The following is a 144,179-nucleotide window of genomic DNA, read 5'->3' as shown; positions in this document are numbered from 1 at the left end:
CACTCCCAGAAGTATCAAAAGTATTGACTATGAATATGTCTTTGCATGATGCACTAGCTATATCTTAAAAATACAGATAAATAATACTGTTATGATCACTATTTCTAAATATTTTTGTAATTTCAGGTTGAATTCTTCTTTGATCCAAGAGTGGGATAAATGAGGCTTTCAATGTCCAGAAGTCATAAGGTTTTGTTGTTGTTGTAGTTTCCTCAAGCGAAATAGAGATTAAGTCAAATTGAGGGGAGATGAAATAACAATTCATAACATTTATGTTGCATTTACAGTTGACAAAGCAATTTTATTCTTTGGTTTTCAGAATGCTATGAGATGAGCTAGGCAAGGAAGACAGCCTTCCCATTCTACAAAGCTCAGAAATGTGAAGTCTTAACCCAGAAAGACATAGCTAACAAGTGGCTGGAACAGCTTTACACTACACCCTGTTGCCTCTCCATGAAGGATCTGCCGGGAGGAATTTGATGCTAGGCTCTTGAAATATCTGAGAGGTAGTATCATGTGGTAGTAAGCAGCAGGATTCTGAAATCATCCACTCTGGGTTCAAATCCTCACTCTCCCACTTACAAGTGGTAAATGCCTTCGACTTCCCTAACTGTAAAATAAGGATTTTCCTCATAGGATTATTGTGAGGATTAAATGAAAGGATGGCTGCCATTATACTTAAAATAAAATTCAAATACCTTATCATATACAAGGCCTCATAAGAGGTCATGGGCAAGGCCCTACATGACCTGGTCTCTACCTATGTCTCTGACCACCCTCTCCCAGATCACCAGCCTCATCATCTACTTGATCTTGGAATACATAAAGCTCATACCATTCTCATAGCCTTTGACCTTACCAATCCCTCTACCTAGAACACTGTCCACGCAAATCTTCCCAGGGCTAACTCCCTCAGTGCATTCAGACCTTTGCTCAAATGCCTTTTCAGAGAGGCTTTCCTTGTCCTTTTTTCTTTTTTAAAAAAACATTTGCCATGTCAACATTCTTCACATGTACAATTCAGTGACATTGTGTTCATCATGTTAGGCAACCATCACCATTATCCATCTCCAAATTTTTCCATCACCTTTAACAGAAGCTCAGTAACCCCTAAGCAATGAACCCCCTTCTGCCTGTCCCTTGTAACCACTGATAAACTTTGGTCTCTACACACTTGCCTATTCTCAATATTTCATCTAAGTGGAATCATACAATATTTGTCCTTTTGTGACTGACTTAGTTTGCTCAGCATGATGTTTTCAAGGTTCATCCACATCCGAGTTTGCTTTATAACTGAATGATATTCCATTTTATGTATGTACTGCATTTTGTTTATCCATTCATCCATTGTTGCTGAACATTTAGATTGTTTTAGGAACACATTTGCCCTCTGGCTTCTCTGTGCACTTCCCCCTGGTTATATTTGCCTTCAAAACACCACAACCTGCAATTATCTCATTTATTTATTGGTTAACTTACTTATTGTCTGCCTCCTCTGCAGGAATAAAAACTCCATAAGGGCTGGAATTTGGTTTACCTTACTCATTACTTTGTTGCCAGTACCTCAAGCTGTTAATCAATAAATCGCCACTATTATCACAAGGGTGGAGGGGAACAAAGGCTGAACAAGCAGGGCGCTGAGCCCCTCACCCCCTCACTTCAACTAAGGCAGCTTAACCTTTATATGACACGTACCCACCAACTGCTCTGAGGGAGAAAGATGTGGCATTCTGCTTCATAAAGATACAGCCTTGGAAACCGTGTAGGGCAGTTCTACTGTCCCTATAGAACCGCTATGAGTCAGAATCAACTGGACAGCAACGGGCTTGGTTTTTTGAAGATTAAACGGGGGAACAGATTCACAGTATTTTTTTTTTTTTTTGGAAAGCAACAAAATGGATCAGACTACCAACATCACACCTAGCTTGGTGCACTTACTAAAAAAGCAGGTTCCCTGGCCCCTCCTCGGATTAATTGAATCTTAAAAAAATAAAAAAAAATTTTATTTTTTTATTTTTTTAAGGAGAACTAGGAATCTGCATCTCAGTAACCACTCTAGGCAATTCACAAACAATTTGAAGTTTGAGTTATACTTATTTAGAGGACGCTTGGGCCTTACCGAATCCTGAAATCAGGACTCGAGGTGTGCCAACTCTCTTTTGCCTCGCAAGTGAATCCCCCACCATTTTACCCAATTTGGGATAGTGAGTGCTTCATGAGTTTCGACATGGAGAGATGAGGCCATTCAGGCTTTCACGTGCGAATTATTCCTTAAAAAATATCACTCTGTGGGAAATTATCAAATAAAACTTGGCTGAAACGCATTATTATCACCATCCCTACACACACACCTCAAAGTCTTGCACAATAATTGACCCCTCTGAGCATCTTCAGTTCTGTTTATTCCTTCTGGGAAGAGCCACTTCACACAAAATGAGAAATAGCGAACTTAAAGTTCTATCGTCTGTTAACAACTGCCTGGGTTCTTACCCGCTATGTGGGAACCAAGGGCGTACCACCAGAGGAAAGAATTCTGTCCTTGGATTTCTGAACAACCAATCTGTGATTCACACCTTTGGGGTGTCCAGCACGTCTGCGTGGACCCTGGGGCGCCATCTTTGAACCATGCCACCAGCACTCACCGTTCATTGGATCAGAGGTGGACATGTGATCCTGCCTGGGCCAATCAGATTCTTTCTCCTAGGTAGTGGATGTTAGTTCAGGCACAAGGACGTGAAAACCCGTGGTCTCCTTGGACTAGTTAAACAGCTAACCCGTTTGGCTGCTTACCGGTAGGCCGGAGGCTCGTTCACCCAGAGACGCCTCAGAAGAAAAGCCTGACAGTCTACTTGAGGAAGAATTGAAAACCCTGTGGAACACATTTCTACTGTGACACACAGGGGTCACCATGAGTCGGAGTCCACTGATGGCAACTGGTACTGGTCCTTTGACTGGGAAACGGAGGTACTCCCTTGGGTTCCCGAGGCGTCCAGTACTTTCACACTCAGTTCTCCTTTTGTACCCAAGCTTTAATCCATTTCCAATGAGACCCCAAAATGCGAAGGCTCGGATATTTTCATGTGACAAGACCCAGCAGGTACCTGCTTAGCCTTGGTTTTCCCCATTTTCACCAGCTATGATCTCTCCCTGAATCCACTCCTACCAACCCCGGGTTGATAGAGTCTGAGAGGCGCCTTAAGATGCGGTGCGTTAGCCCGTTAATTTTGTAGATGATAAACTGAAGCACAGAGATGAGACGAGACTGGCTCAAGGCCACACCGTGGTTGAATAACCAGGCTAGAACTTGAACCTGAGTCCCCTACCTCTTAATGCAGAGCTTTCTCTAGACATTAGAGAGACACAAAGGATTATTCCTCCTCCCTTCTTTCCCCTTCTTGATCTCCTTCCTTCTTTCCCTCCTCCTTTTTTTAGTTGCTGGGAGAGTCACTTGGGGAAGGGGTTAAAAGTGGCTAAAAGGTTAAACTGGGATAAGAAAAAACTGAGTGCAAATCCTATTTCCCAGGTAATCTTGAGAAATGAACTTAACCTCTTTCTGCCACAGCTTCCTCTTCTGCAAAATGTGGGAAATAATAGCACAGACCTCAGAGGGGCTATTGTGAGAATGAAATGAGATCATGCACAGTGCCTGGCAGATAGAGTGCATTTAACAGTAACTGCTATTATTGTTGTTGTCATTGTTATTAGCCAGGCAGACAAAAGAAGGGAATGAAAATTAGGTCATGCCTAACGTGAGGCTGCCGGTAAGTGCGGGTTATAATAAATGGTGAAAGGCAGTCACTTCCCAGCTACTTACAGCTCTCTGACACACACACACCCATCCATTGCAGCTGAGTTGATTCTGACTCTTAGGGACCCTATAGGACACAGTAGAACTGCCCCATAAGGCTTCCAACGCGGTAATCTTGATGGAAGCAGACTGCTACATCTTTCTCCTCTAGAGCAGCTGGTGGGTTTGGAGTGCTGACCTTTCAGTTAGCAGTAACCGAGTGCTTAACCACTATACCACCAGAGCTCCTCCTCTGACACACAGTCAACTCAGTTATGCAGAGTAAAGTAAGTTTTGCTTCTGGGTAGAATTCTCAAAGCCACTCAGGTGGTTTCTGGACGATTTTTCTATGTTTTCCCAAGGAATACAAATACAGCCATTGGAGAGTCATAAACACAAGGAAAATCAAAACGTGGAGAAGGATTCATGAACAAAGATGTGTATCACAGCCATAAAAGAGAACAACTGGCATCAACCAAAATGCCCACTGAACAGGTAAGAAATGGTTACCTAAATCGAGATATGGCTGCCAGAGAAATATTACATACGCATCCTTTAGAAATGTTGTTCATAAAGACCTGCAGGGCATAGAGAAATGCTTAGAAAAAATTAGTAAACCAAAATTAAAAAAAAAAAGTGGAGAGAAAAACAAAACTTATGTACAATATAAGCAACCAAGATTTTTTTTTAACTATATATCAAAAAAGAAAAGACTGAAAGGAAATGTACCAAAAGGTTCACAGTGGCTCTTTGGGTGATAGGACTATGGGTAATTTTCATCTGTTCTTTTTTTCCAGATTCTTTAGTGAGTTTGTCCTCATCGTTACAGGAGAAAATGCATATTAAAAAATTAAGCATTTGTTGGTGTGTGTCAAAGAATTTTAGACTTGCAAAAAAAACTTTAGAGCTCATCTTTTTTTTTTTTTTAGTCCAACCCTGTCACTCAACAGATGAAGAAAAGGAAGACCAGAGAGGTTGAATAACTTGTCCAAGGTCACACAGCTGGTAAGCAGCAAAACTAGTATTGAACCCCAGTATCTTGAATGTCAAGGAGACCTGGTGGCGCAGTGGTTAAAGTGCTCGGCTGCTAACCAGAAGGTCGGTCAGCAGTTCATACGCACCAGCTGCTCTGTGGGAGAAAGATGTGGCAGTCTGCTGTCAAAATTATAGCCTTGGAAGCCGTATGGGGCAGTTCTATTCTCTCCTCTAGGGTCACTATGAGTTGGAATCGACTTAACAGCAATGGGTTTATTTTGAATGTCAGTTCATGTTTGGCTCAACCACTGCGGGCAAATGACCCAGGCATGATATAGAGGGGAAGGAAAACTAAACAAAAAGAAAAAGGGAGAAAGGAAAACCTTGACACTCTTACTAAGCTACCTATGATTTTTTTTTCCCCCAGACATTTTGAATTATCTGTAGACCTGCTCATTTCCATAAAGGCTGATAATCTTAATTTTGTCAAGACTCTACAAAACGTTTCCTCTCACTAATACTCCCCAAGGTAAGCAAAATTGCAGGAAGTAACCAAAGAACAATTTTGCCTCCTAATTTAATTACTGCTGTAATTTTTTTTTTTGTTCTTGTCTATTAAAGTGCTCACCAAAAACTTGGATTTAAATGTTCACCCTCAAAGCCAGTGCATAATGCAGCAAACGTAGTATCAAGAAAAGTTAATTTTGAATGTCAGTGTAATTCCTACGGGGGAACGCGCTTCTATAATTTACCTTCCCAATCCATTAGTGCTTTGACAGTATAGTAACTTAGTATTTTAGTCACATCTCACATCTTGTAAACCAATCTGCACAAATTTGCTAATAAAAAGGCTATCTTGACTAAACTACATCAAAGTGCAAACCAGCTACCACCCCTCATCTATCCTTAAATATGAAATTATGTTAGCTAACCCATTGATAACCCATTGCCTTTCAGTCAGTTTTTACTCTTGGAGACCCTATGTGTTACAGAGTATAACTCCTCCATAGGGTTTTCTTGGCTGTAATCTTCACAGAGGCAGGTTGCCAGGCCTGCATGGTGCTAGGTGAACTTGAACTGCCAAACTTTAGGTTAACAACTGAGAGCAAGTAGATGTTAGCTAAGTCCTTGGTTAAAAGCAACCTCATCTGAAGGGGACTATGTCATAGTCATCAAATGTAAAAGAAGGGCTTGGAAGATGGGAAAGATGGGAACTGCAGAAGACAGGAAGAAACAAAGAGATAAAGAGAAAGAAAGAATTTAATGTTAGGTCCAGAGAGAAATGGAGAAATGGAGAGGAACCAGAGACAAAAAAGACAGAGATAGACAAAGAGACATATAGAGGCAAAGAGAGATAAAAACAGGTTAAAAGGCAGACAGAAAGATAGAGACAGACAGAGAAAGAGGTTGTACTTCCTTCAACTCTAATGCCTATGTCGTAACAAACCAAACCATAAATGGCCTGTCACCTAGATTCAGGGTGTTCACCAACTGGAAACTAAAGCAAGGTCAAAATAAAGTGGGTTGAGGATCCTGAGCAAGACAGAAAGAGAATGAGCAACACCTGTCTGGTGGAAATCTAGAATCTCAGGATTCTGTGCCTTGGACATGGAGGCAGAGCCTTCTGGTACATTCTAAGCAGGGTAGTCCTGAATAAAGCATCCATTTTCTACCTTGTGCCCAGACTGTCCTAATAGAGAGTGAGATTGAAATTTCACACAGCTCTGAAGCACTTTAGGTTCTCAAGGCTAATGGCTGCAGATCCAGGAAATGCCAAGTTCAGGGTAACTTTTAAAGCCCATACTTTCTCCACGATCATCTGAAGACATCAGAAGTGGTCATCAGTGCAAATCAAAGCTTTGTTTGCCTTCCTGACTATGCTGGCCTTCACAACCTCAGGATTTGGCCTAGGTTTGCTTTCTGTCAGCTCATATTTAAAAAAAAAAAAAAGATAGCGATAATATCGACAAGTGTTTTTTGAGCACTTAATGTTTGCCAGGCCCTGGGCAGAAACTTTACAAGAATTAGGTTGTTTCATGGTCTCTGTGGCAACTTTTAGATAAGAAAATTGAGACTCAGAGAGATTAGTGTCTTGTCCAAGATAACACTGCTAACAGGTCAAGGAGGCAGAATTTGAACCCACAGCCCAGCTCTTAAGGACAATACCTCTCTTCAAGTCCCTACCATGAAGGTTCGTTTAGTGAGATTGTAGTTCCAAGCAGTCAGGGAAATAGTATCTGAAATTCACCATGCTCCTTCCCTCCACAGGGCTTTGCATATGCTGTTCCTTCTGCCAAGAATGCTCTTCCCTTCCTCCTTCCACCCATCTACTCTATCCCCCACTTTAGCCTTTTAAGTCCTGCTCATTTTTTAGACCTCAGATCATCACTTCTCAGGGACACCTGCCCTGATTTCCTTAACCAGGTCAAATCCTCTCATTATAGTCTCTCCTTCTTGGGTTCATTTATCACAATTGCAGTTTAAACATATTTTTGTGTGATTCTTTGATTAATGTCTGGCTCCCCTTCCTAGTCAGGAATTCTAGGAAGGAGGAACTGCTTCTGTGTTTTGCTCACCTGTGTATCCACACTATCTGGGAGAGCCATATGTGTTTCATTTATTCATTCATTCATTAGTGAGAGAATAAATGAAATAACTAGAAATAAATGTCAAAATCAAGATTAAAAATATGGAGATGGGTAAATTCCATAAGAAACAGCTAGGGGAGTTGAAAGTAGTTGCCTCTGTGGAATGGAATTGAAGGAGAGGAAGCTAATACTTTGTTATAAATATGTTATAAATTCAATTTTAAACTATGTACTTGTATTACTTGTATACAAGAAACCTAATTTGTTTTAAAGATTATAAAAATTAAAAGTAACTACCAGATTTTTTTAAAAAAAAATAAAAATAGAAAAGGAAAGAAGAAGGGAGGGAGAGAAGTTGTTTTCAAAACGGAGAGAGAATCAGGAAAAAAATGTCAGTGAGGAGGCATTCTGGAAAGTTCAAAGGATCCTTTATGCTCACAGTTTACTTCTGAGAAAACAAACCCCTGAGATACTTTGTTAAAAATCACAGTAATTTCCAGAGACTACATCAGCCTGAGACCAGAAGAACTAGACGGTACCCAGCTACAACTGATGACTGCCCTGACAGCGAACACAACAGAGACCCCCTGAGGGAGCAGGAGAACAGTGGGATGCAGACCCCAAATTCTCATAAAATGACCAGACTTAATGGTCTGAGACTAGAAGGACCCTGGTGGTCATGGCCCCCAGACCTTTTGTTAGCTCAAGACAGGAACCATTCCCAAAGCCAACTCTTCAGACAGAGATTGAACTGGACAATGGAATAGAAAAAAGATGCTGGTGAAGAATGAGCTTCTTGGATCAAGTTCGCACTTGAGACTATGTTGGCATCTCCTGTCTGGAGGGGAGATGAGAGGGCAGAGGGGGTCAGAAGGTGGCGGAATGGACACGAAAAGAGAGAATGGAGGGAAGAAGCAGGCTGTCTCATTGGGGGGGAGCAATTAGGAATATATAGCAAGGTATATATAAATTTTTGTATGAGAGACTGACTTGATTTGTAAACTTTCACGTAAAGCACAATAAAAATTAAAAAATCATAGTGGTTTGAGTCTGTGTGTTGGGTAAAGCCTGCCCTGCTGCCCTGGGTGCAGCTGATTGTACCCAGAACTAGTGCGGAACTAAAGGTAACCAATCACAACAGAAAGCGAGAGCGTGAATGAAACCCTGCCCAATAGTAGTGCTGCATGTTGGATGTGGCAAATCCAGCGAATCACAGACTCTCGGGAAATTTAAATACCAGGGCAGGGGTCAGTTCAGACCTTGAGACACACAATGGAACTGGAGCCATCCTCTCTGAACTTTTTGAAATTGTATACAAAATAATGTGCAACAAGTTCTACAGCCTCCACTGGGCTGAATCCAGCACAACTAGATGGTGCCCGGCTACCACCACAGGCTGCCCTGACAGGGATCACAATAGACGTCCCCAACAGAGCTGGAGAAAAATGTAGAACAAAATTCTTATCCACAAAAAAAAAAAACCCAGACTTACTGGAGAGAGACGAGAAACCCTGAGAGCATTGCCTCTGGATTTTAACTTTTGACCCAGTAATGAAGTCGCTCCTGAGGTTCACCCTTCAGCCAAAGATTAGCAGACCCGCAAAACAGAACGGGACTAAAGGGGCACACAGGGCAAAGACAAGAAGGTAGGAGGGAACAGGAAAGCTGGTAATAGGGAACCCAAGGTCGAGAAGGGGAGACTGTTGACATGTCTTGGGGTTGGTAACTAATGTTGCGAAACAGTATGTGTACTAATTGTTTAATGAGAAGATAGTTCTATAAACTTTCATCTAAAGTACAATAATAATGTACGAATTTCCCTGGCTGTATATCTTTCACGGAGCCCTGGTGGCTCAGTGGTTAAGAGCTCAGGTGCTAATGAAAGGTCAGTAGTTTGAATCCACCAGCCACTCGTTAGAAACCCTATATGGGCAGTTCTGCTCTGTCCCATGGGGTCACTGTGAGTCAGAATCAGCTTCATGGCAATGGGTTTGATTTTTCATAGCTTTCATTAGATTGGCAACCCGTAATGAAGAAAAGTTAAGAGCTAGTAGATGAACAAGGTGAAATTTTTGATAATTTTTTTTTAATTGGAAGGTTTCATATAAAGATCTAGATTTCCAACTTCTATCCCACCCCCGCCACCCTGAAATCCTGGTGGCGTAGTAGTTAAGTGCTACTGCTGCTAACCAAAGGGTGGACAGTTCGAATCCACCAGGCGCTCCTTGGAAACTCTATAGGGGCAGTTCTACTCTGTCCTATAGGGTTGCTATGAGTCGGATTCGACTCGACGGCAGTGGGTTTTTATGGGATCCCACCCCCCTACACCAAATGTAGTAGCACAGAGCCTGTAATTTCTTGTGCTAATTGCCTAGAGCTAAATTGCAGTTACTCCCTGTAGATGGACTATGTACTCTCCAATTCATCGTATCCCCACTATGCCTGTACTTTCTTGGCCTAGCCTGCTTTACTTGTTTACAAGTAAGAAGTTGAGTAAGAAGCTGGGTTTGCAACTCCCAGCTGTTGGAAAGTGGCTAGTTCAGACTAAAATGTGAGTGGATGATATATTTGCATTTTTAAATAGGAGTTTATTGAACCCATCAATTCTAATGATGAGATCCATAGGAGAAATGTTTCAGAGGCCCTCTCAGATCTTGCCTACACTCCCCCCTCTCTTCCGCATTTAGGTTGGACCAAAAATCCATTGCCAACTCATAGCCACCCTATAGGACGGAGTAGAACTGCCCCATAGGGTTTACAAGGCTGAAATCTTTATGGAAGCAAACTGCCACATCTTTCTCCCATGAAGTGGCTGGTAGGTTCAAACCGCCAACCTTTCGGTTAGCAGCCAAGCACTTAACCACTGTGCCACGAAGGCTTCTCAGGTTGAACCAAGAACAGAAATCCAGTTCCATGTATTCTACCTCTGAAAGACCTCTAACCCTCTGTAGTCCTTCCCAGATTTCTGTGCATTGAGGTTTTTGGGTTTTGTTTATTTTCCTTTTTTAAGAATCCTGATTAGCTACTGGAAATCCTGGTGGTGTAGTGGTTAAGAGCTACGGCAGCTCATCTAGGATACTCCATAAGTCTCACCCCTTCAGGAGCAAGGAAGAATGAAGAAAACTAAAGATACAAATTAGTCCAAAGGACAAATGGACCACATCTACCACAGCCTCCACCAGACTGAGTCCAGTAAAACTAGATGGTGCCTAGCTACCACCACTGACTGCTCTGACAGGGATCACAATAGAGGGTCCTGAACAGAGCTGGAAAAAAATGTAGAACAAAATTCTAACTCATAAAGAAAGACCAGACTTGTTGGCCTGACAGTGACTGGAGAAACCCTGAGAGTATGGCCCCCAGACACCCTTTCAGGTCAGTAATGAGGTCACTCCTGAGGTTCACCCTTCAGCCAAAGATTGAACAGGCCCATGGAACAAAACAAAACTAAAGGGGCGCACCAGCCCTGGGGCAGGGACTGGAAGGCAGGAGGGAACAGGAAAGCTGGTAATAGGGAACCCAGGGTTGAGAAGGGAGAGTGTTGACATGTTGTGGGGTTGTTAACCAATGTCATAGAAAAATGTGTGTACAAACTGATGAGAAACTGGTTTGTTCTGTAAACCTTCATCCAGAGTACAATTAAAAAAAAAAAAAAAAGAGCAACAGCTGCTAACCAAAAGGTCAGCAGTTGGAATCCACCAGGTGCTCCTTGGAAACCATATGGGGCTGTTCTACTCTGTCCTGTAGGGTCACTATGAGTTGGAATTGACTCAACTGCAACGGGTTTGGGTTTTTTTTTTTTTTTATTAGCTACTGATTATTATAGCTTTGCCTTTAAAAGAGTCTTGGCCCCAAACAAAATGGAAATCAGCAGCTCCCTTTAACGGACTCCTACTTTTGAAAGCTTCTGTTTTCCTCCCCAGCTTAGAGGTAACAATCACAGACAGCCACTATTGCTGGGGTCATGCTGAGAAAAACCCTGATACTTTGCATAATAAAATCCTGCACTGTTTGAAGTTGTCTCCTGCTGGGTCCATTTTCCTAGCTGCTCAGCACCTGCAAAGGGACAAAATGACTTTGAATTGAGGGGTGGCAGTGAGGAAAACAAAGGCATCCAACAGCAGAGTCTGTGATGTTCTTTATGCTACAAGCGTGAGAACAGTGACTTCCACTATAACTCAGAGACGGAGAGAGATTTCTTGCCTGAGGCCAGTGTCTAGAAGACTGAATCTCTCCTTTACTCAATTCCATGTGAGTCAGTACTTCTGGGGCATCACTGTGTGAAACGCAGTATTTCCTGTGTGTGGGGATGCAAAGATGGGAAGATAGAGACACTACGTGCAAGGAACTTGAAGTCTAATAGGAGAGGATCAGACAAAAACACAAAGAATGATAACAAATAGAGCTATTCGACTCTTGTAAGGGACTTCTGATACTTCCAGCCAAGCATTTATTCCTACTTTTTTTTTCTGTAAATACCACCATCCTCCCACTCTCAGTCTGTGTTTAGTCCAGGTAAAGTGACCTCCACTGCCCCGCCTGCCTCCCAAGAGGTAGACCAAGTTCCAGTAACATTGTTTGAGTCCCTGGATCTAGCCATGCCTGAAGCCCTCCCCCTTAGTCTTTCCCAATTTTTGAAGCTATAAGCCTGTTGCCGTGGAGTTGATTCCAACTCTTAGCAACCCTATAGGACAGATTAGATCTGCCCCATAGGGTTTCCTTTTAGACTGAAATCTTTACAGAAGCAGACTGCCACATCTTTCTCCCACAAAGCTGCTGATGGGTTTGAACAATTGACCTTTTGCTTAGCAACAAAGCACCAAGGTTTCAGGGCTCATTTGAATCTAAAGACGCCCTTTTTTGCCTAAACTGGTTTAAGTTATCTCTTTTAACTGAAGAGTCCTAACTAGTATATATACCTCATTTCATCTTCAAAAGAATCCTGTAAGATTTACAAGAGGGAACAGCTCAGGGCCCTGAAGAGGTAAAGCCAGTATGGACACTATTGGTTTTATTGTGTAGTCAAGCCTTCCTAAAGAAAACCCTTTCCTCCACCAGATTACCTGGGGCCAGATCGGAACTTGACGAGTGTTAACATACGACTCAATAGATGAATGCCTGCAGGCAGGAAGACCTACCAGGAAGGAGGCTGATGAAACTCGTCCAGGCAAAGAGGGCTAGAGTAGCACCACTCAAACTTTAACATGCCAATGGGTCAGCTGAGGCCCTGGTGGCACAGTGGTTAAGCATCTGGCTGCTAACCAAAAGGCCAGCAGTTCAGATCCACCAGCTGCTCCTTGAAAACCCTATGGGCAGTTCTAATTGATTTGATGGCAACAGTTTTGGTTTTATGGATCAGCTGGGAAGCTTGTTAAGCTGCAGAGGCTAATTCAGTCTGCCCTATAGGGCGTCTATGAGTTGGAATCTTTTGCGGGGGCGGGGGGGGCCTAAGAATCAGCATATCTCACCTGCTCCCAAGATCCCTGGTTGCTCAGTGCTTCAGTGCTCAACAACTAACCAAAAGTCAGAGGTTTGAACCCATCAGCAGCTCCAAAGGAGAACGATGTGGCAGTCTGCTCATGTAAAGATTGCAGCCTTGGAAACCTTATGGGTAGCTCTGCCACGTCCTGTAGGGTCGCTGTGAGTCCACAGCATGGGGTTGTAGATGCTGCTGGACCAGGCCCACACTTTGAGGAGCCAGGGCTTAGGCTAGGGCCGCGAACAGCCAGAGGTGTCTAGGACAGAGGTGGCAACTGAACACATTTTATTTGGCTCATGTAGTGTTTTAAAAAATTTAAAAACTTTATCATAATTAGTTTCTCTGTTTTAGTGTATGTTTAAAACTTTTTGTTATAAAAACTTTAATTGCCAAAATCTAAAGATGATTTCACTTAATGTTCTGTTTTCTGACTTCTAAAGAAATCGGACATCTGGCCACCCTGAGCCCACAATCCTGCCTGTCAGCCCAGGGTTGAAGTTAAGCAGGGTCTGGCCCCTGATGGCTCTCTGCTGAGCCCCACGGTCCATCCACTCGGCAGGCACCCTGGAGCCACCTTGCCTGGGTCCCCATCCTGTGATGTTGGGTAAGTAACTTTACCCTTCTGTGCCTCAATTTTTCTTATCTGTAAAATGGGAATACATGTATCCCCTGCTTTTCAAAAGTTCACTTTGCACTACTTCTCCTTTATGAAAGACCGACATTAGTACCTGTTTTAGCTAATGAGAGAAATCTGAAGATACTCGCTTTTACGAAAAAGATGAAAAGCGAAAATAGCGGTGTTTGTTTTGCAGCTGATGGTTAAAGAGGCAGCACGCACCCCGACAGCAGAGAGTGGCAGCGTCTCCCCTCATCTCGGGGCCTTCAGGGCTTTCTGCAGCTCCCTGAGGGTGGGAAAGGGCAGCATCATGGGTCTCCAGCCAGCCTCCCTGCTTCATGATCCCCTCCTTTCTCTAGCACACTCCTTCCCCACTGTGCCTCTTTTGTCTACCCTTCTCTCCAGCTGCCCTGCGGGGCATAATCTAGTGTCCAGCCTCCCAGAGAGCCTGGGCAGGCGGCCAGGGACTGTCTCTGCCCCCTCCCTCTAGAAGCCTCCCTAGGTGCCTGTGGCCCAGGCGCCGCAGAGCCAAGACCAGTCACCCCTCTCCTCCAGTGGATGCCATCTGCCTCCTGTCATCTGCTCTCTTTGGGCCTCCATCCCAGGTGCCCGTGAGGGTAGGGTTCAGCCCCTCCTTCCTGGCTTTTTCCCAGGCTCCTCTCCACCTAGCCCAGCCATCCCTGGGCTGCAGGGGGCAGCTCCCAGTCCCTCCTGGAAGGCTGAGATGCTGGACACTCTCATGAGCTGGGAAGGGAGGTAACAGGGAGGGGGGAGGGTGGCACCCTTAACCCGGGAAGGGGATGGCACTCAGGGCCTGTGTCCCAGTTAGGGACTGTCTGTCGTGGCCAAGCTGCTTCTCCAGGAACTACACCACATCTCAGCATCAAGCCATCATAGCTTTGAACTGCGAGTACCTGGGCTTTATCCCCATTTATTTGTCTTATTCCTGCTTTCACTATATGTTAGTGTTATTTTAGGTTTTATGGTATGATTTAATAGGCTATTTTTTGAGTCTGAGAACACTCAAAATTTTTTCCCATATAAATTAATGGTAATTGCTTCTTCATTTTCCGCCATTTCGGCTTACAAAAGGTTTCACAGGAATGCTTTACTTTCAGATAGTGGAGGAAACCTGTAGTAACAAGGAACAAACTCAGGGAGTGGTGGTAAGGATAAAATAATATGTATAAGGCTCTTTAGACAGTGTCTGGCATATAGGTGGGACCAGGTGAGGGCTGGGAATCATTTTTTGTCTGTCTGGTCTTTGGAAGCATCTGAGTTTGCAACCCCTGGTTTAGGACGTGAAATAAAACAGATACTCAGGGTCACTGGGCCCTGAGCACTCCAGTCCTAGATATGTACCCAAAAGAATTGAAGGCAGGGAGTCAGTCAGACACTCGTACACCAGCGTTCAGTGCAGCATTATTCACAACAGCCAAAAGGTGGAAACAACCCAGCTGTCGACCAGCAGAAGACTGGAGAAACAAAATACGGCCAGTCCATACAATGGAATATTATTCAACCACGAAAAGAAATAAGATTCTGACACATGTTACAACATGGGTGAACCTCAAAAACATTACACTGAGTAAAATAAATCAGACACAAAAGGACAAATATTGCATGATTTATATGAAATATCTGGAATATGCAAATGCTCAGAGACAGAAAGTCAATTAGAACCTGAAACCATTGCCATCAAGTCGGTTCTGACTCATAGTGACCCTATAGGGCAAGTAGACCTGCCCCGCAGGGTTTCCAAGGAGCGGCTGTTGCGTTCGAACTTCTGACCTTTTGGTTAGCAACCATAGCACTTAACCACTATGTCACCAGGGCCCCTTATGAAATATCTAGAATAGACAAATGCATGGAGACAGAAAGTCACTTAGAAGTCGGGAGGATGGGGTAAATGCAGAGTTGCTGTTTGCTATGATCCAAAAGTTTTAGAAAGAGATGGTGGTGGCGGCTGCACAACATTGTAAATGTAAGTAATGCCACTGAACTACACACTTAAAAACCATTAAAATAGCAAATGTTAATGTTAATATTTTACTACGATTTTTTTAAATGTAAAAAAGCTATTGTGAGGCCACTTGAAGAAGCTCTCCTACCAGCTGTGGAAACCTTAATCCCTGAAAGATTACATGCCCCGTTAGGAGGGGGTGGGAGGTAAAGTCTGGCCCACACCGACAGGCGCCCACCCTCTCTCAAGTGTCCAGGTGTAGGAACTGCTGAGTATCTCCCACTCTTATTACCAGCTTAAAAAAGGTGCAGCCTGACCAGGCCTGATGAGCGGCCCCTGGTGCCCCTACACATCCCGGGGAGCCCCTGGGGAAGGCGCACATCCAGCACCCTTAGCTACCCCAGGGGAGTGTTAGCCCGGAAGAGGGAAGCGGCTGCAGGCACACGGCCGCCGTGCCCGGAGGGACAGCCCTCACCCCGCGACCACCTGTTTTCTGCTCGCCGGACTCGCACACCCCTGTACTGACCCGCCCCCCACCCCACGTCGATCCCGCGGGTCCCGTGCGTTCTCCCCGCCGCCCAATTCCCTCGTCGCCCCACCCCCAGTTCCAGCTCATCCTCTCGCACCAGCAGCCCCATTTCTGGGGACAGTGTTCTGCGTCCCCCTCCGCGCCCAGACACACCCCCCGACACCCGGCAGGCGCAGGCTGCAGCCCCGGAAGGCAGGACCTGCGGTGCCCGCCCCCTTCCCTGCAGCCGCTGCCTGCGCACCTTACCTGCCCGCAGCCTCGGTGAGTAGGCGGCCCCTCCTCGGCCTCCAGCCGTGTCGCCTCTGCGGCCACTGCCACCGCCGCGGGCAAGGCCACCCGCGCGTGATCCGCGATCACCGGCTTCCCCCCGCGCGCGCGCGCACACACACACACACACGCACTGCCCTTAGATGTGGGAGCAGCGAATGATCCTCACTTACACCCCCAACAGGGAGAAACTCTTAAAGAGTTAATGAGCCCAGTGCAAGGGTTAGGACCGCCACCTCACCCCCTTTCCTTCCTCCACCACCACCACCAAAAGAGAAAGTTGTCTGCAGTTGGGTTTTTCCTGCTGGCAGAACCCATTCACACACCCCTACCTCCCTGTTCATTCATTGGTTTTGCTGTTTCTCAGATATACCATGGTCTTTGCACCCCCAGAGTTTTTGCACTTGCTGGCTGTTACCTATGCCAGGAACACTCATGCCCTCTTCTAAGGGTCCCCAGAGGACAATCAAAGGGACTGGGTTGGGCCAGGGGAGTCAGCCTGAACCGTTGCTTCAAAAGAACTGGGTTTTAGCCACCCAAGATACAATAATTGGGCTCTGCTGGCCTGGAACAGAAGAGAAGGAAATGGACTGCAGGTTTAATAGCCTCCAGGAACTACTGCCTCCTTATCACAAGACCAGAAGAGAGGGATGGTGCCCAGCTACCATTACTGAACATTTTGATCAATGTTCATTTTGATCAGCCCATAGATGGATCCTGATCAAAAGGCAAAGTGTGGAACAGAACTTCAAATTCGTATGGAAACCAGACCTACTAGACCTCTTGAGATCAGGAGAACCCCCAGATCTACTGCCCAGAAATAGGCTTTAAATCTTGAGCCAAAACAATTCCATGAAGCTACTATTAAATTAAACAACAGTTTAGCGCAGTTAATAAAGATTGTTTGCCCTGAGCATTGAGCTGTTATAAGGAATTATCTAGATGAGTTCAAAGTGACAACAGTTAATCTAAAGCACAGATGAGAACTTCAAGGGGCCAAGGATCTAAATGGTGATAAAACCATATGAGTAGAGGTAGTAAGAACAGTGACACAATGTGAAGTACGTGACCAACGTCGTTGAACTGTACATGTAGCAATTGTGAATGGATGTATGTTTAGTTGTGTATACTGCCACCAAATTTTTTTTTTTAATCTGATCCTTTTACCGCAAAAAAAAAAACGGTTTTCATCAGTGGCTCGGATGGTGCCAAAATGACTTTCATTTTACCTTTATGTGACCCAAGTAAAATGGGGTTGTTGTGGGAAGTATTACATGAATTAGTTTATGTAAAGCGCTTAGAACAATGTCTCGCCCATAGTAGGCACTTAATAATGGTAGCTGTTATCATTGCCGACTAGCATTCAGCATGACACGTGTTATGGATTGAATTGTGTCCCCCAAAAACATGTGTTGTAAATGCTAAATTTTATGCCTGTGGTTATAATCCCATTTGGGAATGGGCTGTCTTTGTTATGGTAATGAGACAGGATTAGTGTAGGGTATATCTTGAGTCAACCTCTTTTGAGATATAAAAGAGATTGCTGCAAACAAGCAAGCAAGCAGAGACGGGAGTAAAGAGATACCAAGCCACATAAGATCGCCCAGGAGCAGAAGCTCAAAGAGATAAGGACCTTCCCTCAGAGCCCACAGAGAGAGAAAGCCTTCCCCTAGAGCCGGCACCCTGAATTCAGACTTCTTAAAGCCTCCTAAACTGTGAGAAAATAAATTTCTGTTTGTGAAAGCCACCCACTTGTGGTATTTCTATTATAGCAGCACTAGATAACTAAGATAACACCCAACCAGCCCCAAAGCTGAAATGGAACAGAGCACCTTTGTACTGTCAAAATTATCTCATCCTCAAAAAAAAAATTTTTTTTTTTTAAGATAAAATCCTCTCATTCTCTTTGTCTTTAAGGCAAGTGATATAAACCAGTGGATTGTGGCCACATGTGGCCTATTTGGTTTGGTTTGTTTTGATCAGTGATTTTAGAAAAATGTGAATTAATTGTCAACACTTAAAAACTGAGAAAGCACCTAAATATGGGGATTTCCAATTACTCTTTGAGAAAATCAAAAGTTTGAGTTACACTGAGCCCAGTGTAATGGAGCTAGAGCTATAGAGCAGTGGGGCTCTTTAAAGACATGATTCCTCTCCATTGATCACAGATTCAACTCATTTACAGTGTCTTCCTGGTCCTTGTAGGCCTTACTGAGTTTGTTCTAAGGCCTAATGATGAGTTATTTCCAGTTTCGCCGAGAAGTAGCTATCATCATCCCCGTTTTACAGGTAAGGAAACCGAGGATCAGAGAGGTCTAGTAAATTGTCCAAGGTCACACAGCTAAAAAACCAGAACCGAGATTCAAACCCAGTCTTTGTACCCAAATGCCTTAACATGGTAAGGGGAAGTATAACGGGAAAAAATAGTTCATACCAAACCATCCTTTTCAAAGAAGAATTATTAATAGCACACTTTGAAAGCCAATTTATTGGGATTGCTTAACAAGAGCTTACATTTTTAACTTCATCTAAATTGGAAGTGCCCTCTCCCACACTCATTCCACCTCCTTATTTTTCTCATTTAAGCACTTTGAAAAATTCTAAAGTTTTGATTAAAAAAGCAAATGTTTCTTATTTTGTCCATCCCTAGTTACTGGCAACTGTACTAAGTGTTCTTTCCTTTTCTTCTTTTTAGCTTATTTATATTGTACTCTTTGTAGTTTGTAAATTCCCTCTTACCAGCTGCTTACAAAATCAAAATGTCCTTACGGTTCCGTTTTGAATTAGGGTTCTGCAGTCTTTTGACTTGATAAACACACATATAAGAAGATATGGGTGGGTGTACGTGTCTCTCCAGGTCTCATTGGTGTATTGTTGTCTCTCCAGGTCTCGTCTCAAAATGTATTCATAGATCTTAAACTCAAATACCAGAGTCACTGACAGTTTTTTAATAAGCATGAGTACAGCTTGCACCTAAAAGTTTTAGAAGAGTTTGATCACAACAATTAGCCATACAAATGATTCTAAACCAGCCAGTTGCCGCTGAGTCAGCTCCAGCTCATGTCGACCCCGTGTGTGTCAGAGGAGGACTGTGCTCCATAGGGTTTTCAATGGCTGATTTTTTGGAAGAAGATTGACAGGCCTTTCTTCTGAGGTGCCTTTGTGTGGACTCAAACTTCCAACGTTTTGGTTAGCAGCCAAGTGCGTTAACCATGCACACCACCCAGGGGCTCCATTAATACGGAAAGATCTCCACAATATCTTAATAGATCTAGACATAGACATTGGTGATGGTTGTACAACATTGTAAATGTACTTTACGTGACTGAATGGTACATTTAAAAATGGTTAAAATGGTCAATTTTATGATATGTGTATCTTACCACAACAATAATTTTTTTAATTTTAAAGGGAAAAATTATCCTATATTATTGTCATTATTGCTGGTTATATTTTTTAAAGAATCCTTGTCTTTTAAAGATATGAAATATTTACAGATGAAATTACATGATGTCTGGAATTTTGACAATAATGTGGCTGGACTTTAATGCCCACTCCTGAACCAGTTAGTGAGGCTAGTGGAATGGGAAGCACTGATTGGCTTAGACCTGGGACACATGAAGAAGAAGGGGGGAATTGATGCTATGCAAAGTGACAACAAATGTCTCTGACATGTGTCTGTTTCTCTGCTGAAGACACTTGGGTTGGTAGCAAGAGAAAACTAATACAGCCCGTATCTGACTTCAGGGGACCACAGAGAGAAATTCAGCACCAGTCCAGCCTCTTCCAGAGAAAGCCAATGAAGGGGAGAATTAGTTCAAAAACTCTCCAGTGGCATAATTGTTTGAACATAAGGGTTCTTCGGAAAGTCCCACTACAAGGTTAACTGTGGGTATCTGAAATATTATAGGATAAATTTGATAGTGTATGTGAGTGATAATTCATTGGTGGTTAAGATCAAAGTCTGGAATCAGACAAACCTGGGTTCAAATCCTGGCTCTAGCACTTGACCCTGAGCAAGTGGCCTCTTCTCTTGGAGCCTTACTTTTCCTATGTATGAAATGGGGTTAATAATAACACCCACCTCCTAGAGTTGTGAGGTTTCAGTAAAATAATATATGTGAAGTACCTGGTGCATAATAATCCCTCAATAAATGGCATGTATGGTTGCTGTCATTATTACTAATAATACCATCATTATTACTATTATTACGGCAATAATGATCATAAACATGAAAAACTAAAATGACTCTGATTTTGAATGCAGCAACAACAGCAACAAACATAGGCTTAGGGCTAACCTGTTGACATTTTCGGTGGGGCCATTTTCATCCACCAAAATCTGATGATGGAAAGAAACAAGCACCTGTATGTACCAGGCAGGGGCTGATTAACAAGTAAGCAAGGTATGCACAGGTTTGCTTGTGCATATTTACTAATCTCAGGTAAGTAAGCACAAGTAAGCCCGAGAGTACCTGCTTATTGGGTAATCCATCCCTGCAGGCACCAAGCTCAGCAATGAAAAGGAAGGGACTACTGATACATGCAGCAACGTAGATAATCTCAAAAACTCTATGCTGAGCAAAAGAAGCCAGACACAAAAGAGTCCATACTGTATGATCCCATTTATATGAAATTCTACGAATCTATTTTTTTTTTTTATAATGATAGAAGGCAATGGTTCAGTGGTAGAATTCTCTTCTTCCGTGCCGAAGACTGGGTTCAGTTCGTGGCCGGTGCACCTTAAGTGGACACTTGCGGGTTGCTAGGATGCTGAACAGGTTTCAGCGGAGCTTCCAGACTAAGACAGGCTAATAAGTAAGGCCTGGCAATCTACTTCCAAAAAATCAGCCAACAGAAGCCCTGTGGATCACAATGGTCCCATCTCTTTGAGCATGGGGTTGCTATGAGTCAGAAGCCAGCTCAACAGCAGCTATCAACAAAACAATAACAACATAGTGACAGAAAGCAGATCAGTGGTTATTTGGGGCTGGGAGTTGCTGATTAATGACAAAGGAGAATGAGGAACTTTCTGCGGTGGTAGAAATATTCCATGTCTTTACCGGGGTGGTGGTTATACAGGTGTATACATGTGCCAAAACCCATCCGACTGTCCACTTAAAATGGGTGCGCTGTTGCACGTAAATCACATTCCATAAAGCTGATGGTTTGTAAATACCTGCCCTGGTCCAGCTGTGCCGTGGAGAAGATCGCCAAGACAGGAAGGGACAGAGGCCTCCCCGGGCATTCAGTCAGTCTTGTCAGCGCTGAGCCTGTGTTCCCACTGCAGCTTGGAGGCAGTTCAGCAGTGCAGACGTTTTTCCCACATCAGATAACTTCAAATGGCCAGTAATTGGGAAGCGAGCATCCCGGCTCAATGCAATTACCAAGCACTCCTCACTCTGCCCCTTGAACCAGCCAAACAAACACTGAGATGGAGATTATGTAAGGAGCGGGCAGGAGTGCCCTCAGGCCATCTGGGGATTCTTAGCAGCCAAGTGTGCACTCCCCTGCTCCAGCCTCCAATACAGTTTCCCTAATTGGACTCAGAATCATCAGGGCCATGTTCAGTGTTCCTGAGCCTTTCAGAAAGGGAAGAAAACCACAGGTTCAAAAAAGCCAAAAAGCCAAACCCATTGTACTGCTCTATAGGGTTCCCAAGGAGCAGCTGGTGGATTTGAATTGCCTACCTTTGGTTAGCAGCTGAGCTCTTAACTACTGTGCCACCAGGCCTCCAGTGACCCCATATAGGCCCTGACATTTTAGCAAGTCAGGTGGATTTCTCAGCGCCTCACTGCACGACTCTAGGGGGCGCCATGCATGTAGAATGCTGTGCAGCGGGCAGCCAGGCAGGCAGCCTGGAACTGTGCACAGCTGCAAGTCTCTGGCTTTAACTAGAAGCATCCCTTGAGGACTCATTTTTCGGTTTACCGGCACCTTTTTCTTTTACTGAGGTAAAATTCACATAACGTAAAAGTGACCATTTTAAAGTGCACGATAGAGTGGCATGCAGTAATTCAAACTGGTGTTCAGCCATCACCTCTGTCTAGCTCCAAAATGTCCTCACCATCCCAAAAGGAAACCTCATACCTGTTAAGCAGTCACTCCCCATTTCCCCACTCCCCAGCCCCTGGCCAACACTAACCTGCTTTCTCTATGGATTTGCCTATTCTGGGCATTTTACGTAAGTGGAGTCATACAGCATGTGACCCTTTGTGTCTGGCTTCTTTCACTTAGCATCATGTTTGCAAGGTTGGACTAGGATGGTGGGAGTAGGAGTGGAGAGAAGTGGGAGGTTTGAGAAACATTTAGAAGTATGATCCACAGGACTTCATGATGAATCGATGTGGGGACGAAGGAGAGGAGGCTGTCAAAGATAGCTCCTTAATTTCTGGCTTTAGTGACTAGATGGATGAAGATGGAGGGAAAGATGGGAGAAGAAGACGCTAGTGTTATTGTGGAACTCAATTAAATTAAATGACCTATTCTCTGAGACCACGCTTAGCCCAGGGCCTCCTGTGCTAGGCACTCAATATGGTCCTCTGTTTTCCTTTCCCTTCCCACGTTCTTGGAAGACAAGACCAAGGCCTGCCAGGGCCCCGTGACAGATAAGTTTTAAGCATTTAATGCCTAGGAAATAACACACAATAGAAGGAAGCCTCACAGCCCATCTTGGCATGTTTCTGGCAACTGCACATGGCATTCCAGCCCAATTCTGGAATCAAATTCCAGAAATTACCTTCGACCCTGCTGTATGAAGGGTGAACCTTTTTCCTGGCTTGCAGTGATTGTGGCATAAGCAGAGCATTACAGCAATGGGGTCATTGTCAGCTAGCGGTGTGCTTTTAATTCGGTGTTTTAAAACCGCTCAGATTTGTCCTCTAGAAGCAAGGCCCAAAAACAAAAATGAGAAAGCAAACATTCGGGATTTGTTACAGAAAAATTGATCCAGTCACTCATGTATTCACCAGATATTAGCATCCAATGTTATCAAGGCAACTGGTGGAAAGAGAGGAGCTTTCTCAAGGAGCTAAATCATATGGGCAGAGATTAAATAGCTCACAAACAAGAGAAAAACTGCACTCAGGGGTGATGATGTCCAGAAGCGCCTTTACAGGAATGGACGGCCTTGGAAGGATGTGGCAGACTTAGAGACAGAGAAAGGGACATTCGGAATGACCTGGACAGGGAGTGTAATTGGTACAGTCTGGAAAACTGTTGGGCAGTATCTGCTACAAGTAAGAGACAAGCCCTGGTGGTGCAGTGGTTAAGCGTTCAACTGCTAACTGAAAGGTCAGTGGTTTCAAATCACCAGCTGCTCTGCTGGAGGAGGAGGCAGCAATCTGCTTCTGTAAAGATTACAGCCCTGGAAACCCTATGGGGCAGTACTACTCTGTTCTATAGGGTCGCTATGAATCAGAATCAACCCGATGGCAACGAGTTACTACAAGCGAACATATTTATACACTATAATCTAATTTCATTCCTGTGCATCTTCCAAGTTAAAATGCATGCATTTGTTCACTAAAAGACATGATCAAAGAATGATCAAAGCAGTACGGTTCATAACAGCAAAAAACAAAACAAAAAAAATTGGAAGCAACCCAAATGCCCACCAGCAGTAGAATGGGTAAATAAATTGTAGTATATCTACACAATGGAATACCATATAGCAGTGAGAATGAATGATTAGCGACAATGTGGATAATGCCACAAATGTAGTGTTGAGTGAAAGAAGAGTACACATGGTATGATTTCATTTACAGAAAGTACAGACATAGGCTAAACTAATATATGTCATTAGAAGTCAGGATAGTAGTTTGCTTGTTGAGGGGTAGTGATTGGAAGAGGACATGGGTATGTTACACAGGTGTGTTCAGTTTATGATAATTAACCACTTATATGCACAAACAATACGGAGTATATAATTAACAAGGTTGCGCTTTTTTGTTGGAAACCCTGATGGCGTAGTGGTTAAGTGCTATAGCTGCTAACCAAAAGATCGGCAGTTTGAATCTTCCAGGTGCTCCTTGGAAACTCTGTGGGGCAGTTCTACTCTGTCCTGTAGGGTCGCTATGAGTCAGGATCAACCCAATGGCACTGGGTTTGGTTTTTGGTACCCTTTTTGGAAATGAAACTGAAATATGAATGAAGGTTTTACTTCAATAAAGTTAAAATTGGGGGAGGGGGAATTACCTGAGCACCTACTGTGTGCAAAGCCCTACATCCACCTTGTTTTACCCGTTTACTCCCCTGTTGTCGTTGTTAGGTGCCGTCGAGTCGGTTCCGACTCATAGCGACCCTGTGCACAACAGAACGAAACACTGCCCGGTCCTGAGCCATCCTTACAATCGTTATGCTTGAGCTCATTGTTGCAGCCACTGTGTCAATCCACCTCGTTGGCGGTCTTCCTTTTTCCCGCTGACCCTGTACTCTGCCAAGCATGATGTCTTTCTCCAGGGACTGATCCCACCTGACAACATGTCCAAAGTATGTAAAATGCAGCCTTGCCATCCTTGCCTCCAAGGAGCATCCTGGCTGTACTTCTAAGACATTTGTTCGTTCTTTTGGCAGTCCATGTTATATTCAATATTCTTTGCCAACACCAAAATTCAAAGGCATCAGTTCTTCTTCAGTCTTCCTTATTCATTGTCCAGCTTTCACGTGCATATGATGCAACTGAAAACACCATGGCTTGGGTCAGGTGCACCTTAGTCTTCAGAGTGACAGCTTTGCTCTTCAACACTTTAAAGAGGTCCTTTGCAGCAGATTTACCCAGTGCAACGCATCTTTTGATTTCTTGACTGCTGCTTCCATGGCTGTTGATTGTGGATCCAAGTAAAATGAAATCCTTGACAATTTCAATCTTGTCTGCATTTATCATGATGTTGCTCATTGGTCCAGTTCTGAGGATTTTTGTTTTCCTTATGTTGAGGTGCAATCCATACTGAAGGCTGTGGTCTTTTATCTTCATCAGTAAGTGCCCCAAGTCCTCTTCACTTTCAGCAAGCAAGGTTGTGTCATCTGCATAATGCAGGTTGTTAATGAGTCTTCCTCCAATTCTGATGCCGCGTTCTTCTGCATATAGTCCAGCTTCTCGTATTATCTGCTCAGCATACAGATTGAATAGGTATGGTGAGAGAATACAACCCTGACGCACACCTTTCCTGACTTTAAACCAATCGGTATCCCCTTGTTCTATCTGAACAACTGCCTCTAGATCTATGTAAAGGTTCCTCATGAGCACAATTAAGTGTTCTGGAATTCCTGTTCTTCGCAATGTTATCCATGATTTGTTATGATCCACACAGTCGGATGCCTTTGCACAGACAATAAAATACAGGTAAACATCCTTCTGGTATTCTCTGTTTTCAGCCAGGATCCATCTGACATCAGCAATGATATCCCTGGTTCCACGTCCTCTTCTGAAACCGGCCTGAATTTCTGGCAGTTCCCTGTCGATATACTGCTGCAGCCATTTTCGAATGATCTTCAGCAAAACTTTGCTTGTGTGTGATATTAATGATATTGTTCTATAGTTTCCACATTTGTTCAGATCACCTTTCTTGGGAATAGGCATAAATATGGATCTATTCCACTCAGTTGGCCAGGAAGCTGCCTTCCATATTTCTTGGCATAGACGAGTGAGAACCTCCAGCACTGCATCTGTTTGTTGAAACATCTCAGTTGATATTCCATCAATTCCTGGAGCCTTGTTTTTCGCCACTGCCTTCAGAGCAGCTTGGCCTTCTTCCTTCAGTACCATCGGTTCCTGATCATATGCTATCTCTTGAAATGGTTGAACATTGACTAATTCTTTTTGGTATAATGACTCTGTGTATTCCTTCCCATCTTCTTTTGATGCTCCCTGCGTCGTTTTAATATTTTCCCCCCAGAATCCTTTACTATTGCAACTCAAGGCTTGAATTTTTTCTTCCGTTCTTTCAGCTTGAGAAACGCTAAGCGTGTTCTTCCCTTTTGGTTTTCCATCTCCAGCTCTTTGCACATGTCATTATAATACTTTACTTTGTCTTCTCGAGGTGCCCTTTGAAATCTTCTGTTCAGTTCTTTTACTTCATCAATTCTTCCTTTTCCTTTAGCTGCTCAACGTTCTAGAGCAAGTTTCAGAGTCTCCCCTGACATCCATCTTTCCTGTCTTTTCAGTGACTTCTTGCTTTCTTCACGGATGATGTCTTTGATGTCATTCCACAACTCATCTGGTCTTTGGTCACTAGTTTTCAATGCATCAAATCTATTCTTCAGATGGTCTCTAAATTCAGGTGGGATGTACTCAAGGTCATATTTTGGCTCTCGTGGACTTGCTCTGATTTTCTTCAGTTCCAGCTTGAACTTGCATATGAGCAACTGATGGTCTGTTCCACACTTGGCCCCTGGCCTTGTTCTGACTGATGATATTGAGCTTTTCCACCATCTCTTTCCACAGATGTAGTCAGTTTGATTTCTGTGTGTTCCATCTGGCAAGATCCATGTGTATAGTCGCCATTTATGTTGGTAAAAGAAGGTATTTGCAATGAAGAAGTCGTTGGTCTTGCAAAATTCTATCATTCGATCTCCAGCATTGTTTCTGTCACCAAGCCCATGTTTTCCAACTCCCAATCCTTCTTCTTTGCTTCCAACTTTCGCGTTCCAATCACCAGTAATTATCACTGCATCTTGATTGCATGTTCGATCAATTTCAGACTGCAGTAGCTGATAAAAATCTTCTATTTCTTCATCTTTGGCCCTAGTGGTTGGTGTGTAAATTTAAATAATAGTCATATTAACTGGTCTTCCTTGTAGGCATATGGATGTTATCCTGTCACTGACAGCATTGTACTTCAGGATAGATCTTGACACATTCTTTTTGACAATGAATGCAACACCATTCCTCTTCAAGTTGTCATTCCCAGCATAGTAGACAATATGATTGTCCGATTCAAAATGGCCAACACCAGTCCATTTCAGTTCACTAATGCCTAGGATATTGATGTTTATGCATTCCATCCATTTCATTTTTGACAATTTCCAATTTTCCTAGATTCATACTTCGTACATTCTGGGTTCCGATTATTAATGGATGTTTGCAGCTGTTTCTTCTCATTTTGAGTTGTGCCACATCAGCAAGTGAAGGTCCCAAAAGCTTTACTCCATTCACGTCATTAAGGTTGACTCTACTTTGGGGAGGCAGCTCTTCCCCAGTCATCTTTTGAGTGCCTTCCAACCTGGGGGGCTCATCTTCCAGTACTATATCAGACAATGTTCCGCTGCTATTCATAAGGTTTTCACTGGCTAATGCTTTTCAGAAGTAGACTGTCGGGTCCTTCTTCTAGTCTGTCTTAGTCTGGAAGGTCAGCTGAAACCTGTCCTTCATGGGTGCCTGCTGGTATCTGAATACCAGTGGCATAGCTTCTAGCATCACAGCAACACACAAGCCCCCACAGTACGACAAACTGACAGACACGTCGGGGGTTTACTCCCCTAATGTGGACAAATAGATTGCTTTAACTCCTGCCACCCTCAGCAATGATCATTCTTGTATGTACCTCCTAGAAACCTGCGTGATGTGATATACTCAGTGCAATGGCCTGAACCATAATTAAGTCCTCAAGAAATGTCAACTATTATTGTTGTTATTATAATTACTATGGAGCCCTGGTGGCACAGTGGTTAAAGTGTTTGGCTGCTCATCAAAAGGTTGGCAGTTCAAACCCATCAGCCACTCTGTGGGAGAAAGATGTGGCAGTTTGCTTCTGTAAAGATTACAGCCTTAGAAACCCTATGGAGCCGTCCTCTGTCCTGTGGGATCGCTATGAGTGGAAATTGACTTGATTGCAATGAGAAGTGTAATTATTAATTAGTAACATGCTTCAATCAGTTGACGGACCTGCCTATGACACATATCAGTGACTCTTGACGTACAAAGTCATAGTTCTAATAATAATACCTTATATCTGGACATGCTACTAATTCCTTCATCCAGGAAATATTTATTGAATAGTTGCCATGTGCCAGGCAGTAAATACGACTGATTAAAATCCTTGCCCTCGTGGAGCTTACAGTCTCATGGGAGACAAAGCAAACGAGTCATGCACCCAACAATCTCTGATCCTGTTTTAGTTTGAGTTTGGGTTTTTTAATGGAATTCAATTACTTACAGATCAAAATTAAACTAAATGAATATTATGCTCTAAACTTGGAGTTGATGGACCTCTTGAGGGGAAGGGTGGCCTTTGAACGGGCATCAGGGGAGCCATGAATCTCTAGAATTATATGCAAAATATTGTGTGTCAGGGGATTTTTTTCTAGAGAGAAGACCCATGGCATTCTCAGATTCTTAAAAAGGCCGTTGACCCAAAAAGAGTTCAGAATCACCAGGTTCTCTCTTATCTTGCTTAAGGTGCCTGCAGACATTTTCAGAGGACAGGGCTGTGATCGTTGAAACAAACTATATTTTGCTTGATTGACTTAACAGTATTTCTCTGACCTAGTAAGCTTCTGTCCATGTCCTGCTTGTCATTTGTAAATGCCACAGCAGATTGCACTGGTGCTCACTCTAATCACTACACAAAGCCTCACCCCACCCTGGATATCAGACACACGGTGTTTCTTCCCATTTCCAACAAGGCTGCTAGGAGCACCTTGGTACAGATTGTTTTTGCCTCCTAAAGGGTTATTTTATTGGAGTGTTTTCGAGAAGTGCAAGAAGTGGGTCAAATGGTACCAGCGGTTTAATACTCTTGAATTGCAACTGATCACATTTTCAATGCAGCAAGAGTGCTATTAAAAATCACCTACAGGATGTGACAAAAGGATTGTTTTGGCTTTAATTCATCATTGATCCTCCTCCTTCCCCCCTGTAATAACAGTCATCTATTCTTGATAAAATAGGAGAGTGAACCATACTTATTACAATAATGAAAAAATATCTATTTTCTAGAAAGATATTTCATGCTTCTATGCCCTTGGAAGTTCCTCTCAAATTTTTTCCTATCATTCACTATAACCAGTGCGTCAGTTCAGGGTAAACAGGCAAGATAGGGATGGGGGGCCGGGGATAGGGGGTAAAGGGTGGGATGTTGCCATGGTAACAAAGGATTTCAGTGATGAGTATCCATGGTGATTGTTGCTAAATTCTGAGAGGTTTTAAATGCTTTATTTAAAATACATAACAACTGTGCAGCTGCTGAGGATGTTATGAAGGGAAGAGAGGAATGGGCCGTTTGCTCTTTTATGCATTTGTGCTTGGCGTGGTTGGGAAGGAACCAGATAAGGCAGTTTAAGGACAGACATGCGCCCTGTATGATGCTATTTAGTAGTTCTCAAAGACTGCGATCCTTCTAACACAGAATGCTCTCACACCTGTGGGTGGCAAAAAAAAAAAAAACCTGAGATAAACTCAGGCAGAAACCAGCCCCTACCCTGCCCCTTCCCTGGGCACCCTGCCCCCACCCTCAGCTGCTTCAGAATAGAAAAATGCGTGGGACTCTGAACAGAACTGGGAGTTTCCAAGAGGCCAGCCTCACTGGAAGCTGAAAATAGGTAGTGAGGATTGCAAAGCATGGGCTATTTCTGTTTCTTGTTTCATCCCCAAACTCACATGGGATGTAAGTTGAAGACATGGGACTAGGACCCTTCTGATTCCTAACCCAGAGTTCACTTGTTCTCCTTTTATATTAGAATGAAGTTTGGCTATGAACAGCAAAGACCAAACCTAACAGGGACTTCAACAAGATGGAAGTTTACCCCCTCCCCCCCAAAAAATAAATAAACCCGGAGACTCATGGAGCTAGACTCCCTGTATCTTGCTGCTCCACCTTATGTAGACTCCATTCTCATGGTCACCTCTTGATCCATAAGGGCTGCCTGATGCCACCCATCACATCCAAATTCCAGCCAACAGGAAAGAAAAAGAGTTGCAGAAATAAAAGCAAAAGGCCCAAACAGCTATTTTTTACAGAAGACTCCAGAAAGCGGCTATCTGACACTTCCCCTTACATATCATCTGCTACAGGACCTCACCTAGCTGCAAAGGAGGCTAGGGAAAATATTCTTTTTTCTGGGTGGCCAATTGCCTGCTAAAAAAGTACAGGTTTTATTATTATTATTGTTATTATTATTATTATTATGGGCTAAGGGAAAAACCAATATTGGGAGACAACCAGCAGTCCCAGCCACTCCCTCTTGAGTGAAAAATAGAACCAACTTACCCACCTTTGCTTTTTCCTCTTCCCCTTCCTTCCACCTCTTGCTCTTGCCTCCTCCACAAACCTCAACCCCTTGGTGAGCCTTTGAGAGTATATAAAACAGCAAATGCTTAGCTTAGTGATGGAGATTAATCTGTATTCAGAGCGTTGCAAATAAATAAAGATCTTTAAGCCAGTGGAGATCCATCTCCCAAATATGCAAAATTAGACAATTATTTTTAAAACAATGCATCTCTTAATTTGCAAATGAGCAGAATGGAATGCTAAGTAGGGTCTTATTTTGGATGCTAACTACAGTACCTTTTTCCAATTGAAGATTTTCATACTGTGCCTTCACACTTCTCCCCGACTGTTTATTAATAACTCTGCCTTTTCCTTGGTTTTAAATTATCCCTAAGTATTAAACCTGGTGTGCGGAGCAGATGCTAACTTTTGTTTTACATGAGTTGCTGAATTATCATAACCCAAAACAAAGATCCATTTCCCATTTTCTCAAGGAATGTTAGGAGATAGTACAACTTGGAGCTTGGGACCTCCAGCCAGATGGTGACACAGTCCCACCGAGCCTCAGACATGTCAACACCTGAGTGTCCAGACACATCAAGAAATACACATTATTTATACACAGAAAAACAAAAAAACAATCTTTGATGGTTATGAGGAAGGGAAGGAGAGGGATGGGGAGGAGAAATCACTAACTAGATGGTATACAAGTATTAACTTTAGTGAAGGGAAAGACAACACACATATTGGGGAAGTCAGCACAACTTGACCAAGGCAAAGTCATAGAAGCTTCCTAGACACATCCAGACACCTTGAGGGACTGAGTTACGGGGCCAAGGGCTGGGGACTATAGTCTTGGGGGACATCTAGATCAATTTGCATAACATAGTTCATAAAGAAAATGTTCTACATCCTACTTTAGTGAGTGGTGTCTGGAGTCTTAAAAGCTCGTCAGTGACCATCCAAGGTACATCTATTGGTCCCAACCCGTTCAAAGCAAAGGAGAATGAAAAATGCAAAAGATACAAGGAAAATTCTAGTCCAGAGGACTAGTGGACCACGTGAACCACAGCCTCTACCAGCCTGAGCTGAGAAGAACTAGATGGTGCCTGGCTAGCACCACCAACTGCACTGATGGGGATCTCAATAGAGGGTCCTGGGCAGAGCGGGAGAAAAATGTAGAGCAAAAACCAAATTTACAAGAAAAGGACCAGACTTACTGGTCTGATGGTGAGTGGAGGAACCCCGGGACTATGGCCCCCAGACACCCTGCTAACTCAGAACTGAAGCCACTCCCAAAGTCCACCTTTCAGCCAAAGATTAGACAGGCATGTAAAACAATGAATAACACACGTTAGGAGTGTGCTTCTTAGTTCAAGTATATGAGACCAACTGGCAACACCTGGCCAAAACCAAAGACCAGAAGGCAGGAAGGAACAGGCAAGCTGGATGAATGGACACAGGGAACCTGGGGTAGAAAGGGAAAGGGGGAGAGTGCTGACACATTGCCAGGATTGCAACCAGTGTCACAGAACAACTTGTATGTAAATTTTTGAATGAGAAACTAATTCACACTGTAAACTTTCACCTACAGCACAATACAAAAAAAAAAAACCCACCGTTAGATACCATTTTATACCCACCGTATTGGAGAAAACTGAAATGTATGACTATGGCAAGTGTTGGCAAGGAGGTGGAATTTTTATAAACATGAAGCCAGGCCAGGAAGCAGTATGTGCAGTGGACTGAATGAACACTTGGAGTCATTCCTTCAACAAATATTACTGAACACCTACTTTGTGCCAGGCACTGTTCCAGGCACAGAAAGCAAGACACAGAAAAGCCCTGTCTTCGTTAAGTAAACATTCTAATGGGGAAGAACAAACAAAATAAGTAATAGAGCATATTAGATAGTTATGAGTGCTAGGGAGAAAAGGAAAGGGGGAGGAAGCGGGTATGGGGAAAGAATTGCAATTTTAAAAAAGTGGCCAGGGAAGGGTGACTTTTGAGTAAAGGCTTGGAAGGAGACAGTCTATGTGGTTGCCTGAGGAAGAGCATCCTAGGCAGAAGAAACAGCCAGTGCAAAGGCCCTGAGGCAGCAGTGTGCCTGATAATGCAGGAAGAGCAAGGAGGCCCATGTGACACGGAAAGTGAGCAAGATGAATGGCAGGAAATTGGAACAGAGAGGGAACATGTCGGGGTTTGTAAGCTAGGGTAAGGATTTTGGCTTTGGCTTTTACTGTGGGTAAAATGGGAGCCATGGAAGAGTTTTGAGCACAGGAGGCACTTGGCATCCCCGGGGCTGCTGGGGTGAAAATAGACTGCAGGGGTGGCAAGGACATAAGCAGGGAGATCAGGAAAAGTCTACTGCAATAGTCCAGGTGCTGGTGGCTGGACCAGGTGGTAGCAGTAGGGGTGGGGAAAGGTAGGCAAGCTCCGGATAGATTTTGAAAGTAGAACCAACAGAACATGCTGAATCCAAACAGAGTTCACATCCCACCTCAGCCACTTTTTTGGGCACATCACTTAATCTCTGAGCCTCAGTTTTATCATCTTTAAAATGGGGATGGCCATTCCCATTAGAGCTGGGGTGAGGGGTCAGTGAGCTGGTGCACAGGAGATCACAGCTATTATTATCATCTGCTCCAACCCATGTCCATCCCCTCCTGGGTCTGCTGACCAGCCCGTACAGCCTGAGGAGGCCACTGGGGATCGAGGAGCAACGTTCAGGTGTGGAAAAGGGAATTGGATTAGATTAGAGTTGTGTCTGAAGGTGCTGATGTCACCAGCAACACAGAATATGGCTGGTCACAGGCATGGGAGGGGACTGACCTACAGGTGACCTGTCCTCGGCAGAGGCCAGGAGCCCTCACTGTCCCAGACCTGCCTTCCCTCTCTCCAGCCTCAGCCTCTCCCTCTGCCTCTGCCTGTCTCCCCTCCTCCCTCCATTAACTGCAGCCTCTCATCCTTGATGGAGGAGGTTCGTGCTGCCTCGGATGACCTTTCTGCGCACTGATGATGTGGGGAAGACAAAATAATGACGCCCTTCCTGTCCTGGCATCTTTCAGCTGGGGACCCAAAGAACTTTTCCAACATTAATGAGGCCGCTGACTCTCCCAGCAGCCGAGCATTAGGGAGAAGATCACAGACAGAGCCTGAGACAGGGCTGTCAGAGTCTTTGCTGCTGCCCTGAGAGCCCTCTGGGAGGAAGATGAGCTAATACAGAGCAATGTCCACCCCGTTCTGCAAGGACAGAAGAATCTGCCCTTTGGGCCACTTCTTTAAAAGATGGTAAAAATCCAGCGCAGAGCAAGGAACCCAGAAACCCTTAGAATGTTTGTAGAAGGCATCTGATATGATTCACACTGATTACCAATGATCAGCTGATCCATTTCTGCCACCATCGGCAGGAAATCAGCATAACATCATTCAGTCAATCAAACATTTGCTGTCATTTCATGTGTCACTCAGCCATGCTTTTTTCTGACTTCTATATTTAAAATAGCATCTGATTGCTCCCACCACAACCTCCTCCATCATTCTTTGTTTTCTCACCCTACTTTATTTGTCTTGCATGTGTTACTATATGGGGCAGTTCTACTCTGGCCTGTAGGGTCGCTACGAGTTGGAATCGACTCGACAGCATTGAGTTTTTTGGGTATTACTATATGAAGTTATGATTATAGAGCTATTATTTATTATTTCTTCCCTCATCTGAAAATAAAAAGCCCTCTGGTTTTCAGCTGAGCATGGCCAATGGGAGTTGCCAAGAGGAGATGGAAGGGCAGGAAGAGTGTGCTGTTGGGTTATTTATTTTGCTGGCTCCCTCCCTGTGGGGTCACTGAGGGCTGCCTGTAACTCTCCACTAAGGGCCATAAACTCCTGGACGGTTGGCCCTCTCCACACCACTCTCTTCTTCTAGATTCTAGAACTCCTCCCTCCTCTAGTCCTTCTGGGCTTAGGAGCAGCAACAGCTCTGCTATTCCTCGCGCTGGGGTGCTGTACTAGCCCTTGTGGGTTCCTACAGCCTACCTTTACTAAACCCTCCTCAGTCATCCTAAGGTGGGTGAGCACCTGTCTTCTGATGGGAGCTGACAGATCTCTCAGGGGTGAGGGTGTGAAAGGTAAACCATGAAGGCATATCATTTTTTCTGTAACCATTGCTGTCACTGACATCACCTGCCTGGCCCCTGAAGATTCTGGTTTGAGACCCCAAATATAGTATCTCTCTTGGGCCCTTGAACTGGGAAAGGACATAAAATGTTTCTGTTGTTAGGTGCATGGGAAATCCAAGAGAGAGAAGAAAGCAGAAGTGCAGAGAGGAGCAGGGAAGAGACTAGGTGCCCCAGAAAGAGACAGAGAGAAGAGAGACGGAAGAAGAAAGAAGAGCAAGGCTGCCTGGGTCTTCAGCAGCTTCCAAGTTCCTGGTTTCTTCCTGTCCCTGGAGAGGACTGGCCATACTTCCACCCTCAGGGCCTGTGAGCCACCCTACGGCTCCCCACCACCACTGCCACCACAGAGCCCCCCCCCCCATGCTTGAACTAGTGCGGGAGTAGGTTTCTCTTGCTACGAAATGATCCCTAACTGCAGAAGAGCCTGGATAAGACCCCAGGTCAGGTGGGCCTTTGTCATCTTCTCACTACCCAGCATCCGTTTCCTTTTTGACTTGGGGAATTACCTGACTCCTTTTACATCAGTGGAGGGGCTATCCATTTAGGTGCTCATACCACCCTGGCCTGGGGACTGTTCTTGAAAAGACCCTGCTCCTCTGGCCATGCCTCTTCCCATGGGTGAGGAGTTTATGGGGCCAAAGGGATGTGCCCATCTGGAGTCCATGCCCCTCCTTCTAGACCTCATTCTAGGTACCCAGGACTCCTGCTTCCAGGGTCTGCTTGGGCCTTTTCTCTGGGTTGTCCCCTAAGGGTGAACCATGCCACCACTGTGGGCCCCTCTAGGCCCAAGGGGTGGCCAAGGGGTAGTTGTTTGTTGGAGGCTGTCGAATCAAGCTTGGACACATGAGCTGGAGGTCTACCCGAGGGCTCTTGTGGAAAGAAACAGGACTAAGGGCTGGAAGATAAGGAGGGGTGGGCCATGGGCCAAGAGCCAGCTCTTCCCCAGTCACCACATTCTCACATTCTGTCTATATCTCTGAGGGGTTTGAGATTTTCTAAACTCAAACTTGGCCTTCCAGGTCCTTATTCAGGTACATGTACCAAGGTAAGAGGATAGATCATATCTTATTTAACAGCTTATTAGCTTGATTTATAACTTGTATTTAGACAAATGATACATGGGCCTCCCTTGGAAACTCTGGTGGCACAGTGGTTAAGAGCTACGACTGTTAACCAAAATGTCGGCAGTTGGAATCCACCAGGCGTTCCTTGAAAACCCTCTTGGGCAGTTCTACTCTGTCCTATAGGGTCGCTGTGAGTCAGAATCCACTTGACAGCAGTGAGTTTGGTTTTTTGGTTTTTATATTCTTGCCCTGGGTCCTGCAAATGTTAGGGATGGGCCTGCAAGGTGACCTCACTAAACCCCAGGGCAAGGAGCAGGCATGTAACCCAAGCCGGACCAGCTGGATGTCACATTCCTATAGTCTGTATCCTGAGCCTCCTGATTAAAGCCTTTGACTTAACTGACCCAGAGTTGGTTTCTGTTCCTTGCAACCAAGGAACCCTGACAGATACACCAGGTCTGGCCAACCCTAAGTTCATCGTTCTTTCCATTAGAAAGGAGACAAATACACACCAGGTCTGTAACAAGGAAGATACAGAGAGGGTGGGAGAGGAATGGAGGAGGTTATTCTCAGGCACATCTCAGAAGGAAGGATCCAGGAACTGAATTGGGTCCACTGCTTCCTGGCACTCTCCTCCCTAACCGGAGACCTAAGTCTTAGCCTCCCATCTTGCCCTCCGCATCTGCACCACTGCCCTGGGGCAAATTGTGCATCAAGATCCACTAAGCTGTGTGAAAAGTGTATATGCACTCAGTTTCAGCCTCCATCCTTAAATGTACTGAACAAAACAAATTTTTTTTTTAACTTTTAGCTAGAAATCATCAAAGCCTCCACACTTGATTCTCTGTCTTTTGTAAATATATCCCATGCCCTACAAGTGATCTCACCGAATAGATGAATAATAATCTAGAGAGAGGACTGAGGACATTTACATCATTTAAATGAGAGCCTCTTTTATGCAAAATTATTATTCAAATTCTGCAAACACTGTCCTCTTCGCCCCAGTGAACTTGCTCCAGCTGGGGGCAGCCCACTCACTGGGGGCAGGGGCAAGAGGGAGGAAGTGAGATTACCAGGACAGTAGTAAGAAGACTGGGAGAGAGTACAGAGAGCTGGGAATGGTCCACGGGAGAAATCAAGCCTTTTAAGCCAAGTTCAAGTGTGCATGGCTCTCTCATTCAAAATATGCAAAAATCTGAGTCATCCCCCTGGCAGATCACACGGAAATGAGCCCTCAGTGAGTGTTGTGGCTCTAAATCAAGAAGACTTGTGACAGCAGCTCCAGATATTCCGAGAGATCTGGAAGGATAGAATTCCCACCCAGCAGGGTATCTTGTACATAAAAAAAAAAAAAAAAAAAATTTACAACCTGGAAAAAATGTTCGTTTTCAGGGAAAATGGGAAAAGGATGGAATGTTTTGCAAAACAGAGACTGGTATCCGTTATTATTGTGGGTGTTGACAACACTAATGATAAACCCATTCATTTGCCAGTTTGTTTTTTTTTTTAAGGAAATTGGATTGTGACACCCTTCTGCTTAAAGCCTTTTTGCAGCTTCCCATTCTACTAGAAACATATCCAAAGCCCTCACGTGGAGGCCTCCCTCGCCCTGCCTGAGCTGGCTCCTTCCTACTCTTCCAGCATCTTCGCAGGCTTCTTGCCTCCTCACTCGCCTTCTGTAGCCACCAGAACGCGTTGCCATTTGAGTCGATTCTGACTGATGGCAACCCTACGTGTGTCAGAGTAGAACTGTGCGCCTTTGCCATCTTCGTTCCCTACTGGCTTCTGGTCTCTTGTGCTCTATTAAACACCGGAAGATTCTCAACTCCTGTGGTGTCCTGCCTGAAACCTCTATCCCACCCGCAGGGCCTCTGTCTGGACTGTCACCTCCACAAGAGCAGGCACTTTTGCCTAAAACAGTGCCTAGCACATAGTTGGGGCTCCATAAATATCTGCAGAATTAAGGACTGCTGTTCCCTGTCCTGGAAGACTAGAACCAAATCTTTGGCTGGCTGGCTGGTTCTACTTCACGTTTCAGGTCCATGTCACCTCCTCAGAGAGGCCTTCCCTGACCACCCTACCCAACACTCCCTACTCCAGTCATTCTCTAGCCCAGGGGTCAGCAAATCATGACCCACACTCCAAGTCTGGCCCACTGCCTATTTTTGTAAATGAAGTTTTATTGGAACACAGATATGCCCGTCCATTGACGCACTGTCTGTGGCTGCTTTCATGCTACGAAGGCAGGGTTGAATAGCTGCAACAGAAACTTTTACAATTTTACAGGGAAAGTGTGCTGACCCCCACACTAGCCCATTATCCTGCCTTGTTTCTTCCTTCAAGGCATTTCCCACTATTTGAAATTGTCTTATCATTTGTTAACTTCCCAATTTGGCCATCAGGTCTCAGCCCAATGCAAACTTCATAAGGGCAGAGATTTTAGCATGTCTTGTTCACTTGCTGTATCTCTAGTGCCTAAAGCAGTGCCTGGCACATGGTAGGTGTTCTGGTTACACTTGGTCCCAGCTATCTGCCTGCTCTCCCCCTCATCTTCTGCCCTACTCTAGGCCCTGGGTTGGGGGCTGACCCACTGCCTTCTGCCGTCTGGCTTTGAGGCAGGTCCAACCAGTAGTGATGGAGACAGGAAGGTAGGAGGAGGAAGAGGTCAAGATCCTTCCTCCTGCTCCCTCTCTCCAAGACGCTGTTCTCTGGCAATGGCTGTGCACCTCCATGATGACAGCTCCTGTCAGGTGGCCCCTCCTCCAAGGTGCCACCAGTGGCTGGGTTCCCCAAACTCATTCCCTCCCTTTGCCCACTGTGCCTCAATATACCCTTTAGTACCCATGGCTCCACTCATAAAGTTTTTTTTTTAATTGAATCTTTTTTTTTTTTTTAATATTTTATTGTGTTTAAGGTGAATGTTTACACAGCAAATTAGGTTCCCGTTTAACAATTTCTACACAAATGATTCATTGATATTGGTTATGTTTTCACAGTGTATCATCATTCTCATTCATTCCGTTCTGGTTGTACCATTTCCAGTACTTTAGTCTCCCTGCCCCCTTACTTTCTCATCTTTGCGTAGAGTAATTTTTGACCATTTAGTCTCCTACAGTTGATTTTTTTTTTTTAAGAAGCTCATTACTCACGGGTGATATTATTTTATGAGCTAATCTGTTATTTAGCTAACAGGTGTCCTCAAGAGATAATTTCAGTTTAATGTTTGAAATGTTTCTCAGGGCAATAGTCTCAGGGAGTCCTCTGGTCTCAACCAGTCCAGTAAGTCTGGACTTTTTAAGAATTTGAGTTCTGTTGCACAATAAATAGTCCTTTTATTGAACTCTCCAAATTACCCAGTTGTGTACCTTTCTTTGCTCCTGAAACCCTGATACAGTAGCTGTTCAATAAGTACGTGTAAAAAAATAAATGAATGAATAAGTCGAAGAATGGGTGGAGAAAGAGGAGAAACAGGATTATGGTAAGCATTAGGGTCAAGGTTAAGGTCAGGGTAAGGATGTTAGGTTAGAGTAAGAATTGTGGTTAAGGTAAAGGTTAAGATTGGGGTGAGGGTAAAGATTAGGGTTAGGGGAAGAGTTAGGGTCAGGGTTAGAGTAAGGGCTAAGATTAGAGTATGTATGAGGATGGTGTTAGGCTAAGGGTTTGTTTGCAAAGCAGAGAGCTAGGATGACAGAGAAGGCTAGGCAAGCTGCGCACAGCTATCGGATATCGTGTTGGAAGACTCTTCTACCCTGTCTGCGCTGCCCAAGGGAACTCGAGGTGACCCGACTATGCAAAAGCCTGTTCATTCCAGTGGCCGAAGGTCAGCTGGCACACCCTCACTCCAGTCCACAGACAGTCCATTATACCACCAGATGTAAAAACGATGGCCCTTCACAAGTGGCCAGGCGTTGTGACTAAAGGACACTAGAGCCGAGCCTTGAGGAAGGTCAAATCAGAGGAGTCCGGGATGCCTGGAGACCTTCAGGGAATCATAGCCCAGACTCCAAGGCTGTGAAAGGAAGACATTTTTCACTCGAGACAGGCAGTGTCTGAAGCTTGTAAGTGCTGCTGCTTAGAATATTTGCAGGAGCTCCCATCTGGTTCTTCTTGCCTCCAATGCAGGCATTTGGTAACTTAGAGAATTCTCCATTCTTAGAGTGTCCAGTGTTGCCCAAGTTTCAGTTTTTCAAAACCAGTCACTATGTTGCCATATCCTCGTTCTACCTGCTTTATTATTTATTTAGCATTTTCTTTAGACTCTCATGCAGCACATTTCCCCCCTCCTTTTTTTTTTCTTTAAATAAATTTTTAAAGGAAACATTATGTCACCCACCAGCATAGTAGAATGGTTAAGAACACAGGCTCTAGAGCCAGGCTTCTTGGGTTCAAATCCTGGCTCTGGTACCTGCAGGCTGTGTGACCATGGGCAAGAGCTTTAACCTCTCTGTGATTTGGTTTTCTCATCTATAAAGTGGAATAATAATAGTATCTTATCTTTTAAGGTCTTAAAAGGTATTACAGACTGAATTATGTTCCCCCAAAATATGTGTTGTAAATCCTAACCTTTATGCCTGTGGTTATAATCCCGTTTGGGAAGGGTTGTCTTTGTTATGTTATTGAGGCAGGATTAGTATACAGTATGTCTTGAATCAATCTCTGAAGATATAAAAGAAATTAAACAAGCAAGCTAGGAAGCAGAGATGGGGAAAGAGATGCCAAGCCACATGAAGACTGCCCAGGAACAAAAGCTCAGAAGAGACAAGGACCTTCCTCCAGAGCTGACAGAGAGAGAGCCTTCCTCTAGAGTTGGCACCCTGAATTTGGTCTTCTAGCCTCCTGAACTCTGAGAAAATACATTTCTGTTTGTTAAAGCCACCCACTTGTGGTATTTCTGTTATAGCGGCACTAGATAACTAAGGTAAGAGGATTACAAAAAAAAAAAAAACCTGTTGCCATAGACTCAATTCCAACACAGAGACCCTATAGGACAGAATAAAACTGCCCCGTAGGGATCCTAAGGCCATAATCTTCACAAGGAGCCTGGGTGGCGCAGTGGTTAAGAGCTATGGCTGCTAACCAAACAGTCAGCACTTTGAATCCCCCAGCTGTTCCTTGGAGATCCTATGGGGCAGTTCTACTTTCCTATGGGGTTGCTGTAAGTTGGAATCAACTCGATGACAATAGGCTTGGTCTTGTAATCTTTTCGGAAGCAGACCACCACATCTTTCTCCCTGGAGTAGTTAGCAACCCAAGTGCTTGACCACTGTCCCATCAGGGCTCCTTTAAATAAAAGGATGAGAATTAAACGACATTAAAAAAAAAAAAAAAGTGAATCCTACTGTAAACAGTGGACTTCAGTTAATAATAACGTATTGGTATTGGCTCATCAGTTGTAAAAATGTACCACAGGAATGCAACATGTTAGCAACTGTATATGGGCATTCTCTGTACTTTCCGTGCAATTTTTCTGTAAACCTAACACGTCTCTGAAAAGTAAAGTGTATTAAAAAAATTTTTTTTAAACAGGAGAGGATTAAAAAAAAAAAAAACAGTAAGCACTATATAATTGTGGTGGTGGTTGATGTTATAAATGGAGAACCAGGGGAAGAAATAAATACGAAATAAAAAACAATGTTATTACATTTTCTTTGTAAGAGAGATTAGCAGATACCAGGTGTTAAAGCTATATTTCACTACCCTTCTGTTCTCTACGGTGCCTTACGTGTTGCTGTGATGCTGGAAGCTGTGCCAAGGATACTTCAAATACCAGTAGGGTCACCGTGGGGGACAGGTTTCCGCAGATTTACCAGACTAGGACAGACTAGGAGGAAGTGATCTGGTCAAAAATTAGCCAGTGAAACCTATGGATCACAACAGAATGCTGTCCAACTCCCTTGGTTTGGATACATCATCAAGAGGGATCAATTGCTGGAGGAAGACATGGTGTTTGGTGAAGCAGAGGGCCGGCGACGGCAAGGGGGACCCTCGGTGCAACGAATGGGCACAATAGCCGCAACAATGTGCTCAAACATGCCAGCCATCCTGACGATGATGCAGGAGGGGGAAACGTTTCGTTCTGCTGTTCATAAGGTTGCTAGAGTGGGAGTCGACTGGACAGCAGCTAACAACAACAAAGCTGTTAGCACAAAGCTGAATTTTTCTTCATAAGGTAATCAGAAAGACTAAGGGAATTGAAAAAGAACCTTTTAACCACATGATTCCGTGGTATCTAGAACTTCTCCTTGTATTGTCTAAAGTCATCCTTCCTACCATACCCTGTATCACACTCAGGTTTCCCCCTCCAATCACAGTGAGAGACAGGGGTCCAGAAGACAGAAGACACCTGCTTGTGGACACAGAGCAAATTAATACAGACATCCCCCTCAGCCCACCTGGAGGTTCTCTTGGCATAAAGACTCTTATCCCAGAAATGAATAACTGAGAGCCTCAGCCTAGCACTCTGTTAAACGGGTTTATATCTCAGGCATCCAAGAAGAGGTGCCCTGAAATGTAAAGAAAAGCTTTTATAAAATTATATAAAAACTTGAGAAGCAGTAGTGGTCGTTACACAAGATGATTTGCGGAAGCCTTGAATATTTTCATCTTCTCCAAGCTACCTTTATGGAAAAGACCCACGGTAAACGTGAGGGTTTTAGCTGTTCTCCCTGGGGTCGCAAACAGTGGTGTATTGAATCAGTGTAGTAGTTAGCCTCAGGAAACTTTTTTTTTGTGCCACTAAAAACGCCTGCAATATTCTCCTTTAGTGTTTGAGATTAATTCCAATATGCATTCCTAAAGACAGAGAAAAAATATGTAAAAATTAAAATGCCAAGCTGGAGGGAGTAAGATTAGATGATAGGATTTGCCACTGTGGGAGGGTGGGCCGATTACTTCCCCTCTCTCAGGGTCTGAGTTCCTCTCGTGGTAAAACAGGTAAGGGAAACAAATGGTCTCTTAGCACCTACCACTTCGGTGCAGGCACACACACACTCACAGAGACACAACTACCCGCTCCTTCTTCTAACCCTGCTGCCTCAGATACCTAGGGCTGCAAAAAATATCACAAGTGAACAGGGGGAGGAAGAATTCAGAAAAGCAGGGTAAAACTGCCTGTACAACCTGAAGAATGTAATCAATGTCACTGAATTGTACACGTAGAAATTGTTGACTTGTTTGTTCTGCTGTGTATATTCTCAACAACAAAAATAAATGATCTAAAAAATATGGTGCCTAGCTACCATACCACTATCGACTGTTCTAACCAGGGCTACAATAATAAATGGACCCTGAGAAAATGCGAGAAAAATGTGGAACAGAACCTCAAACTCAAAAACAAAACAAAATGAAAAACCAGACCTGCTGGACTGGTTGAGACTGGAGGACTCCCCGAGACTACTGCCCTGAGATACTCTTCAAACGAACTGAAACTAACCCCTGAGATCACCTTGTAGCTAAATGATAGAATGTCTCACAAAGTAATGATTATCACCCATGAGAACTGTGCTTCTTTAAAAAATCACCTATGTGAGACCAAAGGGTCAGCAGTTAACTTTAAAACAAAGATGAGAAGGTTAAGGGGGCAGAGAAACTGGATTAATTGGAACAGAACAAGCAGAATGGAAACAATGAGAATGTTCACACATTGTGAAGAATGTAACCAGTGTCACTGAACAACTTGTGTAGAAGTTGTTGAATGGGAACCTAAACTGCTGTGCAAACCTTCACAGAAAACACAATATTATTTTTTAAATTATCTTAAAAAAAAAATATATATATATATATATATATATATATATATATATATATATATATATAATGAGTGGCTTTAAAGAACAGAAACTTATTTTCTCACAGTTCTGCAGACTAAACATCCAATCAGGGTCTCAACCAAGTGGATTCCTTCTGTGGGCCTCTCTCCTAGTTTCCGGTGTCTTCTGGCAATCCTTGCCGTTCCTTTGCTTGCAGACAGGTCCTTGTGTGGCATCTGTCTTACCCCATGTCTCCTCTGTTCTTTTTATAAGCTACCTCTCAGAAGTGATTAGGTTTAGGACTCACACTACCCTGGCATGACCAGGTGACCAAAGAAAACCTGTATTTCCAAACAGGATCATATTTACAGGTACAGGGGTTAGGACTTCCGCATTTCTTTTGGAAGAAAACAATTCAATCTGTAACACCTGCTCTTCCCCACGTAATTCCTTAGTAGAATGCAGCCCATCCTGCCAGTCACCCAGACTTGAGACCTTTGAGCTCCATCTCTCCTTCATCACACACAACCAAGTCATCACACCAAATCTTGCTGATTCTATCATTTTTTTGCTTTTATTTATATAATGCTTATTATCTTTTTAAAAAATGCGCTAGGAATGCTTTAAGCATTATCTCCTTAACTCTTTACAACAATTAGAATGGAATCTTTTATTTTGCTGCCCAGCACCCACTCCCCCTCTTTCTGGTAACAGCACCCCTGTTTTCCTCAGGGGTACCACCCCTTCCCCAATCTCTGTCCATGTAGCTTAGGTAAGGCCAACCTATACCCTCTTTCAAACGGTAGTCAGCGACCCAGGCCTGACCAGTGAGTGTATGTATTCCATTCCCCTGGCCATAGGAATTGGCTCAGAAATGGGCACGGGACCTGTGGTGATCCAATCCCATATTTTTTATAAGAACTATTAGGAAAGAGGTGCGCTCTTTCATAGGAGTTACTGAGAAAGTGGAAGGTAAGCTCAGAGATACTGGCTGCCGTCTTGCCACCATGAAGAGGGAGATGGCCAAAATAAAGTCAACAATGAGCAAGAGATAAATTACAACTAACATTATCAGAGCCCCTGGATCCAGCCATTCCTGAAATTGAACCAATCTCTAATGAGCGTGGAACACACACAGCTATCTTAGTGACAGAACGAGAAGAGAGTGTCTCAGGCTAGACAGTGAAGCACATGGAAAGGCCCTGAAACAAGCATTTTGGTGAAACAGAAAGAAAGCCATCGTGGCTGGGGCTCAGAGAGCACTGATAAGCGAGAGTGGAAGAAAATGAGTTCTCAGAGAAAGGCGGGTGCCAGACCATGCAGGGTAAACCACAGTAAGGATCCAGACCTTTATTCTAAGGGGAATGGGAAGGGTTTCAGGAAGGGAGGATTAATCATCTGATGTGAATTCTGCAAATCTCACTGGGGCTGCTTTGAAGAGCTAGGGTAAGGAGGCAAGCAGGAGGGATGTTGGGTAGATCATTGGGGGACTATTGTAATCAGCGGGCGAGAGGAACAGCAGCCTGAGACAGAGTGCCACACATGCAAACTGCTGCCCTCGGAAAGACCGTACGAAGCGAGGGAAGCTGGCCACATCTTCTGCCTTTGTAGCGACACAGTGTGAGAACCAATGCGACTGCCGAGGCAAGCTTTGCCGCATGCCAGCAGGCCGCCCCAGCCAGCGAATCATGGACGGTGAACACAGTCAATAAATCTGCCGTCACTGAGCGGGAGCGCTGCTTTGCATACAGATGGCCACTAAGCAAGGAGCCCTGAGCTATTTCACTGGTTGAATTCACAGTCACCCTTAAGCTTAGAAGAACCTGGAAGCTGGGCAAACTCTGTCTACCAGACAGGGCCCTTTGTACCTGTTCGTTTGTATCTTCCTGTTATACATGTTTCAGTAATTTATTCTGAATATTTTCCTTGAGTTAAAAAAATGGCAGATGTTAATTATGAAGGGAAAAGTTTCCTTTACAGAGGAGAAACTGGGCATCACCTTCACCAAATGATCAAGGCTAACGTCATCAGTAATGAGACAAATGACATCACAGGCCTCCTGATGGAGAAGGACATAACGTCACCCGGGCAGTTGTTGTTGTTAGGTGCCGGCGAGTCAGTTCCGACTCATAGTGACTGACCCTGTATACAACAGAACAAAACACTGCCTGGCCCTGCGCCATCCTCATGATCGTTGCTATGCTTGAGCCCATTGTTGCAGCCAAGTAGAGGGTCCCTACTGGTCCTTCCTGATAACATGTCCTAAGTGTATGAGACAAACTCTCGCCATCCTTGCTTCCAAGGAGTATCCTGGCTGTATTTCTTCCAGTACGGACTTGTTCTTTCTTCTGGCAGTCCGTGGTAGATTCAATATTCTCCGCCAACACCATAATTTAAAGGGATCAATTCTTCTTTGGTCTCTCTTATTCATTGTCCAGCTTTCACAAGCATATGAGGCAATTGAAAATACCATGGCTTGCGTCAGGCGCACCTTATTCCTCAAAGTGACATCTTTGGTTTTTAATACTTTAAAGAGGTCTTTTGCAGCAGATTTGCCCAATGCAATGCATCTTTTGATTTCTTGACTGCTGCTTCCATGGCTGTTGATTGTGGATCCAAGTAAAATGAAATCCTTGACAACTTCAATCTTTTCTCTGTTTATCATGATGTTGCTTATTGGTCCAGTTGTGAGGATTTTTGTTTTCTTAATGTTGAGGTGTAATCCATACTGAAAGCTGTGGTCTTTTATCTTCATCAGTAAGTGCCCCAAGTCCTCTTCACTTTCAGCAAGCAAGGTTGTGTCATCTGCATAATGCAGGTTGTTAATAAGTCTTCTACCAATCCTGATGCCGCGTTCTTCTTCATGTAGTCCAGCTTCTCAGATTATTTGCTCAGCATATACAGATTGAGTAAGTATGGTGAAACAATACAACCCTGACACACACCTGTCCTGATTTTAAACCACACAGTATCCCCTTGTTCTTTTTGAAAGACTGCCTCTTGATCTATGTAAAGGTTCCTCATGAGCACAATTAAGTGTTCTGGAATTCCTATTCTTTGCAATGTTACCTATAATTTGTTATGATCACACAGTCAAATGCCTTTGCATAGTCAATAAAACACAGGTAAACATCCTTCTGGTATTCTCTGCTTTCAGCCAAGATCCATATGAAATCAGCAATGATATCCCCCATTCTACATCCTCTTCTGAATCTGGCTTGATTTTTTGGCAGTTCCCTGCTGACGCACTGCTGCAACCTTTTTTTATTTACCTTAAGCAAAATTTTACTCGGCAGTAGTTTTGCCAAAAGTATTTAACTTGAATCCAATCGCAAGGAAACAATCAAACCAATCCAAATTGAGAGACATGGTACAAAACTTGTCTGTGCTCTTCAGTTACTGAAGCCAGGGAAGACTAAAACAGGCAGGGGAACTGTTCCAGACCACAGGAAACCAAAGAAAAATGACTACTAAATGCAGTGCATGATCCTTGATTGGGTCCTGGTTTAAAACAAAAAACAGCTATAAAGGACCTTATTGGGACAACGCGGGAAGTTAAATATTGACTGTACGTCAGAGAATAGTATCGTATCAGTGTTAAATTTCCAGAGTGTGAAAATGATATTGTTTGTGAAGGGCGTCCATGTTTTTAAGAGATGCACACTGCAGTACTGAAGGTGAAGTGTCGTGCTCTCTGCACCTAGTCCTCAGAAAAAATAATAATATAGATGGATGGGTGGAGAGATGATAGACAGACAGACACATAGATAGATCTCTTGAGCACAAATACAAAAAACGTCAACAATGGCTGCATCTGGGTGAAGGATGTGTGGGCGTTCACTGCACTAGCCTACTATTCCTGCAACTCTTCTGCAGCCCTGAAACGTTCCAAATTAAAAAATTGTGAAAAAATCAGGAACTGGTTCAACACTCACAAGTGAATGTGTGCACTCATGCACGTGCACACACACATCTACACACACAGACCAGTGTCCTGCCACCATAAGAATCGTCTCCCTAGTGGAGACGATCAGGAGGACCATGCTATTGTTGTTGGGTGCTGTGTTGAGCTGATTCCGACTCACGGGGACCCCACATGACAGAGAAGAACTGCCCCATAGGGTTTCCTAGGCTGTAACCTTTATGGAAGCAGATCACCAGGTCTTTCTCTCGCATAGCCGCTGGAGGCATTCAAACCGCCAACCTTTTGGTTCGCAGCTGAGCGCTTAACCATTGCACCACCAGAGCTCCTGGTTTTCCTGGGAGAGCCTCAATTTACAGCTGTAATCCCAACATAATGCCCCCTAAAAAAATGCTCACTCTATTTAGATGCAGGGTGGTTGCCTAAAGGGGAGAGAAAATGTCCCCTTCATCTGACTTGTAAGACATCAGCTTATATTCACTCATTCATGCAACGAATGTGCACCAGGCATGCGCCAGAAGCTGGGTTTGCAATGATGAACAAAGCCAGCAAGATCCCTGCCCTCACCGAGCTGACAGTCTGCAGCAGGGTGGGCAAACAGTGGGCCCGCTGCCTGTTCTTGTATGGCCCTCGGGCTGAGGATGATTTTATATTTTTAAATGACTGGAAAAAATCAGAAGTAAAATGCTATTTCATTGAAGGGGAAAGTTCCATGAGATTCAAATTTTTGTGTCATGTTCCCCAAAAAAGTGTTACAGCCACTGCCACGCAGCCACACTCACTCATGTGTATTATCTATGGCTGCTTCTGTGCTACAATGGCAGAATTCCACAGTCACGACAGAAATTTTGTGGCCCACACAGCATAAAATATTGACGGCCGGGCCCTTTGTAGAAAAAGTCTGCCGACCTCTGGTCTAAAGTTGTTTCTCAGTTTAGTGAAAGATAAAATAAGAGCGTATTTATAGCAATGTAGTGTCTAGCACTTAATAAGCATGCTTAATCCATGTGTGTTGGCTGGCTGCCTCAATTTACTCATTTGAGAAATGAAGATAATAGCACCTACCCTGTGGGTTTAATAGGAGAAGCATGTCCTCAGTAAACAGTAACTACTGGCAGTTATCTGGAGATCTCCTTCTGCAAACCAGACAAAGAAAACCCTATGGATCACAACAGTCCAGGCAGCTTTTCGTTCTGTTTTGCGTAAGGACGCGTAACACACTCAAGTCAAACCGGAGTAGGGTGGGTCCTAGTCCGAATCCCTTCTGAGCGGCGTCTGATAAAAGGGGAGAACAGATACGGAAACAGTCATACACAGGAAAGACAGATGCCCTGTGAGGACAGAGGCAGATGCAACTATATGCAGCAAAGCGATGCCAAGGACTGCCGGCAGCCACCAGAGAGGAGGCGAGGCCTGGCACAGTTCCTCTCTCCAAGCCCTCCGGAGGAACTGACACAGTTGACACCCTGATTTGGACTTCCAGCCTCCAGAACTGTGTTAACGCTGCCCACTTAGGAATATTTTATGGCAGCCTTAGGAGATTAAGACAGAAAAGGTCTGGGTAAACTCTGATACAATCCATGATCCTTCCTGCTGTGTGCTATTAGCTGGTAAATTGAAACGACACAGGAACAGTCTATGTCAATGGCCTGCAAGACATTCCCAATCTCTATAGGAAGGACACATCTTTATTGAGCACCTACTATGTGCCAGGTCATCCATTACCATTAAACTTCTCAACAACCCTTCACAAGAAGGTAGGTACCGTTATCTTCATCTTCCAAAGGACACGGAGGATGGAAGGCCTTAACTGACTAGTTCATGGTCACATAGCTAGTAAGTAGCAAAATCAGGACCCAAACTCAAGCCCATGGGGTTCCAAAGCCCTGATTTTCCCACTAACAGGACCACAAAATCGACAAGCTGAGAATGGAATGCTTTGTCATCCCCGGTAGCTAAACTAAAACTCAAATATATTTAGTATCTTAAACCAAAACACGTAATTTAACTCACCCTGATGGTTTATTCTTAAATCTAAAGATAGGAATCATATGGTCCCAAACAAGGATTTTAGTCCATTTTCAAATGTGGAAAAGGTATTAAACACAATAATCGATTCGTAGAAGGACACACCGCTAGGTGATAATCTGTATGGCTGGAGCTCAGGGCTTTTCTCTGTCCATAACCCAAGCCTTTTGTTAAACATTTTCTTAAGTCTTCATACAAAGCAGCACTTGGCAGAATCAACCCTTTAGAAAGAAGGAAATTGATTTTAGTAGGAGCGAAAAAAAAAATATAATGGTAATATGGAAAGGAAGTCAAACATGTATGAATGAAGACAAAAAAAAAAAAAAAACTACTTTTTATAAGTCTAGGAATCTGTCAAGATTCAGACATCTGTCACTTCCCAAGCAGACTTTAAGTTTAGAGTTTGCTTCCTTTAATTTTTTTTTTTTCCTTCTTTTCCCATAGTTAGTTGGATTTAACATATGCTTGGGATTTCACAAACTTTGGTAGGTGTGATACCTAAGAATATCTGAAATTGTTTTCAACATTTTATGATAGTGCTTGTCTTGTTGAGATTCTGTCTTAGGGTCTTTTTTTTTTTTAACTCTATAAGCTAGACATCATGGCTACACTAGTGATGTTAAATGACTCTAAAACCTGTGTCTTCTGACCCAATACAGATATATTCTCCAGTGACTTTTATATCCCCATGGGAATTCCTCAATATGCACTGCTTCTCAAACTACAAACATGCTTACGAACCCTCCAGTGGTCTTGTAAAAAACTTCAGATTCAGGTTCAGTGGGGCATAGTGGAGCCTGAGAGTCTGAATTTCCAATAAGTCCCAGGTGAGGCTGATGCTGTTGGTCTACAGACCACACCTTGATTGGCAAAGCTCCAGGGGGCTTGTTAGTCTCCATTCACCCCTTCAGATCCCTTCCCTGTCCAGCTGTGGGCCCAGGAGTCTGAGCCCTGTGGACCGCACTACCCAGGCAACTTGGCCTTCTAGCTTACAGATGGGCTGGACTAATGGGAGGCAGCGACAGGAAATAGGAGGGTGGGAGGAGAGACTGCTCAAGGTATTTCTTCCTCTGCTCCCTCCCTGCTGAGCTCCTCCATGCCTGCTGCTCCTGGCTCCTGCCAAGGAATCTTCCCCCAAGGCTGCAGATGGCACTAGGTTCCAGGATCACTGCTCCTCTACCGCGTGTTCTTCAGACCTAAGAGTGCTGTGGTCAGCAGAATAAAGGGGCCCCAAAGATGTTCACATCCTAATCCCTGCAGCCTGTGACTGTTACCTTACATAGCAAAAGGGAGTTACAGATGTGATTAAGTTAACCATCTTCTCAACCCTGCTCAAGTGTGATGTCCTCACTCAGGTCCTCTCTTTCTCCCTTGATTCCTCAGAGGAGCAGTTTGGTGAAAGGGAGAGGGCATGGAATTTGGAGTCAGACAGACCTACCTGGGCACAAATCCTAGCTCCCCATTTATGAGGTGAGTGGGACATTAGATAAGTTAATGAGTGTCCGTGAACCTCAGTTCATGCATCTACGGGATGGAGATCGGCCATTCATCCCACAGCCACTGAGCACCTGCTGTGTCAGGCGCCGCGCGAGGCAGTGGGCACGTGGTGGTGAGCAAAACAGACAGTGGAGGTCGCCTCCCTCGCCGGTGTACAAATAATCTGCAGCAGGCCTCTGCTAGTGTGTAGCACATAACTGGCGTCTAGTAAATGCGGGGTGTTAGCATTTCCTCCCACCCCCTTGGTCTTTTTTTTTTTTTTTTAAGATTTTTAAAAATCAACTTTATTGAGGCATAATTTACATTGAGTAAAATGTATATTAAGTGAAGAGCTTGATGATTTTTGAAAAACATATACCTGTCCACCCATGTCACCACTACCACAACCAAGGTGTGGAACAGTTCAGTTCCACAACTGCTAAGTTCCCTTGAGCTTCTTCGCAGCCCAGTAGCCCCACTTTAGCCAACCAGTGATTCGATTTCTGTCTCTATAGGATAGTCTTTTCTAGAATTTCACATAAATGGAAACATACCATATATATGCTTTTGAGTTCTGGCTTTTTTTTTTACTCAGCATAAGGTTTCTGAGATTTATTCATGTTGTAGTTCATTCCATTTTATTTGCTGAGTAGTATTCAAATGGATATGGCATAAATTGTTTACCCATTCGCTTATTGATGGACATTCGGGTTCTTTCCAGCTTTGGACTATTATCAATAAAGCTTCTATGAACATTTGTGTACAAATCTTTTGTGTGACGTATGTCTTCATTTCTCTTGGGTGGATACCTAAGAGTGAAATTTCTGGGTTGTATGCCAAGTGTATGTTGAACATTTTGAGAAAGTTCCAAACTGTTAAACAAAGACTATTTTACCTTCCAAACAGCAATGTATGAGAGTTCCAGTTTCTCTCCATCCTTGCCAATACTTCATAGCATCAGTCTTTTTTTTTTTTATTGTGCTTTAGATGAAGGTTTACAGAGCAAATTAATTTCTCATTAAACAATTAATACACATATTTTATGACATTGGTTGCCAACCCCACGACATGTCAACGCTCTCCCCTTCTCAACCTTGTGTTCCTATTACCAGCTTTCCTGTCCCCTCCTGCCTTCTCGTCCTTGCCCCCGGGCTGATGTGCCCCTTTAGTCTTGTTTTATAGGCCTTTTTTTTTTTTAATTGCGCTTTAAGTGAAAGTTTACAGTTCAAGTCAGTTGCTCATACAAAAATTTATATGCATGCTGTTATATGACCCTAGCTGCTCTCCCTACAGACAGCACACTCCTTCTCTCCACCCTGTTATTCCCATGTCTATTCAACCGACTTCTGTCCCCTTCTGCCTTCTCATCTCACCTCTGGACGGGAGCTGCCCACATAGTCTCGTGTGTCTACTTGAGCTAAAAAGCACACTCCTCACCAGTATCACTTTCTGTCTCATAACCCAGTCTAATCTTTAAGTCCTATCTAATCTTTGGCTGAAGGGTGAACCTCAGGAGAGACTCAGTACTAAGTTAAAAGGGTGTCCAGGGGCCATACTCTCAGGGTTTCTTCAGTCTCTGTCAGACAGTAAGTTTGGTCTTTTTTGTGTGTTAGAACTTTGTTCTACATTTTTCTCCAGCTCTGTCCAGGACCCTCTGTTGTGATCCCTGTCAGAGCAGTGGGTGGTGGTAGCCAGGCACCACCTAGCTGTGCTGGACTCAGTATGGGTGGAGGCTGTGGTAGTTGTGGTCCATTTGTCCTTTCCCTTGCGTCGTTGGTTTTCTTCAATCTCCCTTGCTTCAGATGGGGTGGGACCCGTGCAGTATCCTAGATGGCCACTCACAAGCTTTTAAGACCCCAGACGCTACCCATCAAAGTAGGATGTAGAATATCTTCTTTACAAACTTTGTTATGCCAGTTGAGCCAGATGTCCACCAAGACCATGGTCCCCAGCCCTCAGCACAGTAATTTCATCCCTCAGGGAGTTTGGATGTGTCTAGGCAGTGTCAGTCTTTTTAATTCTAGCCATTCTAATGGGTGTGTAGTGGTAGCTCTCCGTGGTTTTAATTTGTGTTTCCCTAATGACTAATAAAAGGAGCCCTGGTGGTGCAGGGGTCAAGTGCTCAGCTGCTAACCAAAAAGGTCAGCAGTTTGAACCCATCAGAGCGGCTCCGTGGGAGAAAAGTGCAGCCGTCTGCCTCCGCAGATTGTCGTTGTTAGGTGCCGTAGAGTCGGTTCTGACTCTAGTGACCCTGTGTACAACAGAACCAAACACTGCCTGGTCCTGCGCCACCCTCACAGTCATTGCTATGCTTGAGCCCATTGTTGCAGCCACTTTGTCAGTCCATCTCATTAAGGATCTTCCCTTTTCCACTGACCCTGGCAACCCTACAGGGCAGTTTTACCCAGTTGGAATCTACTCGAATGGGTTTTACAGGGTCACTATGAGTTGCAATCTACTCGATGGCAATGGGTTTGGTTTTTGGTTATTTAACGGCTAATGATGTTGACCGTCTTTTCATGCGTTTATTGATAATATATCTTCTGAAGTGTCCATCCATATCTTTTGCCCATTTTTTAGTTAGGTGGTTTGTCTGCTTATTGAGTTGTAAAATCTCTTCATATATTCTGGATACAAGTTCAGATACGTTTATTGCACATATTTTCTCTCCATCTGTGGCTTGCCTTTTCATTTCCTTAACAGTCTCTTTAAAACAACAGAAGTTTCGAAGTTTGATGAAGCCCAGCTCATCATTTTTTAATGGTTCGTGCTTTTTGGGTCTCACCTGAGAGAGATCTTTGTCTATCCCAAAGTCACAAAGATTTTTTTTGTTTCATTTTTATCGTGCATTCGGTGAAAGTTTACAGAGCAAATTAGTTTCCCGTTCAATAGTTTGTACATAAAGTGTTCCATGACATTAGTGCCATTCCCCACAATGTGTCAGCACTTGCCCCATTTCCATCCTAGTTTCCCCATTTCCTTTCGTCCTGATTTTCTACCCCTCCCTGCCTTCCCATCTTTGGTTTTGGGCAAATGCTGCCCTTTTGATCTCCTATAATTGATTGCTCTAAGGAGCATGTTCCTCTCGGGTATTGTTTATTTTATGGGCCTGTCTATGGCTTGGCTGAAAGGTGGTCTCCAGGAATGACTGTAGTTCCAGTTCAGAAAGATGTCTTAGGGACATAGTTTGGGCGGGGGGGGGGGGGGGGCGGTTCCTCCAGTGTCTGTTTGGCTAGTAAGTCTGGTCTTTTTTGTGACTTTGATTTTTTGTTCTACGATTTTTCTCCCACTCTGTCTAGACCCTCTGTTGTGAACCCAGTCAGAGTGGTCAGTAGTGGTAGCTGAGCACCATCTAGTTCTTCTGGTCTCAGTATCCTGTAGGCTGTGGTTCGTGTGGTCCGTTAGTCCTTTGGACTAATTGCTCCCTTGAGTCTTTGGTTTTCTTCACTCTCCTTTGCTCCAGACAGGAAGAAACCAATAGTTGTATCTTAAATGGCTGATTAAAAGCTTTTAAGACCCCTGATGCTACTCACCAAAGTAGGACTTTGTCTTTATGAACTATGTTGTGCCAGTTGACATAGATGTCCCCCAAGTCTATGTCCTTCACCTCTGAGCCTAGGAACTTCGTCCCACGAGGTGCTGGGTTATGTCGAAGAAGTTGCCCTGACTGTGGCTTTTCTGTGCTCTTGTCTCTGTTAATGTATAAGCAGCACCCTACCCCCTTAGTCTTGATCCAGACCTCATGTATAGCAGTTACTTTCCATCTTGTATTCACCCTGTGTGTGTTTTCTTTCCCTAAATGGGCCATGAAGCCCTTTAAGACAGGAATTAAAACAGATGTTTATTTTGTATTCCCCACAGCAGCTAGTCCAATGGTGGGCTCACTATGCACATTAAAAAGGGGTTGAATGAATGCATGTGTGCATCGTGTTTGGTGCTTTCGACTCTGAAAGAAAAGCTGTAATCATTCTCAACTCACTAGCCAGGATAATTAACACTGGTCTCACGTGGTGACTGGCAGAGCTTCGGCATCCTAGGAGTGCTGAGGCTGTATTTCCCAGGCTGTTCTCCTCGTCCCCACTGAGAATTCCAATCATAGCAAGGCCAAAGCTACAACACACACACAGGAGTATCTCCTGTGTTTCTAAATAAGAGGATTTTATAGAAATTGATCCTGGTGACTTAACATTTCCAGTCATGTCAGGTAGAATTAATTGTCTTTATTCCTAAACTCAAAACAAGAAAGACAGGTATATACCCAAAAGACTGAATGCTGGGACTGAAACAGATACTTGTACACCAATGTTTTTGCAGTATTACTGACAACAGCCAAAAGGTGGAAACAACCCAAGTGTCCACCAACAGATGAGCGGATGAACAAAATGTGGCCTATCCATGCGATGAAATTGTTATTCAATCATAGAGAGAAATAAAGCTCTGATCCATGCTACAACATGAACGAAGCTCGGAAACATTGTCCTAAGTGAAATAAGGCCGACACAAAAGGACAAAGATTGGGTGATCCCGCTTATATGAAATCTCTGGGAGAGGCAAATGCATAGAAACAGAAAGTGGATCAGAGGCTACGGGAGGCTGGAGGGAGGGGAAATGGAGAGCTAGTACTGACAGGGTACAGAGCTCCTGTTTGGGGTGATGACAGTCTAGAAATAGCAGTGATGGGTGCAAGAAAAAATTTTTTTTCTCTTTTAGTTGGGAAACTAAAATTTATTCAATTAAAGAAAAAAAAAAAGACCCAGAACTCAATAGGAAAGTCAAACAACATAAAGAGCTCACAGAAAAACATATTGAAAGCATATGAAAAATGCTCAGCCTCACTTTCAACAAAATGCAAATTTAATTGCACTGAACTATGATGTTTCACCTATCAGACTGACAGGGATACAAAAGTTTGGCAGCGTGCTAAGGCGGTAAAGGCGGCGCCAAACAGGCCTGTTTGTACATTGCTGGCAGGGATATAGCTCAGTTCAGCCTCACTGGGGGACAGTGTGGCATTATCTATCCAGATGACAAGTGCAAATACCCTCGGAACCAGCACTTTTATGATGGAACGTTATGTCCAAAGTTACTCGTGGTACTTAGGGATGATGGGAAATATTGCAGGTGAGAGACAAAGGCCAGAGGAGACTTGCCGCTGTATGCTCTCTTGTAGTTTTTACGTTTTGTTCTAAGTGAATGTACTGCCTACTTGGGAAATATGCAAAATTTTAAAAATCAGAAAAATTTTAAGTCTAAGTTGATGAAAAACTTTAAAAACAAACACAAATGACTGAACCAGGAGGCCACATTCAAGCATTATCACTTGCTGACGTGGCTAAAACTTGGGGGACTAGATCCCCTGAATTTTTTAGGATAGTCCTGATTAGATATAATCTTATCTTTTTAAAATAAAGGTAATATTTTAAATGCAAAACTAAATTGCAATTTAACTTTTATGCCGTTGTGTATTTATATGAATGCATGATCGGGGAGGGGATCCTTCATCTAAATACATGAGCCTGATTTTTCCTTAAAAAATGTGATCTCAATAATGATTATATTCTGAATGAAATGGCTCATTCCCAGTATTGTAATTTAGTATAATCTTTTTTATACTAAATTATACTAGGGAATCCTGGAAAAACTGGCCTGGATTACCCAAGATAGTGAATTTGTTCAATAAATTTCATCAAGAGGTTAATGCAATGAATAGATGCACGTATCAAGAATGGAAACACTCAAATACGTACCACATTATTGCAAAATGTGTCCAAAATAGTGTTGGAAAGGCCATTGGTATAGGTCATAGAAAGAAGAATCATTGATAAGTGGGGAAGAGTTGAACAGAGAAACCACTGTTTCCTTGCAAGTTCATTTCTAGAACAAGATCCAGAAAGAAACTGACCCTGACCAAACTCACAACACATTAAGAGGAACTATACTCCAGCCTGCATCTCTCTCTCAATCTCTCTTTTTCTCTCACTGTCTCTGCACACATGTTCACATGCACACATCCCCCACCGGTCAAGGATAAGCTCGAGCGATCCCTCCTCTGAAATCTAACTCTGCTGTAATTCGCTCCTCTAAGCAACCATCAGTTTAGGTTGATGCCCTCATTACTGCCTACTTCTAACTGAACATGTGAATATACATCTGTCGCCCTGACTATACTGAGTTCCTGGGAGGCAGGCATTGTTTCATTCATCTCTTCTTCAGGGTCTGGCCCCTTCTTGTTGTTGGGTGCCATGCAGCTCATAGTGACCCTATAGGACAGAGTAGATCTGCCCCATAGGGTTTCCTAGCCTGTAATCTTTACGGGAGCAGATCATCAGGTCTTTTCTCCTACAGAGTGCCTGGTGGGTTCAAACAGCTGACCCTTCTGTTAGCAGTTGTGCACTTAACCACTGCACCACCAAAGCTCCATGTCTGGTCCTTAGTAGGGACTTAATAAATCTTTGCTGAATGGAAGAGAATCTAAACTCAAAACAAATTTTTTCCAGTTCAGTATAACTATGGGAGGACCAGGTAGAAATGACTTCAAATCTGAGCATCACTTAAAATTCCTTTGTGTGTAAACGGCCCACAGGTCTTGCAGTAGGGTACTGCTGTCTTATAGCCCTTATTGTAGTGACTAGATTTTGCATCATGATGATACTTGGGGAATTTTAAGTTGTTCAGCCTCAAATCACATAATAGCAGTTCGTTGGTAACTTGTTCCCCTGTTGGTAAAATAGTAAATCTCTATTTCTGGCTCATTTTCATTTTGCAAATTCCGTGTCTGGAAACTTAGCTAGTTCTGGGACAGTAGGTTGCAGGCGGGGGAGAAGGAAGGAGGAACAGCACCTGCAATAAAACCATTCAGCTGAGGTCACGGTCCCCTTTTTACCACCTTATGGAATCCAAGAGAATGGGTGGGTGCAGTCTACATGTCATGTGATCCAATAATAAGTAGGTGCTTTCATTTAGTTTTTTTTTTTTCATTTACAAGATGACTAAGCAGAATAAACCCTTCATTCTCTGTCAATAAAATTGATTTGTTTGTTATGAGGATTTGAAGGAGCCCTCGTGGCACAGTGGTTAAGCACTCAACTGCTAACCGAAAGGTGGGTGATTTGAACCCACCAGCCACTCCATGGGACAAAGATATATCAATCTGCTTTCATAAAGATTACAGCCTTGGAAACCCTATAGGGCAGTTCTACTGTGTCCTACAGGGTCCCTGTGAGTTGGAATTGACTCAACAGCAACAGGTTATGAGGATTCCTGCTCTGCTTTTAACCTACACACTTTCTAGGGATTTCTCTTGTGAATAGGATCTATAGAATTAGATGGGCCTTTCGTGACAGGTCAAAGGACAAGATATTGCCACTGCCCTCAGCTGTGCAATCCAGGATCGCAGGAAGGATTATGGGGAACAAGCCCTCTCCAGACAAACACTGTATGCAGTACCCCTTCTAAAATCCCAGAGGCTAAAGCCACGACCGGAAAACTTGGCCGAGATCCTCCATGTATGGAAAGTTATACCTCCCTGGGACCCTCACCCTTAGCTCCTCTCCATAACAAGCATCACATTTAGAATTAGTTGTCTAGTTTACTGTCTTCCTTGCTTTGTCTTAGCACCTTGCATCTTCTGTAGTGCCTATCACAAGTATAATGAACGGCCCTCTTACCTGTGTAAGCCTGTCTTCCCTGTTAGAATGGCAGCTCTTGAGGATAGCCACCACATCTGTTGTGTTCACTGCGGTTTCCCCAGTGCCTCACACAGGGATGGTGCCTGGCATTTCTAAGGGGCTGCAGCATTTTTGCCTGGATAGATGACTGTGCTAACCAGCCAGACCAGCGCCCTTGATTATGCGCATTACACAACTAAGAAAGCATTGAGCCTGAGTGCGAGCAATAAATAGCATTTTACATGGTAAAATAAGTAACCCAAATCACTCCTTATATTACAGTAGAGAACAAATAACTATCTGTATTGATATTTATAAAATAATATCCCTTCTTTCTGCCAATGTTAATCCACATTGCTGTCAGAAGAAGCAAAGTGGCCTTGCTTGTATAAGGCCTAAACCAACTCTAAGGCAGAGCTGAAGTTCTATAGCACGTAATTCGCCTCTCCTACAAGCCTCCTTATTGTACCCTTACTTCCTAGCCCCCAAACCACTTGCATTCTGTTCTGCGTTCTCTAACCAATTCCTGTATATTTTACACAGCATATTTTTTATTCTTACTCATAAGTGCTTCCAAATAATTTCTTTTCTGTCTCCCAAAGCTATTCATATAGTAGAAACTCAGTGCTTTAGGAACCAATTCATTTATCCTACATCCCAGTCTACCTTCTGGGTAAGAGGTGCTGAACATCACCATTCTGCCAGCTAAGAGGTTCAGTGACCTATAATCCCGTTTTTACCTGGACATTTCTAATAAAGTAAATGACAGATACCATAATATAAGAAAATGGTTTTATTCCTAATTTTTAGTTCCCATACAGTTTACAAATACACGTTTACTCTGATAATACAGCTTTGCAACTAGCAAAGCAGTTGAGCTAACACCCATAAATACAGGCGGGGAGACAATTAACATCCGCTAATGTTTCTCTACATAAACTATTAATGTCATTTTTTTAAACAGTTGCAAATAGGCTACATAATATAGGTGGGCAAAAAGGCAAATCAGTGAATCTCTAGAAACACTAAATGTATAATAAACAGTGCATATTATCAACATTTACATGATTCACATCAAAATGATGACATCCTAAAACGTATTCCTTTTAAAGGATAGATTTATCAATAAAATATTACATATCTTTTAATACTCTGGTACAATACTTCTTCATATACTGCAGGAAAATCAAATGTAGGTCTAGTCATCAGCTTAATAAAGGATCCTTTTTCATTAGCTTTTATTAATAAAAGTATCACAATTAGGTCATAAATAACAGGCAAAATTATTAATTACATGTTTTGAGGTTTAGGATGAAAACTTGTAAAAATTAGTTTTGATATACAGCAAGTTATACAACACACAAAAACCAACTGTTTAATATTTTTGCCTTGTGTGAACTGCCCATAGTGAGAAACGAACAAACTTTTTAGTGATGGAAGATATGACAAACTTATTATTTTGGAACTTATTTTTCAAGAGGAAGAGGGAAAAGGATTTCAACAAAACTAAGGGCTAACACAGATCCTAATAAAGATTTTTTCTGGAAATCAGGGAGGCCATGTGCCTGCTAGATAAAACTTCATTCTCCTGACAACATACAGAAAACAAAAATGGCAGCGGGCTTGGACTTAGGTCTACAGTCTAACATTTGCCTTAGGGACTCATAATCAACAAAACACTTCACAATCGCATCCCTTTCCACGTTCCCCTGAACCAGAAATACCCGCAGGATGTTAAATAAGTTCTAAAATCCCCAGTAAAAGACCCCTAAAGATAACCGTGACCATTTTCTTGGCTCTACCAAAGCAATGAGACTGCAAAGAATACCGAGACGCAGGATATTCACACATCCGTTTTCTCACTCCCAATTAGCCACATCTGACAAGTTCCTGGCTTGAATGGGAGAGATGACCGTGACTTTCAAGAGGGCCATGCACTGATTATGAGGTGTCTTTTTTTTTTTTTAAAAAACACTATTAAGACACTGAAATTTGGCTTATTTCTTTATTCATTTTACCTCAATACCCTGCATCAGATCATAATCTTCACTGAATACTCAGCCAGCTGTGGGCTACTACACACACTTAAAGTCCACCAACAACCCAGAGTGACTCCCTGGCTGCCAATTCCAGATACGTATCTGTCACAACTCTTCTCCAGGTAGCCTGATTCACCCATCACTGACTGCTCTGGCCCTGGGCCCTTCCACATCCTCATCAACCACCTCCTTGGAACATTCATTGCCACTATCTTTATCTTTAAACCATTACCTTGAGCTCCTCCCATCTTCACAGCTGCTCCGCCTGATCCCATCCATGTAATCTCCTCAGAAAACCTGCAAGTCACCTTTTCCCAAACCCACTAGGCACACCTGAGCACACTAGGGACCATCAGAAATCTTGTCTTGGCAGAAGTTTATATAACAACATGATTGTTTGCTTACTTAACCCATTAAAACCCACTGGTCGAGTAGTAGTGACTCTACAGGACAGGACAGAATTGCCCCATAGGGTTTCCAAGGAGTGGCTGGTGGATTCAAACTGCCAACCTTTTGGTTAGTAGCTTGAGCTCTTAACCACTATGCCACCAGGGCTCCTTGCTTACTTTGTGGAGGGGAATCTAAATTAAATCAATGTCCTGTAACAAATACAGCTGGCCCAGATCAGGCATTTCAGTTCCAAGTGCAAAAACAACTGACCTTAAGCTACAGTCACAGATGTTAATGCAATAGATGTATTTGAAGCAAAACCTTGTATGCTGGTGAAAGACTCTGCCCCCGAAGTCCAGAGCCAAAGCACTACCACAACACTGAGGCAAAAGTGGGGAGCTATTCGATGTGACGATGCAGTAAAACAAGGCTTTCGTCAGATGCTCGTGACAAATACTGAACTGGGATCTCTTTCTTTACAGGCTTGACAAGAAGACAGCAGTCATTTACATTCCCCTAATTACCTTCTCTGAAGCAATTCTAAGTTCACTGGAGAGTGGTGGGGGAGGGCCAGAGAGGAAGGAGGAGATCAGTGTGCATTTTGTCAGTGAAAAAGGCAGCCATGGCTCTCCGCAAGGAAGCTAAAGACCTCAGAGAAGAACTACCAGGGCTGGGCCTAGTCCTCCTTTCAGGAACCAAAGCGAGACAGATCTGAGTAGGAGACCAGAATAACTGAATAGCAAAGTTGCTGTAGCAATTTATTATCTTTACAAAGACAACCAATGATACCTTAATTGAAATACACTCACTGAATCATGATTCAAGACACAGGTCAAAAAGGGATGTCTTTGGAAAAGGCACTTAAGGTCAAACATTAGGAAATACTACTGCTTGGTTAAAACAAAAATGAGCTACTGCTGATTAAATTGGGTTAGAGGCCAGCCTGACTGGACACCAGGGGCACTAGAGAGTGACATATTCACGCCACTCTGCGGGGACCGTGGTGATGGGTGGTTCTGCTTTCGTATGCTCTGTCCCCCTAAACACATCTATCCTTATAAGACCAGTTTTCCCAGGTGATAGTTCAAAAAATAGGGTCAGAGCTAGCACAACTGTTTCAGGAAGCCTCTTCAAGGCCCTCTATTCCTCAGACTGACTTGCAGCTTACACGTTATCGTAAGCAGCTTTAGTTTCCCGGTGTCACTAGCAGCTTCTACTTTTGCTACCTCTAGTTTTTCCATGGCACTGATAATAGCAGTCTGTTATACTGGGGCACCCAGTAGACCACATGTCCCTTGTGGAGTGCCCTCCTCTTGAACCTGGTCTGGGCCTGACCATAGAAGTGATACAGTGGCAGTTCCAGGCCTATGTCTTAAGAAGGCCTGGCCACTTCTGCTTCTGCACTCTTGGGAGCTCTGAGCTGCCATGTAAGAGGCCCAATTGCTGGAGAGGCCACGTGGAGGAGAAACCCTGAGAACTACACACAGAGAGTGAAAGAAGCCTTCCTGTCCCAGCGTCTCAGCCAACCTGCCAGCCACATGAGTGCCTACCAGCCAGACTAGCAGAAGAACAGCTCAGCTGAGCCCAGCCCAGATTGAAGAATAATAAGCAAAAAAAAAAAAAAGTAGTTGTTTGAAGCCACAAGTTTTGGAGTGGTCTGTCAGCAACAACTGATAACCAAAACACTGGTCATTCAAAGATGCCATTTTTCTAAACATAAGACAGTTACTCAATGCAAAGGAAATGTGGCCAATGTTTTCCTACCACAACCTTCACAGTTAACAGGCTGAATGGTAGTTGGTCATCTGCTAAGAAGAAAAACACCTCTTACCCTAATGTATACGTTTCCATGATTTTTTAATAGCAATGCAGAAGTAGACAGTCAACTTCTGACAGTCTGGGGCACTGGCTTAAATATCATTTAGCCTAAAGAAAGAGGCCATCAAAATGAATTATCCTCCACAGGATAACTGATGGTAAATGAAACTGTTCCCACTTCTCTAGGATATTGTTACTCAATTCTCCCACACCATTTCTCCTCTTACAAGTGCCCTATCATCCCCAATAAAGGAAAAAAAAAAAATCGTTAAGGTTATAAAAAGAAAAAATGCTGATAACTAGAATTTGAATCATCATCATCTGCAAAATATAGAGAACGATTCAACTGCTTCCTCAATTTAAAACAAAATTCTATAAAATAGAACACTGTCTACATTGTAGAGATGATTTCTTCTTATTTGAGAAAACGAGTAATTGGAAATCTGGTACTGTTGAGTTAGAGTACAGTGGTCTTTAAATGGTTTCAAATTTTGCTTATCAAAAGGTAGTCAACCACGTAATAATGCAAACCTTCCAAATTCAAATTCACTCTTCACATAAGCTTTCTTGCATCTTTTCTTGATCTTTTTTGAGAGAGGGTGAAAGTCCGTCTCTGGGGAAGAAATAAGTGACAATTTTTAAGGAATGTAAATCTAAACACTCAGCCAAGTATTAAGCTACTTTAAAGTAGATGTAAAGCTTTTAAGTGTACTACCCATTGAAATGGGAATTTCAACATGAGATACTGATTATCGTTACAACATCCATCGCACCCCTGGGACACTAATAAAGGGGATTGACAGGGAGGAAAAGTACCAGGGAGATGAACTCCCAACAACGGAGCTGGAGGATGTACAGCTGATGCAGTTGGAGGCCAGGGAGTCCAGCACCCCGAGTCACACAGTAGGTCGGAGGCCAACTGGGCCAAGAATGTGGGCGTCCTGCCTCCTAACCATCAGGGCCATGTCTCGATGCTTCCCAGAGCCAGAGCCCTGCAGATTATCTCTCAGCCCAGCTCAGTTCACCCACTCTGATAAAAATTGCTGGATGGATGACACCTGCCCTTCATCACCAACATCAACCATTTCTCAGTGGTAAGTGTTCATCTTGCCCCTTGCAGAATTAATTCCGCGTGTGATCTAACGCTTAATGAATTCTAAAGTAAATCCAGCCTGGAAAAAGAAGTGCAGGGACAGGAAATAAGCTGGTTTGTAAAACTTAATTATGGTACACTTTGCTGAAACAATTTATTTGCCTTGCTTAAAAAAAAAGCCACAGTTCATAGAAACAATTAAGCAACAGAGCATTTAGCACTTAAATACCTATTCCTGTGCTGAAGTTTTAGCAGGTCTTCTCATCTGAAACTTTTCTGCTGCTGCATCAGACCCACGTTTTCATAGACTCTGGCATTATCTTCTCTCATTCTGAAAAGAAAAGAAGGCATATTTACAGAAATGCAGACCATGCTGTTTAAACTCACATATTTATAAAGCACATCCTATAAATTCTTTGGGGACCAGACATGGTTCAGACATAGTTCCCGCCCCAAGAAGCTGACATTCTAAAAGGGAGATAAGGCATAAGTTTACAGCATAATAAAATTATGAACTTAAAAGTGTAATCAGTCTTGAGTCACTCAGCTCTCTGGGATTTGGAGAAAAGCAAGCTCTTTTCCAAGTGGGCCAAGCAAGGGAAGCCTATAGAATGATGCATTTGAGATAGACATTAAAGGATGTAGGATGTGTATAAATAGAAAGAACTAGTATTAATGTCAAGTCCATTGTCAATGAGTTGAATCCCAACTCACAGCAACCCTATAGGACAGAGCAGAACTGCCCCAAAGGGTTTCCAAGGTTGTAAACCTTTAGGGAAGCAGACGGCCACATCTTTCTCCTGCAGAATGGCTGGTGGGTTTGGACCAATGACCTTTCGGTTAGCAGCTGAGCCCTTAACCACTGAGCCACCAGGGCTCCTTAATATCAAGTCAGGGGATCTGAATAGGCAGAAGCTGCAAAAAGCCAAGCACAGGGGCAGTCAGCAGTGACTATAGATGCCTTTAGCTTCAGCTCAGGCAACAGGAAGGAGAATGGGGAACATGAAGCTGTGGTTTGGGATCTTAGGATGGAGGGCCAGTGCATTAAATGAGCCCAGATTCTTTTTGGCTGAGCAGGACGAGGATATCAACAGCTGTGGGAGACTGTCAGGAGGCACCCAGGTTATTCTGGGCCTGTACCCTCCAAAGGGGACGGCAGGAATGATGAGGCAGAAAGCCTGCTGGTCACAGGCATGCCATTGGTAGGAAGGGAGTCCTCAGGGCTGACCCTATTGCGCTAACATGTGGGGAAAGCTCTCTGGCAAGGAGTCAGAGCCATGAGTTTCTGGTTCCTTGGCAAATGCCTACAGCTGGCAATTTAAAATACCAACTCTCCCAGTCAGCCCACTGGGAAAGAACAAAGCAGGCAGAGGAAGGGGCACACTGGTGGAGAGAATACTTCGGGTTTATAATTTCATTTCAATGTTAAATAGGAAGTGAGTGTAAATACAAGCCTCATATATGCGATCTAAACTGTTTATACAGAATATTAAAGTCAGCGGAGGTTTAAAAATCCACATCAGAAGCAAATAGATGTAAGACTCTTAGGGGAAAATAAAAAGTAAATGTTATGCTAGAGAGTGACTTTACAATATATAGAAAAGTTGTGCCTTACAATTGCTATTCCCATAATCGATTTAACAAACGTTTTCCTAGCATGTTTTAGTTTAAACAAGGAGTCTGCAAAGTTTTTCTGCGAAGACCAGATAATAAACATTCTCAGCTCTTCAGGGCACATGTGGTATCTGTCATATATTCTTCTTTGTTGCTGTTTTTTTTTTTTTTTTTTTTTTACAACCTTTGAAAAATCATTCTTAGTTCATGGGCCAAACAAAAACAGGCCCCGGCTCAGATTTGGCCTGCAGACTGTAGTTCGCTGACCCCTGGTTTAAATGCCCAAAGTAGACTTCTGTTGACTACTAGAAAATTAGCAGATCAGGGTTATGTTGACCCGTTAATGGTCAATTTACTTATATTTCACAAATAGTCTTAACACATCACAGGGGGTGTTATCTCTGCAACAACTCTCTTAATTTTCCATGAAAAGAAAAATTAAATTCTTCTTGGAGACCCACTGATTGTTGGTTGTTGTTGTTGTTAGGTGCCACTGGGTCGTTTTTGACTCACAGCACCCCATGTGACACAGCAGAGCTGTAACCTTCACTGAAGCAGATCTCCAGGTCTTTCTCCCGGATAATCCTAGGTAGTGTGGCAATGAGCCTTCAGTTTAGGTAAATTAAAATTTAGCTTAGATAGCAGCATCAGCACAATCCAGAGAAAGTGCTAGTCTTGACACACTAATCGGATGACAACAATGAGCACCAATGAAATGCACACGCTACGAGCACTGGTTTTGTGTTTAAGCCTGTCTGTAGAACCATGTTCAGGTAAAAAAGCATCGCTTTCACTACTACTTACTCTGTACAGGATGGTGTTGGGGTACAAGGTGGAAGGGGACTCTGATCTCCACTGGTCTGGTCCGCTAGGGAATACTTAATATTTGTATATTCATGCCCTTTCCTCTTGCTTTTCTGAAAGTTGAAGATCACATATAAGGACATGTGAGGTTTTTTTTACAAGAATAAAGAAGCAAAAAAAAAAAGAGAGACAGATAGATAGATGGGTATTGACATGATGTGCAATGGTGGGAAAATTCACCTTCTCAGTGTAAATACACCGTATGGGTGAGAAGTACTTTTGAACCATCTAACGCCAAAGCTCAGAGTCACGCATTAACGGTTTACTATTCCCGAGCTAACAGAGCATTCACGTTGTCTTTGCCACGTTAGCATTACCATCTCATCATTTCTGCAACACATCAGCGGTTTTCAGGTAAACAGGTGGGAAAGGAGATCCAGAGATAAATTCACTTCAAGTAGAAATGGCACACAGGTCTATAGGATGCTGGTGCTCTTAGCAGGATTTTTCAAACTTTATTCTTGGCTCTAATGGTACTCTGAAAATTTTTTGCAAAAAAAAAACCCCATGGGAATGTAAACTCATCTCAGATACAGAGTGAACTGCATTTGGTAGGGCTCCCAGTTAGCTGATTTTTATCACCCTTCTCTGCTCCTAAATTTACCTAGAAACAACCAGTTCTGAAAATCTAATCCATCAAGTTATCATTATATAATGTTCCCTTCATTATAGGATTGCTCAGAAAATGGCAAATACTGCGAAGAATATCCTTATCGGTGGAGAACTTTCGCTCCTGCTGGTGCAAGGGCAATGGTACCATCACTTTGGTGAGCAATTACTACTACTAGTTAGTATCTAGTAAAAATGAAAAGACACATATCCTACAACCCTGAACGCATCTACTTCTTGAGAAACTCTTGCACATAAACCTCAAAGGCCTGTAAGAGGGTGTCCAGTGGAAAACGAATGAATGTGATATGTTAATATCATGAAAAGATACACAACAGAGAAGAGGTACAACAAAAAAATGCACATATATCTCAAAACAGATTTCACAGACAATGTCGACTGGAAAAAAGGCAAATTGCAGAATAATGAAACAGTATGATACCATTTGGATAAACATAAAATAATGTTATGTATCAGTTACAGATATCTGTATTTGGACTTTGAAATACAAAAAGAGACCAGAAGGCTAGTTATTATCTTGGGGCGAAGGGGGTGGAGATGGGGGATGGAGCAGGCGATGGGCATCAAAGGGAACCTCAGCTGGATGTTACACTTTATTTCTTTTATAAAAGAAAAGAGTGGAAGGAAATGCGGCAAAACAAAATGGTCAATATTGGGTTGTTGTTGCTAAAACGAGCCCTGGTGGTGCAGTGATTAAGCAGTCAGCTGCTAACCAAAAGGTCAGCGGTTTCAGCCCACCAGCCACTCCACGGGAGAAAGATGTGGAAGTCTGCTCGCATAAAGATTTACAGCCTCGGAAACCCTATCAGGAGTTCCTCCCTGTCCTGTAAGGTTCTATGACTTACAACTGACTCGACGGCAACAGGTGTTTGGTTGGTGTTGCTAGGTGCTGTCCAGTCAGATTTTCAACTCATAGCAACCCCGTGTGACAAGAGTAGATCTGCCCTGTAAGGTTTCCTAGGCCGTGACTTTTACAGGAGCAAATCACCTGGTCTTTCTCCTGTGGAGCCACTAGGTGGATTTGAGCCACCAACCTTTTGGTTAGCAGCCAAGCACTTAACCGTTGCACCACCAGGTCTCCTTAATTATGGGTTGTGGTACTGTATTTTTTTTTTTTTTTAAGTTTTCCAAAAGAAGTTCTAAAACATAAAATAAATTTAGGAATAGATAAGAGTGATGGTCAAACAGCATGATGAATGTAATCAACGTCACTCAACTGTACATGTGAAAACTGCTGGAATGGCATTTGTTACACACATATTTAACACAGTTTTTAAAAAACTGTATCAAACCATGTGATAACTCAGTATTAAAGCTATCTGTATTAAGCTCCCCAAAGAAACAAAAACATAAAAGAAATTTAAATCCATCAGTAAGGTGTCTTCTTCTTCCCCTCACTCAAAACCCACCAAAAACAACAGCTAATCAACAGTGGAAAATCTCATTACCCATAAAACAAGGGGACACTCTACTCCAGTTTACAAACTGTAAAGCATCTCTGCCATAATACTGGAGAGATGGGTGGGACAGAGGGAGGAAGCTGAGAACTGACGCGTGACCACTCAGATTTCAAACAGGAAACAGAACCTGGAAAGTAAAAGGCTATTGGCCCCTGTTAAAGTGATGACACCTAGGGGTGTGGGTGGGCAACTGTACCATCTCGCAACCATCCGTGATAAAGAATCATATGGGTCTCCCAGCAGAAAAAGCAAGTCACATATAGGGGTTATAATCAAACTAACTTTAGACTTTAACACAACCACCTCATTCTAAAAAAAATCCCACGGGACAGAAAAATGGCCCGAGAATCTTACACCCTGCTAAATTATTCTTTAGATATAAAACCAATGATCAGATATTTCCAAGCATGCAAAAACAATAAAATCCAACTAATAGAGGTAAATCAACATCAAAATAAAGAATTCAGAGAAATAGAAATCATGATAAAAGTAATAGTAGTAAGCATTGATTTAAATATAATGCTAACACTACAATCAAAATAGAAATAACAAGAATGCTGATATACTGTGAAAAATGTAATCGAGGTCACGGAACAGTATGTGTAGAAATTGTTAAATGAGAACCTAATTTCCTGGGTAAACTTTCACCAAAAAAAAAAAACAATAAAATGTTAAAAAATAATAATAATAAATATAATGCTAACACTGAACTGTGGGGATGATAGCTAAAAATTTCATAAATCATATGAAAAATCAGATGTTAAAAGACAAATGTGTGAATTCTCTTTCACAGAATTAAATGGATATCAGTTTTAATGATATTTTCTGAGTACTTACTTTGTGCCAGGCACTGTTTTGAATATATTATCTCATTTTAATCCTCATAACAACCTTTTGAAATAGATACTGTATTAATCCTATTTTATGGAGGAAGTATACAATTTCTGGGTCATGCCCTTAAAAAAGGGGTTGGCCAACTAATGGCCTATGGGACAAATGGAGCCCGAAGCCTGTTTTGCATAGCCTGTGAAAGAGGAAGACAAGCAACAGAGAATGACGTGGCCTGCAAAGCCTAAAATAGTATCTAGACCTTCACAGATGATGCCTTGTTGACCCCAGCATTAATGAGACAGCTGCTTGCCCCCCACTACCTTGTGCTGTCTGCAGCCAAAACATCCTGAAGGACAGCAGCGCTACAAGACACAATGTACCTGCGTCCCTGGACGTCCCTGTGGAGGAAGGGCCATAAAACTCCCTCACCCTCAAATCATCTGCCAGTTCAGACTTTCACATGGGAGAGAAATAAACTTTTATCTTGTTTAAGCCACTATTCTTTAGCCTCTGTTAAAAAGCAGCCAAACCAATTAACGAATAAAGCAGTGAACTTACAGTCTAGCGAAGGAGTTGCAAAAAAGACATCCAAAGAGAAAATGTTTTGTTTAGTCCACAGAGTATTTTACTTTTTTAAAACAACTGTTTTTAAAAAATTTGGAGATTTCAGTAATAAATTGGCTCAAAAAATAATGAATATCACTTGTAAGTACTGTGCTCCTTTAAAAAAAATCCCAATATGAGGCCGAACAGTCAACAATGACTTCAAAACAAAGATGAGAAGGTAAGGGGGCAGGGAAACTAGGTTAATGGAAACGGAAGAGTCAGAAAGGAAATAATGAGAATGTTCACGTAGTGTGAAGAATGCAGCCAGCCTCACTGAACAACTTGTGTAGACATTGTTGGATGGGAACCTAAATTGTTCAACTTTTTTTTTTTAAATCTGGAGAACTCATATTCAAGATAAAAATTAGTTTTTAAAGTAACTTGCTTATATGTGAGGATATGAATTTTCGAGGAAAACCCTTGGGAATATCCACTTCTGAATGGTGCCCATACATTTTTAGCACTGAAATCTTGGCTTCTATATAAGAAGCATTCTTTAAAAAAAAGGATAATTATATATTAATATTAAATAGGAGAATTGGCAGAGAACATTACTTATTTTAAAGTTTATTCTAAAGTTTAAAACTTTTAACTCATTATTTGACATAAAAATAAAAATACATAGTGACTAAAAATTGCAAAGTAAACCTGCTCTTTTACTCTATACTTCCTTGAAAATCAAAATCAGTATTTCTCTCTGAAGTGATTTAAAAAGGGGAATTTTCTAATGAGGAATAACTGAGACCAAAGAGACAGGTATTATTTCAAGGAACCAAAGTAGTCCAAAGAAAAGCGTAAAACTGCTGGAGAAGCTTTTTAGCTGACTTAGGACAAACAAGAAATAAAATTGACTCACAAACCAGACAAGCTTGTCTTACAGTCCTGTGGCAGCCCAGGCTGTCCTACAGAGTTTTTTTTATAGGTTGTTTTGTTTTGCGTTGGGTGGTTGGCGGGCAATGTGTTTCTGAGACCTAGAAAATAATCTGAAATTGATTTACCCACCACCTGCGTTCAGTGACATAGCATTGCTACCAAGCCTTTAGCAATGTTTGTAATAAATCTTAGGGCCTTGCCAATTGATGCACAGCCCGGTCGAGAGGAGGGACCACCATGATGAGACTCTAAAATCCTCTGGTATTAAATATCTTTCCATGTGAAAATAACTGATCGCATCCTTAAAGCTGAAGTTACAAAAAGCCCACCGCAGGAAGACGGAGTAAAAGAGAAAGCTCTTGCCTAGGTTACGGAGCAAGGAGACTGCTGAGACTACTTGTCCAGTGTGCTGTGGGATCAAATGACAGCATCAGATACTATGACTCCTTCCACACCTGATCACAAACCTGTCTGACTCTACTTCTCTCCACCTCTGTGCCCTCCACCCACTCTGCCCAAGCCATAGTCTGTTCTCACCCACACCACGGTGACTGCCTCCTCTCTGTCCCCTGCAGCTGCTCAACCAGGTGCCAACCCATTCTTCCCTCTCAAGCCAGGGCCATGTTTGTAAATGGGGACCATTTATGTCACTCCCCTACTTAATACTCTACTAAACGAAAGTACTTACTTTACCATGCGGTCAGGTAGCAGGTTCCTATGTGGGATCCAACAGTGCAATGAAGAAAACTATGTATTACAGAATCTCACTTTTTAAAAGAAATCATCTCTGTTAGCCTACACATTTTTAAAGAATCAGAAGGCCCATATAGCAGACAGTTAATGGTGCTTAGGATGGTGCTGGTACATACTGGCACCAAAAATATACTGGCTGAATGAATGAATGCAAGTGCTCTTAGGACTGGGATTACAGGGGCGTTCACTTACTCTATTCTATGTTCTGTGACACGTAAATTAGGAACATGTTTTGCTTTTGCCAAAAAAAAAAAAGGAGAGGACAGCAATAAAGACTTTTTCTTTTTAAAGTAGTTTCTAAATCAGAGTTAGGGTCAGAGAGACCATATATGGCCATGAGAAGGTCTAAGGTGCTATTAAGGGTTGGGAGGAGAAGACCCTAAATTGTCCAAAACAAGAATCAAAACCAAAGCTGGAAAGTGAAATGAAGATGGCTTTCTCTCCAGCTTTTCAAAGCCAGACTACATGGCGTGCTTCAGCTTGGACATTTCTCAGCCTGCAGCAACTGGCCTGCATTCTCCCTGCATGTATTAGGGGTCCTTCTCTTTAGGCAGCTTCATGCTTAGACTACTCCTGGTCCCAATTAAGTACAGCTGAAAGACAAACGTTAAATAACCTACAGTAAGAAACTAAATGTTTCCTAGCCCTCTCATAACACTGACAATCATAAATACGCAGATCTAGAGCACTGAAGTTCAAATCTGGTAGCTTGTTAATTATGTAACCTTACACCTCTATATATACACGGCTTCTGCAGATGTTTTTGTATAATGAAACCATGTAATTATTTTTGTGTGGACTGAGGACCTACTGAACCAATTAACAGGTACCTTACTTTGGCTCACCAAGCCTTGATAATGTGGCTGCCATTCTGCTAGGATGAGAATCTTTCAGTTAGGTGGCAGGTCCCATTTTGAGAAGCTGAGTTATTTGGAAGGCAATAAACAGGATAAAGCAGGCAAACGTCACTGATGTTTATACACTACCCCATCTGCAGCATAGCAAAATGTGGCGGGAGGACGGGGGTAAGCGGAGCTCCCCAAAAGAGCAGCTCTCCTCATTTCCCTTGTCTCAGAGTATTCCTAATTAACTCAGCTTTGTGTCTGGTATGAATAGCTTCGAATGGAAGGGCTCCAATTCTACATTCTTCATCACGCATGGCTTATTAAAATTGAAATTTCACTGTTTCCAACTAGACCACATTGGCGGTTCAAACTGCTATTAGAGTGAGGCATTCATTTTAAGAGATGGAATCAGGATAAATGTGGCCTGGATCAAAGCTGGAACAGGCTGGGAACTTGGAGGCTTTGCGTTCTAAGCCGGCCATGCAAGCCTGGGAAAATCATACCCTTTCTGCATGGCAGTTCTCCAACCTGCCCATCAAGGATGATAACATGGAGCCCCTCCCTGAGTTCTTGCGGCCTGAAACTCAGAACTGTGAAGTAGTAGATAATTACAGTTTCTAGAGAGGGCCCTCCTGGCTGGGACCTTCTTTCCCATTCCCAAGTAAAGATAGCCGTCTACCAGACCATGCCCTCCTGCTCAAAACGAGGGCAGTGAAGGGTGACCTGGGCTACATGTGCTCTCTTATGGCACAGACGAGCAGCCCCCCAGGCTTGCACCTGTTCTTCTTCGATCCTGCGCTGTAGTGTTTCAATATAGTGCTGGACAGCCATATAGATGAACCGGTATTGTGCTTCTGTCTGGACCATCCCTGACCTCTGAGACCGCACCATCTGGATGGTTTTGGGAACATCGATGTCACAGTCGACGCCTACAACGCAAACCACAGGAAGCATCAGGGGAAACTGCAGAGCCAGGATGAGGCTGTTTAAGGCACAACTTTTAGCAGACTCAGAAATAAGGTGGATTTAGTCTTTAACGTTCTAACAGAACATGTTCCAAGAGCTACAGCACTGGGCTTCAGACCAGCGATCCCAGAAGGTGCCAGGAGAAAGGTCAGAGGTCAGGATTCCTGCACTCTCTAACTGCCCTCCTCCACTTCCAGCAAGGATTAGGAAGCTGAGTAGAGACCACCACTGCACGTTCAACAAAAGGCCAGAGCTCCCAGGCTTCGTTCATCTGATGCCAAGAGTTCAAACAGCATCACGTCTGTTCTCTGCCAAACATACTGAAAGTTGAAGTCTTCAGCCCAGATTTGGGTGAAAATTTCTTAACATTGAAATTCTCTTCCCCAGGCTATTTTCACCAGCACTTTCCTTCCATAATCTAAAAACAGGAGCTGTAGCTTCTTGCCCTCCAAAGGACCTACCTTTCTCTCTGATGATGTCAATGAGGATATCAATCACAATGAATGTCCCTGTTCGGCCAATTCCAGCACTGTGGGCACAAGGACAAAAAGCAGTGATGACAGACCTATTTACAGAGGTTTTACACTCAAAACCAAGCTATGAGTATTAACAGAAACAATGTTTGAAAATTTATATTTTATAAATATATTTGAAAATACACCAGCAAAGAATTTAGGATTTTGGGATCAGCCAAACCTGCAACTAGAGCTAAGCTTCTCTGGCACAAGTTCCTTAACCTCTCTGACTCTCAGTTTCCTTATCTGTAAAATGGGGATGACAGCACACACCTGACAGGACTGTTGTGAGGAACAAATATGAACAATGAATGAAAAACACTGAGCTCAGAGACTGGCACACAGCAAGTGCTCGACAGCCCCTGTTGCCGTCAAGTTGATTCTGACTCATAGAGACCCTACAGGACAGAGCAAAACCGCCCACAGGGTTTCCAAGGCTGTAACCTTTATGGAGGCAGACTGCCACATCTTTCTCCTGCAGAACCACTGATGGGTTTGAGTTGCCGACCTTTTGGTTAGCAGCCAAGCACCTACCCACTGTGCCACCAGGGCTCTTCAAGTGCTCAATAGAGAAAGTCTAAAAACACTGTTGCCGTGGAGTTGACCCTGGCTCATGGTGACCCCACGTGTGGCAGAGGAGAACTGTGCTCCACAGGGTTTTCAATGGCTGGTTTTGGGGGAAGTAGATCACCAGGCCTTTCTTGGGCGGCACCTCTGGGTGGACCCCAATCTCCAAACTCTCAATTAGCAGAGGTCAAAACAAATTGCCTGGAACACTCTGTATCACTGAGGGACTCCTCAATAGATAACTTAAAAAAAAAAACTGAACCAAGCAAGATTCACACACATCTCCTTGCCCAACATACGAATGAGATTTAAGAAACCAAACTCTCGCCAGTATAGCCAGGATGCGCAAATGGGCACCAGCAGGCCAATAACCCTGATGTGAGCCACGATTGCAGTGTCCATTGAAGTCCTGGGTGAGAAGCAGTCCAAGCAAACAAGTGTAGTGACAGGGGGAAAATGTAAATGATTTCCATGGTAGAAGAGGATAGACTCACAATCAAAGGGATAAATCCTAAATTACTATATTAAAAAAGAAAACCAAGCAAAAAATGCTAGATTAGGGATGCTTGAGGACTGTATCTTGAGACTATAGACTGTCTCTCCCCCTGGCCTGGGAGCCCTGTAGGATCTATGAGAAATATACTTTGGGGTCACGATGTCCCTTAATGCAGTTTATCCTCAAATACAATGAATTTTCTCCTACAGTTGAAGAGCTGAGGGTAGGGGTGATAAAAACAAGCCCCAGGTGGTAGGGGACGGGGTTGGCTACAGCCCAGAGAGGCATAGGGGCTGGTTACCTGCAGTGAACCACCACAGGCCCCGCATCCATGATGCTCTCCTGCTTGTGGTGCACCTCCTCCAAGAAGTCCAGCACACCCCCGGGGTCACTGGGCACGCCATGGTCCGGCCAGGTCCGAAAGTGGTATTGCCAGACGGTTCTCTCCGTATTGCCCTGGAGTAGAACCAAGAAAGGCCAGAAACGAATTAAATAAACCAAGGGATGAGGAATCGCCCAGTTATGATCTTTCCTGGAGCCTACATGAACCCACGGAGCTAGCAGGCACAGAATCTCCTCAGGCTCCTGTGAAAAGCCCTCCTCAGGAGCTTCTCAGAGCTCTCCCTGGTGGCTCTGGCTGAGCTCTGCTGGGGGCACCTCTCTGCCTCTGTCAGAAAACCCAAGACGCTTCTTAATGGCAACTTGTTCTTCAGGAAACTCATCTATCTGAGTCATCCCTAGTGGGTAATGCCCCCATTCCTCCTCATCTAGGTGCCTACAGCCCACTCTGGGAGGCGCCCACCAGACGAGAACACAGGTATTCTCTCAAGACACTTGATCCTCTTTGTCTTTTTACACCCAACGTGCTCCCCACCCCATACACACTTATCATATTATCCTTATACTTTAAACTTCTGTTTAGTATAAAGTAGGTAAGAAGACTCTGTAATTAGATGGTTAGATTTTGGCTCAAATCCCAGCACTCACACTCACTATGGACCTTGGGCATCTCTAAGCCTCAACTTCTTCATCTGCAAAATGGGAATAATACTACTGCTCTCATGGCACCATTGTGAGGATTAAATGAGGTCACTCAAGAGCACAGCCAGTGCTCAGCAAACAGCAAGCCACTCAGCACACTGTAGCTATTGTGAGGACAGTGATAATAAAGGTCACAATGGCACCAAGACAGCAAAAATCAAAGAGTATTATGTTCCTGGGTCTGCCCAGATAGGTAATTGTGGCAGCACCACTCACTGCTACATCTTCTTCCTCTGTAGCTGGAGACAATGCACGCTAAGTAACATCATTTGAAAAAGGAGTTTTAAAAAAAAAAGGTCACTATACCAGCATCCACACCAGTGACCTTTAGGTTACAAGGTGCACCTCCAAGGAACCTGAACCACAATTAAGATCTTTCCCTGAATTGTGTGGATTTAGATTCGCTGATGTCACGAAACAAATTTCCTGGATGTTATCGAGTAACCTAAAGACCAGGCAGCTACACGGGTAACAGAAAGGACAGTCGGGAAGGAGAAATCTGGCCCTGTCTCACTGTGCCTCTCTGTTCCTCGGCCTTGGTACGTGGTCACTGAGGTCTCTGCCTGACTCCTTCCCAGGAGGCCATGAGGAATGAGATCACGGGACGCACTCCAGAACAAACGTAGAACAGTATGCAAAAAGCGGGTAATATGCCATCAGCAGTTCTGGAGAAACTGTCGTTCCCATGTTAACACCCGCATCCAGGGTGCAAATCACAAACTCAATACCCACGTCTCCCCAACATGAGACTTAGAAATCTGAGTGAGAACGTGGGTAGTTTATCACTACAGTGAAGAAAAATCTACCTGCTGCTCAAACATCTGATAATGACAGGATGGGCAGTTCATCACTAAAACTGAAGAAAAATCTATCTGGACCCTTTGTCCAATGGCCTCTAAATTCTGCACTCATTTCTGCTTAGCAGCTGCATTTTTCCAGTTCTTCTCAGTCTCTCGGACAGACTAAGCCTCTGCCCCCTCCCCGTCATCACTAGAGCCGCACCCTTCTGAAAGCGGAAATCCAAACATTCCACTCTGGACAGCAACCGCACAGACTCCCAGCTCGCTGTCATCCCCCTGCCCCTTGGGGCTCACCACGGCTGCCCACTCCTCCCTCCACTTCCCGCCAGCACCCTCTCACCCTCACTTCCCTCCTCAGCCAGCTCAGAGCCCATGCACTGTCGTGACACTCACTCTCCATAGCTACCTCTACTCCCTCGGCCCCCTCTCCATCCACGGCACCCACCTGCCAAAGCCCGAACCCTGGACGAACCCAGCCACCACTCTCTCTGTTCTGTACCAAGGAACAGAGTGTCCTTGGAGGGAAATCACACAGCCAGGTAGACTGATGTCACTCAACAGTCACGTTCACCACCACGACTGGGCACCCAGCACAGCCTGGAAACCTCCTGGATTTCTTGTCCGCTTCTGCACAATCACTCTCTCATACTTCTCCCAGTTTCCTCAAATATTTCATCTCTTCTTCCCATCAAACGTCAACTAATGGCCTTGCCCCACACCTCACAGAAAACCCTCTGCCCACCACATATCCGCTCACCTACTGCACCTGTGACCACCGTCTCCTCCTTCCTTCCTGTTACCCCAGAGGAAATGCCCCTCAACCCATCCATCCACAATGCTCTGGATCCCGACTCTCCTCCTTGTCCAACCGCCATGCCTGCCTCCCTGACACCTTCACTTCAGTGTCTCAAAAGCATCTCATGTGTCCCAAAGAGTATCTTATGTGTCCCAAAGAGGATTCTGTTCCTCTCCTTCCTCAAATCCACAGCCATTCACTCCGCTTCTTAAGCTAGACAACCGGCAGTCATCCTTAACGCCGCCCTCCTCCTCACCAGTCACTCTGCTTCTCAAGCTATACAACCAGCAGTCATCCTTAACACTTCCTCCTCCTCACCCCTAGTACACCTCATCATCAAATCCTTTAAAGCCGACTGGCCCAGTCATCTCAGTCGGTCCACTTCTTTCCACTGTCCCTGCCACCATGCTAGTTCAGCAAGCCCCACTGTCTTCTACCTGCTGGACAACTGCAGTAGCCTCCCTCCTAATCAGCATCCCTGAATCCACCAACTCCAACAGTCTCCACATTTCAGAAGCTCAACTCCAACTGTGGCCGCCCAGCACATGTAGGATAAAAGCCCCCAACCTGACTCAGGTCCTGCAAGCACACTGTTCACTACGCCCTGAGGACCTTCGCTCCTGCTCTAAATCAGGCCCTCCTGAGCCCTGCGTTTTTTCCTTTCGAGGCCTCATTACAGTCTGTAATGACATATTGACGTATATCATCAATGAGCTAATGTACTTCTTGCCAGCAGAGTGCAAACTCCAAGAGGGTGGGGACTAGATCTGTTTGGTCAGGACAAACACTATTTCATTTATCTCTGTGTCCCCCAAAGATCTTGAATAGTAAGCACAAATAGTAAACACAAAATTAAAGTGAATCCAAATCTAACCCTGCTTTGCAAAGTTAGTCACCCCAGGACCAATCGTGAGCTACGTGCCGTGATGAATCTGATGAAATGGAATTCGATCATTAAATAAGCCACGGGGCCTTCGCGCTTGCTGCTCCCACTGTTTGGACCAATCCTCTCCTGACTGTTTGGATGCCTGGCTGCTCCACCTTTAGGACTCAGCCCAAGTTTCACCTCCTCAGAGAGGCTCTCCCTACAACCTCAAGTACCCCTCTCTCTCTAACACATCACCCTGTGGCCTGCACAGCACTGAGCACAATTAAAAACCTTACTTGGTTATTAACTTCTTAAATCTTCTACCTCCCTAGGACCTTTAAGGCAGCAACTGTGCGTTGTCCTGTCCACAATGTACCTAGTGCCTGGGACTGTACCTGACACACAGAAGACAGAAGGCACCCCAATAAATGGTGATGCAATAAATGAGTGAATGAATGCAAGAATGCGTGAGAATATGACTACTGCATGACTCTGGATGACTGCTAACCACAAACAGTTACCAAGCTCTCCAAAATAAGACAATATACTTACTTGCCCAACCTTCGAAAGTTTAAGTTCTCTTAAGGTATAGTCATGAGCGGCACTTTCTTTGACGTTCCTAACACGCATGACCCCATATTCTTTGAGGGCATACTCATCAGGCCAGTATTTGACACATTTACTCTGGAAGGGATCAGAGAAAAGACAGTTACTCTCTGTGAGCTGTGAAATAAAAGCCTAACCCATGGAATATTATTCACCCATAAAAAGGAATAAAATACTGATACATACTATAATGTGGATGGACCTTAAAAACATGCTCAGTGAAAGAAACCAGACACAAAAGGCCACATGTCATATAATTCCCTTTATACGAAATTTCTAGAATAGACAAATCCCTAGAGAGAGAAAGCAGACTGGTGGTTGCCAGGGCCTGGGGGAGGGGAGAGACTGCTTAATGGGCACGGGGTTTCCTTGTGGGGTGATGGAAATGTTTTGAAACTAGACAGAGGTGGTGGCTGCACAACACTGTGAAGGTACTAAATGCCACTGAATTGTTCACTTTAAAAGGATTCATTATGTGAATTTCATCTTAATAAATGTGAAAAAACAAAAAAAGCAGCAGCAGCAGCAGCCTACACCAGCAGAAAGCAAATGTTCCAGTCTTGCTGCGTGAACACCAAAAACCCCTCACCATCGGCTGATTCCGACCCATAGTAATGACTGCTAGCGTGGAGAACAGTCGGTCTAGCATCGCACTGTTGAATTTCCAAAGACAAAGAGAGAAGAGTTCAAATAAGAAAAGATGATGCTCGGAGACTCTGGGATAAGTAGGAAGAGAAAGGCAGCTCTTGCAGAGTGGTCCGACCCAAGCCACGGCTCAAAGGAGACTCAGTGCTGCTTTATTTCCGTCTAAAGCACCCAAGGTTCATAGAGAGCGGTACCAACCAGTGAGGGTGCTGTCTGGCAACCACCGAGTTCTGAATTCTAGAGATCTGCCCGTCACTCTGTAGAGAAGGCAAGCGAGGACTCTGGAGGTGGACGAGGCGCCCAGCGAGCCAGACTGTCTGGTTCCTTTCCGCGCCAGTGTAGGAGGACGCTGTGCCTTATCTGCCCAAGTGTGAACGACTCTCACAGCGAGGCAGCCTTTGGGGTTCTGAACCAGCTGCTTTTTCTATATCCAGATCCATCTGATACCTACTGCACACGTCACCTTCCCTTAACTGGGTGCCTGGGAACGCCAAGCCTGCAATAATAGCTGCTGGCTTCGAGACCAGGGGATGGAAAAATACGGCACCAGGAAAATCATTCTTGCTGCAACAAGGATGGGATTTTGCTAAATGAGAGATGAGCTTGCATACATTTTGCGATGTGACCTGGGCAGACAATGCTTTCCCTCTTCCCGCCCCTGGGAGCAGTCACCTATAACCACTCCCTTTCCACAACCACCAAGATAGAAAGAGCACCAAGAGAAGCTTACCTTATATGTTAGGAAGACAGAGAAATTGACAGTTATGAAATGAGACATGAGAGAGCAGCCACAGATGCCGTCACCGTTTAATAATTAATTGAAGGAAAAAAAGCAGGGCAGAAGGCAGCTCAGAGGACGGGTTAATGGGTAGTGCCACTTTTTTACTTGGAATTATTTATGTGGTCTTTTATTTATTATAATTCGGAATTAAGCTTTTTCTCTAATGCTTTTAGATCCAAATACTTTTTTTTTAATAATTTTTATTGTGCTTTAAGTGAAAATTTACAAATCAAGTCAGTCTGTCACATACAAGCTTATATACACCTTACTCCATACTCCCACTTACTCTCCCCCTAATGAGTCAGCCCGCTCCCTGCTTCCAGTCTCTCCTTTTGTGACGATTTTGCCAGTTTCTAACCCTCTCTACCCTCCTATCTCCCCTCCAGACAGGAGATGCCAACACAGTTTCAAGTGTCCACCTGATACAAGTAGCTCACTCTTCATCAGCATCTCTCTCCCACCCACTGTCCAGTCCCTTCCATGTCTGATGAGTTGTCTTCGGGAATGGTTCCTGTCCTGGGCCAACAGAAGGTTGGGGACCATGACTCCCGGGATTCTTCTAGTCTCAGTCACACCAATAAGTCTGGTCTTTTTATGAGAATTTGGGGTCTGCATCCCACTATTCTCCTGCTCGCTCAGGGGTTCTCTGTTGTGCTCCCTGTCAGGGCAGTCATCGGTGGTGGCCGGGCACCATCTAGTTCTTCTGGTCTCAGGATGATGTAAGTCTCTGGTTCATGTGGCCTTTTCTGTCTCTTGGGCTCATAGTTATCGTGTGACCTTGGTGTTCTTCATTCTCCTTTGATCCAGGTGGGTTGAGACCAATTGATGCATCTTAGATGGCTGCTTGTTAGCATTTAAGACCCCAGACACCACATTTCAAAGTGGGATGCAGAATGTTTTCATAATAGAATTATTTTGCCAATTGACTTAGGAGTCCCCTTAAGCCATAGTCCCCAAACCCCCACCCTTGCTCTGCTGACCTTTGAAGCATTGTTTGAGATCCAAATACTTTTTTGACAGATTTGACAGAATTGTTATGTTCCCCAAATGAACACTTCTAATAGTCATTGAATGCAATGCTGTTATTGGCCAATCAATTCTAAGCACTGCTCCCAGTCACTCCAGAAAACTTAAAAGAGGACAAAAAGTTAAATCATGACTTCAAAAAGAATGTTCGAGCTGGCTTCAAACATGTGCAAGTTGCTGAAGCCCTCCTCCCAGCTTTCCAAGCAAATCCTAAAATGTGCACACTGATACTGAAGCTTTCACATGACAGCCCAGGGAGCAAAGGGAGCCTATGGGCTGGATTTTCTTCTGTGCACTGGGGATACCAAGAGTAAATTTTCAGAAAAGCCTGTAGAGGGAATAAAAGCCCATCGTATCATCCTCCCCGAAGAGTGAAGAAGAATGGCAAAGCGGGCAGACATGAAGTGGCGAGGGGTATGGCGGGTGGTCTGGCCCAATGTCTGTCTGTTCTAAGCGCTTCCCACAGCTCCTCTGAAAGGGACCGATATTGATTTCTCTGAGATGACATGAGAACTCTTTCTTCACCATTTCAGAGGCGAAATGACATAAGAACCCTTTCTTCACAGCCATCAAGTTCTCTGAGAACTGGCAGCCGCCTGCAAATTGTCAGGCACTGACCAGGACAGAGGGCTCCAGTTTTCTTTTCCATGCTTAGAGAAGGTAACACCCACCTGAAGCACAAACTATGAGAACATTTTAACTTGCCCAGTAATTCAAGAACACTCAATGCTACTGCAGACAGCTGCTGGGTGAAGGCTTTGTTTCACAACAACTAGGTCTGGTCTCAAAAGTATTCCAAGAAAATCTGGAGACATACAGTGGTGATGGTTGCATAACGTGCTGAATATAATTAATGTCACTGGTTTGTACACATAACAAAGATTGAAATGGCAAGTGTTTTGTTATGTTCTACCACAAAAAAAGAAAAAAAAATTTTTTTCAAAGAATACTAACTGGGAGCACAACAAAAAAAATCTTACAAAAATCACACTGCCCTTCACAAATCCAAAAGCTGACCTGTCTTAGGTTTAATTTACAGGGGTGACTGCTACATTCCATGTGATTCTTACATACACCGATTAAAGCATATCTTAAAATGAACTTGAACTAGAACACGAACAAAAACATGTAATGCTTCCATATTAAAAAAAAATCCACCTGGATGGGCTGGTTTTGGGAAAACAGATTTTGGGATAACTGTACACTCCATGAGACTTGTTTACTTTTCTCTAGGTGTGGTGTGTTTCAATTTTTAAAAAAACTGCAATGTTGTAAAGAGGGAGGAGAGATGGGTACTACTGGAGGGCAGTCTGTCAGACTTATTAACATGTAAGGCATGTGTCCCCCCACAGTCCAGCAATGCTTATTCTTGACATCTAACCTAGAGAAACACTCATCACCAGGACACAAGGGCAAGACCAAGATCAGACTGCTCATTTCAGCACTGTTTGTAAGAATAAAAACTGGGAACATAAACATTCATCCAGGGCAGAAACGGTTCCGGAAATGATGGTACATCCACCCCGTGGAACGCTACCCAGTTACTGAGAAGAGTGAGATAGGCCGGTATGTGCTAACAGAGGAAGTCAGAACATATATTGCTGCATGGGGGAAGGGACAAGATGCAGGATAAAATCCAAACAGAAAACAGTACTATATATTTCTATAGTACATATTGTGTACGTGCAATTTATACATGGATATCCAGTACATTGCTGATTGCAACCCCATATGACAGTAGAACAGAGCGTAGACAGGGTTTTCTAGGCTGCAATTTTTACAGGAAGGAGCCCTGGTGGTACAGTGGTTAAGCACTAGGCTGTTAACCAACAGGCCAGGAGTTTGAACCCACCAGTCACTCCGTGGGAGAAAGATGTGGCAATCTGCTTCTGTAAAGATTACAGCTTTGGAAACCGTATGGGGCAGCTCTACTCTGTCCTGTAGCGTCGCTATGAGTCAGAATCAACTCGGCAGCAATGGTTTTGAGTTTTTGGTTTTTAATCTTTATGGAAGCAGATTGCCAGGTCTCCTCTCCTGCAAAATAGCTGGTGGGTTTTAACCACCAACCTTTCAGTTAGCAGCCAAGTACTTAGCCGCTGTGCCACCAGGGCTCCTTATCCAGATAAACACGTATGTAAATGCTGAGAAAACAGTGTAGAAGAACACACATCAAGCTGGTAACAGAGCTTTCACTTTGGAGGAGGAGACTAAAATGGGAGGCCAGGGATGTCATTACAGGCAACTTTTACCTCAACTGTAATGTGCTTGAATATTTACGTGAATGTAATCATTTGGATATTTCAAATTAATTGTTTCAAATGCTTAAAAGTCATGATATAATTATAATTTGCATGACCAGTGAGATCAATGCTTTTTAAACAGTACTCTCATCACCTGAAGGAACTAGGTAGGCCTTCGTATACTCCCTTTCCGACTTTTGCTTCTGGGCACAATGGAGTCAACAGGGGCCAGATTTACCCTCCCACCTTAGACAACTGGAAAATACACAGGACAATGGTTTTCAGACAGTGGACAACATGCAGCTCAGGACAGTGATCCCTCAGAGAAGGGAAGCAAATGAGGTGAGCCCTATGACAGCCTGACTTGTTGTCTAAAGAAAAGTCCCCAGGCTGTAACACAGAGAGGGGGAACCAAAACAGCCCAGTGATCTCCAAGTTGAGGAGACAAGAGTTGAGAATTCAGTGAAGTCAAGGCAGTTAGAATTCACAGAGCAGAACCCCAGAGAGAGGAGAGCTGAACAGAGAGTGCTCTGAAGATCTGTAGACGGTTCCCGCAAGTCTTCAGCCGAGTACTGATCAAATGCGTACGTGTAAGGAAACTACCTGAAACTGGGGAAAAAACAGGCAAAAGGAACAGGAGGAAGAGTTCTCAAAAATAGTTCATGTTCCCCACAGACAGAGTCAAGAAAGCTTGTAATACACAGGCACCGGGTTAAGTACCCAAAAGTGGGGCCAATTAGCCCTAGACTGAAGGCCGTGACAATCCCACCTAACAAAGCTTAAATTCAAGCCTTGAAAGGATCAAACTACTTCCAAATAACTACATCCCAGAACAATGTCAAAATCATTTAAGAGAAAAATAAAAAGCAAAACATTTAACACCTAACAGAAAATTTTCAAAGTATGGTATCAAATAAAAAATTATCCAGCATGCAAACAAGCAGGAAAATGTGACCCATAATGAAGGCCCAGAAACGACATATATAACAGAATTAGTAGACAAGCACATTCATTAAAAGTTATTATAAATGTACTTCATATGTTCAAAAGGGAGCCCTGGTGGCGCAGTTGTTAACAGCTCAGCTGCTAGCCAAAAGGTGGGCAGTTCTACTCTACAGGGTCTCTATGAGTCAGAATAGACTTAACGGCAACAGGTTTGGTTTGGTTTTTTTGGGTTTTTTTCCTATGTTCAAGAGGGATAGGAAACCATGCACATGTTAAGGAGAGACATATTAAGATATAAAAAAGACCCAAATAAAACTTGTAGGGATGAAAAATATCTACAACAAAAAATATACTGGATAGGATTAACAACAGATTACACATTGCAGAACAAAGATTCATTGAAAGACAAAGCAAAAGAAACTATCCAAAATAAAGCATAGGAGAAAATAAGAATGAAAAAAAATGAATGAAGCCTCCATGAGCTGGAGTCCCAGGATGGAGTGGGAGAGAGACAGAGACAGAGAGTGAGTGTGAGAGAGTGTGTGTGTGTGTGTGTGTGAGAGAGTGTGTGTGTGTGTGTGTGAGAGAGAGTGTGTGTGTGTGTGAGAGAGAGTGTGTGTGTGTGTGAGAGAGAGTGTGTGTGTAAGACAGAGCGAGAGAGAACATATTTGAAGAAATATCAGCTGAAAAATATCCAAATTTGAAGAAATCTATAAATCCACAGATCCAAGAAGCTCAACAAACCCCAAGTTGAAGAAACAAAGTATACCAAGATATATCACAATCAGGTTTCTCTTACTCCCTTTTCACCAGAGAGTAAGTTCGAATAAGCTCTTTGTTCATTCAATTCCTAACACAGCCAACCTGACACATCCAATGTTTTAAGATATTCTGTCAGAAGAGAAGAGCATTAAGTACCGTACCTTTCCTCTCTCCACTTCTTTCGTTGTCATGACAATCACTCGGGAGTTCTCCCGGAACACCATCCGCCAGAAGTCGTTCACCGTGTTTTGCAGGCAGCCTTGGGTGGCAATGTAACTCTTCTTGGGTTTTGAATTGTTGCACTTGGTTTCAAATTCAGGCTAGAAATATAGGAAGAAAAATTCCTTCAAACATTTCAAAGTTGCTTTTGGGACACAAGGAAGGGCGGCTTACGATACAAAAATAGGCGAGCATTGTACAGTCGGAAAAGATTGTGAAAAACAGAGTTTACCATTATAATATTTGCATTGATATAATCTGAAACAGGCTCGTTGGGATCGCCATCGTGTAGGACAACCCTGGTGTGATCAACTGGAAGAGAGAGAGACTACAGTCATAGAAGTACACCACTTCAGGGAAAATCAGTTCAAACCAGTTAATCCTCAGCCTCTCCCAAATTCTGTTTACTGCACGCTAAAATCACATAAAAAATTAAAATCCAAATGACCAAACAAGAAGCTGAACATGATGCCTCCATGATACTTTAAGAAGAATAAAGCACTGAATAAGTCAGTTAACAGCACTGCACCAACGTCAACTTCCTGACTTTGATAATGTTTTGATTATGTAAGATATTATGATTGGGGGAAGCTGGGTGAAGGGTACACAGAAATTCTCTGTACTATTTTTGTAACTTCTTGTGAGTCGAAAATCATTTCTAAATAAATTGTTAAAAAGAAGAACAAAATTTCTAAACAAATTGTTAAAAAGAAGAACAAAACACAAATAAAATGACATAATGTCTGAAATTCGCTTTAAAATAATCTGGGGAAAGGGGGGAAGTAGATCAGAGTATAGATGAGTCAATAATTGTTGAAACTTGAGTAACGGGGGCGTACCCACCAAGACCCACTGCCACCGAGTCAATTCCGACTCATAGCAACCCCATAGAACAGAGTAGAGCTGCCCGATAGAGTTTCCAAGGAGTGCCTGGCAGATATCGAACGGCTGACAACCTTTTGGTTAGCAGCCGTAGCACTTAACCACTACACCACCAGGGTTCTTAATACTATTCTATATACTTTTACCTATCTTTAAAAACTTCTATAATAAAAAGTCTTAAAAGTTTTAAGCAGAATGAAATACAGTATCTGTAGTGGTTTTAAAGATATGTCTGCAAATTTTTTGCTATTTTTTCCCTCAAAAGTTAAGAGTTTAATTCTCCTCTCGAGGGTGGGCTGGATTCAGTGACTCCCTGCTAACAAATAGAACGTGGTTAAAGGATATCATTCATGCTTGGTAGAGTAGAGGGACAGCGAAAAAGAGGAAGACCCTCAACCAGGTTGACTGACACAGTGGCTGCAACAATGGGCTCAAGTTAACAATGACTGTGAGGATAGTTCAGAACCAGACAGTGTATCACTCTGTTGTACGTAGGGTCGCCATGAGTCGGAAATGACTCGACGGCACCTAACAAGAACAACAGAAGTCACTTCCAAAATCAAGTGACAAAAAGACTGCAGCTTCTGTCTTGGGTGTGCACACCGTACTCGCTCTCTTTCTCTCGGAGCAATTGCTCTGAGGGAGCTAGTGAGGCAACCCATTTGCGAAGAAACAGAGCCCTGCCAACAACCGAGTGAGCCGGGTTCCAACCCTTCCCCAGTCGAACCTCCAAAGAACCACAGTTCCAGCTGACATGCTGACTGCAGCCTCGTAAGAGACCCTGAGCCAGAACCACTCACCTAAGCGCCGCCTGAATTCCAGACCCACAGAAATTGTGATAATAAATATTTGTTGTTTTAAGCTGCTACATTTTCAGGTAATTTGTTGCACAGCAATAGATGGCTAATATGGTATCTAACTAAGAGACAAGCAACCTAGAAGACAAAAATTCTGATAGTATTGACTGACCAAATTCTATACACAAGTGCATTATTGGTGTAAGAATCTAAGTGCTCAACCTAGGCAACATATTTCACAATGGGACTTAGCAATATAGTTGTCTATCTTAACAGAATACTGCTCCTTTGCCTCAGATGCCCCACCTTTAAAGAAATGAGATGTTAATTAGGGGAAACATCTGCTTGGAATCTTTAAGGGGGTAGGAGAAGCAATATCCTATAACACACTGCACACTATTGTTTCTTTCATCTTTTCCTATATCCCTACATCTTATGAATGAGTACCATTAGACCCCCTGAGTGGAAGTGAAAACCTACATATAAAAAGGAAGAGGCTTCTCCCAGGTTGTTGGGACCACACTGTGGCTCCAACTGCTTCTCTACAAATTCATTGTTGCCGCCCCTCCCTTAGCATTATGTCTCTCCCTCCTCCCATTCTCACCTAATGAGTTACAAATACACATACAGAAGTGATATGTGTAGACCATCATGTATATATACATATGTATGTGGCAAAAGAAGAGCCTTGGTGATGCAGTAGCTAAGCGCTTGGGGGCTAACCGAAAGTTTGGCAGTTCGAACTCAGCAGCTGCTCTGCAAGAGAGAGATGTGGGAGCCTGCTTCCGTAAAGATTTACAGCCTTGGAAACCCTATGGGGCAGTTCTACTCAGATCTATAGGGTCACTATGAGTCAGAATCAACTCGATGGCAATGGGTTTGGTTTATTTTTTTTTGCAGACATTCACACGGCATGGGTTTACACGAACTGATGGAATGGATGGCTCTGATCTTATAAGACATTAGAGCATAATGCTCTTCAAATCTGATCACACACCCCAACAACAAAAAGCTTTTGCACGCTGAAATATATACACGTTATGTACACATTGTCCATTCACTGTCATGGGTCTGCGGAGAAGGGCACGTGGCCCCCAGAAAAAGTTATGGGGGTACTGGGATCAAAAATCACTGAGCAGGATACTGATACTTACAAGGCAGGATGTTTTTATATCTATTTTTGTTTTTATTTTCTTGCCTTTGGCCCTCTTTGCGGCTGTAGAGAAGTTTGCACTCCTGTTGTTGCAGAGTCTAGGAGAAACAAAAGTAAATACGATCCTGTGTCAAAAGCTTAAAAAAGAGAAAGGAAAAAGCCCTGGCTCAGCATTTGCCGCAAGGAATTCATCCTAGAAGATGTTCAGAGCTGTATGCAGTAGTTACAAGGATGTTCACCTTAACAGTGTTGACAGTGCCAGTACGTTAGAGACAACGTAAATGTCCAACGGGGAAGGACTGCCTAAATCAAACTATCACTCATTCATACAAAGGAATGCTCTACAGCCATGTAAAAAGATGTCCTAGGAGAATATTTAATGCCTTGGAAAGATGCTCACAACTAAGTGTTGAGTGGAAAAAAAAAAGGTCAAACTTTCAGAACTCTATGCTATAAACCATGTTTGCAATCATCTATGTATGTAAGAAACGGCAGAAGGGTATACACCAAAGAAGTGACGGTGATTTTTTTTTTTTTTCAGAGCAGTGGGATTATGAAGGATTTTTCTTCCTTCTCTTTATTACCTGTTTTTTTTTTTTTTTGTCTAAATTTCCTACGAGGAATAAATTGAATATTTATTTTAAAAAAATTTTTAAGTAACCGTTATTTTACAAATGAAAGTCAACAAATATCGGTATAGAATATACAAATAAGAGATGTGACCCGTGTTTTTGAGGAGTTTACAGTCTGCTTGCTTTTACTGTTGACTTATTCAGAGCAAACAACAGTTCCCCAGTTTGGACACTGGAGGACAGTGGGAGGTGTTTTTGGTGCCACTGGATCGTGGGATCCAGGCAAGGCTTTCGAGTCCTCCTAGACCAAAAACCCATGTCAGTGCCACAGACAGAGACCCATGTCTGAGTCGACACACACACACACACACACACACACACACACTATGCCCTCCCCTGGCAAAACCTGACCAGAAGTCAATGTGTGGAAGAGCATGCCTGGGCTCCTGAAGCAAGCAGCCAGAAAGGCATCTTGGTAGGGAAAGGAGGTAAGGAGCAAGATCCAGGAAAGAAGAGATTCTTGACCGGACAGCTACAGACAGGACTGGCCCCAAAGGAAGAAGGGGTTTGGGGAAGTCGAGAGAAGGGCCAGCTGCAGAGTCAGACAGGAAGGTGGACAACGAGCCAGGCTGAAGTATATTCACAGGGAGGTTTCATTTTGAAAATTACAAAAGTACCTCTTCAAGGGATCATTAGTCTCAAACGAGCCTGATTTTTAAGCTGAATCAATAATGGGAAATCAAAATAGGCAAATCAAGAAAGTGAAAGGTAGCCTAAAAAAAACACATATATATACACACACACACACACACACACACACACACACATAAAATGCCAAAATGGCTACCCCTTAAAGATTTCTACAAGGAGAGACAGAGTCAATATTTCACACAACATGGCAGCCCTGTTACATTTCCTTTTCATTTATCTGAATTTCATAGACAGACAAAAACGTCAGGATTTTAAATTGGTTTAACTATCAGTTTCAAAACACAATGTTCAGCCTTGACACAGAGTTCGTAACAAAAGTGTTTAGCTAGCAGAAACCTGGAACAACAGCAAAATACAACTTATGTAGAGCTCTGACAGTGACATTAAAAAATGATCAAATTAAAAAATGATCTCTGATTAAGTCATTAAAGCCGTGTGCCTTCTCAGAGCTGGTGTTTCCTCTGCACTGTGAGCCAGTCTTACCCAACCAATCTGCTGTGTTAAGAGGAAGGTTCAGTCTTGGATCTGAGACAGGTCATTATGGTGAGGTTCAAAATGAAGTTCAAACGCTACGAACTGAATCATTCACTTAAAAATCAACCAAGTGAATAGAAACAACAACAATAAAGAGTTCTATGGGGTTTTTTTTGTTTGTTTTGTTGGCTAGGAAATAATTCGCTTCTTGATTTAAAACAAACTTGGCAGCAAAGCCTTCAGGCCTTCACTGATGAACCAAACTTTCCCTGATGCTTCACTTGTGGTGGGCACGTGGCCAGCACTATCTATACCAAAGGCAAGTCAAATCCTGTCAGATTTGCCAATTTAATTATCCTTCAATGGCTTCCTCTGCCTTCAAGATCAAGTCCAAGCATTTCAGTACCACACAGGAGCTAATGGGTCCTGCCTTCGAGGCCTGGCTCTGACCTCAGCCCTCTGCTTCCCTGCAGGCCATGGAACAGAGTAATAGCTGAAGTCAGGTGGCCCTGAGCCGGAATCCGACCCTGCTCTTTGTTATTAGCTTATAGCCTTGGCCAAGTTACTTAACCTGCCTGTGGCTCAGTTTCCTCAAATGTAAAAGAGGGATAATCCTAATACCTACCTCACAGGGTTGGTGCCAGGATTAAAGGAGATACAGGTAAAGTATGTCACAATGCGTGGAATATGGCTTTGTGTGTAGGAGAGGCTGGCATTTGCTATAAAATTTTAATTGTTACATGAGCTCTATGCTCTGACTACTCCAAGTGTGGTCTGCAGAGCAGCAGCGTCACCTGGGAGCTGATTAGAAACTCAGACGCTCAGGTCCCGCCCCAGACCTACTGGATCAGAATCTGCATACTAGCAACATCCCCAAGACACCCCAACTCACACTGAAGCTCAAGAAGCACTCTCTCTACTCCAGCCATACTAAAATATGCTCAAAGGTCTTGAATTCACCATATTTCTTCATGCCTACATACTATTCCCTCTGCCTAGAGTTCCTTTTACTGGCCTTGCTCACCTAGTGACTAAAAAAACTAAATCCATTGCCGTCAAGTTGATTCTGACTTATAGCGACCCTACAGGACAGAGTAGAACTGCCCCATAGGGTTTCCAAGGAGTGGCTGGTAGACTCAAACTGCTGACCTTTTGGTTAGCAGCCAGGCTCTTAAGCACTGCGCCACCAGGGCTCCACCTAGTGACTAGTAAGTTTTATTTATTCTTTAGACCCATCTCAAATACTTCCTTCCTCTGAGAAGCATTTCCTGACCCACTCAGTGTGAAGCAGTACTGAGCCCACTGTCCCTAGTACCTTCCTCTATGGGTACACTGGTCACAATGAACCCCAGAGTTCTGGCCCAGGGAAATCCTCCATAACCATGGCATTTGGCTGGGCCATTCACTCAGGTCTGCCAGAAGCTTCCTTTATCCTGCTTGAAATTCCTAATGGCCTCTTCCTTGTGGATATGAGGCTTGAACAGTTCACAGTCTCTGAGCCCAGGAGCTTCCACAAAGGAGTGGCCCAGAGCTTTCCAGAGCTGTGCCCCAGGCTCAGTCGGGCGCTAACTGCCAGTGGCTGGCAGCTGTCATGGATTAATAATGACTAACAGTGCATCTCTCCTCCCAGTTCCTTCCTTAGTGCCCATTAGCCTAATCGGCGCCTGGAGCCCAAGTTGTCTCAACACATTTCATTTCACACAGAGGAAGGCTGACATCCATCTAGAGTCAGAATGAAAATAAAAAGAACCGAGAAGTGGTGACTCTCCGTGCTCTGCCCATAGAAACTCCCCAACTACCCCCTGCCCCCTGGGATCATCAACTATCATCTGCTAAGGGATGCTTCCCACCTGGCACCAGGCTGATGGTTCAAAGAGCAAGAAGAATAGCCAACAGCCCCTGGCCTCGAGGAGGTTACCATCTTGTCATGGTGATCTTCCGAACCTCCCTCTCGCCAGCAGACCCTGGGGTACAAAAAGCTGCTAATGCCCCATCAGGATGAATGTCACTGTGTCTCCATCCCATTCTCCATGGGCCTTGACAGCAAAAGGATGATGCAGAGCTGGGCAGACGATGCAAGATGCCTAATTTTCTCAAGTAATACAACCTAATCTATGAGCCCTCAAAAAGGACCAGGGCTTAAATGCTAACAAGCGGCCATCTAAGATGCATCAATTCGTCTCAACCCACCTGGATCAGAGGAGAATGAAGAACACCAAGGTCACACGATAACTATGAGCCCAAGAGACAGAAAGAGCCACATGAACCAGAGACTTACATCATCCTGAGACCAGAAGAACTAGATGGTGTCCGGCCACAACTGATGACTGCCCTGACAGGGAGCACAACAGAGAACCCCTGAGGGAGCAGGAGATCAGTGGGATGCAGACCCCAAATTCTCATAAAAAGACCAGACTTAATGGTCTGACTGAGACTAGAGGAATCCCGGCGGTCATGGTCCCCAAACCTTCTGTTGGCCCAGGTCAGGAACCATTCCCAAAGACAACTCATCAGACATGGAAGGGACTGGACAATGGGTTGGAGACAGATGTCGATGAAGAGTGAGCTACTTGTATCAGGTGGACACTTGAGACTGTGTTGGCATCTCCTGCCTGGAGGGGAGATGGGAGGGTAGAGAGGGTTAGAAACTGGCAAAATTGTTACGAAAGGAGAGACCGGAAGGGCTGACTCATTAGGGGGAGAGTAAGTGGGAGTATGGAGTAAGGTGTATATTAAGCTTATACGTGACAGACTGACTTGATTTGTAAACGTTCACTTAAAGCTCAATAAAAATTATTAAAAAAAAAAAAAGGACCAGGGGCACCCAGGAATATGGAGGGACTGCTGGAAATGATGGTCACCAGAAGGTCCCAACTGATCACCAAGCACTTATAAAGCACCACGAGGGACTAAACCAACACAAGCAATGGTCCCCTTCCAGGTGCTTATTGTAAACTGAATGCATGAGTCAAATCGGACCTAGAGCCAAAGGGATTGTATCAAACTATAAACCTTAAAGGGCATCAACAGAAAGTTAACCCTCCGATCTATGTTACACATTTAGGAGTGACTGCACTGCTAACATTGTGGAGGGGATAATCTTTCACTGTGCGGAACCATCCCTACATTTATGGCCATTCAACATCCCTGCTCCCCATCCCCCGGCCCCCTGCTGGTCTAAATGCTAAGTCACTGTGACCCAATAACAGAAAAGACCACCACAAGATTCTAAGGTCCTCTGAGTGAAGATCGCCGGGCCTGGCTCTCGACTATAATCTCGTGAATGAAAGTTAAGGCACAGGGTCAAGGACAGAGGCAGGCAGTGTAGGAATCGGCAGGGCCAGGATCCCCAGGCACCATGACCATGACCATGACCATGACCTAGTGGCCATTTCTCTGCACTGCTCTGAGGAGCAGGGCCACATCACTGCAGGAGAAAAAAAAAAATAATGCCACTGACCATGAAGGCCAGACCAAGATGTACGATTACAGGCAGTCCCGGGGTTACAGACATCTGATCCTACTTGCCCTTTAATGTTACGTAAATTTGCCTTCACTGAAAGGACTGAACCAACCCCTACTGCCAACAAATTCTTCATTGCAGTCACCTTCGCTGAAGAATGTGCAGCTTTTAAATCCCTTGCACTAAAGTGAGGCTAAGCGAAAACCGTATGAGCCTTAGGAAGGGATCTCATTTGGAGCCCAGGGACTGCCTGTACTTTACTTTTAGAAACAAACCTCCAAGGATGGATGTATTGGGTGGGATGGCAGAGGGGATGGAGATGGAGCAAATAAGATTTGCAATAAGTGTTCAAGCTAGTTGTTAAAGGGAGTTCATCATACTATTCTCTCTACTTTGGGGGATGTTTGAAAATTCCAATAAAATAGTTTTAAAAAAAGAAATTAATAAAAATGTAAAAGTTCCTCCTAACAGTATCACGCCCCACTCATGGCTTTCGCCTCCTGAAGGAGAGAAAGGAGGCTGAGAAAGGCTGTCAGGCAGATGGTTGCGCTGGTTTCGATGCCATGAATAATTATTAAGACAGCGGTAACCGCCTGGGCAGGCTCCCAAACCAGGCCTCTAGCTGGTCTGAATGGACTTCTGTTTTCCTTTGGCATCTGTCCTCTCTGCGGAGGAACACTGCAATTTTTAACTCAGTTCTCTTCTCTGCGAACTCTGCAGCATTACCCGGCACCACAGACAAGTGACAGCACCCACTTCCTGACACCACGCAGCACGGCCTGTCACCACGTCTCTGCAGTAGACTGGGGCAGTGCTTCCTGAACGAGTCCATCCAGGAAATGAAGGGGCAGCTGGAAACTCTGATCACCATTTGCTTTTGTGAGCTGCCATCGAGTTGGCCCCCAACTCATAGCAACCCCATGTACAACAGGATCAGACCGTTACGCTCCACAGGGTTTTCATTGGCTGATTTTTGAAAAGAGATCACCAGGGCTTTCTTTTTAGTCCGTCTTAGTCTAGAAGCTCCACTGAAACCTGTTTAGCATCATAGCAACAGGCAAGCCTCCAGTGACAGACAGGCGTGTTGCCCAGGAACTGAACCAAGATCTCTCACACAAAAGTGAAGAATTCTACCACTGAACAAGCAGTCCCTGGGTTACGAAAAAGATCCATTCCTGAGGTGCACATGGTTCTCACTTAGCCTTACTTTAGTGCAAGAAAAGGCTGGAATAGTGCCCCGCCTGCTCACCAAAGAAGGTCCCAATTGACCGATAAGCACCTACAAAGCACCATGACAGATTAAACCAACATAAGATATGGTTTCCTTCCAGGTGCTTGTTGTGAGCCAACTCACATCCTTTCCTCCAACAAGGTGAAATATAAGCAGGAAAGCAAATTAAAAAGACATGGCCCCTGGAGAGCAAGTTCTGAGATACGAAACAGCAGCAAACGGTATCTATAATTAAGTGTGTAATTAATGATGTGGTATGGAATTTGGGAGTGAGATCCATGAAAAGTAAGTGAAGGAGGTTTCTGGGAGGAGTTGAGACTTGACGCAGGCAAAGGATTTAGATGGATACTAGTAAGAAAGGAAGGCACCCCAGTAACTGAAGAGGCCAGCAAGTTTGTGGGAGGCTGAAGGAGTCCAGAAGCTATGAGCTAGGAAGTGGTGGGAAATGGATTAGAAGGAGAGAGAAAGAAATGGCGCAGGGCCTTGAAAGTTGGGCAGAAGACTCTCAATGGTTAAGTGAAAGGAAGCGTGCTGTGGTAAAGACTTAGAGTCAGAAGTCCTGCAAGTTCCAACCTTGGCCAACCGTCTTCCAGTCACACCCCTGGGGTTTCCATTTCTTTGTCTTCAAAATGGAGGTCTGAACAGGTGTCCTGTACTGCTGAAAATCCTGTGCCTCTTAAAGGGAACAGGGAGCCACTGAAGGTTTTTGAGCAGAAAAGTGAACTGAGAAATACTGAGAACAGATGAAGGTGAATGGAAAGGCAAGAGACAGAAAGGCCAGAGCAAAAGAGCAGCTCATGTCTTCTGAGGTGATGAGGGCCTGAACCCGGGCATCAGGCTAGATACCAGTCTCTGCCGCTAGCCACCTGAGTGGTCCTGGACAACGACCTTAATCTCTCAGAGCATCTATTTCCTTGTCTCTAGAAACGGGGATAACTCCTTCTACCTTGTAAGATCTGGGGATGCAATGAGATGACTTTATGAAAGTCCCTAGTCCAACATGCAGCACAAAACAGACAATCGATGCTAGTTTCCATCTCTGATGGTTAATTTTATGTGCCAACTTGGCTAGGCTATGCTGCCCAGTTGTTTGGTCAAATACTAGGCTAGCTGCTGGTATGAAGTAGGTACACATGATCAAATCACTTGGCCTTAAGTAAAGCAGATTATGCTCCATGATGTGGGTGGGCCTCATCCAATCAGATGAAGGCCCTCAGAGCAAGAGGGGAGTTTTCCCTAGATTGTATTCTGCCTCCAGACTATAAATAGACATCTTGCCATTGGTGTCCTCTGAAAGTATCGTTTCACTATATTGGAAGTCATACTACAAGGTTAAAGAAGGAGGGAACTGAGAAGAAACGAAGGCCACAGCACAGGTCCATTCAGTGACGAGGATACAAGGACAATGGCAGGTACAGAAAGTAGCAAAGTCAACTAAAGGCAAAGGGGAAAGGCTCGGCAGAGATGTTAAAGAACATAAAAACACCTCAGTTCTTAACATTTTCTATACAGACGTCAAGCAGCTTCTGCAAATAAAAACGACCCTAAGGAGAAAATGTTACCACTGTAGGGAAAAGAACAAAAGAAAGAGATGGCCGCTGTAAAAGAAATATTCCCGAGGAAACCAGGGAATGTCTCAGAGTGGAACATTCAGCTTGTGGATAAAACCCCTAATGGCTAAAACACTCTGCCCACAGGAAGGCAGCGGCTTTTCGGTTAAGCAACTCCGAGCACAGGCCTAGGATGGAAAGTCCTGGTTCCAGCTCAAGCTTACATTGCTGGGGCATTTTTAAGTATTAGGTTGGAGGTTTGTGGGGGCCGTTGTTCACCGTGGTGTTGCTTAGTCACAGGGGAAGATTTCCGCTAGAGATCACCAACAAGACTTATTATTCTAGACACAGCTTTGGGGTGCCGTGAAAGGCTTGTTTCCATAGAACTTAACCATCTCAAGAGAGAATTTATAGCTCCCCTAAGGAGGACGTAATCACTTCAAAGAAATCAAAGTGGGCTGTGGGTCTGAAGATAGGTACTAGCTTCTCCTAGAGACATGGAGGTTAGCAGAGCTGCTGGTCGATCTAGGACGTCTGTCATGCCGTCGGTGGCATGACTGCAATGCCTGTGCAAACTGGAAACAGCTTCAGACCATTACAGAGAAGAGAGGCTTGTGTAACAGAAGGAGGCTGGGCTTTTTCTTTAAAAAAAAAAAAAAAATCAAATTACCCAGGAAAACAAGTTCTAAAGGACTAGGGAAAAACTCCAGTTTAATAGTTTTTGTTGCTGTTTTTCTTAATCAGAAACAGAAGGTTCAAAAACCAAAACCTTTTCTGAAATTCAGCACTGCAAACCTGAATTAGATCCTCTCAGGCATGTGGGTACAGGATCTCAAAGACTAAAATGCATACCCACCAAGCTTCAACTAGGGCTCCAAATGAAAATAAACTGTATGATAGCGTCATAGATTGAATTGTGACCCCCCAAAATATCTGTCAGCTTGGCTAGGTCATCATTTCCTTGTACGACTGTCTGATTGTCTACCATTTTATCTTCTGATGTGATTTCCCTATGTGTTGTAAATCCTATCATATGATGTAATAAGATGGATTACTGGCAGTTATACTGATGAGATCTAAAAGATTAGATGGTGTCTAAAACCAATCTCTTTTGAGATTAAAAAAAAAGAGAGAAGCCAGCAGAGAGACAGAGGAACCTCATCCCACCAAGAAAGCAGTGCTGGGAGCAGTATGTGTCCTTTGGACCTGAGGTCCCTGCACTAAGATGCTCCCAGACCAAGGGAAGACTGATGACAAAGACCTTCCTCCAGAGCTGACAAAGAGAGACTCCCCTGGAGCCGGCACCCTGAATGCAGACTTCTAGCCTACTGGACTGTGAGAGCATAAACTTCTGTGTTAAAACCACCCACTTGTAGTATTTCTGTTATAGCAGCACTAGATGACTAAGACAGATAGTAAAGCAGAATATTACAAAGCAAGGCCTGGAACATTCCTCTACACTTTTTTACCATCAGAAAGCTGTTCTTCACTGAGTGTAGAGCACTCCCATTTTATGTTACCCACAGCCTTGGCAATCCTACAGGACAGTTCTACTCCATCCTATAGGGTTGCTATGAGTCAGAATCGACTCGACTGCAGTGGGTTTGGTTTTTTTTGGTTACTTTATTTTTCTCCTCAACACTCACACCATCTCACATATTGAGTATTTATTTACCTGCTCCTTGGTTTACTATCTATCTCCCCAATTGACTATAAGCCCCATAAAGACAAAGACTTTGACTCGCTCACTGCTGCATCCCCAGAGCCAAAAACAGAACCTGGCATACAGTCTGTGTTCAATAAATATCTGCTGGGTGAATGACAGAACAAGTCATTGGCACCGTCGGCATCTATTGATTGTGACAGATATTATTGGGATGTCTGCCCAGCTCCTTCCTCCTCACCTCTGAGAACTATTCTTCCCCCAGACAAGGTGATCTCTGGAGACAGATTTGTTGTATGTGATCTCTGGACCCAGGATGGATGGCATCCAAGCCAATGAGAATTTCTCTGAAACTTTGGTACAAAGACTGAAAGCTGCTGGTTTAAATACCTGAAAGGGGCTAGAAGTAAGGTTTGTGAGTTAAGGAGCAGAGCAATCAGTCTGAAAAAAAAAGCAGAATGAAGCAGGTTGAGTGGAGGACAGACAGACTGGATACAGACAGGATGGTGAGATGAGAGAGGAGGGTAAAGGGAAGGGGTGAGGGCCAGCAGACTGCCAACAGCAAGATCTCCACCCCCAACTTGGGTCCCGCAGCACCCTGAGGTCAGATGCAGCGGCCAGACTCACCCCACAGCCCCCTGGCAGCTCGGGTGTACGGGAATCCAAAGTGGGGAACAGGCACAGAGAGGGTAAACATCCTTTACACACAGCCACACAATATGCACCTGCCATGAGCCACAAGGGTTGATTCAGGTTTCAGGTAACAAGCATTTCATAGACACAAAACTCTAAAATCGTAGCCTGCCTTTTCATTTATTCAGTGTCAGTCTCATCTGAGTAGATCTTTACTTCCTCCAAACAAATCTGGAAATAGATCTGCCTCTCTACATTCATGAGCAGAGACACACAGGAAGGGCAGATGTTTATATACAGGCAATCGCTAGGAGACACCAAAGACTTGGGTTTGCAACCTCCTGGCCATAGAACATATCCTAGAAAAATAGCATCAGCCTGCATGTATCTCAGCAGCAAAGGAGAAAATGAACCATACCTTCACAAGAGACTTCATAGTTTAAGATGTGTTGAAAGCCAAAGTAATTTATGAATTTCTTATAAATTTTTTATTTACAAGTGTCTTCTTATAAAATGACACATGGAGTTTTACAGAAAACCAGGAAGTCAAGCAGAGACGAACAATGGCTGTCAAAGCTGACTTGCCAATGGCACTGCAATTTAGAACTCTGGCCCATCTTAAAGACCATTGGAACACACTGGAAACTAATCCCAAATTTATCATCTTCTGAGAAACTAAGGTGCAATTACTAAACTACAACTGCCTTACTGTTGTGGCTCAAACTTATTTTCTGAGGATTTAGATTATAATGAGCATCTGCCTCCAAGTAGCTCATTTTTTCCATAAATGGTTTATTCTGTTCTCAGCCTTATTCCCCTGACCCCAACCAGTTTGGAAACTGACTGAATTCGAGACAGAGGTCCATAAGAGATCTAGGAGGCAGACAATCAGCTATTTAGATATCCCTTTGGTTTACACGATTTAGTGCATTTTACCATCTCAGCTTGGCCTCTAAGAAGAACTTGTAGAGTACAAATGTGATCTCGGTTTTTTCCATTTCCCCCTAAAGTCAACTCAATTTTTCCCCTTTTGGTTAATAGTGTGTAAGAGACAACTTGAACATGAGCTGCTACAGAGTGAAACCATCACGTCAGCATTTAGCATTAACCCTCTCCCCATGGCCAGAAAAGTCAGGCTAGGAGTTCTTTCAAAGTTTACATCTTGACCCCACGAATGGGATCATGAAAAACACCCCAACTGCCACAAACTCTTTGGGAAGGTTTGACTTTGTCCTCTAAGCACTGTCCCAAGTGAACCTCATGGTAGACAATCCACTGCTGTACCAGATCCCCACCTCACGGATGTATTTTTAAAGTCTATAAAGTCACTTTAAAAGAAAAGTCATTTATGCAAATAAGCACCTCAGCTACCATTTTAAAAGGAAGTATAAAATTAAAATGGGTCTAGATTGCAAAATAGCTCACTATTTCTTATATTTGACCAAAGAGGTTCGGCATCTTCCCATTTTAATTAAAAAGAGTATTTTGCAGATTTTATATATGCTAACCAAAATCATGTATGATATAAATGTTAAAGATGAACAAAGATGTTTAAAAAAAACATTTTTTTAAATATGGACCCTAAAAATGTTATTAACAATAGTTAATCAGCAAGATTACAAAAAGATGTATACACAAGGCTACTCACTGCAATTCTCTTTGTAACTACCCAAATGCCCATCAATAGACTGACTAAACTATGGTATATTCACACAATGGAGTACTATGCAGAAAAAGGAATGAACCAAATAAGTAACCACATGAATGGCTTTGAGAAGTGGGATTTTTTTGTCAGAGAAGAAAGGAGATAAAAAAGTAATATCAATGAAGTTAATAAAAACCCTGAAGTCCTGAATTTGAAATGGAATTTTCAGTTTGACTCATAATGTATTTTATTTCAAGGGAGAAAAAAAATGTTTCCAGTTCTATCCGTCCATTTCTAGCTTTCATACCTGAGAAGGCCTAGAAGCAACAACCAAACTACTAGAATTGAGCACCTCTGGTGTCCAGACTACAGTTTCTAAATACCACCACTCACTAAAGGAACTAAGAGAAGGGAGGGAGGAAAGAATAAGAGAAGCTAACTCCTTGGAGAAATGGCTGATTCCAGTTTTGACATGGAAACATATACCCCTGTAAAAATTCACCACACGAGAAAGTGAGAAAACTAATTATACATTAAAAAAAAAAAAAAAACTGGAGAATCCTATTTTGAAAACCACTTAGTAAAAAGAAATCCATCATTTATCTTGCCTTGGCGATAGACAGTTTCTCTTATAGAAATATCCCTCTAATAAATGAAGGAGTGATAAAATGAGAATATCTCTATCTTACAACTTCTTATGAAGGAATGGATCTAGGGAATAATTTTCATTGTCTGCTAACAAAACAAAAAGAGAAACAACAGGATATATGTACTTCCTGATACCACCACATACGCAGTCTTGCCAAAAAAAAAAAAAAAAATCTATATCTGATAAAGCCTCTAGATGTATCAACTTACAAGAAATACAAATACAAGGGATGAAGAACAGGTTAAACTCTACCACAGAGATGTAATCAGCAAAATCAGACCATTAGTAGGTCTCACATGACAAAGGACCTGTTTTTTTCAACAACAAAAGCAAAAGAAAGCCAGAGAGAGAGAGAAGCGGTAACCAAAAGATCAAAGAGGTTTAAGATTTTTAAAAAACAGAGATGCCTAGGAAATGCATCAATCAACCACAATGTGTGGAGCTTATTTAAATCATGATTCAACAAATTTTTTCAAACTTAAAGACAACTAGTATAATCTGAACAATGAATGGGTGCTTGAATAAATTTTATCTTTTCTAGATGCAGTAGTAGTATTTTGGTTAATTTTTAAGAATTTTTTATCTTTTGGAAATATTTATGAATAAAAGATATGGTGTTTGGGATAAATTATAAAATTGGTAATAGAACACTGAGGTTCTTTACGTGCATTTATATTTTAAAATTTTCCATAACAAAGTGAAAAAAAAGTAGCCCTTTCCAATTCAAACAAATTATAAATTCATAACCATATTTTTACACAAATAAAAATATATGATTTTTTTTGCCAACCATGCAACCCCCACCCCTGCACTATTTTCAAAAGAGCGCTACGCTGGTTGTTATATGTGTGGGCGCGTTATTTACATGGGTGCATTATTTTTGAAAATATGGTACATATGTGTGTGTGTGTGAGTGTGAGAAAAATGTGAAACAGTCACTATGTGTAATATTAAAGAATTATTGTTAATATTTTTAGGTATGAAAATGGTATTTCAGTTGTTTGTTTGTTTGTTTTTTTTAAAGAGCCCTTATCTTTTAGAGATAATGAAATGTTTTCAAATAAAATGACATCTGGGATTTGGCTCAAGGTAAGCAGGCCTCGGGGAGCGAGTAGGGTAAAGCTAAAAAAGATTGGCCATTAGCAAAAATTGTTGATTTTCAGTGACAGGTAAATTGTTGTAACTAAACTATTCTTTGTTTTTGTATACACACGAAATTTTCCATAATAAATGTTTTAAATAATTACTTTTTTATGCAAATTTTGATGTACGGTTTCTAAAACCTCTGTACCTACCCACCTTACCTCACCAGGCTTTCTGAAGACTGCATGAAACCAGTGCGATGGAGGGAATGACTACTGAAACGCTGCCCTGCATTATCTAGGCAGCGAGGAGAGTGAAGAGAACAGTGAAATACCATTGCTGTTCCAGTGATGCTTTTCATCAGTTTATTCCCTCTCTCAACTAAAAGCTCCTTGAAGGCAGACACCCTGTCCATCTTGTTCTCCACGCCTAGTATGCAGCTTAAGAAATAATGTTTGAGTGAAAGAGTAAGCCCGAGTTCAAGTTCCTGTTGAGCAAAGCTGACTGTGAACGTTCTATTTGTACTCATCTCTAGAGCCGAAATTCAGTCAGTTTGTTGCATGGAGGCTGGACAGTTTACTTAACCTTGCTGAGCCTCACACTCCTCATCTGCAAAATGGAGATAATGTCTATCTCACCAATTTGGTTTGATATAATGTGACTGAAAGGACTTCATTTGCCCATTCATTCATGCAGCAAATACTTGTAAATTTTCAAGTCCTATGAAAAATATGGAATAATCATTCCCATAAATGGGGCAGTAATAATAAAATAATGCAGTTTAATGTTAGTCAAATGTAAATATTCATTCAACAGACATTTATGGAGTTCCTATTATGTCCTAGGCACTATGCGATGTACAAGGATTAACCGTGAAGGTAAAACACCATAATCCTTGTTTCTGAGGAAGTCTTCTATCAATGAAAGAGAGTGGGAGATAAAGATGACAATATCAACTGGTAAGTGACATACCAGAGTGCAACCGAAAGAGGATATTCCCATGTGACATTCTCCTACCCAAGTTGGTTTCAGGAACGAAACCCATTCACTTAACTTCCCAAAGCTATAAATCTGAACTTCCAAATCAAAGCCACCATGAGGTACTTCTCTTTTACTTACTGCAGTGAGGTTATACATTCTTTTAAAGATCAGAGCAAATGCTAGATACCTTCCAAAAGGGTTACAGATTCTTTTGTTTCTCTGGGCTTTTGGCTAGCAGTCCAAACCAAAAGAGTCAAACAGAACTACCAGCTGATCTATTAATATTAACGGCCAACTCCCTTCTCCCAGAACACAGGGCCCTTCTATTTAAAAGAAGCCCCTCCAGCAACTTCCTTCATGCCAATCAATGGCCAAACTAAGAAAGGATGGCAGATTCAAGTGATTCAACCCAATTCCAACTTCTCTTCCATTAGAAACAGGATCTAATAACTCTTCTAAAAAAATTTTTTTAATAGCTTACCTCAAATTCTTCCCAAAAGCCTTGTTTGACTTTATCTGTGGTCTCAGCTAATTTGCTTAGTTCTCGAACACGGCTTTCTATCTCAGCAGCATTGATACGAGTTGTATTGAGGGGCTAATCAAGTTCAGCGATTGGTGTGAAACAAACAAAATATTAAAGAAAAAGGTATTAATGCAAAAAAAAAAAAGACTTCTATGTTGGTAATCGTAAAAGCAAAGACAGGGGATTTACAGGACACAGTAATTCACATTTAACATTTTCAAACACAGTTTCACTTTCTTTTCTGTTTGGTCAGGACATATATCTTTCTTCAATTTCCACACATACTTTACTCTGTCGATATAAATTCAAACCTATTTTCCTTTACAAATATAACACAAAATTATTTCAAGAGATGGCATCATTTACCACTAAGTCATAAGGGTGAATTTTGAAATAACAATTCCAAAACGAGTGTGGTCACCTCAAAGTAACGAAAGGTGGATGTTCAATGAGAACTTGGTGAAAACTTGCTTTAAGAATTCTATAATGTCAAACAGATACCTACAGAGTTGATATACCATCTGGAGGAGGGCAGTGGGTGGATGTATAAATGAAACAAAATTTGATGAGTTGGCCATGTTTGAAGCTGGGTGGTGGGGACATGGGATTCAGGATGCTATTCTACTTCTGCAGGTTTGGATTTAAAACACTCTATAAAGAGATGGAGTTTTAGCTTCCCAAATGCTCACCTGCTTGAGTTGTAGAACGGTGCCCAATGTTTCTACCATAGGGTTCTTCTTGTAATGCTCCACGAGATCTGTCAAAGAATCAAACCGCTCTCCTCCACCGACATCATATTTCAGTTCCTTCCAAGACAAAACAATGATGTTTTGTTATCTTTATGTCAAGCTATTGTTCTTCGCAACTCAAGTACAGAAGCTGACTCTTCCCCCAGGAATGTGAAGATCAAACAGCTGTACTGGTATAAAGGAATGGAAGCCAACAAGGATGATGAAAATGGAGAGTCTGATTCAATGTGAAAGAACGTATCACTGTGGGGTGCATGAGAAGCGCTAAATGGGAATCCCATGTTTCCTAGTCCACAAAAAAGTTTCTCCCTCATGAGTTAACCAAATAGTTAGAGAAAGGAAAAGGAGTTATTCTTTACTATACTCAGGCTAAATGCCTATACATAAGGCTGCTGAATAGAAGGAAAATAACTATTTCTCTCTGAACACAATGGACTCTAAGGCTGGTGAGACAGCACTGAAGGCTAGTATACACATCTTTAATTTCATCCTCTAATGGCAATTTAAAAGGGAAATTATTAACAGAGACCAGGAAATTATTTCTGACAGAGATCAGAGTAGGCTACTTAAGGAGAACAACAGAAAAATAAGCTCAGAAAACACAAAGTCCTAGGAAGATATATGGGTACCAACCTTTATTTAAAGTCAAACTATAAAGGGGAAGCACTTGCAGAATGACAAAGTAAGGACCTCTGAAAATCCAGTCCTCCATAAAAGCAAGAACACTGGAAAAAATTGTCAAAATCAACTTTTTCAGAATTCTGGAAATTAACTAAGAACTTACAACAGTAATGAAGTACTGACACATGCTACATGGATTAACCTTGAAAACATACTAAGTGAAAGAAACTAGACACTAAAATCCACATACTGTATGACTTCGTATATAGAAAATGTCCCGAATAGGCAAATCCATAGAGTCAGAAAGTGGATTTGTGGTTGCCAGGGGCTGACGAGAGAGGGGAAATGAGGAGTGACTACTAATATGAATATAACTTTTTGGGATGATGAAACGTTCCGGAATTAGATCATGTTAACAGTTGCACAACTTTGTGAATATACTAAAAACCACTGAATTGTACACTTAAAGTAAATCCATTGTATGGTGTGTGAATTATATCTTGAAAAAACTATTATTAAAAAACGTTTAAGTAAAAAAACTGAAGCATTAAGTGGATAGGCAGTATCTGTTTAGGAAACTCTGTTAAACAAACAAACATAGGAGACTATGACCTCCTTGGTCTAGCCACCACGTTAAAAACAAGAAATACCGCATTCAACTCTCTCAGCCTCAATGCAGTAATCCTGCAATACGAAGGCAATGCAGTCACAGCCTAGACTGTGGCAATCTTAAGAAGGAACTGAGGCCATCACTTTAGAAACAGACTTTGAGGCCAACTTCAGCTGCAAACAAACAAGCTATAGACTTGATTCTGCAGGGCACAAGGTGATGCCCTGAGACATGACTTAACCTGCCAGAGACAGACCAGAAATAAATAATTCCGTGCAGTTTGGAAATGATGAAGCAATCATAATAAACAATGAGCTAAAAGTGCAGAAGCCCTTGACTAAAGGCGCAAAGGAAAATCTGACTTTGGACATGATAGTGTGCATCTTCTCCCAGCGGGGAAATCACCGGAAGACGACACTGTGCCACGCCCGGAGCACAGCTGGGCCTTTACCTGACAGCGAATCATGACGTGGGTCACTTTAGACTTGCCATCATTGCTCTCCCCTTTGTCATCTCCAGTGCGGACAGAGAGAACAAAATCTCCAGGGTGGCTCTGGCTCTCGCGCACAAGAAAGCTGCCGTGTTTTCCTTTCTCTGTCAGTAATTTCTCGGCTTCTTTCCCAGACAGGTGTCCATGAAACCACCTAAATTTTTAAAAATAAAAATGAACTGTTGTCCCACCAAGAGTTCCCAACGTTCATTCACGAGACTACCATTTAGAGTCAGCACTCCTAAACACAATTAAAACAGACACATCCCTCCTTCAAGGGACTGAGTGCTTCCTCCTGAGGCAAAATTTACATTCCAAACAGGCAGGAAAAGCGGCAGATATGTGAAGAACGACAGTAAAAACTTCTTAAAGGAGCCCACCATCATTTGGAGACATGTTCTCATCATTTTCATTTTCTTTTAAATCTCTCGTCTTTTAAAAAAATACAATTTATCATTTTTCAGATTGCCCAAGCCAAAAAAAGACCAACTATTCAATCACACCCATTTAAAGAAATTCTAATAGAAAGTTAAGGTAGAGATGGACAATCATTTTGAATGTTTGCCCTTGCTTTAAGGAGCCCTGGTAATGCAGTAGTTAAAATGCTCAACTGCTAACCAAAAGGTCAGCAGCTCAAAAATACCAGTGGCTCCACGGTAGAAAGACCTTGGCAACCCTATGGGGTCGCTGTGCGTCAGAACTGACTCGACGGCAACAGGTTTGGTTTTTTTTTTTTTATTTGGCCCTTGCTTTGGCCTGTGAACACTACATAAAGAAAGATGTTCATCATAAATTAATTCGAACATCCTAAATTTTCCCTATTTCCAACCTATACTTCAGCAGCCTCCAAATTTGCTATCAACACCTTTGGATTGTATACTGGGTTATCATCTCAAACTTTAATGCATGTAAGACTTAGAGTAGGTGTGAGGGATTTTGCTAAAGATGTGGGTTCTGAGGCCCCAAAACGAGAGGTACTGATACACTAAGTCAGGATAGGGCCCTGAAATCTGCATTTTTAACCAGCACACCAGATCAACCTGATGTAGGGCCATCCAAGGACTGAGTCTGAGTCAACTATGGAACTACGGAAAACACCCTAACATAGCCCTGTTAATGATGTGGCTTCCTTCTCTCAGGATTTTCGTAAGAAAGCAAGGTGCTGTCATGGCACATAATGCTAAGGGCTCATCACCAAAGGAATATACTTTGAGTTATTTTCATCCACGCTGAACTGAACAGAGGAAAATTTAGAAATAAGCTATGCAGAATTGGCTGACAGCCTTCCGCTTGAAGCTACAAGGGTAGCTAGAAAAATAAATTATCAGCACATGACAGGTTTGAAATAAATGTGTATGAAGAAACATACCTGAAAATACAAAACATACCGACTTAATTAAGAGACCCTGAACGTGTATCGAATCAGAGAGAGACTGCAAATAAGAAAATCGTTAAATCAACACAAACACATCAAGTCCCAGCTTTTGTCAGCTTAGTTCCAACACGGGGGCAGAGGACAGATCCCTGAAAAAAATACTATTCCATCCCTGCAAGGTCATTTTCACATATTTGTGGACATAGCACCAAAGAACCGATGAAAATTCTCGGAGTTCTCTGCTTTTCCACTCCTGAGCTTAAACTGACATCTGTTGGTGGAGCTGCTGAATAACTGCTGAAGAGCTACCATAGAGAACAGCTGTTACCCTGGAGTCTCCATTACCATGTTCTCCTCTAATGCGCAAAGATTATTAACTGAAGTTCAATAAATCTCAAAATTACTTCAGGACCAAGTATATTCAGGAACAGTCCAAGCATGCTGTAAAAGGAGTGTAAGTAACACTAATAGAAACTTTTCCAAGAAAAGGATCCTCTGAGAATAAGCTGATCCTGTCATTTTTACTTTAGTGAAGCTTTAAAGATTACAGCTTGAGAAACAGATACAAACCAAACCCCTGTAATGCGTGTGTGTCACAGACATGGCCCAGGGAAAACGCACAGATGCCTGAGACTTTATGGTTACTAAGTGTCACTGACCTTTCAGAGGTAGGGTCTGCACAGTTCAGAGGATATTTGAGCTCAATAACGTCTCCATTCTTCTCTTTCAATTGCCCGTGATGTTCCATGTAATACTGGACCAGCTCAGCCAAAGTGGCAAACTTCTCCCCTCCGTACAGGTCATAGTAATCACCAGTGTTCTGAATCTTGATGTGGGTGACAGCTCCATTTCTTCTAAAATAGTCCATTGGAAGGGGGAAAAGAAAATAAAGAGCTATGCTAATAAAGACGGCGCTAATGTTCAGTATTAGATTTCACCTGAATGTTGAAACAAACTCAAGGGAAGAGTTTATACCTTCCCTGTACAAATGCAATGGGTGAAAATGACGCACATTCAGCCATTTCAACATAAGGGCCCTATTTATTAGTCCCTTTCTCCTATGCATCTCCCATTTTGAAAGAATGTGGCTGCCAAATTGCATATATGAAGTGATAATAACTTTTCCCATTGTTAATTAATCAAAGAACCATGTAATTAAAGTTAAACATACACCTAACTTAGGATCCAGTAAAGCTACTCGTAAGTATTTTGCCCAAAAGAAATGTACGGCCACCAAAAGAATTGTACATGAATGTTCATTGGGGCTTTACTCACAACAGCAAAAAAATTGAAAACACAAATGTCCATCAACCAGAACTGATAAACAAATAGTAGCAAATTCATGCAATAAAATACTGCTCAGCATTTAAAAAAAGAAACACTGAGATATATATAGAGAGAGAGAAAGAAATGTTGTTTTTATGTATATATGACAACATGGATAAAGCTCAAAAACAATAGGCTAAGAGAAAGAATAGGCACAAAAGAGTATATATTGCATGGCTTCATTTATATGAAATGCAAGAATAAGAAAAACTGATTTATAGGGTGAGAAATGAAAAGAATGGGTGCTTCCGGGGGCAGAGGGATTGGAAAGACACACAAGGAAACTTTTTAGGATGATGGAAATGTTCTGTATTTTGATTAGCGTGTTGGTTACATAAATAAATGTTTGTCAAAACTCATTTCATTGTATATTTAAGGTACTGTCCACAATTATATCTTTAAAAATCATTTTAAAGACACATATAATTAACAGTCTCTAGCATAAGAGGACTGTTAACATAAGAGGGCTAATGTGTTATCCCACTGAGTTCACATAATATTAACCAAAAATTTGCAAACTGGCCATTTTAGTTTTCCTGAGAAGTGTTATTATTATTTCCATTTGGTTTTCTGACCTACTGAATACATCTCAAGGACACCCACAACCACCCTTGTGAACCCCAAGGTGTCTAGCAACCCCAAAACAGTAACCACTGACCTCTATTTATTTTTAGTTTGACCCTGTCACATTATTAATGAAGCTTTTGGAAAATATAAATACATTTATACCAAAGAATAGGGGAAACAGGAACTAAGGACAAAAAAAAAAAAAACTGTCCCTAATGTTACTGACAATATTTACTTCTAATTCTTGATAAAAGGAGCAGTGGTTAAGCGGTTGGCTGCTAACCAGAAGATCAGTGGTTCAAACCCACCAGTCGCTCCACAGGACAAAGATGTGGCCGTCTGCTTCCACAAAGATTACAGCCTTGGAAACCCTATGAGGCAGTTCTACTCTTTCCTCTAGGGTCACCATGGGTCGGAATAGAATCAATGAAAATGGGCTAGTTCTTGGTGACAATCTTTCCCATTGGTTCAAAAAGACTCAGGTCACATTCTGCTATATCTATTTTAACACCTGGGCTTTCTAGTCTTTACTTAATGGCATAATACAAAAAAACAGATCTTTCAGGTATTGTCTAGATCAATAAATAACAACACACATGGATCTCAAAAACATGATACTACATGAAAGAAGCACAATGCAGAATGATATGCTTAATATGAACCTTTTTTGTACATTTAAACACACCCAAATAATACTATATATTATTCATGATCAATGGGCTCAAACATAGCAACAATTGTGGGGACGGCACAGGACCAGGCAGTATTTCATTCTGTTACACCCAGGGACACGATGAGTCAGAATCAATGCAACGGCACCTAATAACAACAACATTCGTGATACATACATGTTAATTTAATGAACTAGCGACCGATACACCATAACTCATGACAATAGCTGCCTCTGGGCAAAGGGGAGACCAGAACCGAGGGTGGTGTTTGAAGGAAAATTCTGTTTTATTTTTATATTTCATTTTGAAGGGAAAAAAAACAATAATTATGGCATGGGTGAGTGCTACTTTTTTTTTTTTTTTTCTATACTTTATTCCTCCTCAAAATAAAAAAGGCTCTTCATAAGGCAACATAATCATCAATTTTTCATCCTGTGAATAGAAGAAAAAAGTGAGGTCACCCACAAAGAGCCAGACCAGTGAACTTATCATACAGGCATATACACACACATATAACGGTGTCTATGACATACATGAGAATGGGTAACAAGTGAAACATAGAGGCAGCGTTGCATAGCTGTTAAAACCATTGGTTCTAAGACAATTCACGAACAAAAGATATCTAAATTGGCCTTTAAACTTAGGAAAAGATGTTCAGCTCTAATCACAAGAGAAACGCAAATTAAAATTCACTGAGATACCATTTCTCACCTATCAGATTGGCGAAAATGAAAAGCTTGGCAACGCCCTCAAATGGAGAGGCTGTGGAAAAACTGGCACTCTCGTTCATCGCTGGTGGAAGTACAAAAGTTCTTGTATATAATAATGACGTTATGGTTATAGACAGAAATGTCCTTATTCAAAGGAGACATGTTAAGTATTTAGAGGTAAAAATGAATGCAGTGCCTGCAACTTACTTTCAAAAGGTTCACCAAAAAAAGTATGTACATACAAACAAACACACTTTTAAAGAGAAAAAGCAAATATGGCAAAATGTTAATAATTGGTAGGGGAAGGGAATATGGGTGTTCACTTATTCATCTTTCATTTTTCTATAGGTCTGAAAATTTTTCACATTAAAAAGTTGGGGAAAAGAAGAAAACAAACAAACAAAAAACCAAAACACACAGTTTCTGGAGTCCTAGCTCTGCAACTTAATAGCTATGAGAACTTGGACAGGTAACTTCACCTCCATGCCTCAGGTTCCTCACCTATGAAATGAAGACAATAATGGTACTTACTCATAAGTCTGTGGGAATAAAATAATATGTGCAGATACAACTATTGGTCTCTACTTATTCAGAGCAAAAGAGAAAGAAGGAAACCAAAGACTCAAAGAGGAAACTAGGCTATAGGACAAGTAGTCTACATCTAACATGTACAGCCTCATTTACCCTGAGACCAGAAGAACTAGATGGTGCCCGGCTACCACTACTAACCATTCTGATCAGGGCCACAAAAGATGAATCTGTATAGAACTGGAGAAAAATGTAGAACAGAGCCTCAAATTCCTTATGAAAAAAAAAAAAAAACAGACCCACCGGACTGGTTGAGACTGGCAGACTCCCCAAGACTACTGCCCTGAGATATTCTTCGAACTCAGAACCAGAACTAACTGCCAAGGTCACCTTGTAACTAAATAACAAATGCCTCAAAAATAATGACATCATCCATAAGTACTTCTTTAAAAAAAAAACACCTACATGAGACCAAATAGTCAACAATGACCTTGAAACAAAGATGAGAATGTAAGGGGGCGGAGAAACTAGATTACGGAAATGGAACAGCCAGAACAAAAATGAGAATGTTCACGCAACGTCACTGAACAACTTGTGTAGAAATTGTTGAATGAGAACCTAAAACTGCTGCGTAAACCTGTACCAAAAACACAATAAAATATTAATTAAAAAAATAATATGTTTAAAGTACTTAGCACAGTAGCTTGGTATATGGCAAGACTTGGTATATCATCACTGTCGCATTATTATATAATCTCCATCCAAATCCTTACAGCTCAAATGTTACACAACAGTAGGTTAGAAGTCTGTGCTGTGATAAGCCTGAGAGACTTACAAAGACTCCACCCGTTCCTTGCAGCAAAAGGGAAGTAAAAACCAACGACAGACTCCTCAAAAAACTGATCCACCCCAAAAAGGGAATTCCCAAGTTTCAGAGAGATTCTAAATATATCATCAAGAACATGTTTAACTTACCTCTCTGTTTAAAAAAACAATAATAAAAGTACATTCAGAAAGTAGTTCAGTTCTAGCTCCTGGAGTGAGTTAGCTTAAAGAACAGGATAAGAGAGTAGTCAAATTCTAGAAAGACTCTGCCACACAGGCTCATAGAGACAGGTAACTGCCATAAACCAAACAAAAAAGAAAAACAAAACCCAATGCCATTGAGTGGATTTCAACTCATAGTGACCCTATAGGACAGAGTAGAATTGCCCCACAGGGTTTCCAAGGCTGTAATCTTTGTGGAAGCAGACTGTCACATCTCTCTCCCATGGAGCAGCTGGTGGGTTTGAACCACAAACCTTTTAGTTAGCAGCCGAGCACTTAACCACTGCACCACCAGGGCTCCTCTTTACTGCCATACTATTCTGAAAAATTTAAAAAGTGAAAAACAGCCTAATGTCCATCAATAGGAGATTGAGTAAACTTTGTATGTTCACACTATTGTTACACTACATAGCCACTGCAATTGATAATATACCCGTTGCCACCAACTCAATTCCAACTCCTAGCGACCCTACAGGACACAGCAGAACTGCCCCATAGGGTTTCAAACTATTGACCTTTTGGTTAGCAGCCGAACTCTTAACTGCTGTACCACCCGGGCTCCAATTAATAATATAGAACTCAAAAACTGAAAAAAGCAATTTCCAGAATGATACTGACATGATGAAACCGTTTATAAAGGTGAGAATTTTTAAAACACACAAAATGACTATACAGTGTTAGGCCATACAGATGTAGTACAAGCAGAAAAGCATGTTCGGGAAGGATGTATGCCAACCTCCCAGTGGTGGTTTCCTCTGGGGACAGAGGGAGGGGACTGGGACTGGGCACGGGAACAAAGGGGACCACAGCTTCCTCTGTAATGCTTTGTTTCTTGAAAAAGAAAAGTGACATGAAGAAAGACTCTTAAAATATATTTTTCCCATTAAGAAATCAACTGAAGGTGTAATTTGGGAATGAGGAAGGATGGTGGTTGAACGACGTGAGGAACATAATTAATATCACTGAACTGAGCACGTGGCGATTGTCTAAATGTCAGATACTTTCTTACATATATATTTACCTCAATAAAAGTAAACAGGCAGAAGGGACAAGAAAAATGAGGGAACCAGGTTCAAGAGGAGTGGAACCAGGATCTAGTACTAGCAGGCTTAAGAACGCATAGGGAACGGCCACAATAGATGGACCCTGATAGAACGGGAGAAAAATGTGGAACGGAATCTCAAATTCCTTTAATAAAAAAAAAAAAAACTTACAGGACTGGTTGAAACTGGAGGACTCCCCGAGTCTACTGGCCTGAGATACTGTTCAAACCTTGAATCAAAACTAACCAGAGGTCACCTCGTAGCTAAATAAAAAATTGGCTCAAAAAATAACGAGTATCACCTGTAAGTACTGTGCTCCTATATGAGACCAAACAATCAACAGTTACTTGAAAACAAAGATGAGAATGTAAGGAAGCAGGGAAACTGGATGAATGGAAACAACAACCAGAACAGACATAACAAGAATGTTTACGCATTGTGAAGAATGTAACCAATGTCACCAAACAACCTGTGTAGAAATTGTTGAACAGAAACCTAAACTGCTGTATAAACCTTCACCAAAAACACAATAAAATATTATTGAAAATGCATACGGACCACTCCAACTCATCCTCCATGGTCTCTTGTGGGAGATGATGCCCCACCATCCACCATCATGCCCCTTTCTAAGTTCCCTCCCAGGCCTCTCCCTCTCAGGAGGCCACTCCACGAACCCTGACAGCAGGCTGACTCACGTCTGACCTGTGGCCAGTGCTTGGGAAGGGCCTCACAGCAGGGCAGCAGACAGGCCTTCAAACTTGACATGAGGGCCGCCAGTTGTACATGTCTAATTTCACCATTTCCTACCTGGCAAACACGCTGAAGGTTCTCTCTTCTACTTCCAACTTACCTAACGGAAAGTGTGAAGTCTCCAGGGTTACTTTTACTGGGTCTTGCCAAAAAACTGCCATCAACTCCTCTTGTCAACAGTAGGTTTTCTGCCTCCACGCCAGTGATATTTGGGTGAAACCATCTGAAAAGACAGAGAAAGAAGAATGAAAACCACAGGACTTTGTCAGCACTACCTTTGAGACCATCATAGCTAAAATGCCTTATGTTAAGTAGCTGATAAAATACAAATCAAGACACTCCTGCTCTTCTCCTTGGTGGACATCTCCTCTCACCTTCTCCTTAGTAGAGGCCTGGGATTCTGCCAGCACAGCAGGAGGGGCTGGGGACATGGCTGGTGGCAGCTAGTGCTGGGGGTATTAAGCCAGTGCACTCGGTGGGGCCAGACCCAAAAAGGCAGTCCACATGGTCAGGAGACTGAGGACATGGAACAGGATTGAGCAAATAGGTAAATAATTCTCTAATTTATAAATAAACAAACATACTGAGGATAACGGGAGCCAGGTTCCTCACTGCTGGAGAGGGAGATACAAATATGGAAAGGAAGAATGCCAGAATAAACCTTGTGATATTGGGCTGAATTGGAGGTAACAGCGTGAACTCTAAATATACATGTGTAGACAGACATAAAAAATATATGTATGTGTATGTGTATATGTGTATATATACATATGTGTGTACACACACACAAATATATTTCTTAGCTCTCTCTTCTGAAAGGAACTGGAAGGAATGACACCCCAGTAGCAATCAGCACACCTAGCACCCTTACTTTGGATTCTAAATACCATTCTCCACTAGATGGAATCCAGGCTCCTTGGAGAAATGGTTGATTCCTGGGCTGGGAGAGTCAAAGAAGATGGGCTTGGAATACCTTATTGTGCCAGAGCAAGAAAGACTTTCAACAACAATGAGGATGTGTCAAAAGGATACAGGAGCCAGGTTTAAGGGTTTTCACTGGCCAAACTGGAGGCAATTTGAACCTCAAGATAAATGATTAACAGATTATAATCCATTGAATAAAACAGAAAACTAAGAGTCCATACACATATTAATTTTTTTAACTAATTAAAAAATACATAGGGAAAAGGAAAACACTCCTTGCAGTAGAATCACAAATAATGAAATGTAGAAGGAATACTAAAATGAGAAAATCACCATTTGGCAACCATCATAGTAACAGGCAAGTACCATCAATGGGCTCTAAAGCTAGTGGGTGAAAGTTTAAGGAGGGACAGGATATTTACAGAGACTCAAAGCACCTCCCCACAAAACTGAACCAAACCCACTGCTGTCAAGTTGAGTTTGACTCATAGTGACCCTACAGGACAGAGCAGAACTGCCTCATAGGGTTTTCGAGGCTGTAATCTTCATGGAAGCAGGCTGCCACATCTTTCTTCCGTGGAGTGACCTGGTGGGTTCAAACCACCGACCTTTTGTTTGGCACCAAAGTGCTGTAATCACTGCGCCACAAGGGCTCCTTTCTTCCCACTAAATGCTTATTACTTGTTAAGAGGGAAAAAAATACTAATGAACTTTACATCGAAGAAAGTTGACAGATACCATCTTAACCAACTAAGGAAAGTTAAAATCACCATCTCGTGCTCCTTATGTGATGCACTGAGAAGTGTGTCACTTGTGTGAGTCATGCCAAAAATGCATTACTTAACCCTACTGATGAGGAACATCAAACTCACACTGAGTGGCATTCTACAACGTAACTGGCCTGTACTCTCAAAATTCAAAGCCATGAAACAGGGAGGAGAAGACAGGGAGCTGAAGAGCTGTCTGGTTTAAAGGCCAGTAAGAATATACCATGTTTTGCTGCGTATAGTCTCAATAACAAAAAAAATAAATTGTAATAAATACATCGTAACATGGTTTCAAAGGTAACCTGAAAGAAAAAAAAAGGTTGGAAGCTGCACTGTATTCCGGCCAGGAGTTGCTGATCAGACACACCTGGCGCACATCTGGGCTCTACCACTCCCTAGCTGTGAGCTGGGAGACTTGGTTCTTCTCTCTCAGCCTCACAGTCCTTAGCTGCAAGATGGAGCCGATAGTTCTTACCTCACAGGTTCATTTTCAGAATAAACTGAGATAGTAAAAGAAAAGGGCTTACTAGTGACTCTAAAGCACAGATGAGAACTTTGAGGGGCAGAGAGTATAAATAAAGGGCAGTGAAAGCAGAGGGGCAGAGCTGGTGAGAACAACCACACGATGTGGAGACCGTACCCACTGTTGGTGAACTGTGCGTGTAAAAATTGCTCAACGAGTATATGTTTCGTTGTATATATTTTCACCAAAAATAATACAAAAAACGAAAAGGGCTTACTAAATTCATTCATTCAACAAATATTTATTGAGCACCTTGCATAGACAAGGCATCAAGGTACTGGGGACACGGCAATTAGTAAAACAAAGTCCCTCCCTTGTGAGGCTCTCTTTATAATGAAAGCAGACAGAAAATAAAGACATAACAAGTGAATAAAGAGATCAACTGTCAGATGGTGATAAACGCTACAAGTGGTCTCAAGTAGGGTCAGGGGACTAGAAAGTTGGTAGGGAGTGAGGTGGACACCATTTCTATAGGGTGACTGAGGAGGGCTTCAGTGAGAAGAGAACATTTGATCAGAGACCTGGAGGAGGTGAGGCAGCAACAAGCTGATACAGGAGAACAACAGGATCAAGGGCACAGGGCTGGCACCACATTTAGCATGCTCAAGCATGTAGGAGGCCCGTGTGGCTGCAGCAGAGTGGGCAAGGGAAGAGAGGGACAGGAGATAAGGCCAGAGAGGTAGTGAAAGGCCAGGTCGTGTGGGGCCTCAGAGGATACCGTAAGAACTTTAACCTTTTTTTTTTTTATGAAACAGGAAAGGACTGGAGGGTTTTAAGCAGGGGAGCAGCACGATCTGACGTATATTTTTAAGTGATCCTTCAGGCTACTGCATGAGAGCAAGGATAGAAGTACAGAGATCAGTGAAAATGCTACTGTGATAATCTAAGGCAAGAGACCATGGTGCCACGGGCCAAGGGGGTAGCAGTAGAAGTAGTGACAAGTAGTCTTCCTAGGAATAGTTTAAAGTTGCTGTTGTGTGCTCTTGAGTCAATTCCAACTCGTAGTAACCCCATGTGACACAGAGGAACTGCCCCATAAGGTTTCCTAGGCTGTAATCTTTATGGAAGCAGATTGCCAGGTCTTTTCTCCCATGGAGCCACTGGTAGGTTTGAACCATCGATATTTCAGTTAGCAGCTGAGCACTTTAACCACTGCGCCACCAGAGCTCCAATCTTAAAGACAGCCAACAGGATTTGCTAATGGATTATATATGGGATGGGGGAGAGAGATAAGAGAAACAATGACTCCAAGATTTTGGGCCTGAGCAACTAGAAGGCTGGAGGTACCATGTACAGAGATGCAGAAAGAGTAGGAGAGGGGAAAAATCAAACAGTAGATTTGGTACATGTGAAATGTGAAATGCCTACTTGTCACCCAAGTGTTTGGTACACATAAGCACACATGTTAGATATTATAGACAATCTAACAATAAATGTAAGATTGCTGTGACCGAAAGTAATCAGAAAAGGCAAGAATCCAGATGTAGCATGATTATCAACCAAACCAAAAAACCAAACCCATTGCCATCGAGTCAATTCTGACTCATAGCAACCCTATCGGACAGAGTAGAACCGCCTCATGAGGTTTCCAAGGAGCGCCTGGCGGATTCGAACTGCCAACCTTCTGGTTAGCAGCAGTAGCACTTAACCACTACGCCACCAGGGTTCCTGATTATCAATACTCCTTTATATTAACTAAAATTTATTTTTATTTTTTCCTATAGCATCTTATTAGCTTTTATGGTGATCCTAAACATCACTCTGATTAATTGCCCTAGAGAAAAGTCACATGGTTCTGATCAAAAGGATAAAACACTGGTTTGCCCTCTACTCCCACTAGGAGCTTTTCAGAAGATCAAGATGGACTTCTGCCCAGGGAAACCTCAACCTCCATTTATTTGATACCTATCATTCCAGCAACCAATACTTTTGCATTCAGTATGGGTACTTAAACTAGCCAATTAAAAAAATAAACAAACAAACCTTGTCTGCAGCTTCTTTGATCTGAGGTTCCCATCTGCATCCCAAGAGTGCTAGGGAATCAGAAAGTAGTAACAGAGGGCTTCTAGCTATTTATAACTTTTCAAAAAGTATAATGGAAATCTCACATTAACCCTCAGTTTGTCTACCTACAGAAGCTAATTAAAATGTCCAATCTCTTTTGCTTTTGGCTGCAAAGAAATTATGTCAACTTGGCGTGGTAACATGATTAGCTCATGGTAGTCTGAAGTACTGAGTGGCATCTATGCCCTTAGCCAAAAAAATAAAGCGAGAGAGAGAGAAAACCAATTATAATATAACAAATGTAAGCTTGGAGACCAAATCTTTAAGAATATTGGGTTTGTGGCTTTAAAAAAAAAAAGCCCAGGGGTGAAATGGCTGGGGATCACTGGCCTGTGGTAGCAAAGCCTTGTGGATTGGGGCATGGACCCTAGAACCAGTTCGCCCTGTTTCAATCCCAGCTGTGTGACCCTGGCTAGTTATTTAACCTCCGTTAACTCGTTTCTAAAATGGGGACAATAATAGTACCTATCTCGTAAGATTGTTGAGAGGGAAAAGTCAGTCAATATTTACAAAGTGTCTAGAATAGTACCCGCAGATAGCCAAGGTCAGTGGTGCCTGCCTAACTCCACAGCTCCCTACATATCTTCCAAAAACAATACAGAATAAGAAGAACAAGTAAAACTACACAAACACCACACCCTCAACATAACTAGAAGACAGACAATGCCCAGATTTACAAATTACCTACAAGCAAAAAAAAAAAAAAAAAAGACAACACGCCAAATCCCGATGAGAGATCTCTCCCTCTCCTGCTGTGAGCCTTTATGCCAACAAAGGCATTCGGAGAAAAACTTCACAGATGAGAGAAGAGGGGAGCTAGTGGCAGACCTAAAATTGCTCTAAATCCACCTCCAGGAAGTCTACCCTAAGCGTGAAAATACTGACGAAGTGTCATGGCAGATCAGAGCCCTGTTTACAAGGAAGGGGTTTAAAGTGTGAATGATTCAAGGTGGCCATGTGGACAAGCAGATCTCTCCCACTGCATCCCCAGCCCTGAGGGAGGGGCTCACACACAGCAGTTCCTTGATAAGTATTTGTGGACAGAAGGGAAGGAAGGAAGAGCCTTGGGGTGAGCCCCATCCCACATCCACACAGTTATCAATGGGAGGCTGTCAAAGATGGTCCCAACTTCCTTTTGGGCACATGGACAGGAAGGGGCACAGACACCAGCTGGCAAAGGCTCTCTTCAGATTGGCCCCACCAGCTCTTATTGTTTCTAAAAGCTGGTCAATTCTTACCCCTGATGTGAGGTGTTGAGGAGATTATCCTCTATCTGAATGCTATGATAGTAATTTTAGTAAGAATTTGGAAATTGAGTGTCAAGGGCACCGTACATAAGCCAAAGCCTCCCAGTGCATGTGCAAACACCAAATTTTGATATTTACCTAAGTTCATGTCAGAGGGGAGAAGAAGTTTGCGCCTACTTCTTTTCAACACTGGTACCCTTTCAGCACTTCACCCAGTTGTGTTCTGTGGCCCATACCTGTATACTTGCAGATGCTGGTAACTATAGTGTAACAAACACAGATGAAAAGCAGCTGCTCGGGGCTGGGCTACCCGAACAGTCGCTTCTACAGGAAAACCAGGTGGAGTAGACCACACTGTTGTAGCCCATTTAACAGCCTCATTTAAAGCAATAAAACTTTATATTTATCCTCATATAACTAAAGTTACTATTACTGGTAAAAATTATATTTAAATAAAACTTTACAGATTACAAAATAAAAAGGATGGTTTTCTATGTTTATATTACTGCAAACACTTTTTTCAGCAATTATGAACTACCTCTAATAGGAAGAAAAAAATAAGATTGGCTTATGAGACTTTATGGCTGGTTAAAATCACAGCTACACAAGTAGGCCCACGGGACTATGTGGGCCGCTCCTGTCCAGAGGCGAGATGAGAAGGTAGAGGGAGACAAGAGCTGGTGGAATACACACAGGAAACACCGGGTGGAGAGAAGGAGTATGCTGTCACATTATAGGGACAGCAAGAAGGGTCACCCAACAACGTGTGTACAAGATTTTGTATGAGAAACTGACTTAACTGTAAACTTTCACTTAAAGCACAATAAAAAATAAATTGTAGCTACTTTTGCTGAGTGTTTGCCATGTGCCAGTATGCAAAGTAAACTTAAGAATTCAAGCTTGTTTTTAACCATTTCATTCTGCCATTTATTTCTTTAAAAAATGTCTAAAGGGAGACTCTGATTCCCAATGGTTTCCTACTGTAACCATAGTCCTCATCTTGGCATCTGTTAAAGAAGTAACACTTAACAGTGTCCTGCTGACTCTGGCAGCAGGGAAGCCATTATACAAGTGGCTTCCACTGCTGCAGGTAAGTCTGGGTAAATACCACCTACACCATCAGGTAGATGAGCAACAAGAGATAAGTAAGGCAGGTGGTCCTCCTTACCTTTTTTATTAACTACATTGTAAGACTGCATTTATGACTTGTAATTATACCTGTCGTATTGCTGAGAGTGAACAGATGAGAGTGATGTTTACAGGGGAAACCTAGTAACCCGCATGTAGCACAGAGCTCGGACAGAGTAAGGGCTTAATAAACATCACTTATCACTGTTCTTATCATCATCATTATTATTGTCATAAAAGATATGCACGACAGATGCTGCTCCTGCATAATTACGTTAGTTTCATGTATGCCGTTTTGACACACATAATCTACGTGACATTGCCTTTTCAGAAACTTCTACATGGCTCAGGGGCTGACTGTCTATTATTCCAAATGGCATGTAATTAGAAAGTGCCACGTCTATTCCACAACCCATCTGTTTGAACTTTAATATTGTCTAAACTCTCCATTAGCTATTTTACCAAAAAGCATTTGTAACTATGTACCAAAACAATTTTTCCCCAGTTATATTTTTTTAACATTTGTTTTCAATCACTGGTGACTTGGTGATCTGCAGCGTGCGTATTTACTAATAAGCAGCTGGCAGAGCTGATTCAGCTCCTGAGATCATAGTCGGGGGGGGCGGTAAAGGAGAACGGTGGGATGCATGGGTATCTGTATTTATAGGGTTGGCCTCAAGGATTATAAGCACTTGTAATACTGGGTACTGAGGTTAAAAAAAAAAAAAAAAAGAAGAAGAAAGCACATATCTTCTAGCCCCTCACCTGCCAACTAGCATGAATTCAATACAGTAGGGGTTAGTTCAAGTAAAAAAAAAAAAAAAAACCTGTAATGTCACATCTTTATTACCTGAAAGTAGTGGCAAAGGCTAATTAGTATAGCTGCATTTGAGTTTATCAGGAAGGTAATTAATACAGGATGAAAAGTATACAGTAGGCACTTGATAAACGGGTGTTGACTGAATGCACTGGGGGGACCATTGTGTCAATTCCAACTCATAGCGACCCTATAGGACAGAAGAGAACTGCCCCATAGGGTTTCCAAGGTGCGGCTGGCGGATTTGAACTGCCGACTTTTGGTTAGCAGCCAAGGTCTTAACCACTGTGCCACGACGGCTCCACATTTGAGGAAAGTGAAGAAAAACCAGGTGGGATAAAATATCCTGGGGGTGGTACTCACATGGGGTGGAGGGAAAGGCAGGTATGAGCACCCTCCTCTAGCTCATTCTAAAACCTGCTAGAGCTGCCAGCCCCTGACTATCCCCTCTAACCTATCATCTGCTGGCATTATCTATTATTTATTAACGGCTCAAGTAATAAAAGGACCCCAATTGGTACCAGCCGTCTTACAGAACGAGTCAAATGAACACAAATACACACACTCACACACAATCTCTGTTGTGCTGGAATCAATTCTGACCCACAGCAGTCCTAAAGGACAGAGTAGAACTGCCCCATAGGGCTTCCAGAGCTGTAACCTTTATGGAAGCAGACTGCCACATCTTTCTCGGAATGGCTGCTTTGTTCGAACCGCCGACCTTTCGGTTAGCAGCCGAGTGCTTAACCACTGCGCCACCAGGCTCCTTCACACATAATACCAGACTCAAATCAATGCCTCCTGAACAGGCTTCAGTCTCTACTACATGTGAGCCCTGTGCTGAGTGGGCTTGAGGAGATGGAAGACATGATCCCTGCCTGTAGGGAGTTTACAAACCCCGACTAGAAATCTAAATCCCTCATTGGTGACTGCACACTCTGCAAAGGCTTAGCTCTCCGAGGCTAGGAACTTATTTATGTCAAGTGAGTTTCAAAAAAAAAAAAAAATGCTGAGGAGCCAAAAAGAAAATACAATGATGCTGAACATTGTGCTGTATCTCTCCATCCCCTTCCCCCAATGATGTGGGGAAACTGCCAAGCAGGCGGGTAATTTCAGGAACTTATTCTCAAGGCTGCTACTCTAAAAAGAAAGTTTAACTAGGAATCCAAAGCCTAATTTCAGTTTCTTGCCTAAACAAAGTGAAACTGGGTATATCTTTCTTAACCACTCCTTCAGAAAAATCATTATCTTTGTCCTTGGGGAGAAAGTTTACAGTTCGGTACTTTCCGCAGCCTACAAGAATATCCCTCTGGATGCTGGTGAGGAGTGAGCTTCTCGGATCAGTTGGACACTTGAGATTATGTTGGCATCTCCTGCCTGGAGGGGAGATGAGAGGGTGGAGGGGGTTAGAAGCTGGTGAAATGGACACAAAAAGAGAGAGTGGAGGGAGGGACCACGCTGTCTCATTAGGGGGAGAGTAATCGGGAGTATGTAGTAAGGTTTTTGTGTGAGAGACTGACTTGATTTGTAAACTTGCACTTAAAGCACAGTAAAAATTAAAAAAAAAAAATCCCTCTCTTCTAATTACATTTTAATATTCTGTAGGAAAAGTATGAGAACAGGCCGCCAGTAGGGACAAGCCTTCTAAATAACAGAAGGCTAGGAAAAAAAGTTGTCCCAGCAGCTTTTTAATGGCAGTGGATGGCTCTGTCCATAAATCGCTATCCTGTCATGGAGTCTCACTGGTCAGCATCTCTACTCTGATGACAAGGCAATCCAAGGAAACTGCTTCCAAAAAAATCCTTCCACAAATTGCTTCTACCCGAGTTCAGAGTCCCACTCATCACTTGCTGCCTTCCCTGAGTCCACTCTTGCCTCCTTCCTTCACACAGTAGCCAGAGGTTTATTTTTAAACAGATCAGCTCATGCCGCTCCCTGAGCACATCCTTCTATGGGTTTGCTTTGCTCTGAAAATACAATCCAGGGTCCACACAACACTGAAGATCTTTAAAATCCCTGTGTGGTCTAGTCCCTACCCATTTCCCTGGTGCTTTTTTTTTTTTAATTGTGCTTTAGGTGAAAGTTGACAGAGCAAATTAGTTTCTCATTCAACAACTTACACACGAATTGTTTTGTGACATTGGTTGCAATCCCTGAGATGTGTTAACAATCTCCCCTTCTCTACCCCAGGTTCCCTGTGTCCATTCATCCTGTTTTCCTGTCCCTTCCTGCCTTCTCCTCCTTGCTTTTGGGCAGATGTTCCCCACTTGGTCTTATTCACATGACAACTAAGAAGCACGTTCCTCGAGTGTGTTACTGTTTGTTTTATAGACCTGTGTAATCTTTGGCTGTGGATCCCTGGTGGCACAGTGGTTAAGAGCTTGGCTGGTAACCAAAAGACTGGCAGTTTGAATACACCAGCCGCTTCTTGGAAACCCTATGGAACAGTTCTACTCTGCCCTATGTGGTCACTATGAGTTGGAATCGACTCAATGCCAACAGGTTAACCTTTGGCTGAAGGGTGAACTTTGGGAGTGACTTCAGTTCTGAGTTACAAGGGTGTCCAGGGGCCATAACCTCAGGGTTCCTCCAGTCTCTGTCAGACAAGTTAAGTCTGATCTTTTTTTTTTTTTTTTGTGAACTTGAATTTCATTCTACATTTTTCTCCCACTCTGTCCAGGACCCTCTATCATGATCCCTGTCAGAGCAGTCGGTGGTGGTAGCTGAGCACTATCTACTTGTCCTGGGCTCAGGCTGGTGGACACGATGGCACTTGTGGTCCATTAGTCCTTTGGACTAACATTTCCCTCGTGTCTTTGGTTTTCTTCATTCTTTGCTCCGGACGGGATAGGATCAATAGACGTATCTTAGATGGCCAACTACAAGCTCGTAAGAACCAAGACACTACACACCAAAGTCGGATGCAGAACATTTTCTTTATGAACTATGTTATGACAATTGACCTAGATGTCCCCCGACACTATGGTCCCTAGCCCTCAGCCCAGCAACTCAGTCCCTCAGGGTGTCTAGACGTGTCTATGAAGTTTCTATGACTGTCTTGGTCACAATGTGTTGACTTCCCCTATAATGTGTACTATATTTCCCTTCACCAAAGTTACCACTTATCTCCTATCTAGTTAGCGATTTCCCCTCCCCACCCTTCCCCTCCCTCATAACCATCAAAGATTGTTTCTTTCTGTATGTAAAACCTTTTCTTGAGTTTTTATAATAGTGGTCTCATATAGTACTTGTCATTTTGTGATTGATTTATTTCACTCAGCATAATGCCCCCCAGATTCATCCATCCTGTGAGATGTTTCATGGATCCATCATTGTTCTTTATCATTGTATAGTATTCCATTATGTGTTCATACCATAATTTGTTCATCCACTCATCTGTTGATGGGCACTCAGGTTGCTTCCATATTTTTGCTGTTGTGAATAATGCTGCAACGAACATGGGTGTGCAGATGTCTATTCACGTGACTGCTCTTATTTCTCTAGGATATATTCCTAGGAGTGAGACTGCTGTATCATATATTTCTATTTCTAGCTTTTTAGCGCCAAATCTTTTTCCACAGTGGTTGTACTATTTTACATTCCCTAAGAGTTTCAATCTCCCCGCAACCTCTCGAACATTTGTTGTTTTCTGGTTTTTTTTTTTTTTTTTTTGATTAGTGCCAGTATTGTCACCATGACATGGTATCACATTGTAGTTCTGATTTGCATTTGCATTGCTAATAGGGAAACCCTGCTGGCATAGTGGTTAAGAGCTATGGCTGCTAAACCAAAAGGTTGGCAGTTCAAATCCACCAGGCACTCCTTGGAAACTCCATGGGGCAGTTCTACTCTGTCCTATAGGGTCGCTATGAGTCGGAATTGACCCAATGGCAATGGGTTTGGTTTGGTTTTCAACGGCTAATGGGAGCCCTGGTGGCGCAGTGATTAAGCATTCAGCTGCTAACTATAAAATGTTGGCAGTCTGAATCCACCGCCACTCCCTGGAAACCCTATGGGGCAGTTCTGCTCTGCCCTATAGGGTTACCATGAGTCGGAGCTGACTTGATGGCAGTGGGTATATAAGTGTGTGTGTGTGTACATAGAGAGAGTGAATGCACGAACAACAGTGAGCAACGGTGGTTCAGTGGTAGAATTCTCATATTCCATGCAGAAGACCCTGGTTCAATTCCCATCCAAAGAATCCCAAGCGTAGCCACCACTTACCTATCGATGGAGGCTTAAGTGTTGCTCTGATAGTGAACAGGTTTCACTGGAGTGTCCAGATGAAGAAAGACTAGGAAGAGAAGCCTGGTGATTTACTTCTGAAAAGCAGCTCTAGTGAGGCAGTGGTTAAGCACTCTGCTGCTAATCAAACAGTCAGCAGTTGAAGCCTACCAGCCGCTCCGTGGGAGGAAGATAGGACAGTCTGCTTCCATAAATATTACAGCCTTGAAAACCCTATGGGGCAGTTCTACAAGACTGTCCTACAAGATGGCTATGAGTCAGTGTTGTCTCAGCAGCAGTAGGTTTGGTTTGGGTTGGTTCCTTCTGAAAAATCAGCCCATGAAAACCCTAGGATCACAACAGCCCTATACTATTGTGCATGAGGTCACCATAAGTTGGGAGCCAACTCAATGGCAGCTAACAACTATATACACACCCACAAAGACAGAGATAAAGAGAGCATGCAAGAAAAGATTTCTACGTAGATAAATTTCAATTCGGTACTGCCTCTATCAAATCCATTCGATGCTGGCATACAAGTCTATCTCCTCTAAACTGAATGCTCTTTGCAAACATGGATAGTGTCTTTCATATCTCAGTGTTGCCAAGGACCCTAGCATATAAAAAGAATACATTTGCTAAATCCACACAACCCTCCAAAATGCATAGTAATGAACTGGGCTGTATTTTAAGGAGTTTGAATCCATTTCAGGTATCTCAAACTCACGGTTGCTGTCCACAACTTCCACAGAGTCAACCAAGCATCAGTATTTGCTTCTCCTTTCCTTAAAAACATCAGTAACGGATGGCAACCGCTGTTCGTGTTTCCAAAGGGAAGGCAGAAATCAGCACAGTGTCCCCTATTGTTCTGTAGCTGCCTCACAAAGTACAGCCGGGCCTGAGAGTAACAATTACAAACACGTCCAGCTCTGCTTTTGCAGGCTCTTGTGCGACTCTGTAGCAGTCTCCACGTGAACCGTGTGCAAAAAGGGTAAGTAATCTTAGCAGTGGCCCCTGCACTGGAGCAGCTCTGGCCAAAAACCTGACCTTAAATCCAGACATAACATTAATAAAGACATCTCAGTTTCAAATGGAAAGTCATGGAACTGTGTTTTTGTTTTTTGTTTTTTTTTCAGTAAGGCAAGTTTATTTACTCCCACAGGAGATAAACAAACATGGCCACCTGGGAGAGCCTGGGACAAAATGTACTTGACCTGCAAGAGATAAACCGAAAGCTGAGAGTCTGAGAATAAGCTGAACGTTTGGCTCCTCTCAGCTCAATGCACGGTACATACCTGTCAGAGGGACAAACGCCAACGTGAAGGATGCACCGCATGCAGAAGGAAGGCTTGGAGAATGGGAGCAGTTTTGTTGGCTGAACAGGCAGAGTGGGGCAGATGAGCATTCTCGGGGTCTAAATTCAGCACTGTACTATACCAAAACAAAGCCCCTGAAATTGCCTGGGGGAAAGTCACTTAAATGTTCAGTGCCTCAGTTTCCCTACCTACAATGTGACAGGAATCAGTACACTGAATATACTGACATTTTATTTAATGAATGCATACGAAATCTAAAACCTAAGGAGCCCTGGTGGCACAATGGTTAAGCGCTCCACTGCTAACCAAAAGGCTAGCAGTGCGAACCCACCAGCTGCTCCATGGAGAAAAAATCTGGCAATCTGTTCCCACAAAGATTTACAGCCTAGAAAACCCTATGGGGCCATTCTACTCTGTCCTATAGGGTCACAATGAGTTGGAATCAACAGGAGGCACAAAACAACAAGGGATACTCACACCGTCACCTATTGCCACATAACGAAACCAAACCTGTTGCGCTTGAGTCAATTCCAACTCATAGCAACCCTAAAGGACAGAGCAGAACAGCCCCATAGGGTTTCCAAGGAGCACCTGGTAGATTTGAACTGCTTGACCTTTTGCCACTGGGGTTTTCCCTGTCGCCACATGGTCACATAAAAAAAAATAAAATCTAAACCCTAAATACGCTAGTCAAAAAGAATTATTGTGATAATTAAGCAAAACAAAATTCAGAATACTGAATTCCAGTCTCTGTTCATATTATCGCCTCCTCAGAGAGACCTTTCCTAAATGCCCTATCAAAAGTAACAACATTCTCCCTGTCAGTCACATTCTCCTGTTTTATGGTCCTCCCAGGCCTTATTACCACTTACCACCTGGAGTTATTTTGTTCATCCATGTGTGTGTCTACTCTCTCAGCCAGGAGAAGAGCTTCTGCCTATCTTACAGTTTTTGGTTAACAGCCGAGATCTTAACCACCACTTAAAGAAGACATACAGATGCCAAATAAGCACATGAAAAAATGATGTTCGACATTATTAGTCATTAGGGAAACACAAAGTAAACCACAGTGAGATCTCTACTAAACCCAATGCTGTCAACTAGACTGACTAAAAAAAAAAAAGACTGACCATACCAAGTGCGGAAACCCTGGTGGCATGTGGTTAAGTGCTACAGCTGCTAACCAGAAAGGTCAGCGGTTCGAATGCACCAGCCGTTCCTCGGAAACTCTATGGGGCCGTTCTACTCTGTCCTATGGGGTCGCTATGAGTCAGAATCAACTCGAAGGCAACGGATAACAGGTAATACTACGTGTTGGTAAGGATGTGGATGAAACAGAAACTTTCATATACTGCTGGTAAGAACGTAAATGGTGTAATCGCTCTGGAAAACAGATTGGTAATTTCTGAAAAAATTAAATATGCACCCACTATCTGATCCAGCCATTCCATTCCTACTTCCCCAAGAGAAACGAAAGCATATGTCCCTACAAAGACTTGTATACCAATGTCCAGAGGTTGTCTGTGATAGCCATAAGCTGGAAACAACCCAATGCCCATCAACAGATGAATGGATAAACAAACTGTGGTACATCCATACAATGGAATATTGCTGAACGATAAAAAGGAATGACCTACTGACACACACTACAGCATGGATGAATCTCAAGATAATTATGCCGAGCGTAAGAAACCAGACCAAAAAGAAAAAGAATATTAAATCTACTTACATAAAATTCAAAAAAAACTGAAACTTACATACAGTGACACAAAGCAAAACAGTGGCTGCCTGAAGAACAAGGGAGGGATTATTTAGGGCCACCAGGAAATATCAGGAGGGGTGATGGATATTTTCCATTATATTGATTATGGTGCTGGTTTCACAGGTGTATACATGTCAAAACTTACCAAACTGTATATTTTAAATATGTGCAATTTCCTGCATGTCAAGTATACTTGAATAAAACTGCTCAAATAAGAGACTTACAATCCAGAAAACAGTAATAAATGATTCCCAGTTATGTGTATTGTGTTCATAAACGAATTTTTAGGTGGCTCACATTTCCTTTCTATATCCACCTAAAAACCAAAAACCAAGCCCACTGCCGTCAAGTCGATTCTGACTCATAGCGACCCTATAGGACAGAGTAGAACTGCCCGATAGAGTTTCCAAGGAGCACCTGGCGGATTTGAACTGCCGACCTCTTGGTTAGCAGCTATAGCACTTAACCACTATGCCACCAGGGTTTCCTCTGTATCCACAGTAGGTGGATAATAAATATCAGGACTGGAGGGGAGAAGAAATTACTCTATCTCAAAGTGTCATCTTTACCACTTGCTGATTTAGCTATGCCCATACTTCTATGCTTCTAAACTAACAAGTTGGACAATGTAGGGTCTATTACTACCCGGCCCCTTTCTCCATCTAGGGATAGATAGAGAAAGACCCCCAGTCTTTTTGTCTTCTAAAGAAGCAGATCCTTCCTTGTCTGGAAGAGCAGACACAAAGAACAAAAGACTCAATGACTATTTGACAGATTAAAAGAATAGACTACTGTTTTATTTAAAAGATCCCTAAAGAATTAGACCATTTGAGGCTATACACTGTTCTGATGAAATAGTTATATATGACCCAGATCTGTAAACTCTTGCCCACAGACCTGCCCACTTCCTAGGAGAGTTCCATCTTCTCTTTTCTCCAACTTTCTTTCCAGGTCCATGAATGTGTGACGTGCAGGTGTGTTTCAAATAGCTATCTCTAATATTTTGAGAAGTCTCTCATTCAAATAACCCCAGCAACTTGAAACTGTTTTTCAAACATCTAAGACAGTGACCATAACTAGACAACCAAGGAGAAGAATAAACAATGGATTTTATGTGTCAGTGGTATATAGAGTGCCAGTACAAACTACCAGGATTGCTACCTGAAGACAATAGGTCACACTACTGTTTAACAACAGAATTAAGGCTGAATAATGATTAGCGATAGCTATAATAATAGCAGCCCCGTTATGGCTCCACCAAATTATTAGTTGTGTGACCTTAGCCAAGTTGCCTAACATCTGAAACTCAGGATAACAGTACCTACCTCACAGGGTTGTTGTGAGGATTAAACGTGTTAGGCTTAGAGCAAGAGCTAAATAAATGTTAGCTAGTAATAGTGTTATCACCCTCAACTTTCAATGGATCTCACTAATCCTTCTGGCCCTGGATTGTGACAGGCTTAGGTTCAAATCCTGTCACTTACCTATGAGCCTCGGTCTCCACCTCCGTAAAATGGGGATGATTAAAGTTACCTGACTTTTCAGGTTATGATAAAGGATTAAATAACTTGATATAGCTCCCTTCCCTTGCAATCTCCCAAAGAGAAGATCGCAGAGGAAGGAAATACTTCTAATAGCTGCAGATACAGTCAGTTTTTCCATTTCTGGCACGTGAGAAGTGGGGGAAATGGTGATGCAAAGGGATACGTAGGGATAGGGGTTCTGGGTGAAGTCCCAAGAAGAGCGCGAGAGGCAGGTTGACCCAGAGCGGCTCGACCCTCAGGGGCCCGATCCTGCGCAACTCCCTTCATTCCCCTCCCGCGTCCCGGGCCGAGGAGCCTCCCCAAGTGAGCGGGGTTATTTCGGAATCACCATGAGGCAATTCTCATGAGGCAATGGGTCAGGAATGCGGCGCCGAGCCGGGCCGCTGGCGTCCGCGACTCCCCCGGCGGTTCTACCTGCCCTCGTCCAGACCGACATCCCCGGGCTGCGCGAGCCGGAACTCCGGGAGGCAGGAAATGAATGGGGACCCGAGGGGTGGGGGCGCGGAAGGACCAGGCCCCCGGTCCCGGGAGATCGAGGGAGTTAAGAGGTAACCTGCCCGCCCACCCGGGGGGGGGCCCGACGGCGGCGCCCCCTCCCGGGTGGGGCAGGCCGACCGAGGCGGGGGCCCGGCGGAGGCCAGAGCCGGGGCCCCCGGGGCTCCTCACCTCCGCGATGTCATGTTCCTCCCGCCCTCCGGCTCCGCGACGGACCCGCTCCTTGCTCAGGCTCCGCTGGGCCGGGTCACATCAGGCTGGCCCGAGGGAGGCCCCGCTCGGGACCGGACGGGGGGCAGAGCCAGCCGGCCTCGCGCAGACCCCCCTCCAGGCCTGGGGATCCCGGAGACTGTGCAGCCACCCCCCCTTCCAGCCCGGCTCGCTCCTCCTCCTCCCCCGCCCTTCCCTGCCGGCGCCACCGTGACGTCACCCCGCGCGACGCCCGCCGCCACTTCCTGCTTCCAGTCTGTGGGGGAATGAGAGGTGATCGTTAATGGTCGCTTGCTTGCTTTTGGTATACGCTGCTGCGTAGTTCCCAAAGCGCCCTCGCTCTCTCCTTTAAATCTGTGCTTGAGCTGCGCGTTTGCTGTTGTACACACTCCCTCGGACCTATCACATCCTCTCCTACTGTGTCAATTTCCATCCCTGCGCTCACTGCGAAATCGAAATTCATTCATTTTATTCCACAAATCGCTACTCCACTTACTGGCTTTGTAATCTAGAGAAAGTTTCTTAATTTTTCTGTCCTTCAGTTTCCTCATTGTAAAATACATTTTCTTCTTAGGGTTACTGTGAAGATTAAATATATAACGTGCTTAGACTGGGCCTGTCCTATATAGTCCAAAAAACTCGTTGCCGTCGAGTCCACTCCGACTCAGGGACCCTGTAGGAGAGAGTGGAACTGCCCCATAGGTTTCCAAGGAGTGGCTGTGGATTGGAACAGCCAACCTTCTGATTAGCAGCCAGGCTCTTAACAACTGCGCTACCAGTGCTTTACAATTATTACAGGAGCCCTGGTGGCACGGTGGTTAAAGCGTTCGGCTGCTAACCAGAAGGTTGGTAGATCGAACCAGTCAGCTGCTCCACGGGAGGAAAAGGTGACAGTCTGTTTCTGTCAGATTTACAGCCTTGGAAACCCTACGGGGTAGTTCTACTCTGTCCTGTAGGGTGGCTATGAGTCGAGATAGGCTTGACGGCAGTGAATTTAGTTTTTTTAATTGCTGTGGTTATAATTGTTACCTGTTATTATCATTATGATTAAACATATATTGACTTAAGGCAATACAGCTAGTAAGTAGCAGAGCTAGGATTCAGCCAACATCCACATAGCTCCAAAATCCTCATTTTTGTCCCATTGCTTCCCTTCTCACTCCTATGCAAAGAACTCTCATAGAAGGTGATAACTGCTTTGACATTGTTCTGCTCCTTGCAAAAATTGTCTTCAATATATGTTGATTTCATTTAGGTAGTAGCTGTTCAACAAGCAGTTGCCCAGCCCTGTTTCTCTCCATCATCCTAAATTCTGGCCACCTAAATTACATCTCACCTAGATCACTCGAACAGCATCCTAACCGATCTTAGACCTATAGGTTTACCCAGTTCCAATCCATTCTCCACGTAACAGTCAGAGTGATCTAAAATGCAAAACTACTCATTCCCTGCCTTGAATGCTTCAGTGGTTTCTCATTGCTTTTAGGATGAAATCCAAAAACATTTAACATGGTGTACAAGACTCCAGCCTGGTCTGGCCCCTGCCCACATCATCAGCTCCTTTGCTCTCCACCACTTGCCTCCATTCTTCATGGCCCAGCTGTATGGAGTGACTTTTGGTTCTCCTCAATATGCCGTGCTTTTTCCTAGATCAAGGTCTTTAAACAATCTCTGTCTCCCTGGAAGTTTCTTCCTGCCCACCCCCCACCATGAATTCTAGTTTAGGCTTCAAACCTCAAAGTAGAAGTCACCTCCTCTGTAATAGGAAGCCATGGCTGATTCTTCTAGTCCAGATTAGATAGCCCCCAAGGCTCCTATCCTAGCTTAGAACCAAACATGCTCCATTATAAATCTAAGAGGAAGTATCATATGGAAATGAAGTTCTTGACCTCCAAAACCCAGCCTGCCTGCCTGCCTGCCTGCAAGTCCGTAACCAAGTCACTTGACTCCTCTGTGTCTCAGCTTCCTTCTCTGTGAAATGGGGATCAAAAATGGGGATTAAGAGGGTTAATATTTGTGAAGTGCTTAGAACAGTGACTGGCCAAGTAAGAATTTGATAAATGCCAATTATCATTTGTCTCTTTTCCCAAGTAGACTGTAAGTTCCTTGAGTGCAGAAACTGTGCCTCCCTAATCATTCCTATAATTCTGTACACTCTGCTGCTACAGTGATCTTTCTATGATGCAAATCTAGTCATGTCATTCCCCTGGTCTATGAGTGAGATCAAAGCTTTTAGCAGTAAATTAAAATCCTTCCATTAGCACCTAAAACTCATCACTGTACGGCCTGTGCCTACCTGTTCAGCCTCATTTGCTCCCACCCCCTCACATATTCTAGCTATTCCTAAAGGCTTGTTGCTGTTTCTTACTTCCTGGCTTTCGAAAATTTACTTCCTTTTGCCTGGAATACCCTTTGAACTCTTCCACATCTGGAGAACTAAGTGTCATGGAAGGTTTAGCTCCACCTCATGCAGCCCCTCCAGGAAACATTCTCTGCACACACCCCTTGACCACTAACTGAAGATAAAATGGACACCCCCTTCCTATGCACTTGGGGCAGCCTGTTTGTGCCTCTGTCAGCACCTAACATACTTCAAAGTCATTGTTGATCGATGCTTCTCTGTCTTCCCCCATATTATGAGCTTTTTAGACAAAGTCATTGTCTTCTTCGTCTTTATAACCTCAGAGCCTGGCACAGTACCTGGTATACAACAAGCTTAAAATTTACTTATTACTTATTTAGAGATGCTTTATTTGAATTTCTCTCTCAGTTGGAAAGGCAATGCAAAGTCCTTGCAACAAGCCAAAGAAACAGTAATTGGCTCTGCTCCTCAGTGTACATTCTATCTTCTTCAACCCTCATCAACATTAAAGGCTTGGTGTATATCCTTTCACACTTTTCACTATGCCTATATCGACACACACATTCCACACCCACATTCACTCACATACACAACATAGAGTTTTTTTCTATTTTATTTTTTAAACTGAGTTCATTAGATGTTTGTGTGATTTATGTAATACACAACGGACATCCCTCTAGATTAGCAATGGTTTTCCAATACAAATATAATGTGGGCCACATACATAATTATAAAGTTCCTATTAAAAAAACAAACCCACTGCCGTCAATTCCAACTCAAAAAAGTTCCTATTAGTCACACTTAAACAAGTGGAATTAATTTGAATAATATGTTTTATTTAACCCAATTGTTTTAGTTACCTAGTGCTACTATAACAAAAATACCACAAGTGAGTGGCTTTAATGAACAGAAATTTATTTTCTCACAATTTTGGAAGCAGAGGCCCCAAGTTAGGGCACTGGCTCTAGGGGTAGGCTTTCTGTCTCTGTCAGCACTGAGAGAAGGTCCTTGCCTCTTCGGCTTCTATTCCTTTGCTCCTTCCTGATCTTTATTTGGCATGGTGTCTGTCTTCTCCTATATCTCTTTGCTTCTCTGTACTAATCTGTTGTTTTTATAGCTCAAAAGTAATTGGCTTAAAACACACCCTACACTGATATGGCCTCTTAACATAACAAAGAAAACCCATTGCCAAATAGAATTATAACTACAAGCATAAAAACAAAGCAAAACAAACCCATTGTCAGTCAGTGGATTCCAACTCATAGCAACCCTATAGAACAGAGTAGAATTGGCCCACAGGGTTTCCAAGGAGTAACTGGTGGATTTGAACTGCTGACCTTTTGGCTAGCAGCCAAGCTCTCAACCACTGTGCCACCAGAAACAAAGAGGTTAGGATTTACAATACAAATTTTGGGGAACACAATTCAATCCATAACACCAATACACCAAAATATTATCATTCAACATGTAATCAATATGAAACATTCTTGTTTTTAAAATACTTTTTATTGTGCTTTAAGTGAAAGTTTACAAATCAAGTCAGTCTCTCACATATAAGCTTATATACACCTTACCACATACTCCCATTTACTCTCCCCCTAATGAGTCAGCCCGCTTCCTCCTTCCAGTCTCTCCTTTCATGAATATGAAACGTTCTTAATGAGATATTTTACATTCGCTTCTTTTTACTAAGTCTTCAAAACAAGTGTGTATTTTACACTTACAGAATATCTTAAGTTAAATTATGTACATTTGAAGTGATCAGTAGCCACATCTGGCTAGAAGCTACCATACTGAACAGTTCATTCATTTCCAGTGCTGCAAAACATTCCATCATATGGATGCGTGCTACTTAGTCAACTAGTGCTGTGTTGATGGACATTCAAATTATTTCCATTTTGGGTTTTTTTTTTTTTTGCCACTAAAAATAATGCTTCCATGAACTTCCTTATGGGAAAATCATTGACTCAGCAAGTGAGTGAATCACTAGGTTGGCCTTAGTATTAACACTCAGGGAAGTATTATCAATATTATCAATATCATCCCCATTTTATAAGAAAACTGATGTGCAGGGGCTTGCCCTGGGGTCATACACAAAGTGGCCTCTGGGCTACAAGGACAATGCCCTTTCTGCAGCACAACTGTCTTGTGGTTTTCTGTCTTTCTGTGCCACAAAGAGATATGAACCAAGGTAACTAGATGGTGACCTTGGGTAATTAATTCGTTTATACTAATAGAGCCTAAGTTCTTTCATCTAAAATTCCTACCTCACATGGAGGTTGTGATGAGGTTAAAAATGAGTGTCTCCAAAACCAAAAAAAAAAAAAAAGAAAAAACCCTACTGCTGTCAAGTCAATTCCAACTCATAGTGACCTCATAGGGTTTCCAAGGGTGTAAAGTAAATCTCTATGGAGGTCAACTGCCATATTTTTCTCTCTAGGAGCTGCCACTGGTGTCAAACTGCTGACCTTTTGGTTAGCAGTCAATCGCTTTAACCACTGCTCCACTAGGGCTCCTTGGTGTCTCCAAAACCCAAAAAACCAAACCCATTGCCATTGAGTAGATTCTGACTCAAAGCAACCCTATAGGATAGAGTAGAAATGCCCCATAGGGTTTCCAAGGAGAGGTTGGTGGATTGGAACTGCCCCCCTTTTGGTTAGCAGCCAAGCTCTTAACCACTGAGACATCAGGGCTCCTAGTGTCTCCAGACATGTTTATTATTTGCAAATAAGAATGCACTGTATAAATTTAAGAATACTTTGTGTATGGTAAAACCAGGGACTTAATAATAAGGTTTACTTTATAACCAACACTAGTATCATTATATCATTATTATTTGTGATATTTTACCCAACTAATGAACTGCCAAAGAGCCCTGATGGAGCAATGGTTAAGCGCTTGGCTGCTAACCAAAAAGTTGGCAGTTCAAACCCTCCCAGCAGCTCCTCAGGAGAAAGACCTAGCAATCTGCTCCGATAAAGATTACAGCATAGGAAACCCTACAGGGAAGTTCTACTCTGTCACGTGGGGTCTCTGTGAATGGAAAATAGGCTCCACGGCACCTAACAGCAATGAACTATCCTCACTTGTTGAAATGGACTGGTAAAAAAAAAAAAACCATAAATTTTGCAATACCACAACAAACCACAAGATGGGTTCATTTATGCTTTTATTTTATTTCAATGCCAGCGAAAGTCTCTGAAATGGTCAGACTTTTTGAAGGGCTCAAAGAAGCATCACTGTGCTTTGTTGTGATAGATTTATTTCAAATGGTAGTTTCTAAGAGGTATTTTGCTCAGGAAGCTGAACAAATAAAGCTGCTGACACTCCCATTCTCAAAAAAGAGCAGTGCCTAAGCATTTCCTTGAGAATATCACCTCCCTGGCCAGTGAGTAATCCTAAATTGGCATAAAATGCTGGCTATTAGGACCACACTCATCCTTAATCTGCATGGAAGGCACTCACATTGGGAAACCACATGTTTCAGCAGGCCTGGCAACTCTGCCTTCACTGTAGTCTGAAGGGCTCCAGGGAAATTTCTGAAGCCTTTGGAGGCATCAGATCCCTATGTTGTGTCCTCAGTCAACCACAGCCAGATAAAGGCTATGTGATTTCCAGGGACAAAGCCACTGAGCAGGTGGTTTGGATCTGAAGAAAATCAAGGTAACGAGCTCTAGCCATGAGCAACAAACATGTGAAAGAATAGAAAATTCAAGCCAGAAGATATCACAAATGTGCACATTTTGGTTTAGGGGCTTTGATGGAGTATTGTTGTGTACTGTTGACTCACAATAACTCTGTTGGACAGAGCAGATCTGCTCCATAGGGTTTCTGAGGCTGCAATCTTTGCAGATGTAGACTGCCACATCTTCCTCCTGTGGAACAGCTGGTGGGTTGGAATTGCTGACATTTCAGTTAGCAACTGAGTGCTTAGCCACTGCACCACCAGGGCTCCTTCTTCATAAAGATTACAGCCAAGAAAACCCTACAGGGCAGTTCTACTCTGTCACATGGGGTCCCTATGAGTCGAAATCCACTCGACAACACCTTACAACTACATAGGTTGCTGGGATGATTAAATGAGATAAAGGTACAGAGCACAGTTCTAGGCACATAGCATGCAATACTAGCTTTTGTTACCCATGGTGTATAAACGTTAGCAGAACACTTGGTATATACTGAGATCTCATCAACAACTCTGATGATGATGATGGTGATCGTAACAAGAGCTAACATTTTTAGACTACTTACCATGTATCTGATACTGTTGTAAGTGCTTTTGTGAATATCTATATGATCTTCCCAACAACTCTATGAGCTAGGTATGATTGTTATCTCCATTTTAGAAATGAAGAAGCAGAGTACAAAGTGGTTAGTAAATGCTTGTAGAAGGAATAAATGACCATGCCTCCATACCTTTCGCATTTATTGTTCTAATTGCCTTTATCATCTACCAAACATGTCTTTATTCATCCAAACCCAACACAAAAACCAATTCAATTCTTCTCCAAAGCTTTCCTAAATCTCCCAGGAGGGATAACTTGTAATTGTTTTTTGGTTTGCTTTTTCTTCCACTGTGTATCCTTCCAGAGCAAGGAATATATTTTATTCATTTTCGATTCTAGGTTCTCTAACCCTTCACCATTAAGCATAGTTTACAGTCTGATTAGGAGAGATAGCATTAAACCAGCTGTGCAGAAAATATCCATGGAAAGTTTCCAACTAGCCTTTCATAGGAAAGATTTCACTTTACTTGAGGGTTATGCATGTATTTATCCATTCTTACACTAAAAATGATAGTTGTTTTCTAATGTCTTTGCTAGGCAAAATAAAAAGCTGACAACCCTATTTCAGTCTCCGGAAGTACTCTGTTGGGGGCATTGGTGGTTCAGTGGTGGAAATATTGCTTTCTACATTAGAGACCAGGGCTCGATTCCCAGCCAATGCACCTCGTGCACAGCCACCACCTGTCCGTCAGTGGACGCTTGTGTGTTGCTAGGATGCTGAACAGATTTCTCTGGAGCTTCCAGACTAAGATGGACTAGGAAGAAAGGACTGGCAATCTACTTCTGAGAATCACCCAATGAAAATTCTGTGGATCACATTGCTCTGATCCGTAACCCATCATGGAAGGGCACAGGACTGGGTAGCGTTTCCTTCTGTTGTGCACGGGGTCGCCATGAGTCCGGGCGGTCACCAGCATCTAACAATAACACAAAATAAAACACTTCAAGACAAAACAGTCTTGCCTTCCCCACTCTTTCGTCAAGGGAAGAAAAACTACATTTCCCATAATGCCCCAGATCCGGAAGGACGTGGGACTGACATCTTCCCGTGATTCCTTATAGACCGGAAGTTGGGCCCTTAGTTCTTTTTCCCATCTTGCAAGGTAAGAATGGCGGGGTGGCTGTGCTGGAGTTTACTTCAGGACCCCAATCCTTCGCCATCCGAAGCAGGAGGGCATCAAGTTGACACCTAGAAGGGCCGAACATGCTCGGGGCCAACTAAGAGGCCTCCCAGACGTTTCATTTGTTTCGCTTGGGTTGGCGGCGGGGCACGAAGCGGGTGAGGTGGAATGCCACGGAGGCTGCAACAGTTTACCACCTTCCCGGGCTGGGGGCACGGGACCCCTGCGAGGATTCGTAGTGGGTTGGTGGGGATGGAGGGACCGGGCCGGCGGTGCGCGCTCTGGAATCCACGGCCCAGGTTCCAGAAGACGCCGCTGGGCTAGTCTCAGCCACGTTGGGGTTTAGGACTGAGGACAAATCCTGTTTTCCCGTATTCCCCATGTCTGCGGCCGGAAGTCTTGGGCGCTGAGCTTTTTTAAGTTTGGGCTGGGCGTGGGCTAATATGTGTATGTGCCCTGATCTTTTAAACTGAGTTTTTTGAGAAAGGTAATAGTCTTAAAACTTATGAGCAAAGACTTTAAAAGCAGACGGTTTCATGTTCCAGGTTCGTTGTTATTGCTTGTGGAGCTTTGTTAAAGTCTCTGCCTAGGTATTTAACTCGTAAAATAGGAGTGATAATAGTGTAGAGGCTTGAACACCAAATATTTAGGAAAAAATCTAACGACGGTCTGATATCTCCGGATCCTTAAGTTTATACTATGTTGAAGAGACAACCGTAATACAGGACTGGAGTAGAGGTGGATTTTGGAGGAAGGCCTGTCTCTCTTGGGAGTTGGAAGATGAAATGGGTGTTACCTGTTTGGAGGGGATGGTGAGGACTTCTGGTCTGGGGAGCCCTCATTGTGCGGTTCAAGTATTGCCTTTTTAAGGATCGTTGATGAAATTCTGTCTTTTTTTTCCCCTTTAATATTGGTAGATGGCGAGTGAAAAGGCTGAGAAGCCGGACACTAAGGAGAATAAGCCTGAAGTCAAGAAAGCAGATGCCAGTGGTAAGGCTAAGGATGGTAATCTCAAGGGCAAAAAGCCCAAGAAGGGGAAGCCCCACTGCAGCCGAAATCCCGTCCTAGTCAGAGGAATTGGCAGATATTCCCGGTCAGCCATGTATTCCAGAAAGGCCATGTACAAGAGGAAGTATTCAGCAGCTAAATCCAGGGTAAGGAATGAGAAGGACACTGCTGACAGTTAGATTTTAATCTTAAAAAAGTTTTGTCTGTTTCATGACTCTTTGGTGCCTTTGTTTCTTTATAGGTTGAAAAGAAGAAGAAGGAGAAGGTTCTTGCTACTGTCACAAAACCAGTTGGTGGTGACAAGAATGGTGGTACCCGAGTGGTTAAACTTCGCAAAATGGTAAGATCTGGAGGAGACAGCAAGTTGAATGTGTTTAGGTTGCGTTTGAATACTCTGAAGAGGACTGTGTACTGAGTTTTTAGAAATTTATGTTTACCAGAGTTGTTCATCTAAGGTAATGGGTTCCGGGTTTACAACTTAGCTCCACCACTCAGTGTTTGACCTTAAGTAAGTTGTTACTTTTCTGTGTGGTTTTTTTTTTCCTCCTCGTAAAGTGGAACAACAAGTTACCACACAGGGTGGTTGTGAGGGTTAACTGGAAAAAAAAAAAATAGAATAGAGCGTAGAATGTTGCCTGGCCAAGAGAACATTGTTTCAGCATCCCCCTCTTACCACACGCAAGACCCAAAGTTTTCTCTCTGCTTATTACTGTGGAAACATTTCCCAGGTGTGCTACACCCTCAGGATGAAAATTGCCACACCAGAGGCGAGATGGGACTTTGATTTCCTTTCTTGTCATGGTTTTTGTGAGCTGTTTTTTCTACTAGGTGTTCACATTTGTGAACACTGTCCACTAAAATGATACAGTGTAGTTGGAAATGGGTTGTTTTTTTATTTAAATTGAGAACCAAGCTCTGCCTCTCTCTCCGTTACATTACGCAGAATGTGTTATGTGTTTTCTTAAGGGCTGTAGTTTACATTGGAGGTCAGGGAACTCAGAAAAGTTTGGAATCGCTGCCACCTGAGAGTATATAAAGATGGCTTGCACGTAATCTAAAGTTTATTTTAACCTCAAGTTTACAAAAATAACCCCGCTCAACCCTTTCCACCTTTGCTTGAACACAGCTCCTTCGTTAAATGGTTTCCATCCTAGGTTTGCGCAGGGAGGATACAGAAGCATAATGTTGACCTTTTCCAAATTTAAAAATGTACTTTAGACAAAAATGCAATAGTGCAAATAAGAGTTTAAGTTTCATATAAGAAATCTGTAGCAAAGGTTTAACTGACAAAAGTTGAACTCAGCTTTCGGCTAATCTGGAAGGCTTATTTAAATAAATTGGAACCACGGACTGTCTCCAGCCTAGGTATTACCCTACTGAAGATGTGCCTCGGAAGCTTTTGAGCCATGGCAAAAAACCCTTCAGTCAGCATGTGAGAAAGCTGCGGTCTAGCATCACTCCTGGGACCGTTCTCATCATCCTCACTGGGCGCCACAGAGGCAAGGTGAGCCGCGCACCTCAGCTGGCAGGGCGTCATATAGGTAGTAGAGCGTTTTAGTGTAGAAATGGTCATATGTCCTATGTAATTTTTCATGTTCTTTCTTCACCTAGCATAAACATTTTCCTTTTAAAAATAATGTTTATAACTTGTAATATACAGCGCTTTATTTAAACATTTCCTGTTGTTGATCATTCCACTTGTTAGAGATGATTCAGATGTCCTTTTGGGGAAAGATATTTCTCTATTTGAGTTATTTCTTTAGGATAGATCTACAGTAATGGAATTAACCGAGTTAAAGGGTGTTAGTTTTTTTATTAAAAGTAATGCCCGCGAACACAACACAGAATCTCTGATGGAGCAGGAGAGCAGTGGGATGCAGACCTCAAAGTCTCGTAAAAAGACCAGACTTAATGGTCTGATTGAGACTAGAAGGAGCCCAGAGGTCATGGTCCCCAGACCTCCTGTTAGCCCAAGACAGGAACCATTCCCAAAGCCAACTCTTCAGGCAGGGATTGGACTGGACTATAGGATAGAAGATGATACTGGTGAGGAGTGAGCTTCTTCGCTCAAGTAGACGTGTGAGACTATGTGGGCAGCTCCTGTCTGGAGGGGAGATGAGAGGGCAAGGGGGATGGGAGCTGGCTGAACGGACACGGGGAACACGGTGGGGAGAGGAGTGTGCTGTTCTGTTAGAGGGAGAGCAACTAGGAGTACAAAGCAAGGTGTGTATCAGATTTTTTATGAGAGACTGACTTGATTCGTAAATTTAAAGCACAATAAAAAAATTTTTTTTAAACACCTAATTAAAAAAACCCTCAAACGCTGACATCCTGGGGTCATTCCTGTTAAGAATTTGGGGTGTTTGCATTCTGGAACTGCTGATGGTATACGTATGTAGACATTTCCTTTACCAAATTTAGACACGTGGCTTGATGTATTCAAAAGTCAGCTTCTAATTGCAGAGACCAGTACGCCTTAGCGTTTTATTTACCTTACAGAGAGTGATTTTCCTGAAGCAGCTGGACAGTGGCTTGCTACTTGTGACGGGTAAGAAAATCTTTGGATTTCATAGGCTCTCCAACTTTAATTTTTATGTGTTTGCGATGCACCCAGTTGCTCCCACCTGCATGGAACTTCCTCAGTGTCAGGAAATTTTGAGCTTCCTGTGTACATATCGTTAAATGGAGGCAGGTGTTCAAATTTCGTGTGTCAGCATCGCCAAGTAACTGTCACCTAAAATGTGGAATGGTGCTGGGAATGCATCCTGCGTAAGACTTATGAGTGGTCTGTCATTTGGCAACAGAATCATGTGCCTAAATTTATTGTGAGTGGCCTGTGAAGGTCCTGACCCACCTGTGTAAGGAAGTGACTGCTCTTTCCTAACCTGGGTGACTTTTAGAAATTGGAGGGAGAAAAGCCTTGGACAAATTTGAATTTTTGAAAAATTCTCTATGCTGACAGTAGAAAGAACGGTTTGGAATTTCTTCAAATCTTGGCGGGGGAGGTGGGGAGTCCAAATTTAACTCCCTAGGTTTATCCAAATGCGTCCTTAATGTGCCTACTCAAAGTCAGTTCTTAAATATTTGTTTCCCCTTTCCCTTACCAAATTAATTTTTCCCCTTAGGACCTCTTTCCCTCAATCGAGTTCCTCTGCGTAGAACACACCAGAAATTTGTCATTGCCACCTCCACCAAAATTGATATCAGTGGTGTGAAAATTCCAAAACATCTCACGGACACTTACTTTAAGAAGAAGAAGCTGCGTAAGCCCAGACACCAAGAAGGCGAGATCTTCGACACAGAGAAAGAGGTGAGTTGTTTCTGTCATATCCTGTGATATCACTGGCACCTCTAGTTGGAAGTGAAAATAAATAGGTTTAAGCATTCTTATACACAAAAAAGAAAAGTGTAAATAATGAGACATGTCTGGGAAATAGTATTTTTCCAGATTCTTCTAAATTCAGTAGCTTATAATGGAATGTGGGCTCTCTCAACAGAATCCTGAGGTTTTGGTGGAACTTTCTAGGAATTGCTGCCACTGACTTATTGGGAATGTGCCTTGATGTATCCTGAATGTATATTCAAGTAGACGAAAGGATAAGAGCTGCTGTTTTTATTATGTAAGAAGTAGGTTTTATTTTGCAGCCTTCGAAGGAAAGAATAAAAATCGCCTTTAAGGGCCTTATAAATATTCCTGGAAATGAGTACTTGTGAGATAGGATTTTTTAGTTGACAAAGGAGTTTGGCACTTGTGACCTGCTTATTAAATGTTAACTTTTCTGTTTCTTTAGAAATACGAGATAACAGAGCAGCGCAAGGTTGATCAGAAAGCTGTAGACTTGCAAATTATGCCAAAAATCAAAGCCATTCCCCAGCTCCAAGGCTACCTGCGTTCTTTGTTCGCTCTCACAAATGGAATGTACCCTCACAAGTTGGTGTTCTAGATTTCTCTCAAAGAATTGAATTAAATAATTGATACATTTAACTTGTGTGCTTTGTTTTTTCTTTTAGTAAGTTAACTTGATTCCTAAGTGTCCAGCCTGGCTGAGTTAATGGGATTTTTGCCTCTAAATGGGAGTGGAACATGGTTACAGCTGCCATGGGGATTCCTTGTCATGGGCTTTTGGCCCTGGGGTCACCTTGAACTTTGCCACTGGCATCCGGGTTTTCGACTTCAGATTTCTTTGTGTCTGGCTCCTTGGCTTTTCCGCCTACTGTCTCCATCTCCCCATGTAAAACAGTGGCATTTCCCCAATGATTCCTGAACAAGGCAAAGCTAAATCACACATAGATGAGAAACCACTGTG

The 144,179-nt window shown here is 43.0% G+C and overlaps 2 protein-coding genes and 1 long non-coding RNA gene across 4 annotated transcripts; 1 reads left to right on the top strand and 2 right to left on the bottom strand.

Moving 5' to 3' along the window:
• Positions 1–59,266: 59,266 nt before the first annotated feature.
• PTPN11 (protein tyrosine phosphatase non-receptor type 11) lies at positions 59,267–131,240 on the bottom strand. 2 transcript variants are annotated; one of them, XM_023539330.2, is made up of 16 exons: positions 131,057–131,240; positions 114,175–114,297; positions 108,092–108,286; positions 106,019–106,211; positions 104,277–104,393; positions 103,546–103,659; positions 88,411–88,507; positions 85,810–85,889; positions 85,520–85,678; positions 78,906–79,037; positions 75,150–75,316; positions 73,732–73,799; positions 73,082–73,233; positions 66,247–66,359; positions 64,058–64,159; positions 59,267–63,348 (listed from the first exon to the last, which is right to left on the bottom strand). In XM_023539330.2, exons 1-15 carry the CDS (start codon positions 131,068–131,070, stop codon positions 64,090–64,092), a joined length of 1,794 nt encoding a protein of 597 aa, XP_023395098.1. In that variant the 5' UTR covers positions 131,071–131,240; the 3' UTR covers positions 59,267–63,348; positions 64,058–64,089. The 2 variants fall into 2 exon arrangements, with proteins under 2 accessions (XP_023395098.1, XP_023395099.1); XM_023539331.2 differs by having other exon boundaries at positions 75,150–75,304.
• LOC135228224 (uncharacterized) lies at positions 110,334–114,168 on the bottom strand. Its single transcript, XR_010318582.1, has 2 exons — positions 110,708–114,168; positions 110,334–110,428 (listed from the first exon to the last, which is right to left on the bottom strand). It is a non-coding gene; the product is annotated as an uncharacterized LOC135228224 (long non-coding RNA).
• A 7,585-nt stretch (positions 131,241–138,825) lies between the features above and the next one.
• RPL6 (ribosomal protein L6) lies at positions 138,826–143,857 on the top strand. The gene is made up of 7 exons (XM_003420317.4): positions 138,826–138,846; positions 139,782–140,018; positions 140,114–140,212; positions 141,233–141,376; positions 142,372–142,420; positions 142,998–143,182; positions 143,664–143,857. The coding sequence occupies exons 2-7, from the start codon at positions 139,782–139,784 to the stop codon at positions 143,814–143,816; spliced, it is 867 nt and encodes a 288-aa protein (XP_003420365.2). The 5' UTR covers positions 138,826–138,846; the 3' UTR covers positions 143,817–143,857.
• Positions 143,858–144,179: the final 322 nt, after the last annotated feature.

This window comes from Loxodonta africana, chromosome 19 (assembly GCF_030014295.1).
Source record: "Loxodonta africana isolate mLoxAfr1 chromosome 19, mLoxAfr1.hap2, whole genome shotgun sequence".
NCBI lineage: Eukaryota > Metazoa > Chordata > Mammalia > Proboscidea > Elephantidae > Loxodonta > Loxodonta africana.
The sequence above is the reverse complement of the archived record's forward strand: the minus strand, read 5'-3'. Positions and strand labels throughout refer to the sequence as shown.

What these genes read in the sequence shown, in the direction of transcription:
- PTPN11 (XM_023539330.2), bottom strand. An exon ending in ATATAAAAACATCCTGCCTT is followed by an intron (nt 85,890 to 88,410) that starts GTAAGTATCAGT and finishes TCTCTCTTCCAG; the next exon opens with TTGATCACACCAGGGTTGTC. An exon ending in CCTGTGGTGGTTCACTGCAG is followed by an intron (nt 73,800 to 75,149) that starts GTAACCAGCCCC and finishes TTGTGCCCACAG; the next exon opens with TGCTGGAATTGGCCGAACAG.
- RPL6 (XM_003420317.4), top strand. Translation starts at nt 139,782, where the DNA reads ATGGCGAGTGAAAAGGCTGAGAAGCCGGACACTAAGGAGAATAAGCCT. An exon ending in CTGGGCGCCACAGAGGCAAG is followed by an intron (nt 141,377 to 142,371) that starts GTGAGCCGCGCA and finishes TTTACCTTACAG; the next exon opens with AGAGTGATTTTCCTGAAGCA. An exon ending in TCTTCGACACAGAGAAAGAG is followed by an intron (nt 143,183 to 143,663) that starts GTGAGTTGTTTC and finishes CTGTTTCTTTAG; the next exon opens with AAATACGAGATAACAGAGCA.